Below are 144,179 nucleotides of genomic sequence, written 5' to 3'. Positions count from 1 at the left end.
AGGGGGTTGAACTAGATGACCCTCGTGGTCCCTTCCAAGTCTATGATTCTAACTCTGATCTATAATGTGTTGGCAACAAAAAATAGTATATTTGCAGGTTTGCATTTTTATATGATGTTTTATTTTAAAATCATTTTAAGACAGGCTGTTTAAGATTTTGCAAGAAAAGGAAGAGAAAGGTAGAATCAAGGTGCCATTCCCCTTTCTGAGAGATATAACACCACAGCTTCATCTTAGATGTTGGCTGGTGTATATTCATGCTTTGCTAATTTCCATCTGATGGAGAAGAGATTCTGAAGAGGGCAATGGATGGGCCTTTGGTGTTCATCATGCTCTTTCTTTAGAATGAAGACATTTGCTTCCTGGCCACTGTGAGTAACTAATTTCACAAAGGACAATTTCTTTCTTTGCCCATATTTATCCCACCTTTCCTTTCAAAGAAGGCCAAAATGGCAAGCAAAATTAAACACACACACCCCACCATGGGTCTTTGGCAGAGAGCCATAGAACTCAGTATTCCAGGGGCAGTCAACATGGTGCACCCCAGAGGTTGTCGGACTCCAACTACAATCCGCCCCATCCAGCGCAGCCAATGGCCAGGGATGCTGGGCCATTGGGTCCAACAGCATCAGGAGGGCACCACATTGGCTGTAGTGGATCTTGCAGTAGCAGATCTTGCGGTCTCAAATTTCAGTGGCATCCTGTGCAACACCAAAATTTGATGCCCCTCTGCCTCTCACACTCCATTGTAAATCATAGTTGTGGCACCCTCAAGGCTCCATGCCCACTGCAATCAAACCAGTCACACTTCCCTAAATCTGCTACATGTATTCTGTGTAGGAGGACAAACACGACAAAAAATATCATAATTCAGCTATACATAAGAACTTAAGAGCCTGCTGGATCAGGCCAAAGGCCCATCTAATCTTGCAACCTTTATACACAGTGGCACCATGGGAAACCCATAACCAGGACATGAGTGAAACAGCAGCCCCATTTTGGTCTTTACTTCTACAGCAGAGCTGGCAAACATTTTATGTTTGGGGCTGCATCTCCTTAGGGCTAATCTGCCAAGGGCTGCAGAGCAGCAGTGAGTAGGGTTAGAGTCAAAAAACAAGCAGTGGGTGGGCCCACCCCCTTTTCTCTCAACCCCCCTTCACCCCTTCTTGCCCCCCAGATGAAATGAGGCTATGGGCTGCATGTCACCCATCTCTTGCGCCATAGGAAAGATAATAAATAAAGTTCATGAAAGGATGCTGCAGCTTCCTCTGGCTTAAGATATAAAAAAGCTTTCTTAAAAGTAGGCCAACAACAGTTTTGAGACTAAATTGTGATGCAAACTATCCTGAAAGAGATGGAAGCAATTCAAAGCTTCATTGTTTAACCCCCTCCCTTCAAGAATCCACTTATCCATGAAAGCTCATTACTGTAGTAAAAGGCAACAGGCAAAGAAACAATAAAACAGAAGGCAGGCATCCAAAGCTCCTAGGAAACTGACAGAAGCAAAGGATCAATTTGAAACCAGAAGTTATATTCTATACAACAACAAAAAGTTGCAATTGTATTCAAGTGCTTTATTCAAGATTGCGCTGAGCAACACTACTCAGTAAAAATAATTGAACCATTTACTGAAGACGGTCTTGCTGATGAAATAAAATGACTCTGTGGTTTATGTCTAATAGTTGATATGTTTTATGTTTTCTAAGGCTGCAATCCTATACCCACTTATCTTGGAGTAAACCACACTGAACTCTGTTGGACTTACTTCTAAGGAGACATGTATAGGATTGTGCAGAAGGTTTCCAGAACAAAGAAGAAAACACATTAGTTGGGGATGAATCTCAAAAGGCAATCTAGCAGCAAGTAGGAGTTCTCAGCAGAATCATCCTATCACCTCGGGGAAGCTCACAAGCCACTACCCAAAATCCCTGCATCAATGCAAGTTTGGCTAAGGGCAAATGTAGATTTGCATTTGTAATGCTTATTTGCAAAAATGCAAGAACAACCACTGGAGGGAGAATGATAATTACTGGACTTGCAGTGAGAGCCATAGCTAGGTGATCTTGTGCCCCTGGCAGAACTCTCCAGATTGCGCCCCCCTAGCCACTGACAAATTAGCTGTGCTTTCCACCTCTCCTTCCAACCCACCCCCTTCAATTCACCCTCTATTTAAAACCTTTTCTTATGAGGCAATAATCTATACTTTTATTTATAGACATATTTATGGACATATTTTTAGCAGGTTTTGCAACCCCCTACCTGCACCCCTGGTGGGGGCCCAACTCACCACCCCCTAGCTATGGTCCTGCTTGCAGCTGGTGGAGAGGAGGAGTTTCACTCTTTCATTCCCTATTGCGCCCCTTACTGCCACCCAAAATAGATTCATCAAAATGGCTACTTGCATTGGGAGGGGAATTCTCATCAGCTCCAACAGAGAACTACTCTGCAATGCAAATGGCAGCTTCAGAAGAGTGATTTTGGTCAAGAGTGCCACAGGGGAAGAAAGGGTTAAACTTCTCCTCACCTGTTGCAGTCTCAATAATCAACCCTCACTCCACCCCATGGAGAAACATTTACATTTTTCCCCCCAATACGTGCATATTAAATTCAAATATGCCTTTGTCTAGTTTGAGCAATTTAGAGTAAAGGTTGAACAGGCATTGACAGCAAAAATGGAAAAGTAAGATGATGGTAATAATATGCAGCACTAATACAACATTTTACAGCAGGGTTGGGGAACCTCATGCTTGGTGAGCAAATGTGGTTTTCCAAGCTTCTCTAACTGGTCCTTGGGACTACCCCCACATTACACTCCTCTTTCCAGCCGCATCCCCTGTCCCCAAACCATACCCCTCTTACTGGTCATGCTTTGCACCATCCTCAGGCATTTTGATGTGTCCCTGAACTCTGATCATGCCTCTTTCTTGCCTGAATGATGGACAGAATAGGATGTGTGAGGGTGTGTAGAAACCATTTCACTGTACAAAGGTAAAATTTCCATGTGTTGCTCTGTCCATGTTTACCTCCGGTCCTGTTCACCACTTAGATGTGATCCCTGGAAATGCAGCCCCTCAGGCTTAAAAAGTTCCCCAAACATGTCCAAAGGGCTCATACACATTATCTTATAAAGATGTAGCTGTGTCTGTTTGTTGCCGCCAACCAGAGTTCTGTTGTTTTTGCTGTTGCAGTATGGCTCTTGTAATTGTCACAACACCTAGTAAAACTGATTGGTATTACCACCCCCAAATTGTGATCTGAGGCTGAGAGGCTGCCTGGCCTAAAGCCATCTAGCAAGTCATAGCAGAGGCAAAATCTGAACCAGACTGGTTATAATGCACAGCTCACAGTGCAATCCTATATATGTCCACTCAAAAGTAAACCATACTGAATTCATGGGGGCTTATTCCCAGCTAAGTATACATAGGACTGCAGCTAGTAAACCCCAATAGATTCAAAAGGTCTTAGCCACTGCAGTGAGCTTCTGATAGATTGCTTGGAAAGGAAATGGGAAGCCTTAGTTACTGCAGTCGCATTCCCTCCTCCCTTTAGGTTTGTCCAGATCAATGACCTTAGGGTGCATCACTCCGCCCATAGTGCATTCAGTGTGATTTTTTTTTCTCTCTAACTGAGGTAGGAGTACTGTAGAGAAGTTGAGAGATAACGTTTTGCTGTCAGCTTGCAGAACGTTACCATCTTAAAGTGTCAGCAATGTACTGTCCGTGTAATCAGTCAAGATGGATGACATATACTTCAAGATAAGCAGCAGCACAATGCTGTTAGCGTAATCTCCATCTAAAGGGATATAAATTTATCATAGCATTCAAGATATTGAGTGAACCTCAGTTCCAGCACTCTCTGCATCCCAAATGAAATGCCTCACTTTCCCTAATGACAGAGAACACTTAGAATAAGTATATGTAGGTGTACTGTCTGGGGTCTCTGATGGAAATTGACAAGCAACTTGTCTTTGCTACTAAGGCTGAAATTAATGCTCTTTGACAGAAGGCATGACTGTTGCATCTGTCCCTGCTTGTTCTTGTTATTAGCTAAACCTATTCAGCAGCTGTCAGTCAGTTCCTACTAATACATTTCAAACTTTTATGAAGGGAGCAACAACTGTGTCAGGCTAGGGCACCCAATTTCACCTTAAGTATATATTAGGAGCGGTGACGTGGAAACCACTTGCATTTCCTTGGAGATGTGCAACACTCTGCTTCAGAATCTTTGCCACTATATAAGGGATGCGGGTGGCACTGTGGGTTAAACCACAGAGCCTAGGACTTGCCAATCAGAAGGTTCGCAGTACGAATCCCCGCAACAGGATGAGCTCCTGTTGCTCGGTCCCTGCTCCTGCCAACCTAGCAGTTCGAAAGCATGTCAAAGTGCAAGTAGATAAATAGGTACCGCTCTGGTGGAAAGGTAAACGGCGTTTCCGTGCACTGCTCTGGTTCGCCAGAAGTGGCTTAGTCATGCTGGCCACATGACTCAGAAGCTGTACTCCGGCTCCCTCAGCCAATAAAGCGAGACAAGCGTCGCAACCCCAGAGTCGGTCACGACTGGACCTAATGGTCAGGGGTCCCTTTACCTTTACCTTTAAGGGAAGTCTAACTCTAATACAGTGTTTCCCAAACTGTTTTTGGACTACAGTTCCCATGATCCCTAACCACTAGTCCTAACCACTAGCTAGGGTTGATGGGAGTTGTAGTCCAAAAACAGCTGGAGACCCAAGTTTGGGAACACTGCTCTAATGCTTCCACCCTTCCTTCTGGGCCATGGCTAGAATCCTCTTATAAAAGGGAGGTTATACCAACAACATAAATCGCTGAACCCTGTGTCCATAAGCTTACCATCTGAAGTAGGCAAACTTCTTCAGCCTCAGGGCTGCATTCTATTCTGGGGGCTGTGTGCCAGGAGTGGGTGGGGCCAGAGACAAAACTGGGTGGAACACTCGCCTTCTTACAATAGGATAGTTTCTGCACACTCATATACCTCTCTGCCCTCCATCCAGGCAAGTATTATCAGAGTTCAAGGCCATAGCCCAGCCCAGCAAAACTCTTGAGGAGGTTGGAGAACAAAACCAGTGAGGGTTGTGACCTGGGGAGAGGGTGTGTAGCTATCAAGTGGGTATGTTCTGAAGAGAGCCTTGGGGGCCAGATAGCGAGGGATAGCTGCATTTGGCCTCTTGGCCTGAGGTTCTGAATACACGACTTACATGATTAGAGGTAACCTAACCCATTAGCTGATACAATTGTCAAAAGTGAGTGGCAGAGTAGGGTGGCAGCCACCACCAAACCTCCAATACAAGAATGGAAAATGGGAGGGGTGAAGCACTAGCATAGCCAGCATGGTGCAAATGCACCAGCAGGAGCACCAAATCGGCCCTGCCAATGCATTTCCGCCATGCTGACCTCACCACTGCCTTGCCCCTCTCCCTCTCTGCTGGGGTATGCAGCAGCAAAGCAGGTGACTGGAGGTCAGGTGAATGCCCCCTCCACCACCCGCTGCTTCCAGTAACTATCCAACAACACCTTGATGTCCAACAACACAGAAAAGGATGAGAGGGCTAGAATTAACGTAAATGCAGCATTTACATTCACTGCTATTACATATCACCACATTTTAATGCCAAGTCATCTGCTGTAATGTCATCAAAACCTGCATCGTCTTGGGGAAAATACGCATGTAAGAGAACAAGAAAGGGTTTTTGCAGCTTAGGGACTATAAACCCCAGGAGACAGTGTGATCTGAAGTTAAATATATGTGAGCAGGACTCATACAAAACTTCATGCATTACACTTACAAGTGATATTTTGCACACTAAACTATCCCAGGGCTTGTGAATGACAAAGCTTTGACAGAATGGAAGTGCAACCAGAACAGGCTAAAAATGTAATTTGTCAAAGGACTTTCTACATAAATCCACCACTCAGGGACAGGAAAACAGAACTGAAAACCAAACTCCTGCTGCAAGTTACGCACTAGACTAAATGTGATATTTAGCAATCAAAGTCTAAATGACACTATTTAATTGGAAACATAATAGTACTGACTCATGCCTACAGGAGGCTGCCAATTTTCTTATCTCTGGCAGACATACAAACTTGTTGAGTGAAGAGTGTCATTTTTAAATGCTTCACTGGCAAGGGGTGTGGCGTGTGGATAATCCTTTCTGATACATTACAACATGCATTCAATACATAGGACTGTTTACTATTCTGCAGCAATTTACCCTTGGATAACAAAGTAGAAGCTTTTAGGATTTATTCATTTTATCCTTAGGTAAATTAATTACTCCCCCCCCCCAATAGGGTATGAGAAGGATTATTTTATTTAATCTTCTATCCCCTAAATTAGAACTCTTTGCCAAGTAACACCTAGCTGCAAAGGGCTTGAGAGACATAGAAACTTAGAATGGGACCTCTTTACCTTAGTTCTTACTTATTATTAGAATTCCCCACCTTATTGTTATTTCTTTATTGTTTCAATATTTTATTAGGTAGAAAAAATAGGTTTTCTTATACTGGTTGTCTGAGATCCTTTTTTTCTTTAATATACTGTATTTTCCCGTGTATAAGATGAATTTTTTTTTAATTAAAAAATGTTAACAATTGGGGATCATCTTATACACGGATAGTGCAGAGGAGGGATGGGCAACTGGGGTTAGCTGTGAGCATGAGTTTGTATGCGGCGATTGGGCAGGTGATTGGTGGCTGTGGCAGGGCCTGCTGGTGATTGGCTGCTGCTGCGGCAGTTGGGCTGTGTCAAGGTTGGCTGCATCCCCCTCCCAAAAAAAGCTTAACAACTCTGGGCAATCTCCTCCCATTTCCTAAATTTGGGGTCCCCAAAAATAGGGGTCATCTTATACACGGGGGTGTGTGTTACACACGGAAAAATACGGTACTTATATTTCTTTGCACACAAAAGATACTGTGAACACTATCCAACCATCTCATCCTCTGTCGTCCCCTTCTCCTTGTGCCCTCCATCTTTCCCAACATCAGGGTCTTTTCCAGGGAGTCTTCTCTTCTCATGAGGTGGCCAAAGTATTGGAGCCTCAGCTTCATGATCTGTCCTTCCATTGAACACTCAAGGCTGATTTCCTTCAGAATGGAGAGGTTTGATCTTCTTGCAGTCCATGGGACTCTCAAGAGTCTCCTCCAGCACCATAATTCAAAAGCATCAATTCTTCAGTGATCAGCCTTCTTCATAGTCCAGCTTTCACTTCCATACATCACTACTGGGAAAACCACAGTTTTTACTATACGGACCTTTGTTGGCAAGGTGTTGTCTCTACTTTTTAAGATGCTGTCTAGGTTTGTCATTGCTTTGCTCCCAAGAAGCAGGCGTCTTTTAATTTCTTGGCTGCTGTCACCATCTGCAGTGATCATGGAACCCAAGAATGTAAAATCTCTCACTGCCTCCATTTCTTCCCCTTTTATTTGCCAGGAGGTAATGGGACCAGTGGCCATGATCTTCGTTTTTTTGATGTTGAGCTTCAGACCATATTTTGCGCTCTCCTCTTTCATCCTCATTAAAAGGTTCTTTAATTCCTCCTCACTTTCTGCCATCAAGGTTGTGTCATCTGCATATCTGAGGTTGTTGATATTTCTTCCGGCAATCTTAATTCCGGCTTCGGATTCATCCAGCTCAGCCTTTGGCATGATGAATTCTGCATATAAGTTAAATAAGCAGGGAGACAATATACAGCCTATTATGTGGATATTTGCATGTGCAAATCTCAGTCTCAGCTGCCTTTGCCTTGTCAAACCAGCTGTACCATCCCACCCTGCTGCCATGTTCCTTTCAGCAATTGATCACAACAGCACAGGGTGCTTTGTGGCTCCTATCCACAGGCATTGGAAACTTCTCCTAATACAGTACCAAGAAGCAGAAGAAGCACAGCAGTGGAATCAGGTGGTGATGGCTCTAGGCATGGAAAGGGTGGCAAAATCTGTTGAGCATTAGTGGAGATCAGAGCTAAGGTTGTAATCCCCCCTGCCAGTTAGACTGCTAAGATTTCTCCAGAGCATAAAGTACCCACCTGCTCTTCAGTTGTCCCACTTCCCTCATGTTCTCCGGAAGATCATGCATGGTTAAAAATCAATAGCTAACTAGAGGGGACTAAGCACCGTGGCTGGAAGACCAAGCCCTTTCCGGGCTATATATCTATATTATCTACAATCTATAGTCTATATATCTATACCAGTAGGACTAAAATTATGCTGCAGTATCTCAAACTTCTTCCACCCCTAGATAATGGTTGTTGAGGAGAGGAAGGCACACTGATGCAGGTGGCAACTGTATTTCTGTTGATGTGTATTCCACTGATGAAAAGAGGCCACAACATGATGCCCTTCAAATATGTATGTGTAAAAGTATCTATGATCTGTGAAAGGTCGTGGGGGGTAGTGTAGCGAGTGAGACCGGTCTCATTTTACAGACTGTTCAATACAACTCCCTTCCCTACATGTGGTTCCCTCCAAAGAACTTGTTAGAACCTGAATCTTGCCTGTGTAACAAGTCCTCGCTGCTGTGCTGAGTTGCTTATGTTGCTCATGGATAAACACAACTACTGAAGCTCAGACTCCTGATGCTTCCTGGTATTAGGCAAGGTTACCTCACACAATGAGGATCTTTTCAAAACTCACGGGATATGGGTGGCCATATGTCCAGTCCCTGTCCAACTTAATGATGAAGAACCCTAAAAAGGGAGAGTGGGAGAGCCTCTGAAGTTGCACATGGACAGCAAACTGAGTAGGCAGGCCCACAAGTCACCAAAGTTACAGTCTTCCCCATGATGGTGAGATGTATTTCTATTTGTATTGCTTTTATTGTACACTGACATAATTTTTTTTAAGAGTTGGCAGTTTAGAAATAATCTTATAAGTAACAAATAGGTAAATATTTAAATTATAGTAAATGTGCATCTATACACATCTATTAGCATATGCACATTTTATACAAATCTGTTTCCTCTTTTGTCCTGTTTTTAAGTGACGCATCAAGTGTCAAACAATAACTCGAGATGATTCAGAAACTTTGCCATTATAAAACCAATAACATAATTGAATGCCATTTCAAAAATAAAAACAAGCAAGACCTAATGTTATAATTGAATCTATGTATAGTTCTGAAGACTCATATGTTGGCTGAAACACCTGTGTGTATGTGTGTCCCTAAATTGGACTTCCCATAATTCTCCACTTTTCAGATATAATTTGCCAATATTTTTTAATGTTAGCACTTTACTGAAGATACTATAATCTGCAGTGTGGCATAAGACCCACCAGGTGGCAGTACAGACATGTATCTAGAGATAATTTTCTGCATTAGCAAATTGTAAGAGCTTTGCAAAATTCTGACCGGGAAGATTGCTCAACTCTGAGAAGACCTAATAGGTAGAAAGTTCAACAGTCCATAAACTGTTCACAGTCTGTTTTTTGTACACTGTCATTGGCATAGATCTGGTTGAAAAGCTTTTGAGCAAACTTATGTTTCTGAACTGGTGTCTCTGATTTTGGTACAGCTGCCTAAAAATGGTCCCCCCATTTCAAAAATTTTATGGGGTACAAAAATGTTGTGGAACACTCCCCAAAACATTATTTCCTTTTTGTTGCTCAGGATGGGGGTGCTTCAATCAATCAAGAACATTCAGATACCACTCCTCGCCCAACCTAGTTCTCCTCCACTATGACTTCCCAAATCTAGGGCATTCAGGCAGTGATGGATCTCCAGAATAAGCTCTTCACAACCTGATTGGCCTTCACTGATGTTGCACAACCACATCTACAGGCAATTGGAGAAGCCAACAGCAGAGAACCAGCAGGCAAACAGTAGGCTTTTGGAGAGGGGAGGAGAGGGAGAGGGGTTCTCATCTTACCTAAATATTTGTGGGGGTTTTTTTTTGGGGGGGTAGCAAAAATGTTCTCACTGAACATTCAGCTCCACTCCGTATTCTGCAGTTTGTGTAGCTCATCTCTATTCCTGCATATTTGTATGTTGTTTTCATTTATTTTTATGGATGCTTCCCCCCTTTTGTACACATATTTCCCTGGTGGATTACGTCAAAAAATTCAGAGAAATGTGAAACATGAATTTTTGGAGGCTCATAGAATTGTAAGGGCTGGAAGGGATTCCCAAGGGTCATCTAGTCCACTTCCTGCAATGCAGGATAACTGTGTTCAAGTTTTCCCCCTTTTTAGGAGGTGCAAATTAGGGTATGTCCCCATTGAAAGAGGAATTGATCCAAATCTCTCCCCAACTCTTGTGTAAGTGCCCATGCAGTACGGAAGTCTCATCTGTAGGGCAATGGGTCCAGAAGTTTTGGCAACTGACATCTTAAGGGCAATAGAATAAAACCAATGCATATTGAGTTTTTATAGTAAGTTTCTCTCCTCTTTTAGATAAGAGCATAAGGTGATCCTGCTGGATGGGCCAATGGCCCATTGAGTCCAGCATCCTGTGCTCAGAGTGGCTACTCGCAGAGTCATAGTGGTGGTGGGGGGCTAGTCAAGTTTTTTGCCCCAGGTGATGCCTCTAGAGGGGTGTCATTGAGGCTCCCAGTCCCCCCCCCCCGTGTGTGTGTACACAAACACATGTGGGGGAGGGCTGCCAAACTGGGTCTTTGACCTGGGTGAAATAAAGCCCAATTTCAACCCTGGTGACCCAGGTGCTCACAGGAAGTCTGCAAGGTGGATGTAAGTGCAACAGTGCCCTACCCACCCACCCACCCACCCACCCCCACGATTCCCAGCATCTGCTATTCAGATGATTTGGTGCACTGTGGTCAAGGAGATCCTGCTGCTTAGCTATAGTTTTCCCGTGCCCATGATGTTGCTCTGTGTGTACACAACACGTTATCAACTACTTTGAAGATACAAATCACAACTTGATTACAGGCAGGCAGCTGGTTGTCAAATATGCCTCTCCCTCGCCATAGGCAAGTACTCCCTCTGTTTTTGTATAGTTGCCTTCTGTGCCTTGTAGTGCTGCTTCCTGAGTTACAGTGCAGTCCACGTACATGTCTACTTGGAGAACCAAGCCCCATGGAGTTCAAGGAGCTTTCTCTTACTGAGATGCTTATAGAGTCGTAATATTTGCTCTACAGTGGGGTGAGTGGTATGCAGGGTCTTGAAACCTTAATTTGCAGCCGGGGCAAATGGGGGAAATGGAAACATCATTTTTTAAGACAATTCTCCCCTTCACAAATATTTAAAGAAGGGGTAAGACGGAGGAGAGGGAGAGAGATTAGGGTAAAAGTGGGAGGAGGTGGGTGGGATAGATCTTGTTGATTAGACTGAGGGCCCTCCCCCCCCCCCAACTGTTTGAAAACTAGCTTTGTGACTTCCAGCTGTTTTGGACTACAATTTCCATCAACCCCAGCTAACATGGCCACTGACTAATAAGAGACAATAGGAACTGTAGCAGATTGAGAAAGGCTGGACAAAACATCTGGACAGTAGGAGGTTGGGGGAGGCTGTTTTGGAGCAGAGGTTGGGAAGTGTGGTTTTCCAGATGTTGTTGGACTACAACTCCACTCAGCTCTAGCTATCATGGCCAATGGTCAGGCATGATGATAGCTGGAGTCCAACAGCAGTTGTAGGGCTATAGGTTCCTCATCCCTGTTCTGCAGAGTAAGTCAGCTCGTCTGAAACTAGGTCCTCATCCTGCAGGGAAATGATTGCTGGAGAAATCTGTGGAAAACATTGTGCTGTGATGAACAAATTCAATTTATATTTTGAGGAGTGAGTGCATTATAATTAATAAGGAAAACAACCTGCACACCTGTGTGCTTTGAATGTCATAATTATGATTAACAGTGTAGTTATTTATGTGGGTGGAGTCTTGTGGAAGCTGGTCTGGACCTGTTGAGTGTATCCTTTAAAATATATTAATACAGATCAGTGAGATTTGATGGAAGTGTGGAACCTTGTGCTCACATGAGAGAGAGAGAGATCAGAGACAAACCTAATAACTAAAGGCAAGACTAAAAATGGCGGACTGCTTGGGAATGGTGGGTACTGGCACAACCTTTGTTTCATGGGATTGCTCTCTGCAGGCCTTATGCATAGATAACAGTGACAAGTATATGGCACTGGGTCTGTTTGTTTTTGGAGCATTGCTCATTAGGCAGGGTACAAATATGTTTGTAGCACTAGCCTCTGCATTTTTACTCAGTAGGACTTATGCTCAGTAGGACTTATTCCTGGGTATCTGTGTTTGGGTTGCAGTCTTAATTATTAATTAAACAGTTGCCCATTGTTGTGGCAAGTGTGAATATAATTGTGTTCCAGAATGTTAAGTTTTCTTTGGAATTTAGGAGTACTTGAGTTTATTTGGTGCTAATAAGCAAGCAGATTTTTCTTCTCACAGACAGGAACATAGCAACTGCCTTATATTGAGTCGGACCATTGATCCATCTCACACAATATTGTCTACACTGATTGGCAGCAGCTCTGCAGGATATCAACATACATAACTCAGCAACAAACTTTTGACAAACTGCCTGCTTGGTTCCATACACTCACCCCCAGTGTCCCCCTACACTATAAAAAGCATCATTCAGAATAGTGGTTTGCACAACCCACTAAGGAAGATAAGAAATTCAAATTCAAAACAGTAACAATTAATTGCACATTCCTTCAAAATCCTATTAAAACTATTTAGTTTAATTAACTCAACAAAGCTGATGAACTTCATCCAGTGATTCCAGCTTTTCAAAGTCTGATAGTCATGTAGACCTCTTGCCACCCCGTTGCCTCTTAGAGCTCACCTAGGTAATTCCTCCCAGTGAGGAAGTTATGGTTTATCTAAAATGGAAGAAGTAAGATAATGGTCTTCATGGCCTTGTTGTAGGAGGAGAGAGTAGGGTCTGTGAATTTAAGGCAAGACTCACTGTGGCCCATCTTTGTGCATTTGAATCTAACCATTGTTTTACCAGTACTGTGTATAGACATAAAGAGGCCTTATATAGTGGTACCTCGGGTTACATACGCTTCAGGTTACATACGCTTCAGGTTACAGACTCTGCTAACCCAGAAATAGTACCTCAGGTTAAGAACTTTGCTTCAGGATGAGAACAGAAATCGTGCAGCAGCGGCGCAGCGGGAGCGGGAGGCCCCATTAGCTAAAGTGGTGCTTCAGGTTAAGAACAGTTTCAGTTTAAGAACAGACCTCCAGAACGAATTAAGTACTTAACCCAAGGTACCACTGTACAAGGCAGCTGCTGTATACATTTCAGTGGATAGGGCAGCTCTGTGCATATAAAGCTCTTCAAATGAATGCAGTCTGCTGGGGACTCTGTGTACATTTTGGAATACCTTTGGGGTATCAGATTTGTGATATTGTATTAAGGCATTAATTGTATTATTTAGGATTATCTTAATGCACCCCAGCAAATCTTGACTCTACAGGCTTCCTAACCTCTGATGTGGGCAAGTTTTTTTTGTACTGCGCAGGAATCACAATAGATGAAATGTCTTTGCATAAATGCATAGAGTCTTTAAAAAGAATGTGCTGTGCTTATGAGATTAACATCATCTGCCTACAGGCAATTATATTTAAATACATGAAGCTAATTCCATATGGTGTAGCTTCTTTACGTTTAATAGAACATTAAACCACTAATCTGTGTGAAGATTGAAGTTGAATTGCCTTTTGTGATTGTAGCCCAAGGACTAAAAGCATGATTTTGCATTTTGGGTACAGCGTTTATCATTCTCTCTAATAGCACTACCAGTGCAACCTGAAGGTCTAAGATGAGCTGATGAAAGGGAGAAGACAAGTTTTCCATATTACTGAAGTATACTTTCAATATTTTTTTAAAGGGGGGGCCATTTATTCATCCTGAAAAATATTAACTCAATAGTTGTTGTTTTTATTTCTAGATCTTGTATTTTGTATTTTGATCAGGCTGAAATTTTGTATTTTGACCACACTGAAATTTAGCAAAAACTTGCACTTTGCTGAAACACACATGAGCACTTTGCATGAAACACACATTTTGCCAGCTGTAACTGAGAATGCAGAATAAACTATTTTTCCTTTATAGGTGTCATTGGTCAGTTCTTTTAAAAATGGGTTCCCTTAAATGTTTTGTTATCATCATCACTAGAGTTATAACTTTCAGAACAAGAGGGCCTTAGATGGCCCATTGCTCGAGAAAGGTCCAGCCTTAACAACCACAAAACCTTATGCCACCATAATATTCTTACTAATCATGCAGGGGTTTTAAAGCGTTTTTGGTTTGGGTTTTTTCAGAGGCGTAGCAGCAGCCAGTGTTTTTTTTCTTTTTTAAAAAATGTTTAAGGGTACTCTAATTTTCCTACTCATATTCAAATACTGCCACTCAATGAGGCCAAACTTGGATTCACAAAATGTTATGGGGTATGCACCCCCCTGTGTCCCCCCAGAAAAAGCACTGGGTGTAGCTGGGGGGGGGAGTGGGGCTCACTGCTTTTTTGAGCAGTGTGGGGCTTGTGTCTGCCTGCTGTCTCCCCCTCAGCCACTCTACAGCTCAGAGGGTGGGGGCGGGCGGACTCCCTGCAGTCTCCGCGCTGCTCGAAAAAGCAACACGGGCCTGCAGGGTGCCAGAGCAGAATGCAGCTGGGGCACTGAGATTCCAGCGCGCCCTGCCTTGCCCCGCACCAAGGGCGTCTCACCCCACCTCCACCCTTTTGCGCAGCAGATGCGCCACACTGGACACCCAAGTGGATAGCTACGCCGCTGGGATTTTTGTTGTTTTGCTATTGTAGGTTTTTACAAAAATAATCTTCCTTGTCAGTTAAATGCATCACTTTCACCACTAGAGGGGCCCTTCTCCAAGTATTTAATTTATAAACTAGTAAAATGCAAGTTTTTCATTTCAACAAGTATTCATTTCAGGCTGTCTCCTCATACAGATTGCATGCCCATTTCTCATACGGATTGCATGCCCATTAATATTAGAACAGCTCCAAAAGACCCCACATTTTTAGCTAATGCATTTGTGGTATCTGAGGTTTGGTTTAGACTATGTGTATGCAATAGACACCTGTTTTTTTGCTTCTCCATTGTGTATCTCTGTATTGTGTATCTCTGATGAAGGAATGCTTCGTGATGTTTGACAGGGAAAGGCATAACTATAAATACTAGAAAGGATATCATGGAGCTGTAGTGGGTCATGTTTTCCCCGCTCCCCAGTGCAATTTTTCTAGAAAAAGAGGTGCCAGAACTCACCATGAACACCTCCGTTGTTCTCTTATACAGTGATACCTCAGGTTACATATGCTTCAGGTTACTTACGCTTCAGGTGACAGACTCCGCTAACCCTGAAATAGTGCTTCAGGTTAAGAACTTTGCTTCAGGACTAGAACAGAAATTGTGCTCCGGCGGTGCTGCGGCAGTGGGAGGCCCCATTAGCTAAAGTGGTGCTTCAGGTTAAGAACAGTTTCAGAATTAAGTACAGTTTCAGAATTAACCCGAGGTACCGCTGTAATGGCAATGTCACCCAGTTGAGTTCCCAGAACTGTCTGGCAAGTTCCAGCTGAAAAAAAAATTCCTGGCGTCTCCCCCACCATACATCCACCAGGAGTTTACAGATATGTGTACTATTTGAAATTGTACAGCTGCATAAAGTCTCCATTGCCCTAAGTACCTTAAAGATAATCCTGAGAAATGACAGCTCTTCAGAGCAAACATAAGGGGAAAGTCTGTACTTGCTTACATACTGAAACAGCTCCTTGCCATCAGAAATGGTTCATTCAATCAGGGAGACCAGGGAACAAAAGCAGGGTCTGCAACATGCCCCTGTTTCAGTTCTGGGCCCTACTCTTACTTTAGCAACACTTTTGTTAAACTTTAAATATAAGCCAAATCACAGGGAGTTAATTCAACTGCCTGTCCCTCAGTGTGGCACATGTTTTATTGCAATGAATGCCACAGAAGAATAAAGCCACAGTGTTTGTTTGTTTCGTCAGTAAGCATTCTACATGTTTTGAACTCAGCTCTTTACAAGGCAAAATCTACAATACACTGAGGAAGAGAGTACTTCAGGTGAAACTGCCTGAAAGATAATTGTGGGGCTAATGAACCCTAAGGCGGTAACTCAGGCATTTATGAAAGAGCCTCCACACTCAAAATGCAAATAAAGTTTTATAAGCACTGACTGACTTATTTTGTGTCTGGGCTCATTGTACACGCCTGGCTACCTGAACTCTCTGTGACAAGTTGAGTGATCTGAGGGGTGGGGTTATGTGTTGAAATGGCATTCAGATGCACTATGAAATGGTCATTTGAGCATTCTACCAAAGGCACAATGGCTGGACAGGAATTAAAACAGCAGCCACACACTCGAGAGAAATATGCATTCGTCTTGAGTTTGTTGCCATTTTAGAAATGGTAGGCTTTTGTGACCCTTCTCTAGATGGATGGAGCCTTACCTTTTGGGGGCAGATGAGTTGTGCTTGTTTGTAGTTATTTTGTGCATTGTACCTATTTCTCATTCCCCAGGTTCATTTCTCCCTTGATGAAAATGATAAGACTTAATTATCTGTTGGTCGAAACAGGTATCCCTAGCAAGGCAGATAATGTGTTTAACAAGGAGCCCCATACCGTGACTGTTGTCATATCAGTGTTGCATGGGTGAGGTTATTAGGCTTCTATCAGCATGACAAACAGAAGGGCGTGAATGACATCCTGAGGCTTACAAAGTATTGCAAAGAAGCAAAGGCCTCATTAACCATGGGAACAGTTGCAAAACCTTAGGAGACCGTATGCATCAGATGTTTGTAAGTTTTAGGGCTGACCCAAGGTGAAAGGCAAGATGGCATCCCCTCCCAATTCCACATACAGAAGCCAGTCAGACTGGCAGCTGAATCTTCCTTCAAGACTGACGAAAGCATTCTCCACCATATCTGTGGGCAGTGTGAGGTAAACTTAGGACAGCCCACATGTAGTACACATAGCCCTGTACCACAGCATTTTAGTATCACTCACTGCTGCCTGAGGAAGACACTCCACTTTGTCTAATGGTGAGGCCAGCCCTGGGTATTTTAAATGGCACTTAGGACATTCATACAGTTGTTTACTATCTATCAACTGTGAGACAGGAGATGTAACCTCCGTCACCCACACTCTCCTAGACTGGATGGATGTCATATAATGCCCAAAGCAAACTAGTAATTCAAAACTGCAATACTACACATAAATGAAACACAATAAAACTCCATACAAAGAAAAATATGAACATCATCTCCCCCTTCCACTTCCCAGATGTCAAATAAGTATTCTTATTCATATTATATTGTATGATCCTCACTCAACTTTCTTCACTATTATCCGCTAACTGGGGATTCCAGCGTGGATGGCTGTTGCTGCATGGTGCCTCCGTAGTGGGTCCAGGGAGGCTGCCATCTTCCAGCACGGCCAGGGGAGGAGATAGCTGACACTGCCAACCTCCAGCTGCATTGGGCCCCCTTGTAAGGGTGGGCAGTGACCACTTAGCCAATTTCTCATTCCTTCACCAGGGATCTTCTGTATCATATTGTTACACACCACCTGAATCTCCACTGAGTGACTATATGAGATTCCAGGGGTTCCAGATGCTTATTATACATTATACCCCAAGAGTGTCTCTCAGAGCTTCAGCAAACTTAAGTGCAAAGCAGTCATGGCTCCCAGTCTCTCAGTGCAGCCATCTCCAGCCAGCACTGCATGTTCTGCCTACTTCCTCCTACTTATTCTAAGATGTCTTTGCAGAAAACAGCTCATCCTGTTCTACTTCCAGCATCCCACCATCTCTCTGTGACCTCCATTTCAAAAGACTCCTACAAAAGGCACTTTTTCCTGTGGAGACATCATGTCCCCTGGTAGTCTCCCCTTTCTTGTCTCCCCTTTTGTCAGGGTAATGGCTCTGCTATCACTTGCCTTTGTTGTGAGTCAAGGACCCACCACCCGCATAGGGATAAATAAGACACAAGGACACATGTATTTTAGGTTAATGGGCTAAAGAAGGCCACAACTTTATTGGTTACAGCATGTGAGTAGTATTGGCTTAGGCAATGGATCAAACAATCTATATATGACTCCACCCCGCTCAGCAGGGAGTCACCTGAAGGTTAACAACCAGTGGTAGGAGCTTGTTGATGCAAATACAACTGGAAGCTACCCCTGATGTCACCGGGGATCGTGCCATGGCCTTAGCCACCAGCACAACACATATTCCAATGCCTAACCGCCAATACCCGAAAAGTTGTGACTATTTGCTACAAGGTAGGTGAAAAACCAAGAGGCTGTTGCCAGTTTGCCAATGGATAAAAATTCCTACCAGGCCCCCTGGGCAACCAGGACAACCAACCAAAGTCCATAGCAAGGTCAAAAGCATAAAGGGAGGGTGGGCGGGTGATCTGACGACTCCAGGCAGCAGCATGAGGGCACGGTGCTGCTGCGGCTGCTTGAATGTGGCTAAACCCCGCCCCCAAGCCAGCCTATTGGCTGGCTGATGGGCACGGTGCGGCAGCCGGGAAACTAATGCAGGGGGCCAAATACGCCCCCCTGCCAATGCGGGAACCGGCTCCCACTCACAACTCTATATCAGGTTCTGCACTGACAATGTAACACAGAGGCGCCGGATAAAGATCTACCCAAACAGGAAGCCCTGGATGACAAGGGAGGTCCAGGGGTTGCTAAAGGCAAGAAATACTGCTTTCAGAAGTGGAGATAAGTCGTTGTACAGCTTAGCTAGAGTGGATCTAAAGAGAGGTATCCGTGTAGCAAAGGAGGCGTATAGACAGCGGCTGGAGAATCATCTACAAAGCAACAACACCAGGCAGGTGTGGCAAGGCGTACAAGAATTAACAGGGTATAAATTCAAGGATTCCCTGGCAGACGAGGGAGGGGCATCCCTCGCAGAGGATCTGAATGCCTTTTTTGCCCGTTTTGAAGTAACATCTGCAGCAACACCTGCTGAGGCTTTACCACCACCACCACCACCACTCCCTGTGAAGGCTTTGCCACCATCACCACCATCGTCATCATCAGTACAAAGGAATGTGGCAGTCTCTGTGGAAAAAGAAGAGATGAGGAAGGTGCTGAAGGGAATCAACCCAAGGAAGGCCACAGGGCCAGATGGGGTAGCTGGAAGGGTACTGAGAGACTGTGCAGATCAACTAGCAGGAGTTTTCACTGGGATTTTAAATCGATCCCTAGCCCAGGCTATTGTTCCATCCTGCCTAAAGTCCTCTACTATCGTTCCAATAGCAAAAAAATCTAACCCGGAAGATCTGAATGACTTTCGTCCAGTAGCACTCACACCTATAATCATGAAGTGCTTTGAAAAGCTGGTACAAAATTATGTCATTGCCTGTTTACCAGAGGGACTAGACACATTCCAATTTGCTTATAAAACGAAAAGATCGACAGAGGACGCTGTGGCGATTGCCCTCCATGCCGTTCTTGCACATTTGGAGCAGCGGGGGGGTTATGCCAGACTGCTTTTTTTAGATTTCAGCTCGGCATTTAATACCATTCTACCACAACGTCTGGTGTCTAAACTGGAAGATCTGGGGCTCCCGTTATCACTTTGTGGGTGGATATTGGACTTTCTGTCGGACCGCACCCAGAGGGTTTGGTTGGGCCCTTATACCTCTAATACACTTAAGACTAACACAGGAACACCACAGGGATGCGTACTTAGTCCGCTCCTTTATATTCTCTACACGTACGATTGTGTCGCTGCTCACCCTAGTAATAGGGTTGTCAAATTTGCAGATGACACAACCGTGATTGGGCTCATCTCTGAAAGGGAGGGTGAAACGGACTATAGAGATGAGGTGGAGCAGCTGACAGAGTGGTGCAGAGCTAACAACTTGCTCATAAATACAAGGAAGACAAAGGAGCTTGTGGTGGACTTCAGGAGACAGAAGAGCAATGTCCAGCCACTTCTGATTGATGGGGTCTGTGTGGAGAGGGTAACAACGTTCAGATTTTTGGGTATTGAATTACAAGAGGATCTGTCCTGGAGTGTCAACACAAGGGGGCTTGTGAAGAAGGCGCAGCAGAGACTGTACTTTTTAAGAATCCTAAGGAAAAACCATCTTCTGCAGAAACTGCTGCTTGCCTTCTATCACTGTGCCATTGAGAGCGTGCTCACTTATGGCTTATGTGTGTGGTACGGAAGCTGTACTACCCAGGACAGGATGGCGTTGTGCAGAGTTGTTAAGGCAGCAGAGAGCATTGTTGGCTGCCCACTCTCCACCTTAGAGCAGATTTATGCCACAAGGTGCCATAGGAAGGCACTGGACATAGTAAAAGATCCATCGCATCCTGGTCACTGTCTCTTCGAGCTCCTGCCGTCGGGACGGAGATACAGGACGATGATGACAAGAACGAGCCGTCTCAAGAACAGCTTCTTCTCCAGAGCGATCTCGGCCCTGAATGGGAAACCTGGACTTTGAAAGTCATCTAATCGTCCTTGCTGTATTATATTATATTGTTTTAATTAGTGTTTTTATAGTTGTTCTGATTTTGAGTGGAGTGCCCTATCTGGGTGGATGGAGCAGCCAAGTAATTTCGTTGTCCCTGAGAGGGGGCAATGACAATAAAGATATTATTATTATTATTATTATTATTATTATTATTATTATTATTAACTCCCTTCTGGTAGGAGGAGAGGCTTTCTTAGATAGCACCTCTCTAAACCAGCTCCTGAGGAAGCTGTCTTGACTTCAAGCCCCACATTTACAGTGGAACCTCGGTTTGCAAACGTGATCCCTGTGGGAGGCACGTTCGCAACCCGCAGTGTTCGCAACCCACAGCGCCACATCTGCACACGCGTGGGTCACGATTTGGTGCTTCTGCGCATGCGCAAAGTGTGATTTAGTGCTTCTGCGCATGCGGGACCGCCAAAACCTGGAAGTAACCCATTCCAGTACTTCCAAGTTCGGCGTGGTGTGCAACCCGAAAATGGGTAACCTGAAGCGTCTGTACTAATTTCAGAAATTATGGGGAGAATTTTAGTGGTGATCCTTACCCCCTGCAAAGCCATAGCAATATCATAAAGGTAAAGGGACCCCTGACCATTAGGTCCAGTCGTGACCGACTCTGGGGTTGCGGTGCTCATCTCGCTTTATTGGCCGAGGGAGCCGGCGTACAGCTTCCGGGTCATGTGGCGAACCAGAGCAGCGCCCGGAAATGCTGTTTACCTTCCCGCCGGAGCGGTACCTATTTATCTACTTGCACTTTGACGTGCTTTCGAACTGCTAGGTTGGCAGGAGCAGGGACCGAGCAACCTTGGAACCGCCAACCTTCTGATCGGCAAGTCCTAGGCTCTGTGGTTTAACCCACAGTGCCACCCGCGTCCCAAACCATATCATAGTAGTCTTCATAACCCAAAGGAGATAAAGGCACAAACAAACAAACATAATTTTAGAAAGAGAAAGCAATCAGGAAGTCCAGAGCTGTACTGATGCAGCAGCACAATATTCTTCATTTTGGAAATATTAACATACAGTATGTGATAAACGGCCACCAACTCACAGAGAAAGCATCTGGTTTCCTTTTCCCCTTCAGTATTGCTACACCATGAGTTATTTTCTCTGCAAGGGCTATTCACAGCTGAAATTATTTTTAAAGGACTAGGAAATTATGCAACCACATCTAGAAACATAGAAAGCTGTCTTATCTTCTTTGGTGATCGCTTGTAGCCGAGTAGGATTGTCTTCCATGAAAACAGTCTTAACAGTGAGTCCGTAAGTGACTGTGGAGGCCAGTTCTGGATCCACATGTCCTTCCACAGTGGGGACATAGGTTTCTGGGCAGAGCTGATCATTGTGAGGGTCTGCCAAATGTGCCTTCCTATTAGCTCGTTTCTCCTTTTCGCCCTGAGCTTGTTCAGCTTCAAAGTCCATGACACATTTGGTAAAGCCTGTTCTCCAATTGGAGTGCTAGCAGGACAGTGTCTTATACTGTCAAACTGTTGGCCCACCCAACCCAGGATGGTCTACACTGCGTGGCAGTCCAGGATTTGAGACAGGCCTTACCTGGAGAGGCTGGGGATTGAACCTGTTGCCTTCTGCATGCAAAGCAGATGCTCATACCACTGAGCTACAGCTCTTCCCCATTAAAGTTTCAAAAGTAGCACAGGCCCTGGGTCCTAACTGGATAACTCTTTACTCATAGATGAAGAAGCATTAGGTAACTCCATATTTCTCGTCTCCACAGTCTCTTTCATCAATTTAAATACACATGTGACTTCAGGAAGTATCATACAAAATATTAGCTCCTCCTATGTCTGTTGCTGAAGTAAATGGTGAAACTTCAGAGGGAGTCGGTCCACAAACAATGAGTCAAAGATGACAGAGGCAGGAGGATGAAGCAAGCAGGAAGGAATAGCAGAAGCCCAAATATTACAAGCTGCCTGGCTGTTTCATGCATATAAAACTGCAATGATTAGCATCCATAGAGGGAAAATACACTCCTACCAACTTGGATCTTCTCCAGGCATATCATTTCCGGAAGAATATTCTTTGTCACTTCTCTCTCTCTGCGATTCTTATGTGCACAGGAGATGGAATAGCACAGCAGCAGGAGAGAACCATCTGAAAGGGGATTTCACAGCATTTTTGAACTTCAGGCTTTAGAATGGTAAGTGAATGGTTATACATACTGATGTTCAGGGTAATTTATTTGATGTGGAAAAGACTATTTTCTGTAAAGAGAATGGAAATGCAACTGGGAAACTAGGTTTTATTATCCAGTCTTAATATGGAAAGACAACCAATGATATTTTAATAAATACAGTGGTACCTCTAGTTACGGACTCAATCTGTTCCGGGGTGCCATTTGCACCCTGAAAAGTCCGTAACTAGAGCAGCGCTTCTAAGCGTGCGGCGCAATAGAACACTTCTGCACATGCGCAAAGCGCGCAGAACATTTCTGCATGCGCACACATGGTGAAACCTGGAAGTATACACTTCTGGGTTTGCCGCATTCACAAGCGGAAAAGATGCAACATGAATCTAACGCAACACGAGGTATGACAGCAGTTTACTGCTGTAAACTGATCCAAAAGGAAATGCCAGAATTCCTAGCATTTTAAGGTTATGTGGAAGACTATGTGGAAGACTAAGGCTATGTGGTGGTGAACTAATGACATCTCCACATTCATGTGCCTTCTGATTCATATCAAATATTTTGCAGTATGATTCTCACACCCACCCCATACTATGCTTCTTAATTGCTATCTTGGTTCAATTCCAAGAAGCACTGCCATAGTGTAGGAGGCCAGGAATGAGGATTAGGTATTTCATGTACTGCATTTGATACTACTGCCTGCCTTGGTTTACAAGTGCTTTGCTGGGTTTTACAAGCCCAAAGACTTTTGCCACACAAGAGGAGGGTTCCTTTCCATCATACAATACAATAAAAAATAAATTAAATATAAAAAAGTAAAGAGCAAAGAAAATAAAAAGTCCTCCCTTCTCACAGGTGAATCTTAACTCTTATCTCTTCCCTTTCTTCTTCCAACTTCCCAGTCTGAGATATCTTCCCTACCCTGCCTCTCACACATGGTCCTTTACCTCCATGTGTGTACAATCCCCTCAATGACCCAGAGTAGAGGACACCAAAACAAGGAAAAAAGAAGAAAAAGAAGCAGGAATATAAAAATAAATAAATAAATAAATAAATAAATAAATAAATAAATAAATAAATAAAGGCGGCTAACAGATTGGGGTTGAATCCTGACAAGACAGAAGTACTGTTTTTGGGGGACAGGGAGCGGGTGGGTGTGGGGGATTCCCTGGTCTTGAATGGGGTAACTGTGCCCCTGAAGGACCAGGTGCGCAGCCTGGGAGTCATTTTGGACTCACAGCTGTCCATGGAGGCTCAGGTTAACTCTGTGTCCAGGGCAGCTGTCTACCAGCTCCACCTGGTACGCAGGCTAAGACCCTACCTGCCCGCGAACTGTCTCGCCAGAGTGGTGCATGCTCTAGTTATCACATGCTTGGACTACTGCAACGCGCTCTACGTGGGGCTACATTTGAAGGTGACCCGGAAACTGCAATTAATCCAGAATGCGGCAGCTAGACTGGTGACTGGGAGTGGCCGCCGGGATCACATAACACCGGTTCTGAGAGATCTGCATTGGTTCCCAGTACGTTTCCGAGCACGATTCAAAGTGTTGGTGATGACCTTTAAAGCCCTAAACGGCCTCGGTCCTGTATACCTGAAGGAGCGTCTCCACCCCCATCGTTCAGCCCGGACACTGAGATCCAGCGCCGAGGGCCTTCTGACGGTTCCCTCATTGCAAGAAGTGGAACAGGGAACCAGACAGAGGGCCTTCTCGGTAGTGGCACCCACCCTGTGGAACGCCCTCCCATCAGATGTCAAAGAGATAAACAATTACCTGACATTCAGAAAACATCTTAAGGCAGCCCTGTTCAGGGAAGTTTTTAATATGTAACGCTGTACTGTTTTTAACACTTGATTGGGAGCCACCCAGAGTGGCTGGGGAAACTCAGCCGGATGGGCGGGGTATAAATAATAAATTATTATTAATATTATAAAATTTATACCCCACCCATCTTGCTGGGTTTCCCCAGCCACTCTGGGTGCCTTCAGATGTCTTCTAAAAATTTGGTAATTATTTCTCTCTTTGACATCTGGTGGGGGGACGTTCCACAGGGTGGATGCCACTACCGAGAAGGCCCTCTGCCTGGTTCCCTGTAACTTGGGTTCTCACAGCGAAGGAACCGCCAGAAGGCCCTTGGCTCTGGGCCTCAGTGTCCGGGCAGAACGATTCTTCTTAAAGAAGAAAAAGGGAAATAGGGAGAAATAAAAAGGGCTTCCAATTCTCTGTCAGTTATGTACATATAAAGGTTATTCAAAGTATTCATTCCAGAATGAAATGCAGCTGTTCCTCGTTCTGCTAGGTGATATTTTCCCAATCTCCAGATGCAGACATCTCAAGTTCATTCATTTCCCCTTTCAAACAAAAAGTATTAAAGGGCTTCGCCAATTATTATTATTATTGATAAGTGTCAAAAAGTCTTCCCCAGTCCAGCATAACAACTATACCTCCAAAAACTTCAAGAACCATTCCTCCATGTTGAAAAATAATATATCCTTCATCTTTAGTCACACAGAAGTCTCTCTGCTGTGGTCTTTTATTAAAACAGTGATCCATAGCTAAAACAGTGATCCATAGCTGGACTCTTTTTGTTTTTTTAACTCCTTCCATTTTCGCTTCTTTCATTCTTTTTTCAGGAATGTTGCCAGAGGCTTGGTAGCTTTTCCCTCTAAATTCACTCCAAATTGAGCACACAATGCTTTCTCTCTCAGCTCTTTCTCTACCAGCTCAGAATATTTCTTAATCTCTCCATCCGTGGTTTCATTGCACTCTAACATCGTAACTCCACCCCTTGATTGGTTCACTCCTCTAGGCACCTGTGTGAAGGTCCTCTCCATTTCACCATCTATTGCCTCTAGCTTTAGCGTTCCACTCTCCTGTTCTGGCAGTCCTTTATCAATATTATTCTCCAAAGGATATGTGTCTTCTTTAACCTCATCTTTTCTGGTCCATTTTCATTCACCATCTTGTCTAGTAATTGCCACATGATGCAAACAGTCCAACAGTGTTTTTGTCATACTAAGTATTCTTGGTATTATTAACAACTCACTCTCCACCTTAGGGACTTACAGTTTCCGCCTTAAAAGCTTGGGTCTCCCATCGAGGCAGGTTTTGTTTTTGTGTGTCACATATCTAAGGCCCAATGGCATCCCTGTTATGTTTGCTACAGAGAAGAGAATAAACAGCACCCACAGTATTTCATGTCTAGCTGGGAAGGCTATAAGGTCATGGGGGAAGGGGACCTTGTACTGTGCTGATATTGGCTGCACTGTTAAGCAACTTGTTTCAGCAAATGAGTGGTTCTGGAATACTAAAACTGCCATTGCATAGATGTATAACATCTATTGCATAACATATATATTTAACATTGCATAACATGTATATTTAAATTTATTGCAGATTCCTGTAGTTTGGATTGGTGCTTTCCTCCTCCTTGGCACAGCAGAAGGTGAGGCAATACTTTACACATTATGTATTTCAAGAGAACAATTTCATGATTAGACAAACTAAGCTAAAGCCTCTCCCAGTTTGCCACCAAATGGCATCAACATCCTTTTGAGTGGCAGAGAACCAAAGACTGAAACTTCCTAGAAACCCACTTTGCAATTTGTGGCATGGCAATGTGACATTTAGGGGATGCGCCACAGCTCAGTGGTAGAACGTCTGCTTTTCATGTGGAAGTTTCCAGATTCAATCCACTAAATTGCTAAAGCAGGACTGGAAAAGAGTCCCTTCCTGAAAACCTAGAGAGCCTCTGCCAGTCAGTGTAGTGAACTAGATGGACTGGAGGCAATACTTCCGAGATGTTTGACTGAAATTTAGTGACAACCAGGCTCTTTTGTTACAGTTCTGTGTGGACAACCTTTATTCCAGGATAGTAAACATATGGAGGAAGAATAGGCTTTTATTGTCAACCTCTACACATTTATTAGGCTTCTGCATAGAACCTATGCATGTACACATTTACAGCATCCAACCAGAGACATCCTTAAAATGATCTGTGGACACACATTTAAACATATGCATTCTTACAAGAGCAATGGGTCAAATGCAGACTATACTTAAGTAATGTCTAGCCTATCCCATTGATTTTAATGGGAATTAAGATATGGTTAACTTCTTTATAATTTATTTTAATTCAACAGTTTCTTTATTGCTTAATTACAATTGTCTTTAAGTGGCGCACAAGAAACTTAGTGCATAAAACTGTTGATTATGATTGGTTTTGGTTAATAAAAGAAGAATTTCCTGAATCCCTGTCTGGTAAGAGAGCTACAGCAGAGATTTAAAATCACAAAACTTCCAGCACAGTAAAGCATGGGAATGCAGGCAGCTAGACTTTTAAAATATCCCTTTTAAAGTTATTTACAAGGTTCCCCCTGTATTCCCCTTTAGCACAGAAAAGACCATGCAGATTGGAAAGTTTAAAAAAGTTTTTTACTTACAAACACTTTCAAAGGTCAGATTCATGTGCTTTTCGATACAGCAACAAGAGAAGAGAGGCAGTAAAGCTTAGCTTCAAAACTGGTGCCAAAATGGTTCTAAACATGTGGTCTGGGCTTGGAGTGATTAGCCCAAATGTCTTCTCTGGTCAGATTCACATGGTGGAAGGGAGTGAATAAAGAAACCTGACTTCCTTCGTTCTGAGTTAAGCGGGTGCGACCTAGTTAAGTCTAACAGAAATAGTTTGATCTATGGTCTTAACCCCTTCATGCATTAACTAGAGCTAAGCATGTTGGATATATGAGACTAATTTATACCACTAAAACTTAGGCAGTAGTCCTAACCACATTTACCTGTAAGTGTAGATCAATCTCACTATAATAATATGAGACATTTGTAATATGTGATGCTATAGGTGATACAATGTCTGGTGAATGCCATGTACTTAACAATTTACCTTGCATGCTTTCTAGCCAATGAAGTCTGCTATAAAGATCTAGGTTGCTTTTCTGATAAGCCCCCTTGGTCAGGAATACCTGGGAGAAAGCTGTTTGGCTTACCAGCATCTCCTGAAAGCATGAATATATCTTTTTTGCTTTTCACTAGAGAGACTGGGAATCTTTCACAGGTGAGACAACCTTTTTTAATTGTTTATTTAAGAACTGTTGGCAATATCTGTGTATGCCTGTATGTGTTAGGCTTGATCCTGTCTAATCAGACAATGGCATTCGCTAAGACAGAGGTTCTCAGCTTCCTTTTCTCACCATTTGTATAACAGTAACCATCTGACAGGGTTGCCATGCCTGTGAATGACAGAAACTATGAAGCTCTTTCCACATTGAAAATGGTATCTCAGGCATAGGCAAACTCGGCCCTCCAGATGTTTTGGGACTACAATTCCCATCCTCACTGACCACTGGTCCTGTTAGCTAGGGATTATGGGAGTTGTAGTCCCAAAACATCTGGAGGGCTGAGTTTGCCTATGCCTGTGGCATATAATTGCTAATGAGGGATGGGAGAGAAGTCAATTCAGTTCTCATTTGAAAGCTAACTCACCTGTCACGCTTTCCAAAACAAATCACAAACTGAAATGCAGCCGTGCTTTGAAATTCACACTCCTCTGAATTTTGCAATGCAGTTCTCTAGCCAAGAATGTGCACAAAAGTGCATCTACTCATGTAAAGTGCACACATAATTGCATATATTACTGAAAATAACATAGAAAATGCATCATAACAGAAGAAAATGCTTTGGAAAAATGTGTACTTTGGGCAAATTGCATACAAAAATGTGCCTATTGGGAGAAATTGGCAGTAAAATGCTGAAGAAGTTTCATGATAACTTTTTTATATTAAAAAAATAGCTTGCAAATGTGGAGAGCTGAAGATTGGGAAAATGAGAAACTGAGAGAAACTGATACAGACATATTCACTCATCCTGATGGATAACTAATTCATTACAGTGGTAGCTTGGGTTAAGAACTTAATTCATTCTGGAGGTCCGTACCACTTTAGCTAATGGGGCCTCCCACTCCTGCTGCGCTACCGCCGCACGATTTCTGTTCTCATCCTGAAGCAAAGTTCTTAACCCGAGGTACTATTTCTGGGTTAGTGGAGTCTGTAACCTGAAGCGTATGTAACCTGAAGCGTCTGTAACCCAAGGTACCACTGTATAGGATTTGAGATATATACGCTTGTAAAGCAGGCTAGAGATGAGCTAGCATTGAAATCTGTATTGCCAAGGAGCATATGAGTCACTTGAGGATTTGGAAAACCTCAGATTCTAGGATCTTTTCACAAGACATTAGTGCCAACAGTTGAAAAATCAGGCACAATTCTAGCCAGTAGAACTTTATGAGGATGTTGGTACCTGAGAATAAGTGAGAAAACATTCTTTGCTTTGACGATCCTTAAAATAAATTAAATCTATATTTTTAATTCCCAACAGAAACTGTTATACACCGAAAAATCAACTGTTCAAAATTCTTATTTCTCTCCATTGAGGAAAACTCGCTTTGTTATCCATGGATTTACCAGTACTGGAAAATATGGCTGGGTTGTGGAGATGTGCTTGGTATGAGATTTATCTTGACTAGTTTCCTTGTTCAGTTACAGAATCTAGGACATGGGGAACAGGTGAACATTACGCAAACACACAGGCTCACAATAATAACAGTGGGAATCAGTAGGTCATTTTGCCTTCTTCAAACTCGGGGGATGCATTGGTTTGCAAGAGTCTTTGGTGTCTTGCTCTAAAATCTCACCTTACTGTACAGTTGCTGTCTACTTGTTGTGCACTGTGACCTGGATTGTGTAGGCTAAACTGTGGAAGGTGGGCAGAAGGCTAGCCCTGCTTCTGGGTATGAGATTGGACTACCTAGTTTTTGGATCCTTTGAAACTGGTGATCAAGTATAATTTGAAAGAACTTCCAGTGTTTCTGATTGCATTAGCAACCTCTAACATATTACTTTTTCTGAAACATACATGTGATGCAGCTGCTGGTGAAGGTGGAGAACATAAACTGCATTGCTGTAGATTGGGAAGATGGTGCCAAATGCACCTACTTCACAGCCGCAAGCAACATTCGTGTTTTAGGGGCTGTAACAGCTTATCTTATCAACACTTTAGCGGTAAGTATGATGTTACATTTCAGAGCCAGATACTATATCCTACCAAATCAGCTCTTTTAAAAAAATATATTTTATGTTTTTCTCTATAGGTATAGAAAATAAAAATGCTAATAATAATAATAATAATAATAATAATAATAATAATAATAATAAATTTTATTTATATCCCGCCCTTCCTTGCTGAAGCTGGGCTCAGGGCGGCTAACAACACTAAAACAGTGCAACATTATAAAAACATTATAAAAATTAATTAAAATCAAAACTGATGGCAACCATAATCTAAAGTTTTGTAAAGATTGCCAAGGAGGGAGTCAGGCTGCGCCCTGACCAAAGGCCTGATGGAACAGCTCTGTCTTGCAGGCCCTGCGGAAAGATGTCAAGTCCTGCAGGGCCCTTGTCTCTTGTGACAGAGCGTTCCACCAGGTTGGAGCCGCAGCTGAAAAAGCCCTGGCTCTAGTTGAGGCCAGCCTAACCTCTCTGTGGCCTGGGACCTTCAAGATGTTTTTATTTGAAGACCGTAAGTTCCTCTGTGGGGCATACCAGGAGAGGCGGTCCCATAGGTACGAGGGTCCTAGGCCGTATAGGGCTTTGAAGGTTAAAACCAGCACCTTAAACCTGATCCTGTACTCCACCGGGAGCTAGTGCAGCTGGTATAGCACCGGATGAATGTGATCTCGCAGCGAAGACCCCGTAAGGAGTCTCGCTGCGGCATTCTGCACCCGCTGGAGTTTCTGGGTCAGTCTCAAGGGCAGCCCCACATAGAGCGAGTTACAATAATCCAGTCTGGAGGTGACCGTCGCGTGGATCACAGTGGCTAGGTCAGGGCGAGAGAGGTAAGGAGCCAACTGCTTAGCTTGGCGGAGATGAAAAAATGCCGCCTTTGTTATAGCTGCAATCTGCGCCTCCATGGAGAGGGAGGTATATAATAGAAACATTATACATGCAAGAAGATTCTAAGCAGACAGCAGACCCAAGTATATTCAAATAAAATCCCAAACCTATTTTATTATAGTAACACCAACTTCCCCATATGAATTCAGCCAGGTCAAATGCAGGTGCACCTCATCTTACGTAAGAGTTCAGTTCCAGGGATTATGCATAGATGTGGAAATTGCATCTTGCCAAACCCTTAGATCCACCCCACAACTAGTCAGCCTGCCTTCTATAATGGGGGAGGGAAAGAGAGGACCCTCAGCATTCCCACAGCCAGTGCGCTAAGTGGGCATTGCCCCACAAGCAAGGCTAAGAGCTTCAGAGCTCTTTTCACACAAGGACCGCTTGGAGTTACCCACTGTGAAAAGTGCTTTGAAGCTCTTGGCCTTGTCTCTTGGGGAAGGCCTGCTCACTGTGCTGACTCTAGAAGTGTTAGGCATACTTTTGCAAGATCTTGCAGGAAGTCGAATTGTTCCATGGAGTCTCAAGAGAACAACCCTACCAGTCCACCTTCAACTGTGTATAGCCGAAATTGTGCAAGTCAAATGTACTTTGTATGTAGTGTCCTAGATTTCATTCCGTTCCCACTTTATACCCTTTTATGTAATTTTTGCATTCATTTTTTCACATTCTGCTTTTATTGCATTGCTAACAAGTTGCACATACTGTACAGTTTTATTCATCTTTTGAAGCAAGGGCGGTATATCTCGTTTCACTGCTTGAGGAAAAACAGGAAGTGCCCCCCCTTGCTTCTGCAGCCCCCGCCGAAGAATCCTTAACTTATCCAGTTCACTCAATGCAGCCAGTGTGAATATAAGCCCTGAGTCCATGTCAATTGCATTACAGAGCTTGTGCAAAACTCTCTGCTGCATAATGTAAGAATGTCTCCTTTACTAATCATTTGAGCTTATATATTCCCCACCCGCATTCTTGAATCACTAGGAAGTGTATCACTATTGTCCATCCGAGATCCACCTCATTGGTCATAGTCTTGGTGCTCACACTGCTGGAGAAGTAGGAAGACGACTTCGAGGCATTGGCAGACAATTTTCAGGCATTGGCAGAATAACTGGTATGAATTCCTATGAAACTGCATTTTAATCTGTGTTGTGTATACACCATACATTTAAAGCACATTTCCCCCAAAGAATCCTAGGAACTGTATTTTAATCCCACAGAGCTACAGTTCCAAGCACCCATAGCAAACTACAAATCCCAGGATTCTGTTTGGGGGACAAGAGATGTGCTTTAAATGGATGGTGTGAATGCCACATGAGAAAGCTTGATTGGTGAAAGATATTCAGTGGGAAAATGTGGGATCTCATCTGATTGATAAAGGCAAACCAGATGCTTACTGTTATGTAGTGAAGTTTCACCCTGGGCCAGCAGGGGGATACTGTATATAGTTTTCACTCAGGTCTGTAGATAGTTTTCCCTCAGGTCCGCGTCAGTTATTTTAGGCGGGAACTCTGGGCTGTTGTTGTTACAATGTTGACAGCCGGCTGCCTATAAAAGCAGGCCGGCTGAGCTGTTTGCAGTCAGTTCTATTCCAGCTTACGAAATAAAGAGCTACTTGGAGAAATCGCTGTGTTGTCTGCTATGTCAACCCACAACTTAACACTTACCAAGCTCGTTCAGCTGCAACATTACTAGGAAATGCTGGAAGTATAAGGACCATTGATAAAAATGCACAGTAACACAACTGCAAGGCAAAGCTTTATATCATATCAGTATAGCTGACTGAAAAAGATGTCATACATTCTGCATTTCATCTTTCTCACCACATTCCAGCCATGCAGAAGATTGACAAAAGAAGGTGGGAGTGAAAAGAAAGGAGCTAGCAACAGGGAGTAGATGTGCTTTATCCTGATTTTTAGGACAAAAGATACTGGGTGGGCAAGGAGGTTTCTATAGTTTCATGTGATAGCAAACCATCATTTTGAGCCTTATTTACTGTGTCAGCATAAAGGCCTGGTGTAGATTTTACTGTTGAAGAAATTTAAAAGAGGTTCCTAGACCGGAGGTAGCACTTCCAGAAACCCAAAGAAAAGGGTGCAGGCTGCATGTAAAAATATAGGCCTTCATTGAAATAAAAATGTTCACAGGGACAGCCCAAAAAATAAAGAGGCTATAAAGTGACATACAGGAGCATGAACTCTTATACACTTCTATGCTAGCCTGTGATTACAAACAACCAATCAAAGGATTAGAACAACTTTCCCATAGCAATTACAATCCATAGTCATCATTTGAAATCAATCAGAGATCCTTAGCTAACCTACCCCAACCTTCTCATTATAATAATATGTCATTAAACACTGCAATCCTTCAATAACTAATTTAATTAATTTTCCATTAATTAAACTATTCCTTACCTTTCTACAAACAACTGTTATTAATAATTTATTATTAATATATCCTTTCTCTATGTTAACTTAAAATTAAATGATACTGTTCCACCTAGCTAGTCTCCTTTCATGTATTCTCAATTTCTATCCTTTCATATTCGACTACAGAATTTTCTTAATCTCCACTTAAAACAATCTGGTTTTTTTTTCCTACTAGGAGGAGTTGGTGAGGGTTCATATATGGATTGCTGAAGAGCACTGCTAATATGTCCGCTCACCTTTTCCAGTGGGTGGGGTTGCAGCCAGGCATCCAGGCTGCTGCAGTGATCTGGCAGGGGGCAGAGACTGACACCCCCTTCGTGCCATCCCAACCACGTCATGGGCACTGGGTGGGGCCACACCCAGGGGTGGCCCTGCTGTCCAATCAGCACTGGTAGGGGCGTGGCCGTGGGAAACATAAACCACAGTGCAGCCAGGGGCCTCTCCTCTCTCGCCCTTTGCCGAATCTCCCTACCCACCCTCTTTTTTATGCTTTGCAATGACACAACCCTGCTATGGACAAATGTTGTCTGCAATACTGTTGGGATTGGGTAGGATTTTTTTCCACTTGGCAAATTGGCACCAGCCATTTGGTTTTCGCCTACCTTGTAGCAATCGTCACAACTTTGTGACCTTAGGCATTGGGTAAGCCTTTGTTTGGATGGAGGGGGAGGTTGTAGCCTCCACCTGCCCCTCCTCATTAAGGGTATCCGGGGTGTGTGGATTCTTTCCGATGCCTGGACGTGGGCTAGGGCCATGCCATGACCCCAATGGGGACCCCTCAGGATGTCCATATTTGATGTAAGTCATAGGGCTCCCCCTATTGATGGTTTACCCTTAGATGGACTCACTGCAGATGGGCAGGAGTAGAGATATAGTCTGGCTATACCCAATGCCTAAGCCAAACCACTCACATCTGTAACCAATAAAGTTGTGGCCTATTTGAACCCATAAACCTAAATACTTATGTCCATGTGTTTATTAACCACTAGGGAAGTGTGGGTCACGGAGCCTTGGCACACAGCAAATATGGAGCTTTAACAAACCAAATAGAGTCCTAACACAGAGATAAAGGGAGATAGAAAAATCTCCTTCATTACCATTCCTAATCAGGATGCAGAAGTGTCTCCCAAACTTGGGATCTCAAATGTTGTTGGACTACAACCTCCATTAGCTCCAAGCAGCAAGGCTAATGGTCAGGGATTTAGGTGGTTGTATTCTTGGACCCAGAAAAAAACAAAACAGGTTTGCTAATTCCTAACTGTATTATTTTATGTTTATTTAGGCTTGGATCCAGCTGGGATAGGTTTTGAAGGTTTCCCTGATATGGTCAGGCTGGATCCTTCTGATGCTCAATTTGTGGATGTCATACATACCAATGCTGGAAAGTTTCCCACGATAGGTAACTGCCAAACACACATGAATTTTGTGCTGAAAGTTGAAGCATGGACCAAACCATTTATTGCTCTATGAATCTGTTTCAGGATTTGGTATGTTCAATGCCACTGGTGATCTTGACTTTTACCCCAATGGTGGAAGGGTTATGCCGGGATGTGATGATAAGAATACAACACTAGTTGAAACTGACCTTGAAGGCTTAGATACAGGTAAGCCTGTCTGCATTGTTTATAGCAGTGGGCATAGTTCAAGTTTTGAAAGTGTGCTGGGGACACCAGTCACAAATATGGCTGCTATGGGGAGAGTGCCATATCATAAAATTAGAGAGACAACCACCCTGACAACTTTATGTTTACCTTGGGAAGTCAGCTGTGTCCTACTGGTTCTAACTGTGGAGAACACATAATAATGATTACACACAGAGGTAACAGCAACACCAGGAAGGTGGTCACATCACACACATTCTGATCTCACAGAAATTGCTTAGAAAGTACTTGCACATTTTGCACCATAACTTTTTTTCTAGGAGGGCTAGAGATTTGAAAGAAAGAAAGAAAGAAAGAAAGAAAGAAAGAAAGAAAGAAAGGTCAGAGTCCAAGGCAAAGGAACCAATGAAGGTGTTTGTGGGTACCATCTGCCCTGGTGAGCCCTGATTTTAGCAGATACATGCAGAGTCTGCTTATATAGCAAGCTTAAACCAGAAAGGGGGCAACTTGCTCCATTCCATGTGTGGCTTCTAATGTATATTTGTAATTTACTTTACTTGTGCTTTCTCTGCCATATTCTGTGGTTTATAGGAAACAACTCTGTATCCTGAGCTCTAGGGTGGTGCTGTAGCATGCAAAATATGCTATTCTTACATAGAGCCTTGAATTTAGTAGACAAAATTTGATAGATAGAGCACAAAGACCATCCACCACATTTAAATGTTACATCCATATTTGTCCTGAATTGCATAATTTGTTGTTTGTTGTACCATGAGTGATGGGGTTGTAAAGCTCTTCACTGAGGCTTGCAACTTTTCTTTTTTCTTTTTGGCAGAAATGGAGGGTGTTGGAAACTGTCACCACTCAAGAAGCCATGAGTACTATAGGTACAGCATTCTCTTTCCTGGAGGATTTGTTGCTTACCCATGTGAATCATATGAATCCTTCCAAGAGGTAAGCATGGTGGTCTAGTTTGATTAGATTATATCAGAATAGCAGGGCCAATATCAGACTTGGCAAGGGACATAGTGCCAGTGAGGGGCCCTCCACCCCCACTCTGCAACTAGGGCAGGCCCAAGCATGTCCTACAGATCTATGAAACCAATAAATATTCTGCATCTAAATTTTATTCCATAGAAGAATTGCATTTTCAAAGCTTTACTACTAGCAGAACTCAAGTTTCAAATGTTAATCTTACAAAACTTCTATCTCACACAGAGCCCAGTATGAGACTTGAGAACATATTTTACTAAAATGTAGCTTTTCCAGTTAGGAATACAAAACACTCTGTCTCTCTTTCTCCTTCCTGCTACATGCTGAGCCAACGCCTAGAGAGAGAGACTACACATAGTTTTTGCACACACGAGCAATTTTATTAGCATATATAAACATTTGAAATAGTATCCAAACCTTGTGATTCAGTCACAACCTCAAGCTGCCTCACCTTGAGTGGAAAAAACACCAGTTCCATGGAAAAATACTGGCCATGTGTTTAAACATTCTTTACAGTAACTTGAATACAATGCATTTAAAATATCCAACATTTTATGTAATATTAAACATAAACTTGCACAGACTCCATATCCATCAAGGGTTAGACACAAAGACTTTCAGAGCAGAATGTGAGTGTCAGGCAGCCTTGAATACCAACATCTCTCACAGTAGAAATGAAGGGCAATTCAACTACCACATCCTATCAGTGCAAGGATTTCTGCTTGTGCAACAGGACTTCCCTCTCCCCCTCAGATCTGCCCTGGAGAGTTGGGGGAACCATTAGAACAGATTTAGGGAGTGTGCAGATGGAGGAGAGGGGAGAATGATCCATTGTGTAAGCAGAAACCTTGTGTTGATGGAACAAGAAAGTTAGAAGTATGTTGGTTACAATCCCATGAATCAGCTGCACTCCAAACCTTGTTTACCAGGGATTAAGTTCCATTGACTTCAACCAGACTTGCTTTTGAATACTCAGGGTTAGGATTGCAGGTATTGAGTACTCCAGGTTAGTATGGGGAAAATTGCAGAACAAAAATAATAATTCATACCCCTCATAGTTTGAGACAATGAGGCGGAACAGCAACAAAGATACTTGAACTGACACCATAACAAATGTTTGAATGGAAAAAAGCAAATGCTCTCTTGACCAATGCATTATTTTCTCCTAGGGAAATTGCTTTCCATGCCCCAGAGAAGGCTGTCCAATGATGGGCCACTATGCTGATCGGTTCCATAATAAACTGAGGAATAACAACCCAAAGTACTTTTTAGATACAGCACCTAAGAAGCCATTTACCAGTAAGTGCACAAATTAAAGTCAGTTCAGTACAGATACACATGGGTGTCATTCCCGTGAAATCTGTTGATATACAATACTCTTTTCAGCAGTCCATGTAGTGATCACAGTTTTGGGAATCAAAACAGGACACATAGCTGTGACTTCCCCATTGTTTTCCATGCAGAGAAATGAACACGTTTTCAACTGGAATCATTTCCAAGTGCCAACAGTGCAGGGAGGATTGTTGTGGATTTTCTTATCCCAGGTGACCTTGTACAAGCCCCAAGAATGTGTTTGAAGTTGCAAGGAACAGATTACAAAGTTCCTGGTCAATTTTCTCTCTCTCCAAGTGTGAAACCTTCGATAGGAAACATAGAAAGCTGCTTTATGCTGAGTCAGACCATTGGTCCATCTAACTCAGTTCAGTCTTCACTAACTAGCTGTTGCTCTTCAGGGTTTCAGACAGAAATCCTACCTGGAGATGCCATGGATAGAACCTGGGACCTCCTGCATGCAAAGCACATGTTCTGTCACTGAGCTACAGCATTTCAATGTGTGAAATGATTAAATATCACATATCAACAAGCACAGGAAGCAATCACATATGCATGGATAATATTCACACACCTTCATGCTGCAATCCTAATTATGCATAACCAGGAAGCATATCTCTCTGACCTCATTGAGATTCATTTCTTAAACATAAAATTCCCATTCCTAATTAGGATTGTCTAATTGGGCAATGTTGATGATCGAGGTACAAATACATGCTGTTTTTCATGGGCAAAATACACGGGGAAAGGCAATGAAATACTTCACACATTTGGGCACTGCACATTTTTCTTTTTTCCCTTTCTTTTTGCTAGTTTTATAATTCAAGGGGGGGGATAACTGGGCCAAATATAGCACTAGCTTCTTAACAATTAAAGAAATTAAGCTCTTCCCACACTGCAGTGGATTTTAAATCATACACCTTTAAATTTATTTTAATAATCTAAGCTTCAAACCAACACAGCAACAGTGGCCTGGATCCAAATTTCAAATAATGAAAGTCTTGTTCAACTCACCTCTTCCCAAATTTCTTAAATTAAAGGCTATTAAAGTAACCACGGTTGCTTTTTCATTTGCCTCAGGCATGAATGCTAAATGCATAGAATTCTTCCTCTCTATTTGCAGTTCTTGCTCTTCCTACTTTCATATCTTGATTCATTATATATTTATTGTGTAGGCTGGCTATATAATATATCGGTCAAGCTATCTGGAATGACAGGCGTGAAGGGAGAAATGGACATAGCTTTCCAAATGAAAGATGGAAAGACAAAAGAATACCAAATTGGGAGGTATGTTTTATGATATAGTGAAATAGCAGGTTTTGCAGTTTTGCTCATACATGATTCAATTAATCATCGTTAAACATGTTTATAAGTTGTGTGCAGATATTTCACAAGTCAGCTGTTCTGTTTATATGCTGTGATGTTAATGTACACATAGTTTCGGTTGCCTGTCACCAGGGCTGTCTTAAGCATATGTGGCGCCGGGGTGCAAAGATCCGCCCAGTGCCCCTCCCCAGGTTGCCCAGTCCCAGGCGCGCAGGAGGGCAGAGCCGGCTGGCCGCCTCAGCATCTCACTGGCTCAGTTGTCCCTGAACTCGTGGTTCAGAGCCGCCCGCAGCAGAAGAGTCCGCCGCGGTGCTCTGACCAACGGGCGGGCTCTTCCCCAGATTCTACTCTTGGGCCCCAGACTCTCGGCCTGGCACCCCTGAGAGCTCAGCGCTCGGGTGCCCCACACCCCTACTGCCTATGGGTAAGACGGCCCTGCCTGTCACAGTTAAATAATTGCAGTTATGACAGTCCACAGCCTGCTGGTGCTCTGAGGAATGTATAGGGCTGCTATGGACACCAACAATTTTTAACCTTAAATATGGAACCTACTTTTACTCTTTTGACTGTGTCTCTCTCTTTCTCTGTATGTGTCTTTTGCCACCCCTGCTTCTCTTAAAAGAAATCCTAAACAAAAACAGAAAGTTATCAGATTAGAGAGGAAGCTGTTTCAATTTAAACTTATCATATGATGCCTAAATAACACAAACAACTAAAACAATTAAATGATCAACCAGTCCTTACAATAGAGAACGGACAGCACTGTAAAAGTTCAGAGCAGATTTTATAACACCTTGATGCCCTCTTTTAGAAGTTGGTATGTAATAATAATGTGCAACAATGTCATGGATTTATTGGGTGATCTTTAACAAGTCAGGCTTTCAGCCTCACCTGCTCATCCATCTTGAAATATATGTACGTGAGTGACACGAAATGTGAATGAGCAACAATAATTCCGCAGATTACCTGACTATTAAATTGACAATTGCAAAGCACAACTGTTATATTGATGCTCTCTAATGACTTTCATTGCTTGCCCATTTTTAGTGGCAGCCTTAACCAAGGGCAAACCTACTCAAAGCTCATCAGTGTCGAAATTAATCCTGTAAAAGCTTCAAGAGTTGAATTTATTTGGCATAAGAAGATCTTCACTTCATTCTGGGCTAAACTGGGAGCTGAAAGAGTGCGCCTAGTCCGTGGAAAGGATGGGTATGAGTAAGTATGGCTATTCTGAATGTTTTGATTTCATGATTTATACCATCAGGGGCAGGAGGTGTCGTAATCTGGGCAGCCCAGGACCTCCATGCAAATTGCCCTGGCTTGTGCCCTAGAGAGGTGACTTTGGTGCTGCGAATGCAGCAAAAACAATGCAGGAGGCAGAAATTACAAGTTACCAGTCCCTGCAGTCACAGCATCCACTGAGATTCTTCAGTAGTCAAGGCCAGAGCTCCCCATTCCTGCTTTAAAGACTACTTGGATGATTAACAATTCTGTTGGAACAAACCACAACTTTCCAGTTGAGAAAATCATGTACATTCCTTAACTTACCAGTCTTATGCTCACACTTGGCTATCTCTGCTTCTTTTCAACATTCAGCGAAATATATTGAGGAGGGGCAAACTTACTGGAAGTGAGAGATTTATTGACATGGTGGTTTCTGCCTTTTCTCTCCCAGATCTTTCTTTTGTGGCAGTGGGACAGCAACACATGGAGTTCCTCAAATACTTACACCTTGCTGAGCATTAAAAGGAAGCAGATTATGTATATGTAAACTACAAGAACATAGAACTGCTTTTTTCACTTGGCCACTGAAAGAGCTTCAAGGTTTGAAACATAGTTGTGCTTCTTTCTTAGTCTGCTCTGTGCAAAATCATGGTTTGTTTTTAAAACAAGAAGTCATTGTTATAATTTCTATCTGCTTTCTAAATACATGAAAATACTGTAGACATAAAAAATGGATGTTTTGATGTATGCTGGGAGTTCATTCCAGATCCAGAATTGAATTGATTGAGTTGATATGTCCAAATGGTGTGTGCGTGTGTGTATTTATATGTGTATGTTTAATAGGAATCTGTTGCTCACATTTCTACAGAGACATCCTATCTCACATTTTGAGCATCAAGTAGCACAGCATGATATGTACATAATAATAGCTGTTCCAGACTATATTGAACCCTCATGCAAAATATTGTATTTAGTGCTTCGTAGAGATGGTATATTATTGTCTGTTACAATAGCTGTGTGCCTTTTAGCTGAAGATCAGGGGTATGTATGCATTTTTTCTCAGACTAATTAATGAATGGCTGTAAAAAAAAAACCACAATAAAGAAATTGCAACAACTGAGTAAAAATGTTGCTTGCTTTCTTATTTTAGTACCCGTGATAGAATCCCAAACTCTCTCTACAAAAGTCTATAAATGGTGAGAGAATTCCATCTGTCTGTCTGTCTGTCTGTCTGTCTGTCTGTCTGTCTGTCTGTCTGTCTGTCTATCTATCTATCTATCTATCTATCTATCTATCTATCTATCTGCTTCCTTTATCCAGTAAATTTATAAACTAATTCCTCATAAAGAAAGAAATTGGTGTACATATCTGATTACACATGACTAAAACACATGAGTCAGTTATTCTTTTTATCATTTTTTGCCTGATTATTTCCATACACACTACCCACACATGTGCCCACGGGAGAACACTTTGGTGCTGCAGATGCAGTGTTTGACTTCACCCCCAGAGGTGCACTTCATTATCTCTCAAGACAGATGGATGCCAACAACAAAATCTTCAACACAACACAATAACTACAGTCCTGCCATATTTGAGTTTCAACTCCTTCCTTCCAACATGGTTCTTTGAAGACTTGTTCCATAAACTGAAGGTCCTGTGGGACCTCTAGATTAAGTAACTTGGAGGGCACTGTAGCTTAAAATATGTTCATTAATTTCACCCTCTTTATTCTAGTACTTTAGCAACTTGGAAACATGTCAGGTATATTAGGCCACATCTTCAGAGTTACCTGCTCACTCTGCAGGTTACAGTATGAACTGTTGACCTAAAACTCCTACAAGTGGGTGGGTGAGGGTTTCAGGTTTTTTTTTTAAAGAGAGAGAAGCAGATAAGCTGCTTTTGTACATAGCAGAAGTCCAATACACGTTAATGGTTTACTTGCTTCCATCATCTGACAACAGCTGACATATGAACATATATTTCGTATATATTAAATGATACCCTGTGCACATAAGTTCAGATATTTTGCAGCAGGTGAGTTTTGTCTCTTCAACACATACAAAAGCCCAGCGATCAATGACTTGCAGTTGTTCCAAACCATTTAGCCCCCATCACATTGTATCATTGTGTAAGTCATGGGGCAGAGCACTGTGGGCAGAGCATATGCTACAAATAATCAATGCTAAAAATCATGGGGGGCTTCAGAGGGTGAGCTCAGTCTGTCAAAATGCAAAGTCCCCTATTACCTTTACAGATTTTGATTTGCTCCTCATCAGGAAAAACAAAACAAAACAAGCTGTAGCAACATTTATGAACATACGGTTCTTTCTGTTCCTTGAAGACAGAGCCATTATCCTCCATGAATTTGTCCAATCCTTTTTTAAAGCCATCCAGGTGGGAGTGTTTTTGGAAGATGCTGAAGACTTCTGTTTTTCAGTTGGCTTTCCAGGTATTATGTGTATTAATTAGGTGGCAGTCTGGTTGAATTATGTTTTTATACACACACACACAAAAAAAAACAAACAAACAAAATGTTGCTGAGTTGTGGTTTTCAGATTTGTGTTCTTTTTATGTGTCATTGTTTTGAACCATAAGTTGTTTTTGATGGACGTTTGACCAGAAAAGCAGTCTTAAAATATTTGCAATAATCTTAGCAAGAACAAAAGTATATTTTGAGAAAATAAGGTGAAGGTCCTTCCATACTTGCTAAGCAACAGGTGGAATAAGTCCCTGAATCCAAATCAAAAACAGCCGGCTGGTTTTAATGGAACTTTTCTTATATAATTTGGCAGCTTCATATTTGTGTGCACAGGTGGTGTCCTTTTATTCCTTCACACATCTAGTGACTGGAGCTACCAAAGCCTGCAATAAAATGCAATTCTAGGAATACTGCTTCTGGCTATAAGACCACAGGTGAAATGGAATCCCCTGAAAAAGAGGAAGGGTATATGTACCACCTTATCCCAAGCATATCAGTGGGGTGTGAGAATACATGTTTATTGTGTAGTGCCTCTGTACAGGATATTAATTTGCTGTCATCAAATCACAATTTTGCCTGATCTTATCCATGTTTACTCAGTTGAACTTAATAGAACTGATGTCTAGATAAACATGCAATAGGAGTGTATTCTTACAGCACAATCCAACACATGGCTACTCAGGATGTAAGTTCTATTATTACTCCCAGGTAAGTGTATAGAGAATTGCAGCTTCAGTTATTTTTTTTAAAAAAACTTTCTTCTTCCTTAATTCTAAAATAAAGCAACTGGGAAAGTCCTCTTTAAATACTTCAGAAATCCTGTACATGTTAGGTTTTTTTTCAGATGAATGCAGGTCCCCTATTACTATGGTAGGATGTGAGACTGATGGTTTGCAAGCACAGGCTGAAAACTGACCCCTCCAAGTTTTAGAAGCTTCAGAAGTGAAAGCTGTGAAGAACAGTCAAGTATTTTTTCCAGTAGAATATTTCAGCACCTATTAAGGGAGTTGCAGCAAAACATGCAATCCACGTTTTTAAAAGGTTACTTTCTGCTTTCTTCCTTACACATTGTGGAAGCAGAATGTATAGAGTTGGCATGAAGGTGAGAGAGAGAACATGAAAGAATGAAGAAGTATGGAATGCTGGAAGTTTTGACTTCAGTAATGGTGCTTCTTCTGTGTTTTTCCTATAAAGCTAGTTTCTTGTGCTTTCTTATTAACTGGGTTGCGATAAATTTGTGATCACTATAAAAATGCTGTTAGCTCACTTTACAATCAGAACATCACATTGATCAGTTGAGAAGAGATTCTGACTGTGGTCTTCTCCAATGCCATTGCCTTGTCTTTATATACAGTTTTAATGAGTCAAAACAAAATAAAAAAATTCCTTCCAGTAGCACCTTAAAGACCAACTGAGTTAGTTCTAGGTATGAGCTTTCGTGTGCATGCACACTTCTTCAGATACACTGAAACAGAAGTCACCGGACCTTTCTATATAGTGAGAAGGTGGGGAGGGGTATTACTCAGAAGGGTGGTGGGAATGGGTGATTGGCAGATAGCTGCGATGAGCCTGTTGACGACTCTTAACGACTGCAATAGGTCTAACAGGAAAAAGCAAGGGGTGAGAAGGTGAAAAATGGCTTTGTCATGTATAATGAGATAAGAATCCAATGTCTTTGTTCAAACCAGGTCTCTCCATAGTTTTAAGTTTGGTGATAAGTTGCAATTCAGCAGCTTCTCTTTCCAGTCTATTTCTGAAATTCCTTTGTAATAGAACAGCTACTTTGAGATCTTGTATAGAATGTCCTGGGAGATTGAAGTGTTCTCCTACTGGTTTCTCTGTCTTGTGGTTCCTGATGTCGGATTTATGTCCGTTTATTCTTTGGCGTAAGGTTTGGCCTGTTTGTCCAATATAGAGAGCTGAAGGACACTGTTGGCATTTGATGGCATACACAATGTTAGACGATGAGCAATTAAATAGTCCCGAGATGGTATGTGTGATGTTGTTGGGGCTCTGGGAGGAAGACCTTTCATTGCCTACAGACAGCCCCCCAATCTTAAACAACTCCTAACCCACAATAATACTATAACCAGACTTAACACGGACACTGGCACCAGAGCCTGCAATAAACCCAGATGCCAACTTTGCTGCCACATACACCCGGACAACACCATTACTGGCCCCAACAACATCACACATACCATCTCGGGACTATTTAATTGCTCATCGTCTAACATTGTGTATGCCATCAAATGCCAACAGTGTCCTTCAGCTCTCTATATTGGACAAACAAGCCAAACCTTACGCCAAAGAATAAACGGACATAAATCCGACATCAGGAACCACAAGACAGAGAAACCAGTAGGAGAACACTTCAATCTCCCAGGACATTCTATACAAGATCTCAAAGTAGCTGTTCTATTACAAAGGAATTTCAGAAATAGACTGGAAAGAGAAGCTGCTGAATTGCAACTTATCACCAAACTTAAAACTATGGAGAGACCTGGTTTGAACAAAGACATTGGATTCTTATCTCATTATACATGACAAAGCCATTTTTCACCTTCTCACCCCTTGCTTTTTCCTGTTAGACCTATTGCAGTCGTTAAGAGTCGTCAACAGGCTCATCGCAGCTATCTGCCAATCACCCATTCCCACCACCCTTCTGAGTAATACCCCTCCCCACCTTCTCACTATATAGAAAGGTCCGGTGACTTCTGTTTCAGTGTATCTGAAGAAGTGTGCATGCACACGAAAGCTCATACCTAGAACTAACTCAGTTGGTCTTTAAGGTGCTACTGGAAGGAATTTTTTTATTTTGTTTTGACCATGGCAGACCAACACGGCTACCTATCTGTAACTGTAGTTTTAATGAGGCCTTTAATCAGGAGTGTGAAGGCTTGATTTCCCCCCATAATATATGACACCTTGAATACTCCTTCCCATAGGCAGTCCTGCTGATTGCCACTTACATTCTTGATATTTTGACCATGGGAGTGCAATGAAAGGAACTTAATTCCCTTTAAGAAAATCACACACAAAAATAGAAGCTGCTCTCTTAAATATGCCAGGGGTGGGCATATTGCGGCCAGCATGACCCTGCCCCAATTGGCCTAGAGGGTCAGGCCAACCCACCTGTTGGCCTCCCTGGACCACCTTCAGCCACACCGTGCAGCAAACAACCCCCCCCCCGAGCCCCAGGTGAGTGGACAATATCACTTTCCCTAGCAAACCAGGATCTTTGCTCTTATATTTATATGTAATTCAGTAATGTTGCCTGGTCACTCAGCCCATTTTATCTGTGATATGCTTGCCGTGCTTTGTGTATTTATGATAACCTTAATCAGAAATACACGTCAGTTTCTATCTTCGTACACTTTTTTGCTTTCAATAATAGCCCCCAAGGATATGACACTTTATAAAAAGACCATGTGTAGGTAGTGAAGACTTGGCTGGAGGGATTCATCCAAAGACAGTGCGGTAAGTCACATCTTATCTCATCAAGTCAGCGCTGCAACTGATGCATTTTCACTGTATGCTAAGGCTATTGTAACAGTGGGAACAAAATCAACAATTTCCATGGGGTAGCTGTGCTAGTCTGCAGCAGCAAAAACAGACAAAGGGCCTGTTGGTCTGTACTTGAAGACTAAGTGCAATACCAGGTTGTTTGCATTATTAATTGTCACTGTAACCCTTTTCCATTCTGTAATTATCACTGATATCAGTCTTCTCAATATCTATGTGCATATATTTGTCTTCAATGTGCCATTGAGACTCTGACAAAATTAATACTGTTTGATGCCTTCTTTGGCCCTATCTTTTTACTCTTTTAAAAATCCATTTCAGATGTTTGCCTTTTGGAGCTTGGCACTTTTACTGCTCGATGCAACAGCAGGTGAGATCCAATTGTTACTTTTAATGTGGCATTGCATGATCCCCAAACTAATGTTGGTTTGCAGCAATGTGCCTCTGAGATACAGTGTGTCAGGGAAAGGGAGCTGAGCAGTGTGATACACATCCCAGTAAGTCTGCTGAAGGATGCCAAATTGAAGTAATACTGTAGTAAGAGAGACTAAGTTCTTCCTTTCTGCAGATAGAGAGATGGTGAGAGGGAAATTAAGGTGCAAGTTAGTGTTGGGATTTAGATCCTAATTATGTATTATTAGGAACGGGAGAGAAATTTGATTTAGTTCACATTTAAAGGTGAACCTCCCTAATCTGGATTTTCTGAAACAATACGCAAACTGAAAGCCTATGAGATGGCTGTGAAAGCTGTTAAGAAGTCTTACTTCTCAGCTTCCATTGCATCCGCTAGCTCTCGCCCGGCACAACTTTTCAGAATAATTAGGTCTTTAACGTCCCCAGTGGCCCATAGCTGTGAGGTCCTGCTGCTCCGCCGTGACCTCCCTGCCAATTTGGATACTGTAATAGAACTGGAGGCCCCTCGACAGTCCTTGGGTCCAGTATTGGACCATTTCGACCGGATACTCCCTGCCGATGTGAACAGATTCCTCCGAGCTGGAAGGCCCACCACTTGCCTCCTCGACCTGTGCCTGTCTTGGCTGATTAGAGTGTGCCCAGACAAGGTGCAGGTCCCCCTGGGTGAGATCATCAACTTGTCCCTTGGCACAGGGAAATTCCCAGGGGAGCTGAAGGAAGCAGTGGTGTGTCTGCTCTTAAAGAAAACATCGTTAGATCCTTTAGATCTATCCAATTACCACCCAGTTTTGAATCTTTCATACCTGGGTAATGTAATTGAGAGAGCGGTTGCTGAACAGCTTGGTAGGTTTCTGGAGGAAACATCGGCTTTGGACCCATTCCACTCCAACTTTTGCCCTGGTTATGGGACCAAGACGGCTTTGGTCACCCTAACAGATGATCTCCGTAGACAACTGGACTGAGGCAGGTCGGGACTGCTGATTCTTTTAGACTTGTCAGCAGCCTTCGACATGGTTGATCACAATCTTTTGGACCACCACCTTGCTGATGTGGGGAGGGCATAGTCCGACAATGGCTGCGTTCCTTTAACACATCATAGTGCAGTATATTAAGGAAAATGGCTTTACAAAAATGTTTGCGTTGGCCAAATTACATAAAAGTGTGTATTTTTGGAGAAATTTATGCTAAAATCTGATGAATTTTAATTTTAAAGATTGAAATTTAAGATTGAAAAAATGAAAACAGAAAGAAACCAAAATGGAAAGATGAACCTATCTAAACATTTTATTCACAAACCAATTGCTCCGTTAACACGTACAAGTCCTTCTGCATTATATTGTGCCACTATTCCCCTGCCCCTATTGCAGGTGTTTGTGGTGCATCAAAAAATGTTTTTAAAGCTTTCTCGAGTTTCTGGAGTGTTTCTGAACATAAGACAATTGCTGGAAGCAGTCTTAAATAACTGTCTTATTTCACATGAGCTTGCCTGAACATCAAAAAAGGACAGACTGAATTCTTTGGTCACTCACACTTTGGTTATTTGCTCCCCATATAACAGGAAAAGAAGTATGCTATGACCGACTGGGCTGCTTTTCAGATGATATACCATGGTCTGGAACTGTACAACGACCAATCACAAAGTTACCTTGGTCCCCAACAAGAATAAACACTCGCTTCCTTCTCTACACAAAGCAGAACCCTAATAACTTCCAAGTAAGGCCCACAACCATGTAAAATTTCAAGATTTCCCCATACACAGAATAAAAGGGGATAATACTCTAAGGACACTTCCAGGCTTGCTATTTTCAGGTAGGATTCAATCACATATGGGCAAATTCAGGTGGCACAATTATAGTTGACTGGGAGGTCTTGCCCTGCAGACCCACTTCTCCCAAAGTATCAGATTTTTTTGCAATAAGGAAAGTGGCAAAAAAATGAACTGGAAAGTGTTGAACAATGTTGTCTAACATCCCTACATTCAGATCTTAATGAATGCCTGTTAAATGGCCAACACCATCTAATCTCACTGCAAACAAATCAGGATGAGTGCTCAAAAAGCAGGTCATCTGGAGGTGGCCTCAGAGAAACACCTCTGTGAAACATACAGAAATTCACAGACAGTGTGGGTGAATTAAAACACATCTCAATCATTATGGATGGTGTTTGGTACTTTCACTCAGTTTTAGGTGGGTTGGGAGAAGCAGTTAAAGTTTATATTCTTTCACACCTTTCACAGGAAATCACTGCAATTAATCCAGAAACGATTGATTATTCAAACTTTAATGCCAGCAAGATAACTCGCTTCATTACCCATGGATTTGTAGATCAAGGTGAAGAAAACTGGCTGTCAGACATGTGCAAGGTACAGTACAATGTTACGTTCATGAAATAGCTCTGAAATGCATTCATATCCAGACACATCGCCCTCACAATTATCATAGCTCTTTGCCTGTTACCAATTTGCCACAGGGAAACAACAACAACAACAACAACAACAACAACAACAACCATAAGAATTATGAGCTTGCACTTAATTGTGAGTTCAGATTTTCATTTGTCAGGATTAACTAAAGTATTTTCTTGGAGGGACTTGAAGATCATGTAATCTAGTACCCTAAAATGAAGCCAGATCTGTCACACTCAAATGCTTCTGAGGCTCTGATACTTAAAATATGAAGTGATTTTCCTCTTACTTGACTCACTTGCAAAACAGTGGGGCCTAGAAATGCTGCAGTGTGAAGTGCTCTTCTTCAGGGTTCCAGTCAGCCATTTTCTAGGATACTCTGTTCCATTTCCCCTCCCTTCTCCAGTTTCCACCTCCTCAACACTCATCATTCAGTGATCATTGGACTTGGAGGGTTTGAAAATCAGGGTTTTATGTTGCATTTCTTGCATTGCTGGAAATCTTGGGGTTTCTACAAGTATGCTAATACCTCTGAACATGTGTGTGTGTATGTGTGTGGTGCCACCGTGGCTACCTAGGAGTAGCACCTGCCTCCAAACTTTGCTAGTATAGTGAAAATAGATAACACAAGGAAATGAATGATGAAACATGACAAAGGTAAAATGGCTTAAGGCAGCTGCCAGCCAAGGTGGCTACAGTAGCACAATTCTGTGAATAATGGATAAGTGGTGCTTTAGCACAAAGAGAACATTCAGGATCTGTGGAGCCAGGATGCTGTCCCTCAAGTTTGTTTTTACTCTGTTTGCATCAGAGGATGTTTCAAGTGGAAGATGTGAACTGCATCTGCATAGACTGGAGTAGTGGCTCCAGGTGTCCATACACCCAAGCATCGAACAATATCCGTGTGGTGGGAGCTGAAGTGGCCTACTTTATAAATGTCCTTCAGGTAAGAGCAGTTCCATTCACTATGCCATAGTTATGAATCCTACAGCTACTGGAAGGCATCCATGACAAGAAAGATTAAATCATTTAATCAAACCTGGGCAAAAAACCCCCACCCAAATACTTTTTCAAGCATTATTTTATACAAGAAACAATTTATTATATCATATCTGGTGGACAGAGTGAGTTTAGTGTCAAAATTCAGTTACCATATTCTGGGAAGATGTTTTGTTGGGGAGAGGAAAAGGTTGTCACTTGTAGCTAAGCCAATATTGAAATTTTAGCAAGGAAGTATAATTCTAGTATTCAGTTTTAAATATGCACTCTTGACTACCGCCAGCACTAGGGCAAGATTTGCAAAGCCATATATTAATTATGCACTTGATTCAAATTTAATGCAGCAATATGCAAAGCAGTCAGACAAAAATAGAACGCTTAATATGAAATAAGTACATAGATAACATACAAATAGTTTAGAAATGAAATAAAATAACAATAGTAACTTTCCCAATGCCACCAAGCAGAAGTCCACAGCTAAGAACAGACTTCAGAACGCCTGTGTCAAAATCCAAAAGGTATTATATCCACTGAGCTACAGACCATCTCAATATATATTATTTGTGCTAAGAAACAAGCACCAGTTAAGAGCCGATGCTGCCTTCACCAATGTTGTGGTGTCCTGCTGTTTTGGACTACAACTCCTATCATCCCCAGTCAATGTACTGGCTAGGATTGATGAGAGTTGTGATCAAAAACAGCTGGAGGGCACCATATGGAGGAAAGTTGATCTAACCTAGCTGGCATCTTATTTAAAAGATATGAAATCCAAATATATGCTATGTCTTTCTTCAACTCTGTAGTTTTGCAATGTACTTCAGCACCTTCAGCACCCGTAAAATCAGTCTCCCTCCCTCCTCCTTTCTCTTTCACACTTGGAGTGGCTCCAACCTGAATTCAGCTTGTAAGGATAAAGGTGCGTGTAGATTGAGTTACAAATTGAATGAACCATAACACACATCTACCAGAAGAAGTGTGCATGCACACGAAAGCTCATACCAAGAACTGACTTAGTTGGTCTTTAAGGTGCTACTGGAAGGAATTTGTTTTGTTTTGACACATCTACCAGTGTCTATGCTGTTTTCTTTACAATTGCTCTTTTTTTAGTCAAAGTATGGATACTCTCCATCCATGGTTCATTTCATTGGCCACAGCCTTGGGGCACATGCAGGTGGTGAGATGGGAAGAAGAGTACCAGGAATTGGAAGAATAACTGGTAGGTTGGTGCAATGCAAATTGGTATCAAGACAATCAATATGGACTTTGAATCTTATCTGCCATGTTGTACTTATGTAATTATAGTAGCTCATTATATTGGGGGGAAAGTGTTTAATGATTGGGAAAGTGTGAATGTACTTTGGCATGTGTTGCTGTTGGGTGTAGCCTAGTCTACTGTAGAATGGCATTTGAAAGCCCAGCAATATAACACTTCCTTAGAGATACAAGAATAGGGCATATTTCAGGATGAGTGCAGCCACAGGTGTTTTACAATCCTGCACAGGTTCAGATAATTTGTCTGAGGGGATTTCCTGGCAAATAATTGAATGCAAAGTTGTTCCGATGGGAATCAGAATTTTCCCAGCTCCGCTCCCATTTCCAATAATATGTTGTTAGTTGTTACTTCAGTTAACTGTGGTTCAACATATTCCGTAAATTTTCATCTCTTGAAACAAACATTTAAATGTTTATAGGACTGGATCCTGCTCAACCCTATTTTCAAGGCACGCCAACTGAGGTCAGACTGGATAAAAGTCACGCTGATTTTGTTGACATTATTCATACTGATTCAGCCCCAACCATTCCATACATGGGTAAGTTGACTGCAGTATACAACATGTGCAATAATATGCATGCAATCTTTCAGTTTTAACATATACTTATCTGCTATGAACTTTCCAGGGTTTGGTATAAGTCAAGCTATAGGACACCTTGATTTTTATCCAAATGGAGGAGAATATATGCCGGGATGTAAGAAGAATCCTATTTCACAAATAGTTGACATTGATGGAATCTGGGAAGGTATGTATCAGATCAGGGAAAGAGGGACAGAGGGACAGAGGTGGGATGTGTGGTCATGAATAGACTGGAGTCCAAAGGCTGGATTAAAGATAGAGACAGGGGAGGGATTGCACAGTTACTTCAATAAGGTGATGACTGCTAGACCAGCCTATAAGGAAGAGCTTTATAATATCTGTTTTCTCTTGATTGCAACTGCAAGATGTCTTTAAAAGAGAATTCATGGAGGATAAAGCTATCAATGGTTACTAGCCATGGTGGCTGTGCTATACATCCATTGTCAGAGGAATACCAGTTGCTGGGAATTACAAGTGGGGAGAGCAATATTGCACCCAGGTGCTGCTTGCAGGCTTCCCACTGGCATCTGGTTGGCCTCCATGAGAACAGGATGCTGCCTTTGGCCTAATCCTACAGGGCTCTTCTTATGATCTTATGGTTGCTTTGCATGGTGAGTTGACCAGCTTTAGGCTGTAGGGCAGGCATGTCCAATGTCTGTTTTGGGGGCCTAATCCAGCCTGTCGGTAGGTTTAATCCAGCCCCTATGGCAGTTTATTTCCTGGCATAAAAACAAAAAAAACCCTCAACAACTTCAATCCTAAAAGAAGCTCAACAACTCCAACCGTTAAAGAAGCTCAACAACTTCAATCCTAAAAAAGGTCAACAACTTTGGTCAGCCCTTTGGTTGGCCCCCACGGCCCTTCACTTCATCAAATCTAGCCCTCTTCGAAAAATGTTTTGACACACTGCTGAAGGGTCAACTGACAGCACTAAGACCAGCACTGCAGCCTATAGGGGTGCCCTCTATCTGATTGGCTGACTAAGGTCCAGAGCACTGGTGCTACAGAAGGTTTGGCACCAAAGACTGCTGGAGGTTACAGTTCAATACCTTCTTTAGTTTTTTATGTTATGCCACCAAAATACTTACAACAGTAGATTCATTTAGCCTTTTAAATCCCACTGGCTTCCATGAGAGAATAAAGTATATACTCAAATCTCTTCTGCTGAAATTAATAGGACTTTAGTATGCTTAAATCTGTATAGATGAATGGGTTGTTTCCAACACTGCTGTTATGCTCATGCATCAGACTTTGACTTGTATGGTGGACCCCTCAGCCCACTGTGCCCCCTAGAAATCTGATCCTGAGGTTTAAGGGGACCCTTTGGAGCAGATTTGGTGGGCAGGCAGAAGGAGAGGAAAGGAGACTTTTCAATGAACTCTTGATGCAGGAAACATGTTCTATGGGAGTACACTGAAGCCAGAATTAATGGTAATGTATACACAACCTGATTTTTACTCAGAGCAGACCTATTATAATGAATGAACCTACGTTAGTCATTTCTATTAATCTCAGTTGATCAATTCTGACTAGCATTGGATACAACCCATACTGAACAGATAAGCAACTTTCCAAAATATATAGTAGATAGGAAGATAATTTGTGTACATATTTTGTGTTATGTACTTATTTTGATAATTAGCAAATATGTATATAAGTACATGTGTGGTTATTTCTGAATTTTTTGAATTTACTATTAATTTTCAATCTTTGATAATTTAAGAAAATGAAATATAGTCCAGGGCTAGAAATCATGACATACAGCAATAAAAACAGTGTGTTTTCTTGTCAACCCCACAAATCAAGATTGCATTATAGAAGCATAGCAAGTGTTAATGAATCTTCCTTAGTAAAATATCCCAAACCTTGTCATCCTTATATGTCCCCAAACCTCCTATCTGATTCATTTATGAAAAACTTGTTCCATTACACTGATTCAACAGGCATAAAAACTGTCAATATGATGGCAGATATAAAAAAGACACCTACTTAATTATAGTTCTGTTGCATCCAATATTTTCCCTAATTAGCATACAGAATAGAAACAAACAGGAATTAATTCAGTTGAGAAAAGCTGCCTATGAAAGAAGTAAATACCGCTTAAACTATTCCAATGATTTGAAGATTGAGGACAGAACATAATTAATCTCTCTTACTTAGTTTCTTGGCAGCAGTGCTAGACAATGGTGTTAGCATATGAGGAATGACCTTGATATTTGGGTATGTTGCTGCATTTGTGATTATTGCTTTTGGCAGTGAAAATAATCAAATTCTATCACGTCTTTTTCTATTCAAAATAGAATTGAAAAGGAACAAGGGATTCTACTAACAGATACAATGAGCTAGGGATGAAGCAGATCAGTTTTCCATGCTTCCGATTTCACACATCACTCAAGGGGAATTTTGAATGTTAAAAATGAGATTTCACCCCTCAACATTAATTTTGGTCATAGTACCCAATGCTGTTTGTGCACTATTAATGAAGCACAGGCCACTCAGAAAGATACAGGGACCAATTGCAGGGTTAGAATACTTTTCAGTGGCTTTTCCTATGAGTGTCAAAGACTGAAGAACTGTTCAATACCAATTTTGTTACAAACACTGACTATCAAAGTTAAAAAAGAATCAAGAATCAAGGATTATATTAGCAACAGGTATTGTCTATTTACATACAGGATATGAAACCTGGGATACTACTAGAAGTCAAATCTCAGATTTAAGATTTAAACATAATGCTAAGCCAAACCATGGCTAAGTATGAATGAAGAAGTGTGCTAGTGCAGTTTTTGAAAACTATGGATGCTTTGCAGTAGTTTTCATGCTACTGGAACCTGAGCCATGGTTGGGCTTAGTATTATGTCTGAACTTAGGCTCGTGGTTTATCTTCCCCAAACGAACCACAAGCAACAAGCTGAGAACAAACCTTAGAGGCAACTAACTGTTGCTGTTTTGCAGCAAAACAAACATGAGCTAAAGTAACCCAGTGTAACCAATCTTTTGCCTTCCCTTATCCCACCAATGCTGATGTATTTGTAATCTTACAAGGGGGTATTTTGGAATCTACCATTGCTTGAAATGTGGTTGTGAACAGTTAGAGAGAATGTAGTTAAATCCAGAAAGGGGGATAAAAGCAGAAGCTGTGCATATAGCCTTGGTCAAAGCACATGATACAAAGAAGAATCAAAAAGTAAACTATAGCACATAACAGCAGTTTCTTTTGCACAGGAACCCGTGACTTTGTGGCCTGCAACCACTTGCGAAGCTACAAGTATTATTCAGATAGCATTGTCTTCCCAGATGGATTTTTGGGTTACCCCTGCGCAGCATACAACTTATTTGAAACGGTATGTTATTTGTGTATCTCAGGAGCAACACCTCATGTTATTGCTTCATCATGCACATGCAGTAGAATGCAGTTTTCCAGTTTGCTAAGATCCCTTGACACTAGGTTATGTGTGAAGAAAAAGACTGGTCATTTGTAATGCCAAACCATGCCTTAGGAGAACGGGAACAAGACCTGTGCTCACGTAGTCTTCCTCATCCTCCTTCTTCCCTCTCATATGCCATTTAATTTGCTTCAAATCATTGTTTGCAATTATCAGTATATCCAAATAAGAAAACTGGTTTTCAACTACCCTCCATGCTGGGACTGCAAACCAGTTGCAAATCATGAGTTCCATTCCTGGTTTGGAGGGCAAGTGCGAACCACTGTTTGCCAGCTGGGATGCAACTGTAAGCTGTAGTTTGTCACAAATGAGAAAGTAACCAATTAAGCACAATGAATGAGAGGAGGAGGAAGCACATGAAGTGGAGACTCAACCATGTAATGCCAAGCCATGGGAACCAATTCACTCTGAGGCAGTTGTACCAGTACAACAGGTCAAGGTCCATAAAAGAATAATTGGAATCTTGGGAATAGGTTACTGGACTAGTAGCAGAATGATGCAAGGCAGTCACAGTGAGAATTGAAGACTGATTAACATTAACTTCATGTTACTATTGAAATAAATAGTAGTAGTTTTGGGTATAAGCTTTTGTGTGCATGCACACTTCTTCAGAGTGCATGCACACGAAAGCTTATACCCAGAACTACCTAGTTGGTCTCCAAGGTGCTACTGGACAATTTTTAATTTTTATTTATTTATTTATTTATTTCGACTGCATCAGACCAACATGGCTACCTACCTGAATCTAGATTCATATTACTATTGTCATTGTTTTCTGAACAGGAACTGTCAACTTCTTCAAATGTAAAAGTGCTAAAATAAACTCTAGGGTGCTATTTTCCCACGGCAAAGGGAAAGACATGTACAATGTAACTTCTGTCATCTTAAACTTAAATGGTTATCAACCATGCAAACATTCTTATAATATAGACCACTGAGAACAACTTCAAGGGACACACACAATTAGTGCTTGCAGATTAGGTGCATTGTAGGATCAAGGCTTAGTTAACAAAGGCTCTATAATGATACTGCGTTTTGACTTTTATAATAGGTTTAAGGACAGCAGGCTGCCTTAATTCTCTTCTATGTACTAATTTGCTTCTGAAATGTCTTGAGAATATGGCATGGGTCAGGTGTGGCATTAGTGAGTGGGCCAGGAGGACTTTTGCACCAGCCCTGGGTGTCCTGCCTTTGCAAAACCTTTTAAAAAGCACCACTTCACCTACAGGACAACTTGGCACACTCCATAGTGCAGAGCATAATTTGCCAAAGGGAATCTGGACATAAAAAGTAGCATATGCAAATTTGTGTCATAGGTCTGTGTCTTGGGCCCTTAAAGTACCTGGCAGTACCCCAGCACGTGACCTCCAAGTTGATCTTTGAGCCACAACAAGAAGTCAGTTGTCCAGGGCAGGACAATGAAAAAGGTGTTGAACAGTTATTAGGTATGGCTTCCCAACAGTGCAACAAGTGAGAGAAATAATTGTTGCAATATGAATAAAATGAGTTTTCCTGTTTTCACTAGGATGGCTGCTTCCCATGTCCAAATGGTGGATGCCCTAAAATGGGTCACTATGCAATTGAATCTAAAGGCAGATTCACCTCTTCATTTACAAAGCTTTATCTGAACACTGGAGATGCCAAGGATTTTGCCCGTAAGTTCACTTTTGGAGTAAACTCTGAAGGCTGACCTTCATCCTATATTGGCAGCTCAGAGAACTGTATGAAACAATAGTTTGTTACAAAGATTACAGTTTGCTCTATTGGTCTGGATTTCCATCTTGTATGTGGAGCAAAAAATATCCTAAATAACAGGCAGCATCTTTCCCAAAAGCCAGGACAACACTTCAGATACTGCTAAAATGTGCCTAGACAGGTGTGGTGTTTCAGCATGCAAGAGCCACGCACAAAGCAAGCTTTTGTGCACAGAGATCAGAAACAGATGTACACCAAATGTGCCATAATTCAGAGCACCTGTGTTCTGATTCACAGTGGTCTATCTAGCTCAGTATTGTCTACACAGTCAGCAGCTCTCCAGGGATTCAGTCAAGAGTTTTTTCCAGCTGTTCCCAGCTGAGATTCCAGGGATTGAAACTGGGACCTTCTGCATGCAAAGCAGTTGCCCTAGCCAGGACCTATAGCCTGGAGGCATACTCTTTGCCTAGAGAAGTATTCAATTAATTCCACAACTTGAAGTAAAAGAGGATATTGCATAATACATTTGGTTTTGCAAATGATGGCTAAAGTTCCTCTGGTCTGAATCCTTCACATAAAAGAAATATCTGATATCAACACACAAAATTAAGACGAAGAAGAGTTAAATGTCAAGAATCATAGGAACTTGCCTGATGAAAATCAAAATCTTGCTATTTGTGTTGTTCAGGTTGGAGGTACAAAATATCAGTCACTCTGTCTGGAAGAAGCAGTGTCCGTGGATACATAAATATTGCCCTATATGGAAGTGGAGGGAACACAAAGCAATATCAGATTTTCAAGTAAGTACGGTGGGTAGAAAATTAGATTTTAAAATATGTGACTTGGCATTTGCTTTTCTGTTTCTCTTTTTCTACTTGTAAGATGATTTGATTTTTTTTTCTTTTCATATGGGGTGAACAGAAATGCAAATAAAGCTAAACAACAGATTCATATTGCATTACAATACATTCTATTTCATCTTCTAACAATTTTCTAGCCACTGGAGTTTTCTACATTAACCTCAAGAGCTCTTTTCTGTTTGGTTAGCCTACTTGTTTATTGAATTTATGACCCACCTTTCTACAATAAAGCCTCTAAGGTAGTTAACAAAAAATACAGATACAAATGAAAAAATAAACACAAATAACAGAGCAGCAAAAACCCAGTTTGCTTCTCAAATGTGCTCTGCTCAGCTCTACTCAGCTCTGCCAGGCTCTACCAGAGTGAGGTGCACCCTTCCAGTATGAAAAGCCCTATTATACCTGCAGTGGCGTAGCGTGGGTTGTCAGCACCCGGGGCAAGGCAAGTAATTTGCGCCCCCTAACTCGTGGATTTGCGCCCCCTAACCCGTGGATTTGCCCTAACCCCAAATGTTGCGCCCGGTGCGGCCGGCCCCCCCTGCACCCCCCACGCTACGCCACTGTATACCTGCCAAAATGTGGGCAGGCAGATGCAAGCAAAAGCCCCTGAAAGAAGACATTTGTGGGGGCAGAAAGGGACAGAGCTGGGTTAGCCAAGGATCCCCTGGATCCTAACTCAGTCAAGGTATAGTAGCTGATAAGCCTAAACCAGCCCTCCAACCTTTGTGCCAGGAATTCGGATTGCACACTAAAGGTTACAAAATTTACTAATTACTGACACTTTAGGGATCATATACAGTGGTACCTCGGGTTAAGTACTTAATTCGTTCCAGAGGTCCGTACTTAACCTGAAACTGTTCTTAACCTGAAGCACCACTTTAGCTAATGGGGGCTCCTGCTGCTGCTGCGCTGCCGGAGCACGCTTTCTGTTCTCATCCTGAAGCAAAGTTCTTAACCTGAAGCACTATTTCTGGGTTAGCGGATTCTGCATCCTGAAGCGTATGTAACCTGAAGCGTATGTAACCCGAGGTACCACTGTATATCAAATCAGGGTGTTTCTTATCCTAATCCACATCAGTTTGAATTACAGTAACTCTTTTCGGCCATTTTGCTGCCCAGTCACCCTGTTGTGGTGGTTTTCACAGTACATTTGCAGTTTTTGTTTAAGATGTGTGGGTCCATAAGAGCATGGGGCTTATGCACCTTCTTTTAATAGTTGTGTAGAAGTCATGCAGGCTACACCTGCTGAAATTCCCTCTTCAGCTCAGCTGTAAAGTTGCAGGAACCCTGCCCTCTTTTACACTTTTCTGCCCCCAGTTTAACATCATGGTCAAAGTTGCACGTTTCCCTGTGAGTGCCTGACTTGGAATTATTTATAATCAGTATAAAACTTAAATACAGTTCCTCAGGTGACTGAGGAAAGGGCGGAATAAATGACCCAGCTCCCTGCCACAGTTGGTTGCTTGGCAAGGAAGCGTAAATCTCTTTTGTTGAATGGCACACTGTGAAGTTCCCTTGTGTAATTTTTTTTTCCTCTTGATGCTGTTGTTGATTTCCTTTTGTTTGATCTTGTGGTGTTCTGTATCGCTGGCTTTTGCCGCAATAAAACTTGACTTGACTTGGCAACAGCCAACAGTGACCCAACCCTGACAATGGCCCTCCATTGCCTAGCCTCAAACCAGTGCTGGTTAGTTGGCAACTCAAATTTCTTGAAAAAGATCTTCAATGATAGGGCCAGCCCAATACATTTTGCCCCTGATGCAAATGACAAGAACCCTCCCCATGTCCATAAGCCAACTGGTGTGGCAGTTGAAATTTACCTCAGCTCTGGCAATGGGACAGCCATCCCCCACAGTATCCAAGGGCAGCGGCCTAGTTTAATGGATTTGGAAGAAGCCATGTGGAAGACCCAGTTCTGTCTTCCAACGGAGGAGAATGACCCAGGGTTTCAGGAGGAACAGCCAGTCCTCCAGTGTCTGCCACCTGAGGCACTTGCCTCACTATTTCTAGCAGAAACTGATCAATAATGTCAGTTAACCATTGCCCTGTAGGTGGTAGTTTCTCTCTTTGATATTTCAGTTTATCAGAGTTTGCCTTTCTGTTTTCTTCACTGCCAGCTTCATTCCCTTCTTTGTTAGGTCTCTCCCTTCAACTTTCACACAACTCTTCTGTTTCCCCTCCTCAACCAAAAGCCCATCCTTAATTGACTCCTGTTTTATTTTCTCACAGCTCGTTTTTATAAGGCGCCCAGGAGGAGGCAATATATTACCCCCTACAGACAGGGGGAGGGGGGAGAGCAGCATCTGCCACCCTGAGGCCATTGCTTCACTCCTCCTAATGATAGGGCCGACCCTGAGAACCTACCAACAATTTTGTATGCAAAAACTGAACCATGGCTCCCTCCCAACTGATATCAGAAAGATCCCCTCCCAGTTGAAATTCCAGAATCAAATGAGGCCCTTTTAAAATTTTATTTCAGCGGGCATTTTCAGTCAGCTTTCTCATTCCATGGTTAGTTTTAAGTCGTTTTATCTTTATTGCATCATGTTAACCATACTGCACAGCTCTTAAAGATGATGATGCTAAGCGATATATAAATGGTTGAAAAGACAGAAAGAAATTCCTAGCAACAAAACTAGAAATGGGTCAGGGTTCTAATTTAAAGTGATATCTAATTTTGTGATATCACGCTTATTGACATGGATTTTTCTGGGCATTTTAATTTCATTAACAAAATGTATATACTGCTTGACTGAATCTTGTTTCTAAGCAATTTACAAGAAATATTACAATTATCTATATAAACAGTTAAAGACAAGTAATTAGAAACATTTTAAAAACAATTAAAATCAGCAGTAAACTAAAAAAGAAATTAGAGCACACCAACATTTATGTGTCTGGATAGGCTTATCCAAGTGAAAATGTTTTACACAGGTGCTGAAAGGAATACAACAACGGTGCCTAATTGATGTCAATAGGCAGGAGTTCCAAAGTTTCCAATGCTGTAGAATTTTGTTTGTCGAATACTGTCCTGGTCTCATAAATTATTTAGAACACATACCACCCACACTTTATCACGTTAGTCACTCTATTTTCAAATGTCATCTGCGTTAAGAGGGAGAAAACGCCCCTCTGGTATTTTCCGAAATGTGATTTTAAGCTTCCGCTTTTTGTTTGCTGTGACTGTCTGAGCTAAAAGCCCTGGTACATTATAGCTATTCAAAAATGTCACTTTCCAGCCTGCTATTTATTTAGTTTAGCCAGCAGCAACGTGTTTTAGTGCTGAAAAGTAGATTTAATAGCAGGGACATTTTAAATGATTTCGACAATAAATCATTTTAATCAAAGCCAAATATCACCTGTCTGTCATGCAATATAAGAATGGTGGAGGGGAAAGAAACTCTGGCACACAGTAGTAAACAAACCCACATATATATGGTGCACATTTTTTGTATCCCTTTCATGCATTTGGCCCTCATTCTTCTCCATCGTGGTCTAGACAATACATTATCTACTGGGATTATAGCATTCCTTTGGCAGGTTCCGCACCTCCCCAGGCAATACTGTATAATAATCTGCTCCAAATCACATGAAGGACTGTAGACTTTCTTAAATGAGCCTATGCTTATCCAACTATATATGCTGCCCATGTCATGTCTTCCATGGATGCATAGAGTTGAGGGACCTTTTGAAATCTACATGGATAAAGCTGTCACAGTTTTTAGGATCTTTGGTTTTTCCAAAGAGCCTTTGTGTTTACTGTTCCATTCCAATCTTCAAAAGCTGGTCAGGGGAGGGTCTGCCCCCCTGATCCCCTTCTCCTCTCTCCATCTTGTATAATTTACACACTTTATTTTTTTTTTAAATAATATTTATTACTTTTAAAACTTACAAAAAAGAAAAAGAAGAAAGAAGACAAAAGAACAAAAAAGAACAAAAAAGAGAAAAAACAATACAATACAATATATAAACTATACAAAACACAACCTTAACACATTAAACTAAACACAATAAACAAAACAAAACAATACAAAAACAATTTAAAAGCATACATCATACCTTTTCCATATTCTATCTTTCATTCCCTTGTTTCATCGACCTCTCACCTCCCTTTTTGTATTCTACTTCTATTAGTTGTCTCAGCAATTCCTTTCCCTCTTTCTCTATTTTCTGTCATATAAATGTCTTAACATATTTTTAATCTCATTTTCCATTAAAACTAGTATACTTATTTAAGCTTAACTCCTTAAAACATTTCCACTAAGGCCATAAAATTTTATTTCAACATTTTTCTATCACTCATTAATTTTACAATATTTCTATATATAAACTTTAAATTTTCCAATCTTCTTCCACCATCTCCTCTCCTCGGTCTCGGACTCTGCCAGTCACTTCCGTCAACTCCATACAGTCCATCAACCTGGAGATCTTATGTCCGAGGCTCTTAACTCTTTTCCACGTCCCTTCTGCTGGTCTTCTTCATATTCTTTGATGCTAAAGAGCAGATCTCGGGGAAACTCCGACCTAACGATGCTTTTATTCCTTCTCGACAGGTCAGCCAAATTTCCATAGTTAAAGCTAAGATCCATAAAGTATTTCAGGGCATGTTTCAAGATTCCTCCAAATCCAAAGGCCCACAGAACTCCAATCTCCTCCTGACCCAAGTCCATGTTCCAAAAGTCAGTTAATCCCTGCATGGAGGGATCTTTCCAACTTTCCTTTTCCAGTCCAGGCCGGGCTCCGATCCTCAAAATCTGACCTTTTCCAGTTTCAATCATAAAAGGCCTCAACTTGTAGTCCTCAATTTGCCTCTGTAAGGCTGAGGCTCCCACTTGTATTACTTTAGGTTCAACAACAACAACTTTCTCCTCCTTTTCCACAATTTCTCCTGCTAAAGTAAATTCCTGTACCAAATCCTGAATAATTTCTGTATTGGTGCTCACTTTTTGTCCCAAATTAATCACTTTTTGTCCCAAGTTATCAATTTTAGTAGTCAAAGCATCCGTCTTCTTGTCCAACGAGTAGCTTATCTTACATAATGCAGTCACTAAGACTTCTCCTGTCGACATTCTTAAATGGTCCAAGGTCAATCCCTGATTCTCACAGTTCTTATCATGCAGCTGGAGATTCCCCAGCTCCACTCTTGTAACAGTTTCAAAAGCTCCCTCTAGAGGGAAACAGTCTCCACTTGTATCAATCCTTTTAAGCACAGTTCAAAAAGTAAAGTTAGTTTCAATTTTCAGTTACTTTCCCTCCTTTTTAAACGCAGAAGAGGACAATGGAAACAATACATTTCTCTTATTTAACTAACTGTCAACATACGTTCTCTTCACTGTCAATGAACTCTCCCAAAACGTCAATCTACTGGCAGCCCGTTTCCAGGTTCAGAGCAGTGGTAATTTAATTTTTATCACTCTCTCCTGCAGGCTACACAATCCAAAATTTCCCCCCTCTTCTCCTGCTTCCAAGGGGGGTTTAATGATTTCAATCGATGGAAGTTTAATCCTTTACATAAGACTTTCCAAGACCTTAGCTTGCAGCTTCTTTGCTTCAATCTATTTACAAAAGGGGAAGGCAGACTTCCTGTTTGAGACCTTCCCGTTTTGGTACCAAATTAAGATGTTTGTAAATCCAATTTTCCGTTCTACTCACGGGTAGTTGTTTGAAGTCAAATTGTCCACAGGAAAAAGTCAGCGCTCTCCGGCAACAGCAATGCGGCTTCACTCCGTGAAAAAAGCAATCAATTCGAAGCACCGCGCCACTCACCCCACATCACTCCGGATCCCCAAAACTGGGTTTCCCCATGAGCAGGGGAGGCGCAAAGGGTGCCAGCCGAATCCCACATTCACAAGCTTCTCCTGCCTGTGATTTTAGTGGGTCTCCGCCTTCGCCGTGGTGGTCAGACCCTGATTTCCACGGAGCAAATTCCACGGAGCAAAAATCGGAGGAACTCCGCCATTGCCGGAGGCGCCAACCCGGAAGTCCCTAATTTACACACTTTAAAGGTGCTAGTTGGCTGTGGTGATTTTAACCATGTGTAGATGTGGTAGTGTTGCCTCCTCTTGAAATAAACCTGCCTAGAATCAATGTGGGGCATTGGAATGCACCTCAGAGCAATACATATCAACCTATAGATCTCCAGACTTACCACACAAAAATCTATGGATAAGATACTTTCCTGTCAATAACTTTTCATCAGACTAGGGTTTTTACCTTAGTCTGGTAAAGTCAGGTCTAGTCAGACTTGTATACCTTACAGGTCAGCTCACAATATCTATAAAGACCAGTCAAATGATTCACCTCAAGTAACATTCAACATTGAGAGTTGTATATATTGACCCAAATGGACTGTCTGACTTTGTATAAAGCAGTTTCCAATTTATGAGGCATTTCAGAGTCTATGGCCTTTTAATCTGGGGTGGGTGAGGTATTGTTTTTGTTAGTTATTGTGGAAATTTTTGTGGTTTTTATATGGTAAACTGCTCTGTGATCTTCTGGTGAAGGGTGGCATATAAATAAATAAAATTTTATTACAACAACAACGATAATTGCTGAGCAAGACCTCTAGTGTATTGAAATGCATCTGAGTCTTGGTATTGTTGCTGGTCAGATGATTTTTGGTTCTCCGCATTCTTGCTGGCTACTTGTTATCTTATTACATTTCTCCATATTTTTGGAAAGTTTGAAGTTGAATTCTATTCTTGTGTACATATTGCAATAGTAATCCTTGCATCTTTTGCATCTTGTATGCCTTGTTCCCTATTTTTCACCTTACTGTGCTAGTTTAAGAGGTGGTTGTCCATAATCACTAAACCCAGCTTCATCATCCTATTTGAGTAATCCCAATTTTTCCAAACAGTCGACGGAGCATGGGAACCCTAGGGTTACCATGTGGGCAAGAGCTGCAGCCCACTCTTGCAGTAAACTCTTGCATTCCTTCTTCTCAGTTAGTGGTTGTCTGAATTTACCCTTTCTGCATTGCAAGTGAAATTCTCAGGAGCTGATGGAAAAGAAGCTAGATCAATGCGTTGGTATCTTCAAATGTGACAATACCAATGAGATGTTCAAATCTGATTATGTTACAATCAAATCTTACAATGTTAGGTACTGAATAGTACATGATGCACTTGTGAACACAACATCCTAGAAACCACAGTGGCTGGACCAATGGCCAACACATCCTCTTGTGTCAATTAACCTGACACAGCATGATCAGTCAATAGTGAAGGAAATCACTTACCTGTTTTTATTTTTCAAGGGGAATGTTGAAGCCTGGCACTATACATACCAACTTCACCGACATAGACGTCAATATTGGAGCAGTAGCTAAAGTTAAATTCCTTTGGAACAATGATATCATAAACCCAACCTTTCCCAAATTGGGAGCCTCAAAGATTCAGGTGCAAGATGGAGAAGATGGACATATGTATGTATAAGTGTTTTTTAAAAAGAACCTCTTTGTGTATATGTATCATATTTTTTCTCTCCAAGGGGGAAACTCCAACCTGATGAAACTTATACCCACCTAATTGATGTACAACTTAATGTTGGATCAGTTACTAAGGTTAAATTTCTGTGGAACAACAATATCATAAACCCAACTTTGCCCAAACTGGGAGCAGCAAAGATTACAGTACAGGATGGAGAAGATGGGACAGTGTATGTATCCATTTGCTGTTTTATACAAAAAAGCACCAACCCATAAATATTGATTAAAGATATACAATTATCTTCAAAACAGACCAGAGGTCCAACACTGTTGCAGGAGAGTTTTGAGGAGAAAGATGCTAATCAGTAGCCTGTTTTTAGTATATTTTGAATACTTTAAAGACAAATTTAGGGGTGACTAAACCTGTGGTCTTTCCATTGTTCCTGGACTGCAGTTCCCAGCAATCCTGACCTGCGTAGTAAATGGTCAAGGATGATGGGATTTGGAGTCCAGCAATGTCTGGAAGGCCACAGACTAGCCATTCATTCTACACAACCAGTGGTGTAGTGCTTAGCATCGGATTAGGACCTACCTGAGAAACCATGGTTCAAATCCCCACTCAGCCATGAAGCTCACTGGGTGACCTTGGGCCAGTCATGGTCTCACATCTCTCTTAGCCTTGGCATTGGTTGGGTACATGTTTAAAAATAGTATTGGAAAGAGTGTGTATGTTGAACATAATTTGACTCTTGTGGTTTTGATTTAGCTATTGTTAGGGTGTTGCATTTAAAACTGATAGTTGTGCAGGGCAGATTTATACATTCTTACACAGAAACCCCCGTGTGTCCAATGTGTCAATTAAAATTAATTAATTTAATTTTATAACAATAAATTATATGAACAGCAACCATGTGACACATAAATATATTCTCAAGTAAGAATCTTTAGGACCACCCCCTGCATGTCTACTCAGAAATAAGCTCCATTAAGTTTAGCAAAGGTTGCTCCCAGATAAGTATCTTTAGGAATGGACATTTAAATGTAGGTTTTTCAGTTATCATTATTCATTCAGTTAGGCAATGTTAGCCACTGAAGTGAATTGCCTTATGGCCCTTCCCTCTGGACTTTGTGGTCTTATGGGCCTCCCTTGGTTAGATTGTAAGGTGTCACTTAGTTTAAAGTGCAATCAGGCAGCCCTACTGTGTTTGGGAACCTTCCAATTATTTCTGCTGTGTATGCCCCTAAAACCTTCCCTTAGTGCAGATGTGGGAAATTTTTGGTTCTCCAGATGTTGTTGAACTACAGTTCCCATCAGCCCCAGCAGCTAATGACTATTAATGATGAGAGTCGTGGTTCAGCAACCTCTGGAAGGCCAATGGTTCCTAACACCTGCCTTAGTGCACTGCTGGGAATTTTGTAAGATGTTTGCATGGACGTTGCAAATATGATCAAAGTATAAGAATGAATGAACATGGGTAGTTCTTTGCAGGAAATAAGTACTTTAGTATTGGTCCCAGTGACATAAGAAGGCCCTGGACAGGGATACAATGTGGTGATGTATAATATTCCTTTTGCAAAAAGCCTGGGCCTTAAATCCCAACCTCCCAAAGATTCTTTAAGTAACCCTTTAGAATGTTCTTTAAATAAACAGCATTTTTCTAGCATTAGAGATATTCAATAGATGAAGATAAAATCAACACAATTATAACAAATGCTGATACAAAATTAAATAAATGCACACTCTATATTTATTACATTTTCAGGGAGTGTATGATGCAAAATTAAATCATCCTACTAAAATGGACTTGCAATAAAAATGAAACATTAACACTTTTAAACTAATGAATATATATGTGTTTTTTAATCCTCAGATACAATTTCTGTGGTAGTGACACAGTGAGAGAAGATGTTCTGCAAACACTTACACCGTGCTGAATAACAAGAAAAAATAGCAAAAGCTTTTATGCAAATCTTAATAAAAAGTCATAATCCTCCGCAGTCCACTTTCTAGGACATTTGGCTGTTAACTGCTTTTGTATTATTTTATGTGATAATTTTTCTGTACTAGAATGTGAAAGAGATGACTAATTTATAAAAAAGAAAATGTTGCCTTTTCCATTTAAAAGACCCAAACATAGGCATACTAATCTGCAATAGTCCACAGCAGCAAAACTGCAGGGGAATGTTTGCCTAGAGGAGGCACATTCCAGCCTCATGCGCTCTTGAATATATGAAGTGCCAAGTTAATTGTAATGGATGGCACAGATCCCTTTGCATAAAATGCAAATATATGTGTGTTATCCCTATCAATATAAATAGAGCATCCTTTGCAGGTTGAGAAACTGTATATGCACTGGTTACCGGCCTTTAATCCAGCATGCTACAGAATATAGTTAAGCTCAGTGCTTTTCTTCAAGGAAAAGGGATTTCAGTACTCACCATGAAGTTGTTACAGTAATTGACACACTTTTAACCAGTGCTTTTCTTCTAGAAAATCAAGGTGCCAGTACTGCGTACCCTTGAGTACACCCAGAAGAAAAGCACCGGTTAAGCTTAACTTAAACACAGAGCCTAGGACTTGCTGATCAGAAGGTCGGCGGTTCGAATCCCCGCGACGGGGTGAGCTCCCATTGCTCGGTCCCTGCTCCTGCCAACCTAGCAGTTCAAAAGCACCTCAAAGTGCAAGTAAATAAACCAACGGGAAGGTAAATGGCGTTTCCGTGTGCTGCTCTGGTTTGCCAGAAGCAGCTTAGTCATGCTGGCCACATGACCCGGAAGCTGTACACCAGCTCCCTCGGCCAATAAAGTGAGATGAGCGCCGCAACCCCAGAGTCGGCCACGACTGGACCTAATGGTCAGGGGTCCCTTTACCTTTACCTTTTACTTGCATCCAAATACACATCCCATTGAAGGAAATGCAGTGGAAATGGACAAGCAGGTTAATGGACTGTACCTAAAGGGCATTCATCAACAGCAACTTGTCAACCTGGAGAGAAGTAGCAAGGAGGGTGCCTTGGGGTTTGGTCTTGGGTAGCGCATTGCTCAATATCTTTATAAATGGCTTGAATGAAAGAGTATGTCAATCAAAGCTGCAGATGGCACCAAATCAATGGCATAAAACAGTCTCTTGCTGTCCATCTCCCCTTCGCATGCAGGACTCTCCCTCCACCCAAGCTAAGGATTGGGGAAGGACTGGATTGGACTGCAAAGCTTTTAAGACAGCCAAGAGGGATATTCAGTCACAAAGCCAAAAACTGATTGAGAAGAAGAGAACCCCAGGGCTATTTTTTTTAAAAAAAAACTAATTTTCTGTCCCCCTCAAAAATGTTTTTGGGAATTTTGTGATTGTTTTCATCCATAAACATTTTTGAGGGGGACAGAAAATTAGTTTTTTTTAAAAATAGCCCTGGGGTTCTCTTCTTCTCAATCAGTTTTTGGCTTTGTGACTGAATATCCCTCTTGGCTGTCTTAAAAGCTTTGCAGTCCAATCCAGTCCTTCCCCAATCCTTGTCACTTTTAGCTTTCCAGGCCAGTCATCATTATGTACCTATAGAGCTATAGAATAGCTGTTCATGAGTATGTGAGGAAGCTATTTCGTTGTGTTTAACAATTTAGTTGCAGAATATAGTGGTTCAATTATGAATATGCAAAAAAGCAACCCATGAAAGACTCTGTTAAACTGTTCATTGTTTTCTCTCTCACACACACATCTCAGCTAAGCATAAAGTGTTAGCAAGAGGTCCTTTGATCAGGATGTAATTATCTGCGTATGCCTTGAAAATGGACTTTTAATATCCCAAGAAGCGTCGATTATTCACACAGGAGAAAGCCACTTAATTCAGAAAATCATCTTCCCCACAGAGTTTGATACAGACAATTGTTGTTTTATAGAAACAAAGATGTATAAAATGGGTCTGGTGAGAACAAAGAACTCATAATAGGTTTAGACAAGGTTTTGAGATATACAATATAACACCAGTCAAAAAACGCAAAAGTAGCTAATTCACATCTGTAAGCAGAGCAAGGCAAGCTACAAATGCATGTATTTTAGGCTGCCATTCTACACACACTTAACTGGGAATAGCTCAAACTGAGTTCAGCAGTACATCTGAATGTCTAAATAATACATGGGATTCCACTGTTACATCAGAGAGGAGTTTTGATGCTTCAGGCAAGTACACTCTGGTTCAATTAATATACCAGTGCTATGACAAATGCTCTTCATGTGGTTATCTGGCTTAATAGGTTAATCCACCTGATCTGCCAAATTATAGATTTGCCTATGGGAGTTCCCCAGGCACTTCCAGGCTGTCTCACTTTGCGTAGATTACTTCCTTTATGCCGTAAGAGTACATGCTCCCGAAGAACAACAAAGAAAGTGGGTGCAATGTGATTCATAGGCAGTAGCTAAATGGTGTTCTTCTAGAGCACATCCACTTTGAAAACAAAAACCACACTGTACAGTAGGAATAATAGTTGAGCTGTACAAATCAAGTGTACACACGTATGCACACAAACATTTATGTACATGTGTAGTAGAGGCAGTTAGTGAAATGGGTGAACAAGCCCTAGAAAATATTTAAGCCCACATTTCCACCTCTGGGAAATTTGCATCACATTCTGGTCTACAAAGAGTGCTGACTCTATTAGAGAAAGACGGATTGGGAACCAAAGTTCTCATATATCACATCACAACAGGAAGTAACCAAGGAAATATAATGCAAGAGAAAACCCTAAGAGCCATGTTTTGTGCTCCTTTCCCTGTGATTTCAAATGCATATTTGCTGCAGTGCATAAACATTAGATTGATTATGTGCACTTAGAATACATTTTTACTCCTCCTAAGGAAGTTGAAACATCTTTTGCCTTTGCTAATTCGTTTAAACTCAAGCAAGCATTACATTTGCCTATACTGTAATAGTGAAATGGATTTCATATTTAGAATACACCTAGCATTATGCAGGCTGCTAGTTTTCCTGAACTTGGCTCCTATGCCTTTATTTTACCTTTGTAGAAAGAAGAAATCTGATAGGTGATTTCTTTCCACACCATAACATTTTCATGCCTGGAAAAAGCTAAAATTGTGCTTCTCATTAAGGCTGCAATCCCACAGATTTGCCTGGAAATAAGTCCTGCAGATTTGTGAGTAGACATGTACTGTACAGTGGTGCCTTGGGTTACAGACGCTTCAGGTTACAGACGCTTCAGGTTACAGACTCTGCTAACCCAGAAATAGTACCTCAGGTTAAGAACTTTGCTTCAGGATGAGAACAGACATCACGCGGTGGGGTGCGGCAGCAGCAAGAGGCTCCATTAGCTAAAGTGGTACCTCAGGTTAAGAACAGTTTCAGGTTAAGAACGGACCTCCAGAACAAATTAAGTTCTTAACCCGAGGTACCACTGTATAGGGTTATATTGTAACTTGTTAACACAGGAGCACCTGGGAGAAAAAGAAAAACACACCTGGTGACATTATATGGATTTCAAGCATCAGTCTCACCTTTGGTGTAGCCACTTTTGCAAAGTGTATAATTTTACAAACATTTCTTGGACATGGGTAGCACTGGGAGCAGAGTGGGGTCGAAAGTGTGTTCTCTTCTCCTCTCTATTTCCAGATCCTCCATAGAAAACCTCCTCTTCCCGCCTCTGGTGCAATTGCTCCTAACATCAACGTATTCACCGTTAACTATGGGTTACCAAACGTCCTCTTTTAATAATGAAGTGCAACAGCATTCACTTTGTTGAGTAGTGTTTAAACAAACACTTTGGAAAGCTACCACATAAAATGCAAAGTTAAATGAACATCAAATTACTGTCCATTTCCGCAGCTTTCAGTGCTAATGGAGATATTTTTGTGACCATTTCCAAATGCTTATTCCCACCCACCCCCCAAATAACACAAAAAGATTTGTTGTTTGAAAATGCAAGTGGCTGTTAACCATATATTATTTGTAAATACAACATGTTCCTGCATCATTCATTTCAGTGTCTCATTGAGGACTAATTGGTATATATTTTGGTTGACATGTATTGTTCTCTTGTAAAGGTGTCAAATTCCTTAGCTATGTCAGTGACAAAAGCCCCCACTGCTTGTGATATATAAATTATGCTCTTTACCATATAATCAGCCCTATCTGTTAGAATGCTATTTGCAACAAAACATGTTCAAAATATGTACCAGGCAGATTGGTCTTTCTTCACTTTAATATTGTGTTATTCACAGCAAAGTTTTTGATTTGAACGTTAAAAGGGAACATATTCCAAGATTTGATCAGCATCGTATCAATTAAGAGGCATTTGATTTCAAAAGCTGGTGAGGCTTATTAGTAAAGTTCAGACTTCAAAATGTAGCTTTCATTATTAACATCTGAAAACATTGCCACTGTGGTTACAGAAGGAACAGTGTGATAACATCCTGGTATAGATTGATAATCTGGTATGTTGTAAGTATTCCTATGCAACTAAATTTTATTTCATTTACATTGTATTGTAAGGTATTTTTCGGGGAGGGTGGGCAATTTGTGGAGACATTTTGGTGGCTGGTGGTGTTTTCATTTTTTTCAAAAGGTGTAGGTGCACGGGTATAGAAATGCCCAGCATGAAAAAATATAGTGGAGAGCCGAGTGAAGGGGTGACTGGGGAGACAAACACAGCTCAGATACCTGCACTCAAGCTCTGTCCACCAGTGCAGATGGGAAGTGGTGAAATAGCAATGAATATCAGGACTGGGGGAATGGGAAAATGTGAAAGCTACTTTGCTGAAGGCGCACACAGAAGACTTAAATCTGAATGGGCTGTTTGCAGTATAAGGTTATTTTCTTCTCTACCACTGTGGTACTGTACAGCCCTTCTCTATCTAAAGCTACAAAAGCCAATGTCTGATATTTTCCTGCACATGGAAGATACTTTTAGGATTAGCATTCTGATAGCTAGGCAACCCTAAATCTGTAATCTTTCAATCTCTCTAGCTTAAAAAAAAAGATTCAGAAGTATTATCATTATTTTATTTATTTACACTCCACCTTTCCCCCAGAACCAGGACGCAAGGCAGTTTACAAAAATTAAAACCATCACAGAAGGCTAAAAAAAATACAGAAGAAAATAGTTTTAAAGTAACTAAGCTATAATGGAATTAAAGCAATGTAAACAACATCAACAACCAAATCTATTAAACTACTGATAGTAAAAGCACTAAAACCAGCACCATTTAAAGCCCTTTCCTCAAAAGCAGTCAGTTCCCAAAGGCCTGCCGGAATAAAACTTCCTGCCAGTGGAAGGAAAACAAAGAGGGAGCCAATCGAGCCGCACTAGGGAGTTCCAAAGTTTGGGGAGCAGCCACTGGGGAGGCCAAATGGGCAGGTTCGTATGTTCAAAACCCCAAGCTTTCAGCCTCAAGAGGTAAAGTCCAGGATGGGATATTCCATTGCTATTTCTGTGTATCTGAATAATCTCTACCTATTAGCTCAGCTGCTTTGGTGGCCTGTGCCGTTTTCCCATACATGGCTTTACTGGAGTAGCACTATTCCACCAAGAAGGAATTTTAAGAGCTAGCTTCTAATGGAAGTAATGTTAATGATTATAATTTGCAATATAGCAGATGCCATCTAATTTACCTCCCTCTTCTGATGGCAGGCTGTACAAATTATAGGCTGAGGAAGAAAATCAAAGTCTAAAGGTTAGGAGATTAAGTCAAAGATTTAGAACTTAAATGCTCAACAAGGTACTATACAACACCCTCACACACACTGGTACACCAACAATCAGTGTAATTAAATTAACACATTTCTTTAAAAAAAGAAAACCCACCTCCCACAAAATCAAGTACTGCAGATGCACACAAACCCTTCAGATATTACGGGACAGATTAAAGAGAGCTGAACTCAAAACATTTCCTTCAGATTTTAGATAAAATAAATGGGGGGCTGCTCCATTAACTAAACAGATGCAAGCAAAGGAATAGTAAAGGTAAAGGGACCCCTGACCATTAGGTCCAGTCGTGGCCAACTCTGGGGTTGCGGCGCTCATCTTGCTTTATTGGCCGAAGGAGCCGGCGTACAGCTTCCGGGTCATGTGGCCAGCATGACTAAGCCGCTTCTGGTGAACCAGGGCAGCGTATGGGAGCGGCGTTTACTTTCCCGCTGGAGCGGTACCTATTTATCTACTTGCACTTTGACGTGCTTTCGAACTGCTAGGTTGGCAGGAGCAGGGACCGAGCAACGGGAGCTCACCCTGTCGCGGGGATTCGAACCGCCGACCTTCTGATTGGCAAGTCCTAGGCTCTGTGGTTTAACCCACAGCGCCACCCACGTCCCTAAGCAAAGGAATACTCTAGTGAAAAAGGAGGTGAAAATAAATGTACCTCAGTTGTGATAGGAAATCTGAAAAACTCCCCCAAGGTAATTTTGAAAAAAGCACTGAAAGCAAATCTACGTATTCTAAATGTGCCTCAGAAACCCACTGGAACAACTCTTTCAGATGCCTGTTTCTTTGTACCATTGTTGCAGGGAACCCAAATGTCACCAGCTGCCCCTTCTGTTATTAGAACGCAGCATTTCCCAAGCACTGACTGGTAGCAGCTCTCCATAATTTCAGGCAGGAGCATTTGTCAGCCTTATCTGGAGATGCTGGAGATTTAACCAGAAACTCCCCTGCATTCAAAACAAGTGTTCTACCACACCAGCTGTATCAGGCATCATCTACACCTGAACTGTGCCAGCTGGTCATTCAAAGAACACCTGCTTAAGAACTGGTGCCTGAGTTTTATTTTTTCATCTTCCTTGCCTGTTCTTTTCTCCTTGTGTGTCACTTTTCTTTATATAGAAAAAGATTATAAATCTTGTTTTGTTCTAACTGATTGTATGTTAGCCACTCTAGGTGACTTTTTGGCTGAAGAGTGGGGTACAAATGCTCTAAATAAACTACAGCCCTCCCTTTACATATTTGTAGAGGGCCACTAAACTGGCCTGAATCACCACTTTTGTCAACCTGTGAAGGATGCAGCCTGTCACTCACTCAGTCCTCTGCCTTATGATCCTTTCTGTCGCTTTTGTAGGCAGCAGCAAGCAGTAGCCCTACTCAAGGCAAACTGTCTGCTCCTTTTCTGGCTCAGTCTGCAGTCCACCTACAGCTGTGATTGATGTCACTTCCAGATGCAAAGGTCAAACCAGGCAAACTCAATGGTGGCACCGAGCCAGGAGATGTGCAGCTCATGGCTTGAGTCATCACCCACATCTGGACAGGCTATCAAACTATGGGAAACTGACATCTGCATAGCAATACCAGGATAGGAAACTAGTTGAACATCTTACTATGTTTTAGTTCAAAGAGTTTTTAAACTATGCATCTTAGCATCTGAATGACCTTCCACACAGACTCAAGATCTCTGTGCCAGCTCAAATATATAAGATATAGGGTGTGAAGTCAACAGCTAGAGCAGTAACTGATGCTGCAGCAGCTGTGATCCAGGTGTGCTCTAGGCAGAAATATTGGTGTAGATTTTTTTAGGGTCAGTTTCAAAACCATAATCATCTGTCTAACAACTTGATATTTTAAAATGTAAATAATGTTATTTCATACCAAGTGGTTAAACAAACAACATGATAGGATTATTCTCATATAATCTCAGGTATTTCTGTATATTTTTAATTGTTTGCTGCAGTTAAGGGGATCTTTTCTTCCTTGATCGGTTCTTGAAACTTTACAGCCTTCCGTTTCTTATCAAGATAAATGCCATAGCTCACTTCTGGGTGATTGCAGACAGAACAGCTTCTGCTCACATTACCAAAGGTCTTTCCGATGCCAGAACGTTCATCTACAAGACAAAAAGGCCTATTTCAATGCTTAAAGCCTTGTGACAAGTACAGTCAAGGGGTCTAAATGTTCATTGCAGTTTATGGAGAGGCTCAGATTGGTGGGCTTCCATCCTTAGGGTGAGTACTTGCAGGGAGATAATGTGGGAGGCAGCAGGGCCCATAAGCGTGGGTGCACAATTTTGAGGGGGCACAACCCATGTGCACACACACAGGGATCATGAGGCAATAAACACTTTATACTTTGAACTGAACTATGTAGGAAAGGAGTTTTCTTAACCAGGAGCTCTGGAAAAGGCTGGAAAGCAGGAAGACACTGATGTTCTGCTAGATGGCTTTACTGGAGCTGTGCATACCCTGCTGATCATTGTGGTCAAAGTGTGGTGTAGTATCAGCAACAGGTGGTGGGCCCAGTATAACAGGATATGGGCCAACTGACTTCTACAAGACTAACAAGGTCTTCCTTGGAGGCAAAGAGGCTCTTGTGTGCCCTGCTTCAGAACACCTGTTCAATCAACTCAATGAAGATATAGTAGAAAGCATGATAACCTTTGACTGAGTTATTTTAACTCACACGCCCAAGCAAGGCACATAAAGACCCTTTTCCTCTGAGGACCAAAACAAATCAAGCAATACCCCTCTCAGCACCAAGCACCAGCTTTTTTTTTTGGTACTGACTCTCTTCTTCTCCAGTCCAAGAGTTGAGACAAGTGAACGTGGTCTTGTGAACAGGCCCATAGTAAGTGGCAAGTTTCAAATAATACAATCCTAAAGCCTTACGTGGAATATGCCCAGTATACTTAGGCATCATCCCTTCCGGCCTGTAGAATCTCTGGTATGGGCGTGATTCTTTGAGTTTGGTTGCAGGGATCTCTTTCCTACAAAATAAATAAAATAAATGGTGTTTTGGTGCTTGTTAGTCTCCAACTTTCTTGACTGTAACAACATATTATGTGCAGCTTTGCATATGACTGAAACAGTGCATGTGATAGTCTTATCAAATGCTTCTGGGAAGGCAGAATGTCTCTGGTTTTCATATGGCTAAGACAAGTCCAGACCCTCCAAGTGTCCCTATTTTCCAGGGGCGTCCCTGATTTAGAGAAGCCATCCTGGTTTCTGATTTGTTCCTGGAATGTCCCACTTTTGGCTATATAAGAACTGCTGGGGCTGCTGCTACCCAGGAGGACTCCCCTGCTGAGTGCCTGGGGGCCCTAGTCCTGCCACTCACCACATGGCCTAGGGCGGGACCTGACGGGCTCCATAAAGTACTGCTGCTGCTGCTGCTGGACAGAGAGGGCTCCATTTGGGGGTTTTGTTTGTTTGTTTTAAATTGCTGTTATTTTTTACCTATGTCATTTTAAACTGTGATATTAATGCTGTATTCATAGTTTTAGATTTTGATTTATGTGGAAATTGTTTTCCATTTGGTTGTGTATTTTTTATGTGTTTTATTTATTGTTTATGACTTTTGTAATTATGTAAATCTTGTCATGTTGTAAGCCACCTTGAGTATTGTTTTAACTGTGGAAAGGCGGCATACAAATAAAATGACGATGATGACGATGACTTTTCTTTAGGATATCCCTATTTTCATTGGAGAAATGTTGGAAGGTATGGAGTTACCCGACCCCCAAGCCATCTGAAGGAATCCTGTATAGGTAAGCTTTTTTTAATGTTTAATGTTTTATTATGTTTTTATATATGTTGGAAGCTGTCCCAGCCAGTAAGATGTATGGGGTATAAATAGTAAAATTATCATTATGGAATGCGACGTCGCTATTTTCATCAGAGAAATATTGGAGCGCATGCGAGTCCGCAATTCATTGGCTGGATTTGGTAGCCAATGGAGTTTGGATTTCTTGCTTCCTGCTCCATAGAGGCAGAGTAAATGCATTCCATTTGGATTTTCTGCCTGACATTGCTGTTTTATAGGGGAACAACAGCAGCAAGCAGTGTGTGTTTGGATCTGAAATAACCTTCTTCCCTCCAGTCCTTGGTACCAATAAAGCATCATGACATAAGGGTCAGCCTGGCACCATTTTGACATGGGAAGCTTTTGCCACCTTACATTCACAGTACTGTTTGTTTGTTTTAATACACCTATGGTGGATTATACTGGAACAAGGATGAGGAACCTGTGGTCTTCCTGATACCGTTGGACTACAGTTCCCATCATCCTTGACCATTGGCCATGCTGGCTAAGGGTGATGGGAGTTGGAGTCCAACCATACTTGAAGTGTCCCCAATCCTGACATTTGAAATTTGTATCCAAGATTTTCTATGTTTTCATCCATCATCATTTATTTGCATACTATCTAAGCCATGTTTAAGGTGACTCACAACATCAAAAGTTATACATAATTACACAAATATAACCACAAATTAAGCATCTCCAACAAAAACCCCTAAACAATTTCCACCCTGATAGTTTCTCATTATCCTGAGAGACAGGTCTTGTAGGATTCACAGCGACAAATATCTTGTCTTATCATGCTAACAGCTGCTCATGCAAAATGATCAAGGTGTTTAATAATAATATAAAATCACAGGAGGAAAAGATATAAAAATAACACAATAGTTAAGAATAGATGAATGAGTAACATTATGTAATATTATATCCACATGATTTCTCGGCTGCAGCATAGCCCAGTGAAAGATCTTTATGCCAACATACATGGATTCCTTGGTAGCAGGATCCTGTTTGGCTCTGTCCAAGGAGTTCTGAAAATCTCGATAGCAATTTTCTGCCATCACATGGTAGCGAGCTCCGTGACCAAACTCTGTAACCTTCGACCTGGGCACAAAGCCAGTCCAGCCTGGAATAGGTGGCTCAAGTAGACTCCTTTTTGTTTCCACAGGCCCTGCAAAGTGATGAAATGGGCAAAACACAACACAAAGGAATACAGATAAAGAAACACAAGCTCTGTATGCAATTATGTAGAACTTACCAAAGACCAAATATAAAGTGATGAAATGGGGCATTAATTGAAAGCTTACTGAGGCTAAAAATAATCCTACATAGAGTGAGGAGAACGACACAAATGAGGTCCATTGCATTAGCACCATGTTCTTTAACTTGCACCATGTCTTTTCCGCCTGAATCTGGTTGGGGTTCTACGAAAACATGAAGTAGATCTGACAAGCCTGAAATCTGTTAAACCTTGTATTACTTCACCATTGCATACTCAGCCAACCATTGCAAAGAATTTACTACAGGAAGAAAGACAGGTGCTCTTTAAAACATTCCAGTTTCAAGAGAAAGGGTCTAAGTGGAAAAGAGTTGTATACAATTCCCATCAGTGAGAAAGAGAAATAACAGTTCTATATAGCTCATGGGTTGGCTCAAGAATCCGAATATCCTGAGAGAAGACCACTGAAGAAGTCCTAAGGAAGGTTCAAAGCTAGAAGTTGCAAGCACTGTTAGTTCTCCATTTACAGTATGTAGAGGCACCCAATGCTGGCTGCACTCCAGCAAGAGTAGAGCCTAAAGCAAATTCCACTGTGCTAAGTAGTGAGTAAAACCATGGGTATCAGTCTGTGCTATGGCAAATTTGCTAGATAATCATATATACTAATAGCAATCTAAATTATTCAAGCACAGCCAAAATACCATGACCCATGTACAACAGGAAGGTATCAGGAGGCTTTGAACGACCAGATTTTGCAAAAGTACAAACATAATTTTGGGGGGACCCCAAACAGCACAATGAAGACTGAGCATCCTCAGTGGCCATAGACAGCTGACCAACTGCTGTGGTTGATGTGGGGGGACAGAAAAGCAGGTGAGAAGGTGAATGGAATGGAACATCCTGAATGGGAGTAAATCACACTGCAATATTTTGTTGCAAGTCTTATGGTACTTGCATATTAGGTTTCTACAAGTCTGAAGCCTCCCTTTTGGAAGAAATAACTCAGAATGCACGTTGCTTCCTTTCTATTTCTCCAGCTGAGCTTTAGAGGTCATGGGGCAGGTCCATGTAGCTGTAGATAAAAAACTCAAGACAGAAAGCAATTTCTGTTGCTCTTCATCTGTAATAACAAAGCTGTTAGAGCCCTTTGTCATGGTTTAGTGCTGCTAGTTGCAAAGATAGAGTTTCTGTCTCTCAAAAGACCTGGAGAAAGTGACTGGTACTTTTCTCAAAGAGGGAACCGTCATTACCCCCTTAACCACCACAATTCATCAAAACAGACTTAAGATCTCCTCTGCCTTCCCATGGAACGTTCAGGCCACATGTGGATCACTGCCGGGAGCTCCCCCTATGGCAAAGCAAAAATGCTTTTGCTACTAGAATTTGTCATCTGTGCACGACAGCAGAGGAACAAAGGTCAGTGTTTTGCTTTAAAAGAAAATGAAAAACTGCCTAAAAGTTTCCACATTCTGTTAAAAAGAAAAGAAGAGAAAACATTCACAGACAGCTTTTTGTGTGTGCAATGACTCACATCCAACAGAACTTTTACTCCACTGCTCAATCAACTGAAACTGCTTACAAAGTTACAGGAATGAAGATGGAAATCTGTCCTATGGCAGAAAGCTGAAAGCTCAGACTTATCTCTGTTACACCACGTTGGAGGGAGTTAGGAAACAGAGTCAAGAAGGAAAGTTTGTTTCAAGACCTGGATGTGGGCTAGTCAGGCACAGGAACAAAACAGTATAGTGGTATAGCCACAAGTGGAACATGCCCTGATCTAAGGTCAGGTTACAGCAGTGGCACAACCACCAGTTTGCGGGTTTCTTTTAAGAGACAGAGATGGAATCGCTAAAGTATTAAAGGTGGTGCTCATGTTTCAGGTTAGGGTTAAAGATGCTGCCATGGGTCTGTTGTTATTAATTAATTAATTTCAAGCATGAAGCATTTCTTATGAAGCATTGTGAAGCAATTTCACAAGACTGTGTATGTGTGTATTTGTGGGGGGTTTTTAAAGTTACATATATAAATACAATTTCAAACCCAATAGAGATACAGACTAGGATAAAAAAAGATCTTGACTTAGGGGACTTCCGGGTTAGTGCCATCGACTAATGGCGGATTCCCTCCGAGCTCCGGAGGGAATCGGCTCCGCAGGATCGGGTCTTGTCCGCGGCGGTGACGCGGGGACCCTCAAAAATCACAGGCGCGGATGCCTGTGAACGTGGTGACTCGGCGGGCACCATTTGCGCCCCCCGAAGCTGCGAAGGAGCCTTTTTAAAGGCTCCGGAACGGGGACGGGGTGCGGCGCGGTGCTGTGCTGTGAGTAGACTGCTCCTTCTGCGGAGTGAAGCCACAAGCCATTGTCGGAGAGCGCTGACTTTTTCCTTGGAACAATTGGACTTTAAAGTAACAACCCGTGAGTAATACGGAATTTGGAATTTAAAGAAAAATCTTTGTTGAATTAGGAACGAGCGGGGAAGGGTTAAAAGGAAGTCCGCCCCCCTCTTTGTAAATAATCTAAAGCAAAGAACCGGCTATCTAAGGTCGAGAGAATCCTTTCTTTCTTTTTAAAAGACTCCAACCCTCATGGTTTGACACTATAAGAAACTTTACTGGAGGATAAAAGATTAACTTTGAGAGCTGAAGTTTCACCCCCCCCGGACCTGGGAGCGTCCCGCGAGAGAGCCTGACGATGAAGTATTGAAGAGTTTGACAGCTGTCAAATTGGCTGTCAGCAGGAAAAAGATAACTTTGTTTCTATCGCTTCTGCTGGCTATATTTGTTACAATTTGTTGAAAATAAGGAAGGGCTGATACAAACTAACTTGATTATTGGATTTTAGCTGAAAGACATTAAGGAATCAAAATCCCCCTAGAGGGGGTTTAGGACATTACAAGAATGGCTGGAGGAGGGAAAATCCAGACTGAATTGGATAGAACATTTGTTCTCTTGGGAAAGTTACAAGGTGAAATTAATGTTTTGGCTACAAGCGTCACAACTCTGGCCTTAGCAGCAAACAATATTGTTGAAGCTGATAAGGACTTGAAGCAGGAAGCCTATACAATTGGACAAATAGAGAAACTTGAGAGTTATGAGAATATGGAGAAGGAGACATATGCTGCCCCTGAAGAAAAGGAAGGAGGAGCTGTAATTCTGCAGATGTTAAAGGAGAGTTGTAATTTGTGGCCTGACATGAAGGCAACAAAGGAGAATAAAAACTTGATGTGGAAAGCCTGGCCTGAATTGGAGAGCCCAAAACTGAGAGATCTCCTAATGTGGATATCTGAAGACCAAAGGATTATATATTTGACCAAGGTGGAAGTTCGAGCTTTGGGGACATTTGGACTTGAAAGGAGCATGAAACAAGATTTGGAGTACCCCATAGGCTCTATCTTTAAGTATGGAGGGCTTTCCAGAAAAAATATGGATCCTGTTCGGCCGAAGCCTCTCCGAGATTTGGGGTTTAACATTAAGGACTATCAAAAAGGCTGGCAGAGAGGAACTGAAAGAGATTTAAGAGCCTCGGATGTGAGATCTCCAGGCTAAACAATATATTGAACTGATGAACACTTGTTGGGGACTGAAACCGGGAAAGGGGTGGGTGGAGTCTGGGAATCCAAAGGGTATATAACTATAACTTGCTTTATTTTTATTTTGTTTTGCTATCTGTACGGAATTGGGGAAAGCCGTGGAAGGGAAATTTCGGTAGACTTTAGGAAAAATGTTTAAGAATGAGTAACAATGTAAAAGTATTGATGTTTAAAAATTTGGATAAGTTAAAATTGGTTTTTAAAATGGTTTAAATTAAATGAAAATAAGGTTAATAAGGATTTGCTGAATTAATAATTCAAATTGGAATACAAGAAGGGGAGGTGTGAGGAGGTCTGAGAAACAAGTTAAATGAAAATAAGTAACTGAAATTTTATGTGTTTTTAACTGTTTTTTAAGTTTTGGATTTTTGTATTTCTGTTAATTTTTGTTTAATTTTGTTTTTGTGTGTTTTTTGAAAATGCTAATAAATATTCATTAAAAAAAGAAAGATCTTGACTTAGAAGGCTTGATAAAGGTGAAAGTCTTCAACAGACAACAAGAAGATAGAAGAGATTGTGCCTGTCTCATATGTAGCCAGTGAGACTTCCAAAAGGCAGGTGTGGAACAGACCAACTTTGTATGGCATAGGCCTCCTGGCAAGACAATGCCTGCAGGATGCCCTCTCCTGCAGAGAACACAGATCAGCTGGGAATATGAAGGGGGAGAAGGTATTTTAGGAATCCTGGTCCCAAGCTGCACAGTGCCTTGTATAGCACCTTGAACAGAGCCTGTTCATGAAAATGTTGAAGCAGGCAAACATGGTGGAAAAGTATGCTTATCAGGGTGGGTGGAAGGTTTCATTTGGAGCTAAATTTCATCTGTAGATCAGCAATGTGTACATAACAAGCCAAGCCAAGCTTCTTTTTCTTCCTTTTTTTCTTCCTTTCAGTTGCATGCCCTAAGCTAGCTAACATGACATCTGCTCCCTTTGTAACCCTGTATCTCCTCAGAGGCCAAGCATCATGAAAATATGAGGCTTCCTCTTGAATGGAAACCATACACTTTAACTCAGTCTAGCAAATGAGCCACAAAGCTTGCAGCAACCACCCCCTGCCCCCCTGAGCCTGACCTTAAATATTCAAGCCTGCCACATATGACGGTGACTCTAAGGGTGCTACGTGCAATGAGTTTTCTAGAGTGGTAGCTTCTCTGTGACCCACCTCCTCTCCACACCATATGCTTACAGCACATTCAAAGTGCACGGCTCCCCTTCAAAGAATCCTAGGAACTGTAGTTTGTAAAGGGCACTGGGAATTGTAGCTGTATTGGGTCAACTACAGTTTTGAGGATTCTTTGGGGGAAAGCCATGATGTTCTTTAAAGGTATGGGGTGGATGTGAAAACAACATGGACTCTGCTACTCTGCAGAAACTTGGGATCATGAGCTGCATCTCCAATAACTGTATCATAGTGGAACAGGCCTCCTGGCAAGACAATACCTGCAGGATGCCCTCTCCTGCAGAGAACACAGATCAGCTGGGGATATGAAGGGGGAGAAGGTATTTTAGGAATCCTAAGCCCAAATTAATTAAAAATTAGGCATACTATACCCAGCACATTTGGATGGTGTTTGCTATTATAGTCATCAAGTACGTTTATTATTTCTTCATTCGAGCAAAGAGGTGGCAGCTGGGGTGCTGTAGCCGCTGTGAGCCTCAGTTCTTCCATTTGGTCACATTTTCTCTGAGTAGCCTCGCGAAACGCATTCACACACCACACAGAATCATTTCCGAAGCTAGTTCCAATTCGGTAGAATCTATAAGGGATGTAGCCTGGAAAGGGCAACAGAAGTTCACAACCATCATGAAGAAGCCATCAGCGGACTAGTCTAGGCTTTCTTTCAACAAAACTTCTTGTGTGTGTCTGTAGCCCCAGGACTATCATAAGGATAATCCCATTATTTGTGTATACAGGCTTCGTACAGTCCATGGTGGGAGCCAACTTAACATTCTGTTGCATTCATAGTAAATGTGTCAAAAGGATGATCTGGCGGGTCATATACATGGGCTTTCAACTCCAGCCCTTTTCAGAGTAATCATCCTTACCTGCCCATCACCAGTCTGTCACTGTGACATTTGTTGCCATTTGATTAATTTGCACAACATGAAATTTGGGTGTTTCTGGACAAAGTTTTGCAGCTGCCGTGCATACTGATTTAGTGTCTGATGCCTGCAAAACTGGGTGCTGTTGATTCCCAGGCTTCTAGTCAGAGGGTAGGTATGAGTGTTGGAATTGTTCACAAGAAAGTGAACATCAGCTTTCCGTCGCCCTCCTAGCATTTCAAAGCCTACTGTCATACTACCAACCACTGAGATTTATACCCAAGCAACTAGAAATTTAGCAGATGTCTGAGTCTCAACATTTAGTTTGCCAAAACAGCCAGTGTCATTTGTAGATAATTAATAAAAAATGTTAGAATAGAGCATATATTAGCAAGATTTTGCAGGTGTGCCCACTGTAGCTGCCTATTTTATTTAGTTATGCTTTCTTTTTTTTATTTTTATTTAAGGTATTGTATAATGTCAGTCAGCAGAATGTCAGGTAACTCAGCAGAATTCATAATAATAATTTTCAATAAAATAGTTATGGAATCAAAGTACTACCACCACCCTCAAAGTTGTACCCTGAGAATTCAGAGAATTCATAACATTCTAGTTCTCATTATCGCTCAGAGGCATTTCTGCAGCAACATACCCCCCCCCTCTCTCTCTCACACACACACCCTGCAGGTAACACACTCTAAAAAATACTGAGTGCAGAAGAGAGCCTAATTTGCCAGTATAAAATTGCTATCCAGATCTTCAGAAAGAGAGCTAGGTATGTGCTTGTGTTTTGGTGTCTCAGTACAGTGTAAGGAGTGGAGCATGAAATCTGTGGTGCAGTTAGGTAGTTGTAGACTCTAGACTTGGCAGCCTTATGAAGGGACCTATTTAGATAGTATTGTGTACTGTACAGTATTACTCTTCACCAATAATACTGTTGTTTTGCATTTGGGGCTCATCCTATCACTCTGCTAGTGATGTCAGTCAGTGGTCAGGGATTGTAGTCCAAAACATCTGGAGGGCTGAAGGTTGCCTGGCCTGCCTCACAGGATACAATTGCAAATAGATAGCTTTAACAGGCTACTAAAATCATAACCCTGTTTATTACTGCTATATTGAGTACAAAGTGCATCAAAACAAAGTGGGATCCGATGTGAAAAGCTGTGATTATTCGGCTGCCCCTTTTAGCATGTTATTTTGCTCTCTGCCAAGTTATCAGCTGAGAAATGGGAACAAAGCTCAGGCCAAGAGACTCAGGTTATTTTACCTGTATATCCTGGTATCAAAGGGTTGCACTCATCTACTTGTCGCTGAAATGGTTCCATGCTTTTTCAAACTCTGATGAAAAAAAGTTAAGACTTTCAACTGAATCTAGACTCTAATATTAATAAGCCTGTTGTTCAAGAATTATCCCAATCAAAATATATTGGTGTTTCAGGTTGTCAGAACCTTTAAGTCAGAGGTTGCAGAAGTATAGTTCCCAGACCTACCCATCAGCCATGCTTCCCGGGGCTGATGGAAACTGTAACTTGGCAGCAGCTAGAGGACCACAAGGGAGCCACCCCTGCTATAAGCAGTCATCCATTTTCTGTGTTAAAACATTAGGAAAGAACCATCGCCTCTCTACATACGAACAAACTATGGCCAGCAAGTCATCCAAGCAGACTCAAAACTCTTTAGACTTCATTTCCAGAGCAACTCTAGTTATCCTGCACTTGCCCAGTCAGTAAGAATACGGAGTTCAATGGGGCTTGTTGGGATTGCTGCATTGCTTGGTCAGGAAAGCCTGAAAATTTCATGGAGGAACAAAACCCCTCCAAATGAGAACAAGGGCCTATTATTCTGTTCCAAACAGCAGCCAGCCTCTGGGAAGCTCACAAGCTGCGAGTTATACCCAAGCTTGCCTTCTGGTTTCTCCCCAGTATTTGGTGCTCAGGGATACAGTGCCTCTGAACATGAAGGTTTCATTTGGGGATTTGGTAGGCTGTTCCTATGCTGTAGATAGCGATAGCAATGAAATTATGTAATCCTTTAAAAAGCTATTTATGTTCCTGGCTGCCACAGGCACACATCCTGCAGGAAGGATCCAGCAGCCTTGCGTTACCTTACTAGCGCCATTGGCTTCTGCTGCTGCAATGTTTCATGTTCTCAGAGCACAAAGGAGATAGAAGGGGGACGATGACGAAAATAACAGTATTGAGATTGGCAATAACAAATGCAGACGCATGAGGGCTAAAGACAAAGAGTGTAGCGAGAGAGGCAGCAAACAATGGTCAGCTACTGACAAGAAAGAGAAGAAAATGCAGCAGCCTTGGAAAGACTGACCTGTACAGGAGAGATCCCCCAAACAAACAATTCGCTCAGGAAGTCGGGACTGGGCCTTTTACCATGACAAGCTCTGCGAGCAATACCATCCCCCAAGCTGGCTGCTTCCTTGCGACCCTTTACAAGAGAGCTCAAGCTACAGTGCCCCGTCCCTCCCACGGCATTGTGACCTCATCCACACGACCTTTACAACACGTGCAGGGAACAGAGAGGCTTCCGGAGCATAGCTGCGATGCACAGGACTAGGATCATCTGTACAAGAGGCCTTCCTTTCTGCTGGATGGTGCATCATGTTGGAAATAACTTTTAACACAAGAGCCATAAATAATCAGCAGAAGACATCTTCCCTCACAGTTTACTGTGTTTTATTTGACACTTTTTGAAGAGCACAGTACTCGGAAGATGCAACAGTGAAAAGCTGTGATCTGCTCCAGGACTTTAAGGGAGGGTTGTAGTCTTGCACAGGGAAGAAATTGAATGAGATTACAACGATCGGATGTTTATTTATTTTTTTACAATATATTTGATGAATTATCAAAGCAGAGATGAATATTGTAGCATTATGCCCAAAAACCATTACACAATGTGCTGTGGATTTTAAAGTGTGTAAATAATGCAGTTTTGCTACTGCAGTTACATCACTGCAAGAAAATTACATCTTTTAATAATATATTTCAACGCTTGTTTATTTGGATTACTGCAAGATGCTTACAGCATTGGTTGAGGTTTCTTTAATAGCACTGGGATGGATCCAGTTTAAGACTACAATCCTATACCAACTTACCTGGCAACTCAACAGGGCCTACTTCTGAGTAAACATGTATAGTATTGCACTTAGTTGAATTTAGTTCCTTTTGAAATCAATATGAAACATTTGACATGACTTAAATCATGTCGCTTATTTCAATGGGAACTAATTTCAACTTAATCCGCATCCAGCTCACAGTATTTTATAAACTCTGCCATCATTTTTAATTTCCAGGTTTATGGTAAGTTGCTTTGGTTTTCCATGATTGGGTTCAGATGGAAACTTCCACAGAAAGCAAAACAAGTTTTGCTGTCAGGGTAAAAGTTTGGGTCTCTGTAATATGGCACAGAGCAGAACCTTTCCCTTAAATTTCTATTGATCAAGATCTGTAAACAACAACCAACCAACCCTGCAGCAGTAAACACATGGAAAATTGTGTTTCTTACTCTCATCTGGCAAACATCTATCACTTTACCAGTTTCTACGGTACTTACAAGTGAAAATTCATGTGCCACTTCCTTTAAATTTAGCATAGGGCTCATACAGAAGCCTGTACGTATAGCATCACATTCTATTTCTAAAAGGTTCCCTTAGACACCAAACCTAATTTGCTATTATTTGGGAGAATAGGGATGGATTCTAAGTGGCAGAGAGCATGCCCAGCAAAATTATATCGTTTTTGGGGGGCTGATGAAGATGGGGGGGGGGAATAAGCTTTTTAAAAAATTATAAATCTCACAATAATAGCAACAGTGCTATAGCAGAGTTTTAAAAATTAGTTACTGAAGTCTGATTATATTTAAATATTCAGTACACATAACAGCCAGTTCAGTAGCCCAAAAAGTACTTCAGCCAACATATTTGCAGTTGCCTTAGTTTCATGTACTTCAGAGGGATTCAGATGGGCAAGAATTCAGCCTTAAGAGGTTGGTTTGCTGCATGATGTATTTCTAAGGAGCTGCTGCCATCCACGAGTTATCTCCCTTCATTGGCTGCAAGCACACTGAGCAAATTACATCAGGGGAATTCATCAGATCACTCACATACCTCCATCCAAAAGAAGTTCTTTCTTGTAAACTGCTGTATTGCTATGCAAAATTTAGCTCACCTAGATTAATATAATTATCTTACTATCCAAGTGAAATAATATCCCTGTAGAAGTTTAGGGAACAGGATGGAAAACTTAAAAAGTTTGGTATGATAATTTTGTGGATAAATTATAGACCGAAATCTCAGGATTGCAGGTTTATAGCACTTTTAACCTGGAATGACAGCTATTTTGATAAGACATTCAAATGTGCTACTAATGCAGATATGCTAATACACATAATTTTTTTACATACTTTTGTTCACAGAAGAAAAAGCGTAAGAGGTTTTATAGTACACTTTGTAGTGTTCTTCCATACAGAAAGTGGAATCATGCTTCTAATAACAATGTATTAGGGAAACATCCCATACATAAAAATATATAGATGCAATGGCTAAAGACAATTTAGTGAGAACATTTTCTTGAACGTATGCTAGAAAACTGAAGAATTCCACATTTAAAATTTGTCTGTGTGATGAAAAGGGAGATTAACATTTTAAGAGCTGATTTGTCAACTTAAATATATAATGTAATCTGAGGACTGGCCATCTAATCATGTTTTGTGACTGGGAGAAAAGAAGCAAATGAGACTATCTCAGTTATGGAAAGGAGAAAATGAGCAAGAATATAAAGATAGCATTCTGCTGCTGTAAAGGATCAGAAATGACTGACAGTTGCAGAAATAATGCCTGGATAGTGTCTTAGGAGATTCTCACTACCAGAGATCAATTTATCTATGTCCTTTTTGGATCCTCCTTGCCACCTTGGCAGTTTCCAGCAGTGGGGACTTAATAGTGTTTGGTAAGGATTTTGCAGGAGTCCCTGTGGAATGAAATCTCTTCCTAATACAGACATGGAATAATCTGGAGGAGGGCAGATTTAGTTGAATGCAACCCAGTGCAGCACCTCCCAGCCGGAGACTACAAGGGTTACTGCTCTTTTGCTTATTGCTCACTGAAAGAAGGCAGGTGAACAGGGACAAGCTGCTAAAGGAAGCAGTGCAGCAGGGCTAGGAAGACTGGTGGTGGGATCCTTGGCCCTGGCAGGTGCTCCGTTATACCAGGCCCCTGCTCCTTTTACTGCATGTATGATGAAGATGCAACAACTTGAAACAATGCTTTTCCAAGACAACTGGGATTCTGGGAAGAGCCATGTCACAAAGCAAGGAAGCAGTCATGCAAGATGATCTTGTGTTGTATCTTCCAGGCAGCCTATCAGAAGATGTAGCGGACCGAAAGGAGTCCAACACAATTAATATCAAGCGATCTTTTGCCATTCTAGCTTGCCACCCCTGGTGTTCTAGCTTATGACGACATATGCATTCTGTTCTAGTCTAGTAGGGGCCTGCACGGCTGGCAAATCACCAAGTCAAATGCAATGAACCAGCCATGTTTTGCGGCCATTCTGGTACTTGAGAATCCATCAATTTTTTTAGAGTACCTGGCAGGCAGCAAGCTGCACTCTCCATATGTGGCTGGTGGTCTGTGTTTAGCCTGAATCTAGGAATAAAGAGATATCATTGAAATAAAACATACGGTTTGAAACTGGAGATCATTTAGGGTAATAAATGCCCCAAATGATCATCTAGTTTTCAGGTGGGAGAAGAAGACCTGATGTACAAAAGGCCTTTAACCATTGTCATTCCTATGGATTACGGTACTTCAAATGGAACTGGGGCTGTTAAAAAGAATTCAAAACCCAAAGGTGTTTCCGTATGCTATTCTTTGCATAGCAAGAAGAGTGTGGGATTGTCTGACACTCTTCATGCTCCCCTCCTGTTATTACAAGATCATCATTGTGCATTTCATATCTCACCATCTTTAAAAGCCTATAATTACTGAAGCAGACTGTGAAACTATGTTATTTAAAATTAACCACTGAATGCAAATCAACAGAGGTAAAGAGCACTCTGTACAAGAAAATAGCACTTTAGAAAGAAAGCATCTGTACAATATTTAAATATTGTATATACATCATGTAATATTGTTGATAGCTCACCCAAAGGAGTTGCTTATTTGTAAACCATGGAAGGCCACACACACTTACACATACAGAAAAACAAATCGTTTGCCTTTAAAACACAGCAGACAGGATGAAAACAAAGGAAAGCCAGCATGCACACTTTCTAATTATTCAGTAGAATAATTATTTAAGGAACAGCAAGCTAGATACTGTGACTAGAATTATCCAGTCCATCCCTGTGATAGCTAATTCAGCAAAGCTTATTCACATTCTATCAGGGAATTATATAATGGATTTAATGCAAATGGGGCCCCTTTAAAATTCTTCACTGAATTTTTAAGCATTTGCACAATGGCCCCTAAAATATAAGTGCCTGATCAATAATCTTACATTTTTAAAAGTAAAAAGGGTCTATGGCTTTTCACTCATGCATAGCTAACTGGAAAAGGGTGAAACTACACGATTACGGTAACGTTCTGGTGCGCTGGATGCATGACTGGGGTTCAGTGGATCACAATGTGTTTTCAAAATGTTGTGGGCGGGGAAAACATGGGTGACCTTCTCCATCGGTGGTGAGGGTGTCTGGCTGCAAATCCAGTCTATCTGGAAATGACCACATATCAAAAGCCCTGCATTGTGGCTTTAGACTGCATGGCATGGAAGCTGCCTCCACGCTGCAAATTGCCAGTCTTGAAGGACCTGCAGCACAGAGAAACATATTTTCCCCAAGCCACCTCTAATCACATTTGGTATGTAGTACTGCAGAACTGCAGGCCATGTGCGAATCCAGGAAATTGTTAGGTGGACGCAGCCACATCACACCACAGTTTAAAGCAACTTCTGTGTTGGGGGAATTTCTTATGTTCATCTGCTCTAATTCACACCGGGAAGGGAATCTAGTTTGTTGCCTAAAGCTTTTGAGAGTTTTGAAGCTGGCAGTGCTCAAGATATGTGTGCCAGGTTCCTTTCTTCTGTTGTGTGGGAGCAGGGGAAGGCGAGTCTCTCATTTCTTGGAGAAACAGTGTTCATGCTCTCCCTGCAGGCCAAATGCAATACAGCTGAACCTCCTGTCCTGCCTATATGCATAGTATCTCCTGGCAATTCCCCCCCCCCCCCATAGATTTTAAGCTTCTTCCGGATGTACTTTACCACAGAAGCTGGTGAGGAGGAAAGCTGGAAATTGCCCACTTCATGGCTTATGTATGCAGGGCTGGGTATACAGTCACATCAATGGAAGAGAATGGGAAAGCAAGTATTTTGGATGCAAATGAATGACAGGTACAGTAACTAACTACTCTCTATAGAGTTGTGAATGTAACAACCTGTTTTCTTTTTTCCTGATGAATCATTCTAAATAACAATAAGCATTTTATATAGTTCTTTCATGAACAGGTGAAATAAGTTGGCCCTGTATAAAGGTATCCCTTTTCTTTTACTGGATCTCACTTTCTAGGACCAACACAGTATATATTTCCTGTTTCTTAACAAGTATGAGAGAGGTAATGAAAATGGCTCCTTGCTTTCTCCAACCTGAGAATAGAGGTGCTTTCTGGGCAGCTACTGCCACCATACCCCTTCATTTCTTTTGCATGAGGTCTGCCCAACAGCTAGCTGGAAGTATGTTTTTTAAAAAATAAAAAAAATAAAAATCCCTACCTACCACATAAAGTCCCAAAGTAAAATGTGAGGTGGGAGCTCTTAAATTTGTAAAAACTGTTGAGAAGGGAGACTTTTAAAAAACTTCTCTTTCCAATGAACAAAAAAGAAGAAATACTCAAATACTTGGGCTGCAATGGCTAATCCAGGGAGAGCTGTTCAGATGTTGTTGGACTGTAACTCTCATCATCTCTGACCATTGGTGATCTGACTGGGACTGGTGGAGACTGGAGGGCTACAGGTTCCCCTATTCCTGGATTAATCAGGTTAGATTAACACTTCGGGTAGATCCACTGGAATCACTGCACTTGATCAACTAGCCTGTGCCATTGATTTCAGTGGGTCTGCTCTAGAGATCACAAAGTCTGGATCCAACACATTGTTTTAAATACAATGTGTATTTATACAAACTACTTATACAAACTGCAGGTGGCAAACATCATCCTTTTTCCCTTCACCTAAAAAGGATGTGCCTGTCCTAAGATGAGACTGTGTATCATATCTGCTAATTTGAAATGTATGCTCCTTGCAATACTTAGTGAATGTTTTGCAAATTTAATTGATTCCTTTAAATGGGCTGCAGCCTTAACAAATCTGCTTTGTGGCTTGGAAGTTTGCTAAAACAGAAGCAAAAGCCACCAGAAGCAGTCATCATATATCCCCAACAAGTAAATGTACTTTGCCTGGGTGGTAAGTGCTGTTTTTTCATATTTTACAAAAGGCTAGATACTTCACCTCTAGCACTCGTATTAAAGCATATAAATAAGAGAGGCCTGGTTTTAAAACTGCTAAAGACCTATAAATCTCCACTGACAATTAACAGCAGCACTTGAGAGGACCACTTTAATTTAGAGCTGCAGTGATGACCTCCTGCTGTCTGAAGCAGACTTGTTGGTGTCAGGGAGACAGCTTGCCATTTGCTGTGTTAGGGTCTTCAATGTAGGACCATGAATATGAGCTTTGACATTTTGGACCCAAGTACAGCACATGTGGAATACTTCCAGTAAAACTATTTGTTTTCCCAATCAAGAGGGCAGTGATATTTCAACGACTAATTCTCACAATGCATTTAGCCATTTTGGATTATTCCATTTCATGTTTAGCACCTAATAACCATGTAAATTTCGGATTCCTGGACAGATAATTTTGAGAACGACAACAACAAAAATGCCTGACGTTTCCCTTCTAATGGTTCTCTCCTTTTTCCGTCTGGCTGAAATGCAAGTCCATTTTGGTGACACATGAAAAATGAGAGAACAGAGTGTTGGACTAACGGGTGGGGGGCAGGGGAGGAGCATTAGTAGTTTAGGAAATCAATACCAGCTTTGACACTTTTAGAAGTGGCAACGTCAATTGCCATGGCTTTGATCTCAGTGTCCCCAAATTGCATTAGTGTTTTGATCTCCCTCCTGCTTGGCGCGGACGTATCAGTTCCTGTGAGATCCAGGCGCAGAGTGCCACACTTCTTCACCCCTGGCTCAGTAATGAAACTGACGTGGTCATGTTCCGAGCTGTAGATGTTGATCACGATGACCAGCTGCGAAGGCTTGGCAGGTGTATAGCTGCGCGACACAGTCTCCCCAAGAGCCACCGACTGGTCAGCAGAAATGAATTTGTCAAAGACATCCGTGCACCAGCGGGTGCCATCTTTAACTAGCAGCTTTTCTGCAGGATGCTTGCCCTCCACATAACGATTCAGGACTCCTACCCCGTAGGTCAGGGGAGAGCGGCGCACTTTAATGACAGCAGGATCCAGACCAAATAAGACTGCTCCTTTGAGGATAGTGAGCCCCACATCCTGAGGAATAATGATTCGGCATTTGGAGCCGAAAGCATTCTGGATAGCTTGCTGTAGTAGCGGAGCTTCAGCAAATCCGCCCACCAGGAAGAGGAACTTCACATTAGTTACTTCTGGCTTTTCAAACAAATCACCTTGGTGGAGAGGAAAATCCACATGGTCAGAATAACAGTAATACCTTTGCAGGTATTAAGAGAACAGAATGACAAATGACAGGAAAACTCACTAAATGGAGTGAGAGGAATCCAGTATGATTCACAGAATGACATTGTGAAGGAATCAAAGTAGGCTAGGTGCTCTTCAGATCTAGAATGTTGTATCCAACTAAGTTCTACTCACTTGGCATTCTTTCCCAACAATGTTAGTTCTCCTCAGAGTAACCCCATTGACTAAGTTAGGTCTGTTCATGTCAGTGGGTCTTTTAAAAATCCTTAAGACATTCAAACACACCCTTGATACTTACTGAGATGTTGTATGATTTCATCAATGGTAGGCTTGAAGAGAGCATTCATTGCATCGGGACTCATCCTCAGCATTCCTTGTGATGACCACTTCACAAAATCTACACTGTAAACAGGATATGATAAGAAAGTTTGCTTTTAAAGGAAATGCTTTTTAATGAAATGCTGCTCACTTAGCAAAAATAATGTTACTAACTCAAGATGTTTCAAAAAGCTGGAAATGAAAGGATTCCAATGTCACATCCTCACTATGTAACCAATGAGATTTTTTATTTACATTAGCTAAGGCCATGATAAATAGAACACCTTCACGCAATGGGAGAGTAAGTGGGAGACCACCGATGCTGAAGAAAAGGCTGCTTTGGTTTGCCTTCTGTCAGTTTTTTATTTTTACCATGATGTTCAGGTGCCAACCAAAGATGCTTTTGTTTTAAGAAAGTTGACCCCTGAGATATTGTAGAATTTGTTTTAGAATTTGTTTGGGGGTTTATTTGTTTTTTTGTATTGTTATCTTTGATGCCTCAGGCCATGAAGCAGTTTGTATATTTCACACAATAGAATGCCATCTCCTTCACATATTGCCAGGAATTAATTTTCTTCAGTCTTACTTGGACTGATTATTCCTTTTGTGTGGCAATGAACACAAAAATTTCTTTGGATTCTGTTAACTTAAAAGTACTTACTTGCTTTTCCTTAAGGCATGTTCCACACTGTGCCCTCGAAATTTCTTGTAGTAGTCAATGAACGAGAAAGGCAGGGTGATGTTGAGTGGATTAGTTCGATCTGGTGCTGCCGCCCTTTTGCGTGATTCAAACGCTATCATCAGATCAACCCAGGCAGCAGGCCGCTTGATCTTAAATTGTTCAATAAAATCTTCTCCAAATATTTTACACAGGAGTCTTTCAAATTCATAGTCTACCCCTAAGGAACCATGAGGCCCACCTGCATCAGAGACAATTAGAACCATTAATCAAACATATCACTTAAGGAATGGTGCAACCAACATATTTTAAATATTGCATGGGCATTGCGATATCCACTCGAAAATCAAGCCATAGAAAAACATACTGTGTGCAGTTGAGGCAAACTTGGAGCTGCAATCTTAAATACACTTAGTAGGGATCAACTTCTGAATTCAGGGAGGTGATTATTGAGTAAGCAACCTCAGGAGGAGCAGAATTCAGATACATGGGTGGAATTCAACTAACTGTTGCTCAGAGGAGACCTACTGAATTAATAGACCTAACTCAGCCATGTTCAATCATTTCAAACACCCTATGCATTTGCTTGGAATCCATGTACTTCTGAATTGGAGAAGCTTCCTATGGAGTACACACTTAAAGACATGAATATGTAACTAATGTACTATGTAGTATGGTCCAGGCACACAATTTTAATGTACTATTTATAATCTTTTCCCCCTTTCCTGAAGTTCCCATTTCTTGTCTTCTGGCTTCAACTCCTCCTAAAACTTCAAAACCTCCCTCCTCTCTTTGATTGCCAATGCTCTTTGCCTTTCCTGAAAAACTGATGGGAGAAGCATGCTAAATAAAAAGAAACCAATGTAAATTTACTTAACACCTGAAAGACTGGTATTAAGATCAGCAGCGGAAGCCCTCTTGGTTGTTCTTCCAACCTCAGTAGTTTGGTGCGTAAGGTCTGGGAAAGGGCATTCTTTGTGGCAGCCCCTAAGTTATGAACATCCCTCCCCTCAGACACCTTCCCTATGCAGTTTTCAGCTAGCTTTGGACACCTGAGATGTGTGTTTTCAGGACCCACCCTATTCCTGTGACTGTGATTTGTTTTAACTATTTTTAATATTGATTTTTAGATTACTGTAACCTGCTTCAGAATCTGCTGGTAAAGGGTGGGTGGCGGTGATGGCAACAACAACAACAACAACAACGTAATCTGCTTGTTCTTGGTAGAGAATCAGAGTTCCCTTGGTACAGAGCATACATATGTCTGTGAACATTGCCATCACGTCATTTAATAACAATGAAATTCAGTGGTGGGCTGCATGATACAGAACCACCACTCACCTAACCACCGGTTGGTTGCTTATCAGGAGGTAGAGAGGCGAGGTAGTGGCGAGTTCAACACGGTGCAAACACACCAGCAGAGCCAATCTGGCACTCCTGTTGGTGTGTTTGGTAAGCAGCAGCTATGTGACCCACCAGAGCACAAGTGAGCAGCACTACCCCGCTGTGCTGCCCTCTACTGTTTAAATGCAGGTGTTCTACAATGAGTAGGAGTGAAAAATGCAGCTTCACCTGTTGCCTTGTAGAGTTCCTTTAAGTGTCCTTCAGGTAACCTTATCTGGTGGACTGTAACATCAACTGTCCCTCCTCCACTATCAACAACTATGTAACGGTCGCCTGTTAATAAAAGAGGAATCACAAGCCATGTATTAGAGTTAAATGATATCACTACATTTTTGCACAGATGCTGCTGCTGACAGGTCTAACCAAAAGGCCGCAAGGGCCAAGGTGACTCAGGAAAGGACACTACCTTCTTCCAACTCGGACCAGATCTCTCCTATGACATTTTCAACCATAAAGGTGCGGCTTTGACGGTTACGCCGAATGTGTTCTTTAGCTAGAGTATGACAGAGACAAAACACTAATTGTAAGAAAGCATGAACAAGTTGGATGTGTACCCTGCAGACTGCAAAATGGAAGAACACTGAAAGCTGGCTAGTGATCATATTGCCAAGCACTTGTCTTAATGTTTTGGGGATAAAAGCCATGACCCCAATTCACAGACATTCCTTTAATTCTTACAACAAATTGGTTCTAAACATTAGAGTGGCAGCAGCTAAAGGCTTTTAACTGAACAAATCACAATCTGTTAGGATCCTCGTTGATTCTGAATAAATCACAATTCTGCCAGCAGAGGGCGCATCAACACAGAATTTGAAGTCTGACTAAATTAAATCTGTATTAAGGGATAGTACTTGTGATATGAAAATATATATATTTAGAGAGGATCAGGTGTGTTACCAATTTTTCAAATATGCACAGCGCCATAGACACTGTCTTCTCTGCAAAATTGCTTGCTGATTTTAAGACACTCAAGAGTCATGGTAGCATAAAGGCAAACTCCCGTCTTTTATTTTGCTGGCCCATAAGAGAGTTGCATACGTTAAACAAACCATCTGTGAATTGGGGACTCAAGATATGCACATTGTTTGTTACTATCACTAAAAAAGAAAGAATAACTGTTTTAATTGCAAGCACTCTTTGTACTATGAATGAACACGGCATCATAGTTTTCTTTAGATCAAGGAAAACAACAGGTTGGAAGTTACTTTTTAAATATCATGCTAGGAGTAGCATATAACCACAGAATCGGAAGGTCATCTACTCTAGTCCCTTGCTTAATGTACAGCTGTCCCCAGAATTGCAGTCTTGCACAATTCCTAGTTGTTTTGACGGAATTTTCCCATGAGAATGTCTCAACAGATGTTCAAAACATTTGTTTCCCCAGTGCCTGGAACAGGTAATCTGGAAGAAATCGTATTCTAATTTTATGCTCACACTCGTCAACAGAGATGTTATGCCGCACTTTGAATCCCTTTTAGGCAAGTGGCCTGTGTGCTGGAGCAGAGCCACCCACTCAAGAATGGTGTCACTACAGCTTACCCTAAACAGGGCTGGGGTGAGATGATGGCAAGGCACAAAGGTAGAGTCATGGTGCTCCTGCTGGTATGTCCAAGCAGCCTTGACCTGGCAGCCAACCTGCCCCACCCGTCCAGATAAGCTACAGCAATACAGGTGTTGGGTTGACTCCTCCTCCCCACCCAACCTTACACAGATCAATTAACCTAAGCATGTTTCCATTCTCTTCCATTCATAAAATCAGCACGGGTATAGAATTCCCCTATCTGTCTGGAAAACGCTCTCAGAATTTTTATTCCACCTTTGGCACAGGCTCACATATGATAACACTGTTCCGAAACACTTAAAACTGTGGAACAGCTGAAAAGTTCACACTTTAATGAGCCTGACCGGGAAGTTTCTATTATTAGGGCTGGCAATTACCTATCCAGGTTCTCCCAGTGTGAAAATCAAGAGTTGGCCGGGAAATTTGGAAGACATCTTGCTATGAAAGATTTTGGCAAGAAAGGGTGAGTAGAAAATTAGGTTGAGCACTAATCATAGCTCAATTAAATCAGCCCTACCTGGTGTAAAGCCAGTGGCAATGGTCTCACTTGGGTTATAACCATTGACAGGCCCTTTGCTGCTTAAGTCTATCATCTGATGAAGGCGGAGCTTCCTGCAGTAGATGGATGCAGCCTCTGGCTCCAGGGCAATTATGAGCTGCTCAGGGTTTTCTGGGGATGCCATTCCTGCCTGTGAATAAAGGAATCAAACAAGGAGGGGAGAGGAAATGATCAGCTGAACTTTGGTTTTCAGCTGCCTTCACAGTGAAGTAGCTTTGTGAATCCTGAGGCTTTCATTCATTCACCTATGCTTCTTTCTTTTCACTTCTCTTATTTTCATATGCTAAATATCATGGTTGGGGGGGGGAATAACATCTAGTTCATTTCAAGGATTCATAGCTAGGAGAGATGCATGCATTTCCCCTACTGAATAGAATGACATAACTGCATATGATATAGCAAGATAAACAAAAGGTATGTTAAAAAGAGTAAATTCATCTCCTTTTCAAGCATCTAGTTCGATTTCCTGAAAAAGTTTCCCAAAGAGAAAGAGACAACTAGCTTTGCCTTCTCTGCCTAATCAGCGTTAAAACACAGTTACATTGCTCTCACACTCTTCCTAATGTGTAAGGAATATAAAGTGCCAAATCATGTAAAGTAAACCTTATCTGTTCTGCAGGTTGCTTAGTGCGATGGAAATACCTGGGCTGCTAACATAACAATCCTTATGATTCTTATTGTATAGTTTATTAGGGCTTATTCCCAGATAAACAGGTATAGGATTGCAGCCTAAAATACCTGCTATATTCCTGAATATCTTAATTTTCTAGATTTTGTGCTAGCCAATAATACTTTCAAAAACATAACCATGCACCTGTAAATGCTAGACACTTTCCTGCCAGAGTTATGCACACTGAATTCACAGACCTAATCCTTGAATGCTGAAGATTCTATGTATCTAGGGTTGCAATCATACACCCACTTACTTAGGAGTAAGCCTTACTGAAGTCAATGAGGCTCACTTCTGTGCAGATATACAGGACGGAACTGAAGGAAGACTTGGCATCTGAAATACTGCAACTTCTATTGCTATTCTTTTTTCAAGAGAGTATAAAATATTCATGGTATGGCATCAGGTAATGCTGTATGACACCAATGCACACAGCTTTCCTGATTTGGTTTTCCTTCTTTGCAGTGCTCATTGCTTGCCATGCTCCATTCAGGTAGAAGCAGTTAACCCTAGAGAGGGGAGTAGCAGGCTATTTTTTCATGGAAAAATGAGAATAATCATGCCTCTACATTTTGCTTCATAACTCAGGTTCTACAGATAATTGACACTTAATTTTAAAAGAAAGCTGGGGATATGGAGATCATGGTTCACTGGGAGCTGAAGATCCAACTGCTCCTTGCTCCTCCCATGGATCCCCATGGTCTGACCTCGTAAGGCCCTTTCCACCACTGAAACCCTCAGCAGCCCTTGACATACCACCAGCGGTAGAGGCCAAGGTGGGCTGGGAGAAGGCTTGGACCCCACCCCCAGATCTGAAACAGTAAGAAACATACACAAGCCCTGGAGATGATGTATGCATTTCCATTGGAAGCCATTGAGTGTGATCATAAAACCTAAAAAGGAATCCCCTAGATAGGAAAATGCCACGACACTCTCTGGCCATGTCCCCAGGAGTGCTTGGGTATTAGTTCTCCTCTGATCCACCAGTAAGGCTGTTCTGTAAGCACTGTACAGTGCACATAACCGTACACATTATTTCCCGGCCCATAAGATAGTATTTGTCCTGGGAATAATCTTATAAAACGCTATGTGCAAACATTTTGAAACAGAGCAGCATTAAAGATTCCTTATTTCTCTTTCAGCAGAAGAGGCATAATATGGCTTAAATCAAAAGATGTGTATGGTTGTATAAATTTGCTTGTGCTGCTACAGTTACACTTGCTTCCTAGTCCCACACAAGGCTGGGGGGCATTGCACTGTCATGTCATGGCTGTCAGTTGCAATACTTACCAGAGGCTCTACCTAATAGCCTTCATCACAATGTGTCACAAGCACAGAGAAACAAAAAGAAGCATCACGACGGAGTGCATGTAAACACGCACGCACAGTCTTTGTGGGGAACAGCTTGAAGGTTGTATTATGTTCTGTATGTATGCTACGTAACATACCACAGTATTAAGGGTCTGTGTGGAGAGAATCTATGGCAACAGCAAAGAGACAAGTCAGCATATTCAACATGGGAACTCTCAGCATTTTAGTGCTAACCCCTAAAGCAGGGATGGGGAACCTGCAGCCCTGCAGATGTTGCTGGACTACAACTCCCATCATCCTTGACCACTAGAAATACTGACTGAGGCTGATGGGAGGAGTCCTACAAGTGAAGGGCCACAGGTTTCCCATTCCTGTCCTGAAGTACAGGAAGCTATAACTGTTAAGTTGTGGGTTGACATAGCCGACGACCAGCGATTTCTCCAACTAGCTCTTTATTTCGTAAGCTGGAATAGAACTGACTGCAAACAGCTCAGCCGGCCTGCTTTTATAGGCAGCCGGCTGTCAACATTGTAACAACAACAGCCCAGAGTTCCCGCCTAAAATAACTGACGCGGACCTGAGGGAAAACTTCCTACAGACCTGAGTGAAAACTATATACAGTATCCCCCTGCTGGCCCAGGGTGAAACTTCACTACATAACACCCCTCCCCACCGAGATAAGGCGTTAGTTACAATCGTAATGGTTTCCTTATATACAGCACTACGCGTAATGGTTCAATTAGGCACAAAAGCATATTGGTTACATTTCCCATACTTAGACCAACAGTGATACCTGTCCAACAACATAGTCCTTTAAATAAGTTGGGCGCTTGGAAACTCTGCCAGACCGCCGGGGACTGGTAGCCAAGTCCGGAGGGCCACACAGTTCTTGCTGAGGCTGTGGTGCGACCCTAGGTGGCGTTGGAACCAAATCCCCTGGATCCGCTGCTGTGGGTGGAGCCTCCGCAAGTGGAGTGGTCTGAGTCTGTGGTAAGTCTGGCAGACCCTCTGAAGCGGCTTGGTTCGGCTCCACGCTGGCAGTTTGCGAGGGAGGTGTAGGTGGGGCCTCGCCATCTGTACGTGTCTCTTCTGGAGCCGCAAGCGCAGTTGGGGGCACCTTGGTAGTGTCCAAGTCCCCAACCCTGCGCCTAAGCTGGTCTATGTGCCGTCGCCACAAGCGTCCGTCTTCGAGTGCCACCTGGTACGAGCGAGGTCCAGTGACTCCCACTACTGTGGCTGGCACCCAAGGAATGTCCCCCACATAGTTCCGGGCAAAGACCTGGTTTCCTGGGACAAATGACCGTGGCGCGTTGGCACAGCCTGGGGGTTCAGCCACGGCAAAGTCCGGGTGTAGCCGGTCGAGCAGTGACCTGAGGCGGCGGCCCATAAGCAGTTCAGCAGGACTCCTCCCTGTGGCCGCATGAGGGGTGATGTGTTGCACGAACAAGTATTCGGCGACCCGCTCATGCCAGTCTCCCCGGTCCAGGCGCGCCAGTGCCTCTTTTGCCGAGCGCACCATTCTTTCCGCTTGCCCGTTGCTGGATGGATGAAAGGGTGCCGTTAGGGCATGGCGGATGCCCAGTCCCAAAAGATACCGCTCAAACGTGCCTGACGTGAACTGTGGTCCGTTGTCAGAGACAAGGACATCAGGACACCCATGCGTTGCAAACAGGCCTCGCAGCACCCGGATGACAGCTTTGGTAGTGGTGGAGGGCATCAGGGCGATCTCCAGCCATTTGGAATAGGCGTCCACCACTACCATAAAGGTCCGGCCGTGAAAGGGGCCAGCCAGATCAATGTGCACCCTCGACCAGGGTGTCTTTGGCGTCTCCCAGGTGTGTCCCTTAGCTGCCGGTGGTGCAGGCCTCGACTCTTGGCACGCTTGACAGGCGGACACCCAGGCAGTGATGGCATCGTCCATATTAGGCCACCAGACGTAACACCGAGCCAACGCCTTCATTTTGACAATTCCCGGGTGGCCAACGTGCAGAGCCTCCAGGACGCGCTGACGGAGTCCCTGGGGAATCACGACGCGGTCTCCCCACAGCAGACAGCCGCGATGAGCTGAGAGTTCATGTTGTCTGGTTGCGAAGGGCTGGAACTCCGATGCAAAAGGCCCTTGTGGCCACCCCCTCCACACCCAGTTGAGCACCCGGCTGATGGTGTGATCCTGGGCAGACGCGGAGGCCACAGTGGCAGCTGATACAGGCGCTGCCGGAAGATCCTCAATCAGAAGGAGCGATGAAGCTGGAGCCGGGTCTTCCACAAATGCTGGAAGAGGGCAACGGCTGAGGGCGTCGGCATGGCCCATTGATTTCCCCGGGCGATGGATGAGCCGGTAGTGGTAGGCAGCCAGGAAAATAGTCCATCGCAGCATGCGTGGCGAGAGGACCGGTGGAGTTGGACGATCACCGGCGAGGAGGCCCAGGAGTGGCTTGTGGTCAGTGATGAGGTCAAAAGTCCTGCCATAGAGGTATTCATGGAACCTCTTCACTCCAGCCACAAGTGCCAATGCCTCCTTGTCGAGCTGGCTGTACCTCTTCACTCCAGCCACAAGTGCCAATGCCTCCTTGTCGAGCTGGCTGTAATTCCGTTCCGTCGGAGATAGTGTCCTGGAAAAGTAGGCGAGTGGTGCTTCTCTTCCATCTGGAAAACGGTGACTAAGGACAGCACCGATGCCAAAAGGTGAGGCGTCGCAGGCAAGGACCAGCGGCCTGGATTCACTGTACTGTACCAGCACACTGTCTGATGAAAGGAGAGCCTTAACCGCGTTGAAGGCCGCCGTCTCCCGATGACCCCAGGCCCAAGGCGTCTTTGTACTAAGGAGTCGGTGAAGAGGCTCAGCCACTGTGGCTTTGTGGGGCAGGAACATGTTATAAAAGTTCAGCAGCCCCAGGAATGCCTGCAACTCCGTCTTGTTCTTTGGGGTGGGGGCCTGCTGGATAGCGCGGATCTTGGATGTGGTCGGGTGAAGGCCGGAGGCATCGATAAGATAGCCCAGGAACTCTACCTGTGGAACGGCGATCTGGCACTTCTCCCTCTTTACCTTGAGCCCGGCCTCTTGGAACCTGGTCAGCACGGCACGGAGGCGCTCGAACAGCTGCTGGTGTGAGTCTGCAGACACCAAGACGTCATCAAAATATGGTACCACGCCCGGAAGCCCTTGCAGGAGCCGCTCCATAAGGCTTTGGAAGATGCCAGGAGCCACACTCACCCCGAACTGCAACCGGCGGCAACGGAATGCCCCCCGGTGGGTGACGATCGTCTGGGCTTCAGCAGTGGCATCATCGACTGGCAGTTGTTGATAAGCTTGGGCAAGGTCCAGCTTAGTGAAGACCTTACCCTCACCCAGGGAATGCAGCAGGTGTTGGACAACAGGAACCGGATAAGCGTGCTGCTGAAGTGCCTTGTTGATCGTGCACTTGTAGTCAGCGCAGATTCTCACCGACCCATCTGGCTTGACAGGCGTGACGATGGGGGTTTCCCACTTGGCATGGTCAACCGGCTCCAAAACTCCTTGGGCGATCAGTTTGTCCAGTTGTTCGTCCACCTTAGCCTTGAGAGCAAAGGGAACCCGGCGTGGCTTTAGCTTGATGGGGGCGACTTGTGGATCAAGGCTAAAGGAGATGGGCGTACCTGTATATTGCCCCAAGGTGCCGTCAAAAACCTCGGCAAAGTCTTTGACCAGACCCTCAGTCTCTGCGTTAGAGATGCAGTTGATGCCGGTGACTTCCAGGCCGAGGGCATCAAACCAGTCTAGCCCTAGGAGGCTTGGCCGCTGACCTTCGACCACCACCAACCGGAGCAGGCCCGAAAAATCCTTGAAGGCAATCCGGAACCGGCCAACGCCTACCACGGGAATGTCGTTTCCCTGGTAGTCTCTCAGGTGTACGCGGTGAGAGTCGAGTTGCCTTTTGGACACTCTGGGTACCAGTCTTTTGATGGTGCTCCACGACACGATGGACAGGGCAGACCCGGTGTCGATCTCCATGTCACATGGAGCTCCTTCAATGAGCACCGTGACGTTCAGCTTGCGTCGCGTAGGCGAGTTGGTTTGGCCAATCGTGGTTCCAGACGGGCAGCGGCAGTTGGTGAGAGCGAAACAACTTTCCTTGGCAGACTGGAGTGAAGGCTTGGACTTGCGAGTCGATGAAGGGGGGGTGTCAGACGGAGCCGATCGGCAGACCTTAGCGATGTGGCCCCTTCTGGAACACTTCCTACAGATGGCGTCTCTGAATCGACACTTGGCACGGGAATGGTTGCCTCCGCAGCCGGCACATTCCGGTTGGCCCTTGGACTTCTGTTGGAACTTCCTGTGCTCCCGCTTTGTCTGGTGCACGTCATCGCCTTCACTGGAGGATGCCTCATCACTGCTGGCCTCTTCATGATGCACCGGAACTGGCTCCCTAGCAAGACGCGGGCTGCTGCACTTGCGGATCTCCTGGGCGGAGCGTTCAGCAGCTTCTGAGGCCACAGCCTCCTCAATGGCTTTCTGCAGCGTGAGGTCTGGCTTGGCGAGGAGACGCCGTTGCAGATGGATGTCCCGGACCCCGCAGACGATTCGATCCATCAGGGCATCGTCTAAGTCTCGGAACTCACAGTGCATTGCAGCCTGTCGCAGGGCGGTGGTGTAGTTGTTGATTGACTCCCCCTCTGCCTGGTTCCGGTGGTAGAACGCATGGCGGGCAGCAATCTTGGACGGCTTTGGTGCGTAGTGGTTGCGGAGCTTCTCTTGGATCGTGTCCCATGGTGTTGCCTGGACTGCTTCGGGCGCAACCAATGCTCGGGCCGTCTCAAACACCTCAGGCCCACAGAGGCTGAGGAATAGGCCCCGCTTACGATCCTTTGATACTGCTGTCAGCTCGTTGGTTTGGAGGTAGCAGTCGAACCGAGCGAGGTAGGAATCCCATGATTCAGAGGCTGGCGCAAACGGTGGTAGAGGCACAAGTGAAGCCATGATTCCGATGCCGGCGTGAAGGGCGATGGATGGAACACAGTGCTCTAGCCAGAACAGTCAGCTCTGAATTGGTTCTGTCCAGTGATTTCGCTCAGTGATTTCGCTCTGTGATTCAGCTCAGTTCAGAGGCTGGCCGCATCTGGCTGTGCTCTGGTGTCCATCCATCCCACCTTCGTCGCCAGTGTTAAGTTGTGGGTTGACATAGCCGACGACCAGCGATTTCTCCAACTAGCTCTTTATTTCGTAAGCTGGAATAGAACTGACTGCAAACAGCTCAGCCGGCCTGCTTTTATAGGCAGCCGGCTGTCAACATTGTAACAACAACAGCCCAGAGTTCCCGCCTAAAATAACTGACGCGGACCTGAGGGAAAACTACCTACAGACCTGAGTGAAAACTATATACAGTATCCCCCTGCTGGCCCAGGGTGAAACTTCACTACATAACAATAACCAGCAAAGGAAAGATGGTCAAATTAGCTCAGCTCAAGTTATAGTGTTAAGTGTTGGGGAGATCTGAGCAATGGAGACTGATTGGAAACGTGGAAGAAAATTGAATACTTTGTGAAGAACTTTGGAAGCAGCTGAACTCCAGACTTGCTGGGGACTTTGAAACAGCAAGAACGTTGAAGCAAAGTACCCTCTCTGGGATCAGAGATTCCTACTTGTAACAACTTTACAGAGTGTGTTTATGTCGTAGTATGTGTTTTTGCATGCAAAGTAAAAGTTAACTCTGCTAAGCAACTGCTGCATGTGCTGAGCTTAACCACTTGACTGAAGCTTCTGTGGCACATGCACTCAGAACATACCAAACATGCATGTGACATCCCTCCTAAATTTGTTTCATCTCTAGCTCCTGCTTTTCCTGATGCCTCAGAGGGAGAATTTTTATTTTTGGAAAGCCAAAAAGCAAATGCAGTCCTCACTCTTGTCTTCTGTATCAGGTGAGATTCACCGAAATTGCATTCAAGAGAGTAAGAGAGGTGGTGCCTTGTTATTGAAAATTCTGTAGTTATTTGAGTGCTTTTGTAATGATCACTGAGTTGAATAATATTTTTAGGTTAAATTTTGTAGGACCAGAGATATAAAGAAGCAAAGTCTTCATGATTTGTGGTATTTTGCAGCAATCATACTTTTGATTTGGAATGAACTATTTCAACAGAAAATCAAATAATGCTCACTGAATTATGCCTAATATATGGCAGCAGTGGCATTTAGCCCTTCTGCTACCAATTATTTTCATGTCAACATGAATATTGATTTGACAGCTCATCAGGGCTAAGCTGAAAATAAATTCAACCAGTGAAGGCAGTTGAACCAGTTTTTCTCTGACATTTATTTCTGCTCATATGTGTAAGAGAGGGAAGTATGCCTGAATCCATTCCTGGATCCATTTAAATTGGTGGTCTTCAGCTTGTCCTGAGCTCAGACCTGGAACCCTAAACTGCAGCAAGTGGATGCACTTCCAGGTGGGGCCCAGTACGAAAGGACTGGAGCCCATATATCTGAACCAGAGTGAAGGGACAAAGCCTATAGGAAAAAAACTACATTAAGGTGTACAACTCTTCCTCTCCATGCCATGTTGCTAGTGACAATCAAAACATATACCTGCCCCAACCCCAACCCTGGTGTATCTTAGGGCATAAGACTCTTCTCAAAAAAAGAAAACTGCTTTAAAGCTTTGGTTTTGGGAGTTGTTGAAGAATGTAGTGAAATCTGAGCAGGCTAGGAGCTTCCACAGGAAATGGCTTTGAGGAAATCAGTACATGGAAAAAACGGGCATGAAAATTGACCTGGAGTATCAACAAATCATGTTCACTGTGTTATTAGCCCAATGTGGGACGCCAACCACTTATTACACTAATACAGAAGCCTCTGCCACTGTACCTATGGGATTTATGATGCTTCTGGGGGTGGTTGTTGTGCATGTGACAAGCTGATATACCAAGCACCCCAGACCAAAAATGAGGCAGCCTGTGCTTTTCCTGTGTACCAGGATGATGTAGAAATCACTGTTTACAACACTTTGTCCTATTTTGTTTTGACCTTAGGTATACAAATCCTTTAAGGAAAACCTCTTAATGACCAGATCAGTAGATTCTGATCCTGTCAGGTCCACCCCCTCCTAAGCTGGAAAGAGCCATTGCTCTACCCAGCAAGAACTCTGTTCCACTGCAGAAGTGGGGCTTTTACTTCTCGCAAACCACAGCTGCTGCAGAAACGCAGACAAGATGCATTGGTGCAATGGATGAAGTCATAGTACTAAGGGTGTAATCAGTGATGCATTTTATTTTATTCCATGAAGCGCCGAGGCTCAGTCAAACAGCTTTTATAGATAGCGCTAACACTTGATAGCTCATTTAGTCTGTATAAGCCTTTCAGTTTCAGAGGTCATATTTTTGCACGAATGCTCTAAAATGTTTCTGCTCATTTACAGGTCCTTCGCTGCTTGAGTACCTAAGCTATTAGCAGTTTGCTGTGCTACATGTAAAAATGAAGGACCGGGGGCGTATTCCATTAGCCTGGAACGTATATTTGTGCAAACCTAACCACAGCAATTAGCAAATGTAAATTGAAATTTGTTAGCACGTGCTTCTTGCTCTATGCATTTTAACATCATGATCAATTAAGCTTCCCTAATTAATTATGGCTTCAAAAATGCTGCAATCTTATAGCATATTATAGCTTCATAACAAACATTAGTGCTTATGCAGAAAAGATAATTTGTAAGTATCAACCAGAAGAATCACATCCACAGGAACTTGCAGTAATAACACCAATCCATTCTCTGACAACAATCTGTCTCTACCAACAAGTGACAATTAAGTGGATTTCTCCATTTCCCCTAATACTGCTAATGTGTCTAATTTGCACTGCTTTTGATATTCTGCAGGCAGAAAATGAAGGCAGCAGTGAGGGATTGCAGCTTTAAATCATCACTTGCCTTTGTTCCCCAATATCTTTTCGCCTTTCTACACCAGATGCAGGAATTAGCAATGAACTGATAACAACTATAATATGCCTGTTGCAAATATCAAATACATTAGCTACCCTCCAAAATACTTCTTTAGTTTCTACTAATAGAAAACACTAAATCAGATATTCTGGGGGGGGGGGGACCCTAGGAATCCCGCATTGAAACATTCCAGTTCCTTCAAAAAGGAAAGCTGCATCTGCAAAGACCAATCACAAAAATGTTTATGTATACAAGCTAAAGGAAGTGCAAACATAGTTCCAGCTTCAGAATTCCATCGTATCTTGCATTGGGGGATGGATTCCTGGAGCAGTGGTACCAGGGCAGGGGTGCAGAACCCAGTGGCGTAGCGTGGGTTGTCAGCACCCGGGGCAAGGCAAGTAATTTGCGGCCCCTAACCCGTGGATTTGCGCCCCCTAACCCTAACCCCCAGATGTTGCGCCCAGTGCGGCCGGCCCCCCTGCACCCCCCACACTACGCCACTGGCAGAACCTGTGGCCCTCCAGATGTTGTTCAACCACAGCTCCCATCATCCCTAACCACTGGCCCTGCTGGCTGGGTCCAATGGGAGTTGGAGTCTGTAGTTTGTTCAGGGTGTTGGGTCCAATGGGAGTTGGGGTCTGTAGTTTGTTCAGGGTGCTGAGAGTTGTTAGGAGACTCCTATTCCCCTCAAAGAGTTACAAATCCCAGAGCAGTTCAACAGTCTATCCAGGGAACTCTGAAAACTGCAGCTCTTTTGAAGGGAATAGGGATCTCCTAACAACTCTCTACGTCCTTAAGGAACTACAGTCCCTGGGATTATGTGGGGGAAGCCACAACTGTTTAAAGTGGCATTGTCCTGCTTTAAAGATCTATTGCAGATAGCACTGGTGTTTGATGCTGTATGTGGCTAGTATGTCGCTAAATATATCCAATTTTAAATAACATTCAAATTACACACACACACACACAAAAATTTAAAAAGAAATAAGATACTTTCTAATTGGTCAGAGTGTTGAGCTATCTGTCTGCTTTTAGCAATAACAAAAACCAAAAGTTTATCTTTAACGCCATGCTTTCCTTCGTCTCAAGTTGAGGATGCCATTCTGCTCATGCATATAAAACTTCTTAATTGTGATGTAAGAGAGGAGACTGTCATGAGGCAAAGGAAAAATGTTGCCGCTTTGTCCAAACTATATGGTCAGGTACACCGAACATGTTGAAAACAAGGGACAGTGCACTACTTTTCAGAATCGGGTTTGTAATCTGAGGGGGATGGGATTACAGGATTGGGCTGAAGGGATTGTAGCCTTGCCCAAACAAGATTGCTGGGTAAAGTAAAAAACTGAAATCCAATTTGGTATTTAACTTGCTAATGACCTATACATAGACCTTTTTGGTTGGATCGTCTGTGTTCTGAGGGGTTCTTACTAATTATAACTTCAGTGTGTAGTAAACAGCATTCTTCAAGCTTTCTTCATTGTCCCCCCCCACCCCACCCCACATACTGTATAGACTGAATGGTAAAAGCTAGATAATACAGTTAAGGCAGGAAAACAGATAAATATGTAAGCCCTCAATACCTGTCAAGAGCATTTCCTCAAAAGGAGACTTGCAGAAATTACTGGACAGGATAAATTTCATCCTCTAGCTGTTTCTGGATTAAGAGGGTTGAACTTCGTCCCTTCAAAAAAAAATTACAGCCCCTTCTGCAATATTGTGATTTCCACTGGCATGTGATAGAAATTCCAGGCAGTGCACATGCTGTGGTTGAAGTATTTGTAGTGAAATGGGAGCTGAAAGAATGTCTCCCTTCCAAAAATAAAAAAACAAAATTGTCAAGCTGAAGGAAAACCCTTCTGACCAAGAGCATTCAATCCCTTTTTCTACAATCAAGGTTAAGCACCTGAAGCTCAGTTCAAGGAAGAGGCAACACCAGAGAAGTCAAAGACCACCCATCATTTTATAGTGGATATTTGACAAGAAGTCTGGAGCCTTTTAAAAAACTTTCAGAGCAAGAGATCAAAATAAACAAAAAGCCAACCAATTCTTAGGGGTGCTGAATTTTTTTTATTACCATGTTTCCTGAAGGGTTTTGAATGTAGGGCAGGAAAGGGGAACCTGTGTTCCTCCAGCTGTTGCTAGACTCCAGCTCCCATCAGCCCCAGGAAGCATGGACAACAGTCAGCGTTGATGGGAGTTATAGGCCAACAATATCCCATCAAACTCCCATCATCCCTGACCATTTGCCATGCTTCTTGGGAGTTATAGGCCAACAATATCTGGTGAACTACAGGTTTCTGCATCCCTTCTTCAGGGAGAAAAGATGAAGCAAGCAATCACAACAGGATATAAGAATATTCTGGCTAGCTCCTAATGAAAAAATGTAAACTTGCCAAAATTTCTCAAGCAAATATATGCAGATGTAATTTGCATGTGTGTCCATTATGATCCCTTTCATTACCCTTTTCACATGAATAATCTTCTTATTGCCCATCCTTTCTTAAAGATGCACTAAGATATATCTTTGTATGCCAGCAGTCACAAGTATGAAAGACAACATGATGCTACACAGCATTACTGCTCTGGAAAGTATCTGTGGAAGATGCCATTATCTTTAAGGACATGGGGGATGTAATTGCTTGTGTAGCCCACTTCTATGGGACTTTGTCATATTGCAGACTATTTGCCTAGAGGCAAACACATCCTGGGTAGCAAAACACCATTTTATTAGCAGTAAACAGGGTGGCTTTTTTGTTTAGTGTGGGGTATGTGCATGGACAACTTCCACAAACCGACAAGTGCCATTATGGCTCACTATAACTAATACATTGCTATGGACATCATGCAAAATATACTCCCTTCTCTTCCAGCTGCACCTTCTGCCAAATATATATATGACTTGTTTTTCTTAAATCTGCTTATTTGAATGTAGAATACTATTAGTCTGGAGTAGTTTCAGAGTGCTCAGTGTGACCTATATCTGTCCTTTGGGATCATAAATCACTGCACTGTCGACTGCTAGTCCACAGCATCTCCTTGCTTCTTTTAGTCCTATCTGCCCAGTATCAGAATTTCTTATTTTAGTTCCTCCTTCCCATCCATTTCTATTCCACTTTTCATCCTCAAAAGTTACAAAAAGTAGCTTACAACAATACACAACACAATTGTAGACATGAACTGCTACGGCTTTTGTGGAGTCACCTCCCTGTGATTTCTTCCTAAGCTCTCTTTCGTCACTATTTATTGATCTGTTTGGTAAACACACAATCACAGACAAAAAAAAATTACCACAGATGCGGACATTAGTCAACAACATTCCATTGCGCCACAGATGGGAAATGCTGCAAGAACATTAGTCTATTTTTCTCCCTGCGGCTATGAGATACCATTCCACAGGTACACATGCACACAAACAACAGGCAAGCGACAACAGACAAAGATAATACACGAGTCTCTAATGTTTCAGCTTTACCTACAACCGTGTCCTTCCATGAGAACCTTTAAGTGATTTGCTTCTGGCACTAGCATTAGCAATCCCACACTACAGACTGTTGAGAAAAATGTTGCTCAACATTAGAGACAAGTACAAGATATTCAAAGTGATTGTGGGGGTCTAAACAGCATTTTAGGAGGTTACTCAAAATACCCAAACAAACATTTAGAAAACATGCATTGCATAGTTGTACTGCCCCTTAGGGTGGCCAAGTGCAAAAAGAGGACACGGATTCTGCCCCATATAATAGGGAATTTCCTCTTCAATACATGTGCTGAGGAGGGAATTTTGCCTTCACAAAGGATGCATGGATCCTGCCCTCTTTTACACCTGACCACCCTACTGCCAGTAGATTGTGTAATTCTTCCTAGCTGCACACAATCAAATATGCGAAATCCAAGTGGGAAAATGGTAGGCAGATATGGCAAAGACAAACATGTCTAAAATAAAGGACAGGGGCACATTTATGTCTGAATAAAATCACTTAACTGAAACAGGATTGGACTCAACAAAGGATCATCAATTTCCTCTCTCTGGATTTACTAAACATTGAAGAAGGAAGTGATCAAAAGGTGAGAGGGTTGGCATGTGCTTCTTTAAGCTACAAAGTGAGCACCACCTTTCTTTCCCCTCAATTCTACATCACACCTTTTGCCATTTACTGCCATCTTATCAGCATAGGAAGCTGCCTTATGCTGAGTCAAATAGTATTCCAGCCACCTCAGCTTATTTTCAGTGCTGGCTGGCAGCAGATGTCCAAGGTTTCAGACAGGCATCTCTTCTATTCCTATCTGGGGATGCCAGGGATTGGACATGCAAAGTAGCAGAACACTACTGAGCTAAGGCCCTGAAATAGATTCAGGTGGGTAATGAGACCATATGAAATATGACTATGAAACAGGTGCTTGTGCGTGCAGATACAGCTTCCTATTCTCTTCTGTATTTTGGTTTCAGAAACCAAAATATAATCCCTGTGGTGTTGCATTCCCAACTGTCAGTGAGCAGGAATTTTGCAAATTAAACAGCTCCCTCAGACACCACAATTTCTTTCAGCCACTGTGTTACCTTCAATGTCCCCCACCCAATAATGTCTATTATCTGAATCCCCATCAATAACACCAAATTTTGCACAACCCTCCCTCCCCGCTGGAATAAAGAGGAAAGTCAATGTAGGCAATCATGACTAATTTGGTTTGACTACAAAATTATTCTTTCTGGTTTGAGAATTTGGCATTTCTGAGTAATAATAGTTTATTATTTATACCCTGCCCATCTGGCTGGGTTTCCCCAACCACTCTGGGCAGCTAGAAATTCTGGGTGGAGTAGAAATTTAGACCTTTCCTGCTCACTAGACACTGATTAGGAACACAGGCTTTGCACCCAAGTATTGCCCCTTCTAACTATTCCCTACATTGACAATAAGCTGGGGTTTCAATCAGGGAATATTCCCAGACCTACCTGGATTAAACCTGAGACCTCATGCTTGCAAACACTTTGCCACTGAGCTATGTCACTTCTGCTTTGATTACTTGATCAAAAGCATCATGAAGAATCTGAGACTTTCTATGGGGTTTAAATGAATGCTCCTACCATTCGAACACTCCCCTCTACTAACATGAATGGAATCTACACAAGACCAAGTATTCTTCCTTCTCCATCACACTCATAATGACCTAGGCTTTTATCAGCCTGCTTTAACTAACTTTCATTTTAAAATGGACAACACTCCAATTTGGGGAGTCAGAAAAGAATGCAAACTAACCAGTCCTAACTAGAATGCATGGTTGTTTAATTCCCTTTGTGTTCTCCTGCCTGTCACACACCTTTCACCCTAATCAGGTCCTTCCCGGAAGTGTTTTGTGTATCATTTGTCTGCATGAACCATTAAATCTCAATTTAAATGCTAATCTGCCTTGCTTGAAGGCAGAGGTTGTCCTGCCAATGATGCATGATGTCATTTTTCTAAGCCAGCTCCCAATTGGCTTTTCATAAGCCCTACCTCTTGTAATCATATATTTCAGTGACTGGTTCATGTTCCAATGGGGTAGGTAGAATACAGGCAGCACTTTGATGGTCATGAAATTCAGATGGCCTTTTTTTTCTGGGTCCAGACTGCTGTAAATGTTCCTGTGTGGTTTTATTCTAGAGAACAACTGCTTTTAAAGTTTTCTGCTTCCAAGTCTGTGGGTGTGGCTTGGAAACATGATTTTAATTCCCCAAAGTCTGCAACTTAAGCAAGTTTGTGCCCATCAGAGTAGGGAGCTGTTTAGAAATTTTGGATTCCAAATGAAACAACTCCCTAATAATAAACCTGCTTTTCATGACTTTTGAAAGAAACATTTAACAAGGGAACTGACTGAGGATGCACAGTTCAGAGGCTATAGAAGCTTCCCTCTGCCTGCCCTTTTGGCTGATGGTCACCTTCAGTACTTACCTTGTACGCAGCTTGCCTCATAAACTGCTTTGCCGGCTGCTTCCAGATAGCTGGCACTGTGATGACCCAGCGCACTTCTGAGTTTTCAAACCCGGAGTCCTGATCGCTCAGCTCCTGGAATAAAAGAAAGCAAACTTGTGGTGAGAGGCAAAATTGACACCAGCTGTTTCTAGAAGTGATGTTGTTTCCCAGTGGCTCCTGTGAAAATAATTTGACACTTTTCATGGTTTCTGTTGCTATGTCTATGTCAGGCTGTTTAAATAACTGGCTGACATGCCAAAAATGCATAGAATGTCGAAACCTGGGTTTCAGTTACACCTTCAAGGAGGTCCATAGGAAAACATACCATCATGAAGGGCAAGTTCTTCATCTTACACAAACAAAATCAGGCAAATACAAGAGTGTACCTTATGCCTTTCTAGTGAAAGCGGTAGGTTCCTCTAAATTGATGCTCCTAAGCATTAATCAGGCTGAGAAATATTTGCTGTGTTGAAGAGGCATGAGAGTGTTCCCTTAGTTTAGACATGCACGCGAAAAAGGCTCTGCCACTATAAGCCTCTATAGTTTATTTAAAATGGCATCTGCTTAGCTTTTGTAACTTAGTACTTGGTACCCATGATCTACTTGATGAGGTCTATTAATGTGCCACATTTCAAACCAATCTAATAAAAATGGCCTTAGGTCCAGCATGTTTAAAAATGTTTCTAGAGCGAAAGGCGGCACCAAATGGTGTTTTTAAGTGAGGAAAGGATAAAGGGAGAAAAGTCCTCCCCTCTCCCCATGGTCCCAATAATAACAGAAACAGTTAACGGATTCTTCAATCTGCTGCCAAGACCTGTCAAGAGATTTCATCAATTTTACTGTTTCTTGGTTTGTTTCTGCCCTTCATTTAAGCAAGTGCCATACATTTTAATTCTATGTATGTTAGAAATTGTATGGTTTTGGTTATTTGTTTTTGGTTTTGGTTATTTGTCTGCAGCTATATAATAAAATGTGTTGTCATACATATTGAAGTTTGGTATGTCTATGGTGTTTATAGAGACCCTGCATGTATCAGTGATGCTTAGGAAGACCCTGTATTTGTGAAAATGTTGCAGTGATGAACCTCCTCAGTTGCATATTATTTTGTTCTTGGTTTTATACAAGCTCCCTCGTGTTTCTCACTCATCCTGATAGTACTTGCCAATAGAGCTTTCTTGTTGTAAAACACAGTTTCTGCTGAAACACAAGCCAATAACTAGCATGGGTGGGCTCACTTTATGCTGGCAATCATTCCAATGAATCATAATGCTGTCAAAATGAATGTGATACGTTGCTATGGCAATCCTTTGTAGAAATCCTTGCATCATGACTTTCATTTGGGTTATGTGCTATTCGGGATACTTGTCGCTATTTGTATATGTATTTGTAATTGTATGGTGCGCTGGCTGTTTTGGTGTAAACAAGAAAATTATTTTATTTGAAAAGAAAGTACCAGGGATGTTGTACAAGCAAATCATATCCCGAGTTTGGTATTCCTGCCATTGGGTAGCATATTTTTTCCTATCTTTCTTGCTGTAGTTGTGGGCGGGGGAAAGATGTAACAGAATAAATTAAGCCTACACAAAGCACACACAAAAGCAGAGTAGGTTAATTTTCTAGCAATCTGCTTATTTAATCTTGGCAAATATGAGACTCTTAATATCAGGGTTGTGGGTTTGAGCCCCAAAATGGGCGAAGGATTGCTGCATTGCAGGGGGCTGGACTAGATGACCCTCAGGATCCCTTCCAACTCCACAATTCTATAATGTAGATCTGGCTCTGCAGCAGACTAGCCTTGAACACCACATGAGCGCCTGCTCTGTGACAAAGAATTGGAACCATGGCCGGCCCATTTAAAACTGCACACCTTAGCTCTCCCATTGGGAGTAAGAGTAGAGAGAACAGAGCTAGCAGGTATTTCACTACCTATGCAGGAAAAGGCTAAAGGGGAGCACTTCTGGCACCTGATTCTCTAACTAATGGGGAAAATGGTGTTTGGGCTTTGTGGGCTAAGTAATCATGTGCTGGGCAGACATGGGCCAGCCAAAGACACTGTGCTGCCTAGTGTGAAAGACAAGATGATGCCCTCCTAACACAAATAGAAGACAGCCAAGCTGGCGGCAGAACCTAACTTCAGGACTGTGGAGGGGACAGCATCCTCCAGCTGAGGACAGCAGGCTAACTTGGGAGGCAGATGCCACAGGGCACAGACAGCTCTGTCTGACAACACCTCGCTGCACCCTCTCCCTGAACCACCTGCCACCTGAGGGAGTCAGCCTGTGCTGCCCAATGGTGAGGCCAGACCTGCCAGGTGGACAAGGAAAATGGGTGGTGGCTGGGGCAGCAGAGGAAACAATGAATTGAAGAGAATTTAGGAAGGTACAAGGGGAATTTGGGCCATTCATACACCTTCAGCAAGCTCACAAACAGGACATGAAGATGATGGCCTTACCCTGTTTTATCCCCAGAATAATCTAAAACACAGAGGTATTTAAATACAGAACTGTTAAGGCTATCTTTATCAGTCCTATTGCCACTTCTTGTGACAGATAGTTCCATAGCTTAATTATATGTACGTTTGGAAGAACAAATGTATTGCATTGTGAGGCTGCCTGAATTTGTTTGTCTGCTCATTGCTGCAAAGACCCCCCCCCCATCTCTGTCCTGGACTCAAGTTTTTCCAGCAGTAGTCAGTCAAAATACATCTAGAAAGCTTGCAAGCAAGACCAACAGTTTACCTCTGCTCTGGCAGCTGATACGCAGTGGTATACTGGCTCCAAACATTGAGTAACCATGACTATTAGAAGGAGCTCCTAGGATAAAGCCAGAGTGGAGCAGGTAGGAGGACCTTTGAGGGGTGGCCAAAATATTCTGGTTACTTTAAAATTATATCGGAAACGGCTTTCATTAATTCCTACAGAGCTAGAATACAACCAACAGCATATGAATTATGGAGTTCTGCAGAAATGTCTTGCTGGTGAGGAAGAAGGTTGTATCTAAGTATCTAGGACACCTCATCACCATCACCGTTTCTGCATCTCCTGCAGCTGCTCCACTTTGTTTACATCAAGAACTGCTGCAGGCTGAAGTATGGCAAGGTTAAATTTGTTGGGCAAGCATTTGTCGCAGTTTTAAATACAAAGAGCTGGGGACAGAAAGTGTTCCTTTACCTTTAATGCTTGTTCCTTGAAGTACTGCAGAGCGTAAGAAAATAGTTCAAGTGCCTTGACTTTCTTGCCATTTGCAGCTGTCAGGTCTGTTTCCAGATTGAGATTCTAGGGGGGAAGGAAATGTTTAGAACATGTTTAAAATGAAGTGGTAAGTGTCAAAATCCATTCCTCTGAAGTGGAGAGAATGGAATTTGCTATTGCTGAGCTCCATCACTTAGGTAAAAATGTTACTCCAAGCATTGCACCTTTTCCTTTTGACAGTGAAGTTCACCATTCAGCCTTTCCCAACCTGGTGCCCTCCAGATGTTTTCAACTACAACCCTATTCAGCCCCAATGGTCAATGGCCAGGGATCATGGGAGTTCTCATCAAAAAAACATCCGAAGGCCACCAGGTTGGCGGTGTCTAGCTGTGACATTTTTCATTTTCATAAAGGATCAAGCTTTTTGCTTCTTGGTTGTGGTTTCAAAGTAGGGCAGATTTAACCCCCTATGCTGCTTTCTGTGTGCCCAGCAGCTATTAAATATTATTTTAATTCCTAAAATGTATTCACTGGTTGATTGTAACACCCCCCCCCAAAAAAAACCCTCAAAGCACTTTACAAAAGATAAACCCTACTTTAAAACATACAAATGTACAAAAACAGCGTAGAATTACTTCAACTTTCTAAGCATTTTGGGTAGGCATGTTTTTAGCAGGCACCAAAATGAGCTCAGGGAAGGCACCTGCTTGATCTCAATAGGCAGAGAGTTCCAAAGTTAAGGCGCTGCCACACCAAATGATCAAGTTCTTACAAAGGCAGAACAGGTGTTATATGGCACCTGTGGTGGTGCCAATTCCGCCGATCAAAGAGGTCAAGTGGGCACATGTAGGGTGAGGTGCTCTTGTAAGTGTCTGAGATGACATGCAACGGGCGAAAATGTGAGCACAAGAACCAACAACTATGCCAAAGGCTTAGGATCAGAATGCATAATATTATGAAACCAGAACCTACAGATCTTTTGGCTTTCCTTAGTTATAAAACACAGGAAAGTGTATTGGAAAGAGAAGTGTCAGAAAAGCCATAGGGCTCAACTCTGGCTACTTTCCTTATCAAAATGCTTTCCTCTGCCTGGATCTGTTTAAAGCACAGTGTGAGTTCTTTTGGATGAGGGTAGAATTAACATGTCAAAGAGGCTCTGTTATACATTAGAACTTCAGAGCTAATAATATGACTGTCAGGAAAGGAAGTTGCCGAAATCTCCCAATGTTTCTTCCTTTGGTTTGAAAGCCAAGACTCATTTGTTCAAAGCTTACTGTGAAGTCTGCCTGTAACACCCCCACTTGTCTACTTTTACCATTTTTTCAGCCATCTCTGCATTACTCAGCTCTAAACAGTTGTCACTTTCTCCCCAAAGATTAGGGAATTGGTGTCTGGAACTCAGTGAACCAAGCTAAAAGATGTTATGTGTCTGAATGGTCAGTTTCTACTTGTGAACTTAACTCTCACTCTGCTTATGGGTGAAATCTGTATTTTTTAATAACTCTAGGATGATCCCTATACATGCAGCCACACAGTGATTACTGGGATCTGTGGGATATAATCCATTAGTGCAGTCAAATGCAACATTCCTTCTTTTCCTAGAGTTGGCACAGGCAGGGGGACATCCAGTCAGTGTAACTTCCTGTTCCACTGGTCTGGGGCTTCCTCCCCCTGGATGTGACCAGGGAGATGGGCAAAAGAGCCAAGTCACGCAACCATTTTTCTCAGTCTTCTTATGTCTTGTCTTGCTTGCTTATCTTTTGCTGCCATGCTGTTCTCCTGCAGCCATTTTGTTATATTAATTTAAGTTTGCTGTCTGCAGGCTCTCAGCCAGCAGCACATGAGTTCAGTCTCCATAGGAAATGAACTCACACTTTGTTGTGTAACCACTAAGTAAAGCCTTCCTTTCAGGGATCATATCGTGAGCTGAAATGTGAGTAAACTTTTTGTTACTTTACCAAAAAAGACTCTTGTGTCTTTATTCTTTTAAGAGGGATTAAAGGGGACACCAGGAAATAACTAAGAGATTCAAACAAATCTGCAAAATAGCTTCCAGCTATATTGAGGGGAATTTGCTCTGCTACATCACTCACTAGTGTGAGTGAGGTAAGGATAATACTTATTCAATATATCCTTCCCTATTATCCTTAACATTCTCACAGGATAAACATGATTAAAGTGTCCAATATAAATGCCCACTAAATGCAAAATTATTATTCATACAGCAGATACACTAGCTCTGCATATGCCAGTGTTTGACATAGTGAATGCTGTAAGATGTAAGATGTGCCTAAATGTGGTAGTAGACGAGGATATGGAGTGGAATTCAACTAAACTTTAGTAACAGTAGACCCACTGAAATTAATGAACATGATGAAGTTAGGTCCATTAATTTCAATGGTCTACTCTGAGTAAAACCTAGCTAACTGCCATCCATGGCCCCTACCTGCCCCTGTTTTTCTGCCAAGACATTATGTCTCCTTCATACTTGATGATGTTCACTGGGAGACACATCTGCCACAGAAAGTCTGAACCAGCCCTACATATATCAGTGAGAATTCCTGCAACCTGCCTGTATTAAAGGAAATTCCACCTCCAGGCATGACATGATGTGTTGATGGCTTGTGAAGCGAAACAGAATTTAACTGGTGGTGACATGAATGGTATTAATTTTAAAAGGCTAAATAACCTTTCAGATAGAGGGAAAAGAAAAATACTGCAGAAAAGTATTAAGTTACCAGTTTCACATATTAAACAAAGCTTAGCTAGAATGTTGCGTGCATTATGATAACATCTGCCTAGCACCAGGAAAAAGAAATATTTATGCAGAAGCAGAAATGAGCAAATCTGTCAGCTTCAGTTTCTCTCAATTTCCTACTCTTAAGTTCACTTCTCCACACTTCCATTCCAGTTTGGATTCCGCCCCCACAAAGCAGTCCTCCTGAAAATTCCTTGGCATTTTATTGTGACATTCTCCCAATAAGCCATGTTTATGAAAGCTTTGAAGAACAGCCATATTGTTTTGGAAGGTGCAAATTACGTAGGTTTGCCTTTAAATGTGAGCTGAATCAAACATCTCCCCTATCCCTAGGGGAAAGTATAGAATTCATTTGCTACTTACACCAGTTGTGTGAAGCTTCATCTTAAATTTCTCAAAATACAACCAGTGCTTTGATTCATTAGGATCTAGGTCATGATAGAAATCCCTGGCTGCGTAACCAAAACTGTGGAATTTTCTTTCTGGAGTTAAAAGGATAGTGGTTGGTGTTTTCTGATTCGACACACCAGGATCTCCTCCTTCCCATCGCCTAAAATACAAAAGACTTAAAATCAATGAAATTTTATGATATTTTAACATGCAGCCCAGAGAGTACAACAGCTGTTTGGAGTGTATGCATTTATTTAAAAGCATTTCTAAATCACTTAATAGTTTTTATAAAAATCCCTAAGTGATACATCCCTAAGTTGTATACAAAAATCACAAAAAACAATAAAACAGGCTCATCAAATTAGTAAAACAGCTTTATAAAATCAGGTATGTACAGGTAAAAAGGGGGAATTCAGAAAAATTATGAAAACCATGTTGCAGATGATCACTCAAAGCATAGCTTTAGGGTGGTGACAGCTCCGTAACCATAGCTAAGGATATGATTCAGGTTTGCATGCAATATTTAATGATAGCCAAGATTTATAAACTAACAAACCTTCATGGACATGTGTGGTTTAACCATGGTTAAACTGCTCAGATGATCAATTAAACCATGGTTTAGTATGGTTAACTAAACCGTGGTTCATAAACCATGGTTAGCATTCCATGCAAACAAGCCTGGAGAAGAGGAAATGGGGGAGGAAATCAAAGGGTGCACAAAAATCTATATGTTACTGGCCCAACATATTTCAAAATATTAATCTTCAAGGGCACGACAAATAAGAACAATGAATGTTGTACTCAGTACAAATCAACGTTATAACACTGTTAAATTGTTGCTTATTTCTAATTTGGAGAATCATCATCAATTGAGTATTTGATGCAATATATTACTATTAAAACAATTATACAACAGATAATATAACTAGTGATTCTTTGTTTTAATAGTATTGTATTATATAATTTGTATTTGTGTACAATTATTATTATTTGAGGTGCCATGGAAGAAGAAATGCATTTTAAAATGTACTGGGACACTGAAGTCTTTATTTTTGTGCACTCTTTGAGCTTTCCATCTCCCTTTTTAATGGAGCGTCATCTGGTTTTTCTAGTGGGAGAAAAGGGATGCTGGACCAGAAGACCTTTGGCATGATTGACAGGGCTTTTCTATTCAGGTTTGCTGGAGAAGCATGTAAGGGATGAAGCAGGCTGCAGAAGCCTGACTTTTCCTCAGCACTCATGAATCTGGCTGGAAGCATATGAATACACCAAGCAGTGACACTGTTAATGAGCTTCAGAGAGAAAGTGAATGAGATTTAGATGGGTAGATGTTAAGGGGCCTGAAGAAAATCCTGGCAGTGTGCACAGAGCCACTTCTGCAACATCCAGCACAGATTGTCTTCCAGCTGCTTTCACTGTCACTTTTCACTCATCATTAATGCACTAGCACCAGAGAGCTAGATATCACAGCCTTTAAATTTGGTTTAGTTAGTGAAATCATTAATAGGAAAAGCACTCTAACACACCAGAGCTTCATCACTCTCAGCACCACAAGAAGTACAAGAAGTTCCCCAGGTATATACAGTATCATCCGTCCCCAGCCTCTGAATTCCCCTTTTACAAATGTGCATTCAGTCTTGCAAAGGAATGAAGTCTCCATGCTTGCAAAGATCAGCTTTGCTGAATGATTACATCCAATTCTTGAGAACTATCTCTATGAAGGCAAGCTCCTGATTTCTCTTCCTGTTATTTGGGGCTACAGATCTCAGACCAGGTCCACTGGCTATATTTTGGAGCATCTCAAAATGGCTCTAACTGGGAGTCATAAGCTACAGCGTCTGGGCAATCTGCTTATACAAATCAAATGCTATGAGTACAGAACGTGGCCCAAGTCATCTCTATTTTTATTTATTTCATTATTATTTATTTATTTCTGTGGTTTTTTTTACTAAAACTTATTCACTTCTCCCTTGTTTGCTATATGTATGTAAAAACCAGCCTTGCAGTGATTTAGACATTTATTCAATCTGTATTTCATCTTTCTGAAAAATAGTGAAGGCAGCTAAATTTAACTGTTGTAGATCCCACTCACATGAGGAATTCATTTTGTACCATCTGATTTTCAAAAATTCCTGATTTTCAAAACTCTTGCATTCTTCTTCTTCTTGATGCTATAAAGTTATTGTTATAGACATTTCTATAAACTGCTGATTCCATGTTAGAGACAATTCCATGTTTAATTCCTTTTTTAGGGATACAAGTATACTGAGTGAGTTTGTTTGTAGTCACCAGAATGTACAAAAATCCTATTGCTCAAAAGGTAAATGACATTACCTTAAGATGGCCGATTTCAAACTTTAATTAGATTTTAATGAGCTTCTGATATTCGGGGGGGGGGGGAGAAGGGAAGAACCCAGGTAAGAGGGCATCTATTCTAAACTGGATTGTTCAGAGACAGAACCAAAACTGCTGCTTGTTAAATCCTACGCACCAGCTGCACATTCAACGCAAGAAGAAATATACTGTTTTGATTGAGAGTCCTTAATGACTGTAATTTTGACTCATTCATGGAGTGTTATGTTAATAGAAAGTGCACTTACGAGTTGAATAACTGTGACAGCCATCTATTCCTTCCTAAATAGAAACTGCATTAGACCCCTTTCTGGGATGAACATCTTTGAACTTTAGTTCCATCAGCATCAGTAATCTCACTGGTATCATGGCTAATATTTGCAAAGATTTAGTCTTTGGAAAGCACAATTCCTTTAATTGGTAGTATACACTGGATGCCCAAAATCTGATGCTACAGCAAGGCTGTGTGAATTCAGTGATTGCACTGGACACTATACAAACCAGTACACAGACATACAATTCAGCTGCCAGATAATCTCTCCCCCCCCCCCCTTTATACAATATAGCAGGATACATAGATGAGGGTGGAAATATGCAATGCCTCATGACATCTTAAGGGTGGCGCTGTAGGTTAAAGCCTCAGCGCCTAGGACTTGCTGATCGAAAGGTCGGCGGTTCGAATCCCCGCGGCGGGGTGCGCTCCCATCGTTCGGTCCCAGCGCCTGCCAACCTAGCAGTTCGAAAGCACCTTCGGGTGCAAGTAGATAAATAGGGACCGCTGTATAGCGGGAAGGTAAACGGCGTTCCGTGTGCTGCGCTGGCTCGCCAGATGCAGCTTGTCACGCTGGCCACGTGACCCGGAAGTGTCTGCGGACAGCGCTGGCTCCCGGCCTCTAGAGTGAGATGAGCGCACAACCCTAGAGTCTGTCAAGCCTGGCCCGTACGGGCAGGGGTACCTTTACCTTTACCATGACATCTTAAAGAGGAGAGGGAAGGGGCTGAGGAGGATTTGGGGGGTAGACCAGGGTTTAGACTTCAGTCCTTTACACCACAGTATGATAAGGAAAAGAAGAACAAATGGTGCGTAAATATTCTTAATATGCCCATTTCTTACAGAATATTATTGTTGGCATGGAACAGAAGCCCTGGGCTAGGATTATCAACTGAAGGTGTCTTGTGCCTTTAGGGCCATGTTTCATTTTTTAAAAAATGTATCTAATGCTACTGTTTTGTTATTACAGGAATATTTCCTTCCAAGCCATGTTCTGGTAGACCTAGCCTCTAACTCATAGTGATGTTTATGTAGACGAAGATAACCCTACTGGGAAATAGGGCTTTAAATGCCTGTGATCCCCAGTGAATACATATCTGTGAGCTCACCAAAAGCTGCAGTGAGCCATCCATATAGATCTCATTATATGATGACGTGCAAAGGTTAAAAGCGAAGAAAATTATTCCAGAAAGGATTCCACTGGTGAAAATTAATAGCATAGCAATGCCTGTTTACGTTAGTTAGCAGAACTTTTGGACTTAATTATAGCAAGGAAGGAGAACCCAAAGGGCATGTTTTAGGCCACGGTGCTTCCGACGGTAGAATTGTTCCTCTCTTTATCAAGCTAGCTTGTCACATATAGTGGTACCTCTGGTTACGAACTTAATTCGTTCCGGAGGTCCATTCATAACCTGAAACCATTCTTAACCTGAGGTACCACTTTAGCGAATGGGGCCTCCTGCTGCCACCGTGTCGTCAGTTCACGATTTCTGTTCTCATCCTGGGGCAAAATTCTTAAGCTGAGGTAATACTTCCAGATTAGCGGAGTCTGTAACCCAAAGTGTTTGTAACCTGAGGTGTTTGTAACACGAGGTACCACTGTACCCACCTTTTCAGTAAAACCTTTCTGGGACCTTATGCCAAGATAGACCACTTGGTCCATCTAGCTCAGGGCTGTCTACACCAGGCATAGGCAAACTCAGCCCTCCAGATGTTTTGGGACTACAACTCCCATCATCCCTGACCACCGGTCCTGTCAGCTAGGGATAATGGGAGTTGTAGTCCCAAAACATCTGGAGGACCAAGTTTGCCTATGCCTGATCTACACCAAGAGTAGTCAACCTTTTTTACACCTACTGCCCACTAATGCATCTTTCTTGATGGTAAAATTTCCTTACCACCCACCAGTGCTCGATGGAAGGAGGATTCAGCTTGTGCTGTAGAACCCCCTACCGCTCACCTAGAATCCTGAAAAGCCCACTAGTGGGCAGTAGGGACCAGGTTGACAACCCCCTGGTCTACACTGATGGGCAGTGACTCTCTGGAGTTTCAGTCAGGAGTCATTTCCAGCCCTACCTAGAGAGACCAGGGATTGAACCTGCAATCTTTTCCATGCAAACCATGTGCTCTGCTACTGAGCTACAGCTATCCCTCACCATCTCTGCACCTCTGTACTTTCCTGATTCTCTTCCCCACTGCACATTTACCAACCCTGAGCATCACCGCCTCATCCTTAATGTAGACTAGGAGAACTCTGGATAGGGACTTCTTCTGTTCTCTGCAGACTATTCTGCTAGTAATAAAGAAATGTTAAGCAACAGAAGAAGGATTCCACTTTCTCTTCTGGTTCTTTGCAAGGTCAGGCTCAACTGGACGAGAGGACTGTGTGCATAGCTTTCTTAAAGGGAGGCTTTCCCTCACACAAAATATCAGGTGTGGACCCGCCAATCCAGAACATGGTCGCAGTCGGGGGTGGAGGGCAAAGGGTTAAAATTCCCCATGCCAGGGCCTTAATTTGGACTCAAGGTCCCATGCCTGCAATTTACTTTTAAAAAGTCATTCCCACAATTGCTGGTTGCATGAACGGCAGCACATCTGGTACGACAATGCAGCACACTCCTACCCCACCCCCACCCCTCCCTGCAGGACCAGCAGCAGCTGGTGAATCCAGAGGACAGGAGAAAACTTTTTGACCCTGGTGGAAACAGAGTGTGACACTGCTGTCCAATCTTCGCCCTTGCATTGCCAATGGATGCTATGGCAGAATGAAACAAGTTGTCTGGGAAAGTCATAAGATCTTCCCTGAAGGTGTATCCCCCCGCCCTTTTTTTTTGGAACGGGAGAGTGAATGTGCATCTGTCAGGAATTATTTAGGTCTAACAAATTGAGCTAGTGCAGTGGAATGGATTACTGACCCTTGAATTTCCCTCCAGCTTTATGATTCCATGATTTTGGTTGGCTTCGCGATTTCTCATTTGCCTACTGTCAGTGCACAGTAAGCTTCACACTCGATTATCTGTCTGCGTGACTCACTTCATTGATTTATGCTGCTGCTGTATTAACAACTAAAGACAAGGAAGCATTTTTAAATTTTTTTTAAAAAGATCTGGAAAGGAAATATCAGAAAAAGCAGTGGCGTATCGTGGGGGGTGCAGGGGGGCCCGGCCGCAACATCTGGGGGTTAGGGTTAGGGGGCACAAATCCACGGGTTAGGGGGCGCAAATCCACGGGTTAGGGGGTGCAAATTACTTGCCTTGCCCTGGGTGCTGACAACCCACGCTACGCCACTGAGAAAAAGGATCGATATACACCAGGAGGAAAAGCAGCCCATTTTTAAACTGAAAAGAGCAGGGCTATCACTTTGAGATTTCTCAAGAGCACTGCAGATAGAAATGTCATTTCCTGTACATAAATATTATATTGCAAATGATTCTAATAATGTAAATATTGTCTTTAAAATACCCTCTACACTACCAGTCATCACGCAGCTTGTATGTTACAGTTTAAATGTGAAGCTTCACTTTGATAAAGATATGAAGGTGTAACACGCTCATGAGATTGTCTCCCACAAATGTTCTTGTTACAAAGCTGAAAGAGAAGAAGTCGCTGGATCTGCTGACTGGATCAGACAGATTGCATTTTACTAACTTCCTGAGCATGCAACTATCAGTTTGCAGTGCAGCATTTGGAAGGCAAGGCACTATGGTAGTGCAAGACAATAAAATGCCCATTGCCCCAAACTACCCAGCTATTCTGAACTCATTCTTCAGTGAAATACACTTCATATTTACAAGGCCCAGTAATGGAATTCTTTCTTTGCCTGACACCCACATCACAATCCTTGAGTTAGCCTGGATATTACATTCACCACCCCAACCTCCCAGCAGTTCCACTGCCAACCATTTGAAGACCTTCCCACAGGGTTTTCTTAAGCTAATATTTTGAAGTGGCGAAAACACTGCTCAAGCGGGGCACCTTAGACCCTAGGGTCAAATGCTGCCCTGCAGGATTCTCTATCTGGTCCACAGGCTATGGACCCTTTTAAACCACACACCTATGCCCTGGGCAAATGTGATTTTCTGGCTAGAATGTGTCCTTAAACTATGGTAACTCCTCTTGCTTATCTGAATGGAGGATGGAGAGGTGTGTGTCAGTGCAGAATCCTCTGCTTTTGGCTAGAATGTTGCCTGCTGCATAAAGGGTAAGAGTAGCCTCTCTTGCCCTGCACACCGTTCCTTCTGGCCCTGCCAAAACTAATAAGAGGTCCCTGGAAGGAACACAGTCCTTGCACAGAAAAGAGCTCCCCACCCTTGTTGTATAATCACAGGCCCTGCACTCACTACGCATATAAGGCTGCACTGGTGACATTTACCTCATTACATGAATGCATTCTGGTTCCTTGGTGAAGCTGTAGGCGTAGCCACTGGATGTCGTGCCAAAATCTATAGCCACAACAACAGGATAGGACTGCTCCTCTGCGTCATTTGCATCAGAGTCCTTCTGTCAAAAGAACAGAAATATATTTGCTGTTATGTGATTTCAAGAAAGGGCTGCAAGCGTTACTAGCTCTATTTAAATGCCAAACACGACACTAATAATCTCCTCTGGAGTGACCGAAATTGGCAATCCCCAAATACCAGCAGGCCCCAGATGCTAGCTGGAACTGGAATTTAGCACATCACTAAGCCAATACTTAATTTTTGTGACTGTGATGCTGCCTCAGAAGAATGATGGCTGCACTCAAAATTCTTTGTACATTCTGCAAGCTAAATGGGTCAGTCACTGATTTCAGAAAAGGATGAGAAAAACACAACAGCAAGCTCCAGCTTCCCAATGGCAAGTAGTTATTAAATCAATGTACTTTTAACGTATACGTCACCTAAGCCTAAATGGTAGCATGTCAAATAAGGTAACTCACTTCAAATCAGAACCTGCCATAAGTGGGGAAAATGTTTATCTTCTGTACCTCCTCCTAGGAGCCTATAGACATTATTCAGGGAGAAGGACCTTGGGATCAGTCTTTAGGAGATGTGATCTGGATTCTGAATGGGAGAAGGAATTGCCTTCAGGATCAGTCCCAGATGTGCCCTTACTTCTCTGGCCTACAGAGACTGTGCTGCCTTTCTCTAAGCCACACAAAATGTCAAAATAGGGCTCTCTGTGGAAGATTAAGCCTGACTTTGTGAAATTTTGCAAGCTCAGAACATTCTTGGCCTTGTCATGCAATGCAATCACTCAGTCTAGTACATTACCACATTGGTCTCCTATTCCAGGCCTTGATAGACTGAAGGTCAGTGCTGCTGACACAAACTATTTTCATCCTCAGCTTCAGGACAGTAGCAAAAAGGATCTATCCCAAAAGTTCTCCTCTGCCTGCAGCAAACTCAACCTTTGTTTATTTATATATTTTGTACATTTACACTATTCTTTCCCTCCCAATTTTTCACCTTACAACAACCCTGCAAGGGAGGCTAGACTGAGAGACTGACTGGCCCAAGGTAACCCAGTTACTATAATGCTATCATTTTAGTCTGTAACCCACCTTGTGATTTTTTTATATGAAAGTGTGGTTTATAGATATATTTTTTTAAAAAATAAAATAAAATAAACTCTTAGCCATGGATGGGGAGAAAATAATACCAGTAATATACAGGCTACATTTCTCACCGCAATGTGGGATGGGGACAGAGGTGTTATCCCTGGGTCTCCCAGACTTCTTGCTGGAGATGCATAGGCAGCTGTTGAAGTGACATCTGAAAAAAAATATGAGGAGCCTTTTAGTCAGCTGAATGTTCTTCAGAGCAGATAAACAAGTGAAAAAGACGCATGTTAGTTCATGACACCAACTTTGTCAAATGTGACAAAAACAGTCACAGAAATAAAGACATCAGTGCTATGTTACTTGTCTCTGTTATTAATGACATAATTATTTAAATTTGACAATTAAATTACATTCTTCTAATAACAAATGAACTGAAACTAATTCATTTTGACTGGTCTTCAAAGGCAGCTAAGCCCAATGATTCACAGAGTGTAATGCAAATGGCAGCAGAGATGGAAGCTCTTTCTGGAACCTTCTTAGTGCAAATGTTGCATGTTGCACCAGTGCGGTGTAGTGGTTAGAGTCCTGGACTCGGACTTTACCTTGACCTGACACTTGTCTATTTTGGAAAGGACTTGCATGCCTCATCCCTCTTTTCCAGCTCAGAGGGAGTTAAGTGGAGAAATTGGAGTTGGGTCACAGGTTATCTGACTGATCTTTTATAACTGTGAAGAACCATCTTCAGGATACAGTGGTACCTCGGGTTACATACGCTTCAGGTTACAGACGCTTCAGGTTACAGACTCCGCTAACCCAGAAATAGTACCTCAGGTGAAGAACTTTGCTTCAGGATGAGAACAGAAATCGTGCTCTGGCGGCGTGGCAGCAGCAGGAGGCCCCATTAACTAAAGTGGTGCTTCAAGTTAAGAACAGTTTCAGGTTAAGAACAGATCTCCAGAACGAATTAAGTTCTTAACCCTAGGTACCACTGTATAATAATATTTTTGTAGGTAATTTAAGAACTGCGCTGGTTGGAGAGTGGTGATGTCATGTAACCAAGATGGCAGTTCAATTTTTTCTCTCCCCAAACCCTGACAAACAAATGGCAAAAATCAACATTGTTTCACCTTGAAAAAAAGTCCTGACTTTAAATGAAGTATATTGGATATGACTCGGGGATCCCAACTTGCAAGGAAGAGATCTAAGGAACCATTTTGAAGCTTGGAATCCCATCTTGACAGGTAACAGGGAAACTCACACATCCATGCTTAACATGGTACCAAAGAACCCTAAAGGCAGAAAACTTGATCTGGACACGATGACGGGAATTAACTCTGCTTTGACATGTAGAAAGATGGGTCTAATGCATTATTACCTCTTTGAAAAGAATTGCATTGGTTTCTTACAAGACTTCTCTCCTAATATTTGGATCTAAACATGGAACGTATGATTGGATTAGATGGATATGTTTGCTACATGGTTATAGATCCCAGGTTTCTTTTACTTTCAGAAATACAAGCTGGGGCAGCTGAGATCAGAATCAGGCTGAAATAGCAGTGCATAGGGAGCGTCCATTTACCTGCTGGCCATGCTGCTAATTGCCCTGAAAAGATGTTATTTCTTGCAATGGCATCTCCAGGGAAACAGTAATTCTGGGAGGGAATGGGGCAGGGGGGAATGGCTTGAGAGGAAAGCATCAGTCCCCTCTCCCTGCATGACATGGATTGTGAGAAGTGACACAGCTGCTATTTCTAAAAGAAAAAAACTGCCCAGATAGGCAACAATGTGGCAATCCTGTATTTCTTTTGGCACATATCACACATTGCAAAGCCACACGCGATTGCACATGACTCATTTCATGGACTATGATGCATTGATGCTCCGACTATGACAATTTCACAGATATTGAAACCTGTGTGAAAAACATGATGTTTGCCATGTGCCTGTTACTACTTTATTTTTAACACCTCTCAAGAAGGAAGAGGTTGATTTGTATTCCAGTGTAGCTTAATTTAGCTAATATTGCACCTTTTTTCTCTGGGGTTTCCATGGACACCACAGTGGAGCACACATCCTGTAATCAAAACAGTGGGGGGTACTGCTTAAAGCTTGCACTGCCATAAGAGGCTTTTGCATCCAAGAAACAAGCTGCCAGGACAGCATTTCCTCTTTCCCTGCTTTTGCCTCATCAAGTCCTCAGTAGCCTGGACAGTGAAATCTAAAGGTCATTATTTATTTGGGAGTTTTCATATATGGTCAAAAAACATTTAGTTTCTTCCAGTGCATCAATGCAATCAGGCTGATCTTAACAAAACCGTATTTCTTCATCTTATTTTTATGGCATTCTTCATTTGCAGAGATTTGAAACTTGCTTCCTAGAAGCAGTCTCAGGATTGTTGTCATCCAGGGTGGAGATCCAATGCACAGCTGGAAAAAAGCAAGTCCCACTGAATAAATGTGGGGGTTAGAATCAACCTGTATAGGTTTACATGGTTAAATCTCCTGCTCCTTCTGTGCAAAGATGATGGCGCACAGCAATGTGAACACAAAGCAGAAAGGACCACTTCAGCCCATGGCTGAATGTCATGTAGAAAGCCTCCTCAGATATCCCACCACCTTCTAAGACAAGAACAGGGAATGTTGGTGTTGTTGAACTCCAACTCACATTAGCTCCAGTCACCATGGGCCACTGCTCTGGGATGATGGGAGCTATAATCCAGAAAAATCTGAAAGACCAATGGCACCCCATCCCTGCTATAAGAACTACCCACTCTTTGTGGCTATTCCATCATCCTGTAAGAAGTGAAGACCAATGTTGCCCTCCAGAACATGAATGATCCATCCTACTTTCTTACAGATCCAAGCTCAGAAGCTGGAGATCCTCTGCAGCTGCTGGCACCGGCAGTGCTCTTTCATTTTAGGGATTTAAAAGTCACAAATTGCTGCTAAAGCAACTTGCATTGGGTTTGTTCTCGGTCTTTAATCCCTCTTTCCTCCTAATTTTTATAGCACTACCTGTATCATCAGAACTGCTGCATCATGAACAATGGCAGAACCATTTGCTTGTGTCATTCCAAAATGAGAGGAGGAAATGCTTCTACATACTATTGGGAATAGTAAATGTTATGAGCAGACCATCTTTGTCAGGAAAACTGCATGAACAGATCTTACCCAGAGAAATAGCTCAAAACCACAAACTCCAATTTGATGAAAGCTTTGGAAAAATAGTCACACTTGAAAACAGGGGTCAATAAAGACACTTTACAGCACAATCCTATACAGTGGTACCTCTGGTTATGAACTTAATTCGTTCTGGAGGTCTGTTCTTAACCTGAAACCGTTCTTAACCTGAGGTACCTCTTTAGCTAATGGGGCCTCCTGCTGCCGCCGCCACAATTTCTGTTCTCATCCTGAGGTAAAGTTCTTAACCCGAGGTAGTATATCCGGGTTAGTGGAGTCTATAATCTGAACTGTTTGTAACCTGAGGTGTTTGTAACCTGAGGTACCACTGTATACATATGTCTACTGAGAAATATGACCCACTGAGTTCAATCAGGCTTTCTCCCAGTAAGTGTATACAATACAGGATTACAACTTCAGAGAAGAGATGGCTGCTTTAAAGATGCAATTCTATGCATACTTCCCTGGGAATAAGCCCCACGGAACACATTGAGAGTTCCTTCTGAGTAAGCATGCAAAGGCTCAGCCTGCAAAAGTGTTACAATGCTTCCTAATGGTAATTGCTGTAACTGCCGCCCTAGATTTAGATGCCCCTGGGGTGAAATGTGCTTTCCATACCAATGCAACTTGAATCAGCCTTTTTTGGACTGTCTTCATAGTGATTCGGGAGATTCCTTGCATAAAGAATGGGCATCTCTACTCTCTTAATTGGATTACCCCAGTTCAGAACCTGACCGCTTCAATCTGCAGGACCTGCACTTTTACAAGTGCCATATAATGTCCTGAAAAGATGGAGGTACTGTGGGTGGATCAGGTTCCTAGTCCAGGGAGTCTTTCCCATTCAGTAATTGAGAAGGGGGCGACCTCAACCACCTGTCAAAGTGGTCTGCTGGGCTTGGGAGGGGTCTGGATCCAACCCACCAGTCAGATCCAGTTCCTCACCCCTGCACTAGAAGCACCCATCGCAGGCACGGGGTGCATTGATGCCATCAACCTATGCTGCCACAGCTGCCTCTGCCTCCCTTGCAACACTCTCACAGCAAGAACATGGGCATTTCTCCCTTTAGATGTTCCTAAGCAGTGGTGGCCCCATATTTCCTTTCTGCCCATTGCACCAGTTATTATCAATTGTTATTACCAGTTATGGATAATTATCTATTCTCTTGAAAGTAAGGTAAAGGTAAAGGTACCCCTGCCCGTATGGGCCAGTCGTGTCCGACTCTAGGGTTGTGCGCCCATCTCACTCTAGAGGCCGGGGGCCAGCGCTGTCCGCAGACACTTCCGGGTCACGTGGCCAGCGTGACGAAGCTGCTCTGGCGAGCCAGCACCAGCGCAACACACGGAAACGCCGTTTACCTTCCCACTATAACACGGTACCTATTTATCTACTTGCACTTAAGGGTGCTTTCGAACTGCTAGGTGGGCAGGAGCTGGGACCGAAAGACGGGAGCTCACCCCGCCGCGGGGATTTGAACCGCCAACCATGCGATCGGCAAGCCCTAGGCACTGAGGTTTTACCCACAGCGCCACCCGCGTCCCTGCTCTTGAAAGTAAGCCCCACCAAATTATGTAGTACTTAACTCCTGGAGATTTGGATAGGATTGATTAGATGTACACAGACCAAATAAGAAATAAAGCTTTGTTAATAAAGCACTGTAGTTCTACTGGGTCTTAAATGAAAAGGTTTTGGTTCCTTTAAAACCTTTCTTTGTAAAAGCATTTAATTAAATGTAATAAACAATGATTCACTTCCTACAGTGTCAATTTCATATTTGGAACATACAGATATGCATTATGAGACTTGATGCACAAATACAAGGTCTGTGCTTGAATACTGGAATACTTCTGTTGCAGCCTTAGGATAGAGGAACTCTATGCTACTTTCTAGCTCAGGGATGTTTTGTTGACATATCCAGGGCAAATGCTAGAGCATCATCTCTTCCAGTGGTGCCTCACTTGCTTCCAGTGGTGGACACTGTACTGGGCCATCACTGTCATCTGGTCCGTCACAGCTGCTGTTTACCATGGGGGGGGGGGCAAGGTGAACACAGTGCAAATTCACTGGCAGGAGCTCCAGATTGGATCCACAGGTGCGTTTGGACACCAACCTTTCCCCTCTCCCAGGCAGTAAGCAACAGCAATGCCACCAGATGTCAGGTGACAGCAGCATCCTACCAACCCACCCACCCACCCACCCACTACTGTTTCATAATACCAATTCATCATGCCACTTCCACCCCTTAATCTGTTGCTGAACTCCAGTTCCCATTACCCCTGCCCATTGGCCATACTTGCTGGGGCTGATGGGAGTTGTAGTTCAGCAACATCGGGAGGGCCAAAGGTTGCTCTTAGTCCTGCTGGCCTGCTGTGAGTTCTGATAGGATCTCACCAGGGCCTTCTATCCTAGTTCCCAGTGGAAAGGGGTTCCCCCAGAGCGACCCACAAGCAGTAATTCAAGCTTCTATTTAGACTCTGGGGAAATAATGGGAAGGGAGCTTTATCTGTGGATGAGATCCTGCCCCTCAGTCTTTGACACCGCAGTTAATATCAATGGAACTGACAGCGTATTGGAACAGAGGTGCTACTTCTCACAGGAAGTTCTGCCACTTTGTTCCAGCAGGAGAGCATCTTCTCCCATCACCCAGCAGGGCTCCTGTGCTTGGAAGCAGGAAAGGGGAAACTGTGGCCCTCCAAATGTTGTTAGGCTCCAACTCCCATCAGCCCCTGCCAGTAGACACAACGATCAGGGAAGATGGGCACCTTAATCTAACAACAGCTGCTGGGCAACAAGTTCCCCCACTCTGCCTTTACAAAAAACAATTCAAAGTTTCTGCAAGCTACTAATTGCTTTTTTCACTTGTACAAGGCAAACTCCTTTTCTGTGCTGCGACTTCAGAGATCCACTGCAGCTGATGTCCTTGAATCTCACTCCCACAGAAGACCACCCAATAAGCATCGCACAACACTTTCCAGTGTTTTCCCTAGGTTTCTTTTGCTTGTTTGTCTTTTTTTTCCAGTCTGGACCTCTGTATTTGTAAGTGCTATGTTTCAGCTAAAAGATCTGCTAAACAGACACCATTCAAACCAAATGCAGTGTACTTCTTTGGGTTGGTGGTATCTAAAGCTTCAGGGGATCAACTCTGCTGTCTGTCTGAGGCTTATGCTCAAAAGACCGCAGTGCTGTAGGACCTGGAACCATAAAAATAATTAATAGCAGGTGCCTGCTGCAATCTTTTACTGCTTGAGTTTGATTTAGGCAGTTTTGTCTTCGTAGCAAAGTTTTTACTACAATCAAATTTCATCACCATTAGTTCTGCCATGTAACGGTTTCAGAATGCAACATCATTATTTACATTTTTTTAAACAACAACACTGTTGTTCACTACGTATATCAGTGAATAAACCAGATGTCAGCATTGTATATATGACAAATGGGTACTCTACTGAATCAAGTTCTTGAATACCATAGAAGCCTTCCTACTTGGCTTTCTTTTAGCATCAGTTTATACCAGATTCAACAATCATGTGGGGGGAAATATGTGACATCCATCATATGACAGCTGAGTAAACCAGCTTTTCCACTTTTCTCATTTCTCCAGTGCCATTTCTCTCTAATGCTTTGAACATGTTCAGCCAAAAATGAGCAATTTCCAAATTGATATTTGGGAAACAGATTTAAAAGAGCAACACTCTTTTAAATTTGCGGGAAGTAAATAGATATTATTAGCTTCCAGCACTCTTCACTGTCAGCAAATAAAAACCAACTATCTTAAAGATTGTCTCTCCCCCCCCCCCACTTTTCACAATTCCACTTTCCGTAAATGATGTCCTTTCCTCCCTGCTTCAGGTGCCCTGCATTTAAATAACTTGATTATGCACCATTTCCTTGCAGGCTGCATACAGATGAAGCGGCTTTGAGATTTAAGTCTCTCTTTACACTGTCACCGCAATGTAAACGGGTACAAATTTAAGGATTCAAAGACAAAGGATTTCCCATTTTCTATGAAACTCACAACCACGAAGCAAATTACACAGGTTAAAGCGTCACTATTACCTGCTTGTGTTTTATCAGTCCAGCCAGCCCATCAGATACATCAGAAATCAAGAAGCACTGGTTTCTTCTGAGAAACCCTCAAGCAGCCCACAATTCTTCACCAGCCACACCTACACCACAGAATCTTGAGAAAACAGGGCCAGGCCTAGGGTTGTCCAATTGCCCATTATGCCCACCCCCATTTTAGTCTCTTCTCCTTGATCTATTAAATAATATACATGCATATACTACTTAATTATTTGCACTTCTCAGTGGCGTACAGCCCATGGGAAATGGGACAATTAAAACAATAAACCTTTATTGTAAAATGCCTGCTGGAACAAGAAAGTCTTAGTCATGCACCTGAAATTTGACAACGAAGAGGTCTGTCTAATCTCAGTTTGAAGGGAGCTCCACAAACTGGGAACCACTACACTGAATGCCCTGCTTCCAAGCAATTACAAGCTGCGCATCTGAGCCATGGGGGACCATTAACAGAGCCTCCTTCAGTGATGGGGCAGGGACATGAGGGGCCAGGTTGGCAGATAGAGCAAGGGAAAGGGGGCGCAATACGGATAACCCCTTAGAAAGGAATGCACACCACCAACCATATGCAAGTTGCAAAGTGGGGGCAGTGACATTTTCACCCAGAAATTATACTAGCCGAATTGCTGTTTGGACCAGTGTTGAAAAAAAATGGAGCTGAAATAATACTAAGTGGGGGTGTATGCTCTACTTTCTACTTGGTTTAGGTTGACATCGGGAAAACCTGTGGCCCTCGGGATGCAGGCCGCTGGCCATGCAGGCTGGGGCTGAAGGGAGCTGCAATCTTGGAATTGTGCAGTTGGAAGGGACCCCAGTGGTCATCTAGTTCAACCCCCTGCAATGCAGGAAACTATTGCCCAACATGACCCTGAGATTAAGAGTCTCATGCTCTACCCACTGAGCTATCTACAACATCAGGTGGGTCACAGCTTCCGGCCACCCATACTGTGGAAATGCAAGGCAGAGCACCCAATGAAGCCATCCTAAGCGACTCTAGTGTCCGATTCCCAAAGAGGGAAAAAAGCCTGCAAAAGGAACCGCTGGAAGAATGAGGTTTCCCACCCATCCGCTTCCAATCCCTGTTCGCCATGATCTCAGTCGCTTCTGTCTGCTCCCTCACATATCCTTCCTGAATCCTGAGAATTAGAAGCCCCTCCCGCTTTTTTTTTTTTTCCTGGAAAAGATCCGCAAGAGGCAGAGGAGCAAGGAAGGGAGCTGGCCATCGCAGCTTCTGGGAAATTTTCGCTGCACTGCCAGCCTGGGCGATCTCTGGCTCAGTGCCCCGCCCAGCCGCAGAGCACATGCGGAGAGATGGGGCGCACCCCCTCCCTGCAGCCTGGCCGGAGAGAGAGAGAGAGAGAGAGAGAGAGAGAGAGAGAGAGAGAGAGAGAAACGCCGCGGAGGCGGGGGACGTGCCCGCCTCGGATTCCTCCGCATTGTTTTTTCACCTGGATCCTATAGCCGGCCGCTTCGCCTCCCCATCTGGCGCAGTCGGTTCCCCCCGAAGCCCCACGTGACGGCAGGCCGGCTTTTGCAGAAACGGGGCGGAGGCACTTTGCAAGTATAGTAACTCCTGCTCTCTTCTGGGAGCGCAACTTGCAAGGAAGAGAAGTGGGGCTGGGTGGGGGAACTAAGCGTGGGAGTAGGGAGAAAAAGCACCTCTCCAAAAAATCATTATTAGCCTCAGGGCACCCCCCCCCCCGCCCAATATCACCTCCTCAAGGATCTTGCCCCCGCCCACTTCCTACTGGCTAGACGGTCCCGGAGGCTCAGGATAGTGGAGTCAAGTCATGGGCTGTTAACTGGACTTGCACACCGAGGCGTCTCCAGACGTCCGCGCAAATATAAAAGGCTGCTTGCGACCATCCTCTGCCCTACGTGCGCCGCGTTGCAAATTCATAGGTAGGTGTTGATTACTGTGCAAGGTCTGTTCACGAATGAAGGGAAGTCCTGCCTTAAGGATGCCTTTTGCGCAAAAGCAAATCCTAAAGCAACATTTACACGTCGACCCCTTCCTGCCACATTCCTGCCAACACAAAACGTTGCCACATCCCACGTGTGCATAAACTCATGCATGCATGCATGTGGGTGCATTGCGTTTTCTGCACATACCCTTCAGATATGCAGCTCAGGCTGCTGACACAGCGGCGTCCAAGCAATACCTGCCTCTGGGAGGGACTGCGCATCCATTACCCAGAGACTCGGCTTCATTTCTGAATCTAGACGGTCTCCTGCAAGAACCACCCAAGATCCAGCGCTATTGATAGTTTCCTTGATGGGGCGGAGAGAAACCGCGACGCCGGCATCCGGCTCCCACGAAGTAGCCGGGGGTCGATCGCGGCCCTCTGCCCCCCTCCTGCCTCCGGCCCCGCTCCCTCGTACCCCACGAGCCCAGACCCGCAGCGCCTTCCCAGCTGGGGCTCCCCCCTCCCGCCTCGCCTACGACGCGCATTTTGGAGAGGTGCGCTTTTCCCGAAGGCAAGCCCCCTCCACGCGAGGCGCGCTGCCCCCGCCTGCCCACCCTCCCCGCAAGCCCCATTACCTGCCGTGACGCCTTCCGTCCCCGCCATGGCTGGAGGCGTTCACTGCGCCCTCGGCTCCGTCCTTCAGCCTCGCCAGGCGTGTTCAGCCGCCAGGGACCGAGCTCGTCGCTCGCTTCACTCGGCAGCCGGAGCCATTGGGAGCGCGGGCGAGGTGGCTGTGCTGCAGTCGCTCCCTTCCCAGTTCTGCAGGCGAGCGGCGACGCCAAGGCTTCTTTCTGCTCGCGTCTTCGCCTTCCTCCTCCTCCTCCTTCCCCACCCACGGCTGGCTGTGTAGACAGCCAAAGGGACGGGCTTAGCGTTTGACCCCTGTGCCTATGTCTCTTTCTCTGCGTGTGTGTTCACCAGCCTTTTCTTCCCTGCTGCAAGGCTCTGGCTGCTCGGATTTCTGCAGAGCCCCTCCCCTTGAAAGTGAGCGGCCTGTCCCCCCTCCCTTTTGCCACCCCACCTCACGCACCGGCGCGGGAGGGAATCGTGGCAGCAAGTGACAAAGGAGATCTTCAAGGAATAGGCTTGGACGAGCCCAAACCAGAATGCTGTCGTTGCCTTAAAAGAATAAAAAAATAAGTAACACTTCTTAATTCCAAAGGTTGTCCCTTGGGCTTTTATTTATTTAAATCGCAGCTACAATTAGGATCCCCGTACCTAATGCAACTGACCACTTAGGGCATCTTTCAGACACATTGGTATCTCCATGCGTCTGCCAGACGAGAACCGGTTCCAGTCTGCAGGCTTCCTCACATGATCATGGAAGGTGCATCAGAAAGTGTCTTGGAGCCACTGCGGAAAACTAACATAAGAGGGGATGCAGTGTCCATGGCGAGATGTCCCATCGGCCCACTAGGGATGAGATATAGGCTTGTCATGTGGATGGAGAAGCAGCAAAAAATCTGCTTGCTGCCGTTCATTAAATACAAGCTGGCCGGATGTGCACTCCTATGCAGTTATACGCACTGAAGGGGTGCGGAGGGTTGAGAGAATTAAGAACAAATAAAACATAAATGGATACAGAGTGGTGACCGTCTTGGTTTCGGGTGTAGCGTTGCTGGTTATGAGTTATGTCCTGAAGACTTTGCATTCCGCATAGTGGAACAGCGATGGATGTGCTCTCATGCATCATTTCCTAGGCTAAAAAAATAAATACTTCGTGTTAAAAGCCAATACAGCACATCCTTGCAATGGAAAAATGCATCTTTATTGTGGAAAGGTGTCTTGCTAACGGCTTAACACAAGAAGGAGAACTCCCCACAGTGAAGGGGCAAATGACAGGGTTCTTGCATCTTACAACGTCTTGTGATCATGTTGTTGTTTTTATAAAAAGAATACTGCTTTTCACAGAGGTATACTGTATGATCAAATACAGTAGACAAGGAATCACTGAGGGGGAAAGATATTAGGATCCAGTACATGCTTGGTGAGCAAAGCTGTTTATTTGTCATAAATGTTTGCATTCAGAAAAGATGGTTTCATGGATAGGAGGTTACATCTCGGGGGGGGGGGGGGGGAATCTGTATATTTGCTGAAAACAGCATTCGGGAAAATGAGTCCCAACTGTGCCAAACTGGCATTTTTATTTTTATTTTAGACAATGAAAAATCTTTCAGAGGGTCGTAAAATGCTTTAGTAGAAACTTAGCATATGATCTTTACATAACAAAAGAAAGATACATTTGTTTTATCTGCTTGTCCTTTTCATAATCGGCATCAGGGGACAACCAGTGGGACAGAAGCTCACAGTGCTTGCTTGGAGCACACCAAATTGTTGGAAAACTGAAAGCTCTGTCCTTAAAACACACACAAACTCCACAAAAAACAGCATTTTAAAAGGGGGCCGGCTGTTGACAAGGGGTATCTGCAAATGCTCAGAAAGAGATTCTCTCTGAGTTAACCTCAGATATAACTGCTAGGTTTTATATTTCCAAAAACTGAAGATTATCACAGCATCCCTAGGTTTAAACTGAAAGTTGCATAGCACCTTGGGGAGTCTAATCCATTGAGGCCAGTGTTGTGTCCTCCAGACTACAGCTCCCATTGCCCCTCACAATTGGTTATGCTGGCAGAGGCTGATGGGAGTTTGAGTCCAGAAAACATCTAGCTCCCCCTCTCCTTCAGTGAACCCTGCCACTGAAAACATGGCCTTGGATCAAGTTAAGCCCTGGGAACAACCATAGCACAAAAGGCTGAAGAGACAAATTTATAGGACAGGAGGCAGAATTGTGAAATGTCTGCATATATATATGCTTTGGAAATATTTCTGTGTTGAACATCAGTGGTCATAAAGGATTTCAGCCTCAGCATTTAAATTAGGCATCAGCTGCTCTGGCAATGGAGACCCTGCAATTCATCATTATGAGAGAAATTCCCAGGGAGATAAGGACAGCAGGCTGTGGAGCTCTGGGTTCCCTTCTCCTCCCTTTCGATACCACACAGCAGGGAATAACATCTGGCCTTTAGCCTGCCACAGTTATATATTTAGAATCTGATGGCAAACTCATAGGAAACAGGAAACCAGACAACTTTCATTTCATGTTAGAGTTTCCTAACAGCAAAAATAAAAAATTAACAGACCCCTGGATACATATTACGTTGTTGGCTTTAAAATTAGATATTTGAGAACACCAACAATAAATGTAATAGGAAGTACAACACAGAGACAGGCATCCTTCCCCCCCCCTCTCCTCCTCCCACTTGAAACAACCCAAATAGCCACATTAAAATGGAATTTGTTGGATAGAGCCATCTTTCTGAATGTCAAGCACACAACAGCATTAATCTGTTTCAAGTAAGGTTTCCTAAGTTACAAGCCTGATTGTAGGTGTTGTGAATAAGGCAAGAGGAGTATGGTTGCATGTGTGTTGCAAGTGGGTACAGAAATAAAACATTTTTCTTGGAAGCTTAGCAACTTACTTTTTTAAAGAAGGTATTTATGAAACCAACAGTGATTGGATTTGTTTGAGTTAGCAAATATGGGGAAAGGGCAATCAAATAAAACTCAGGAAGTTAAGTTGATTTTTTTGGAGAAAATACAGACAAGTCGTTGGCTCCAGAAATTTTCTCCTCTGGTACCAGTGCTTAATGACATACCCTTTCAGGGACTGAGAGAAGCTCTCAGACAACACATTATGCTGACTTTGTAGATATATAGTAGTATAGCAATATTGTACCTACCTCTGTGTTTTGAGCACAGTCCCTGTAAGCAATCTTTCTTGGAGTACTACCAGTTTTGTCCTGGTGTGTTCAGAAACAACAAGATAGATATCTGAGCCCCAGAAATCTATCAGCTTCGCCTGTCCCATCATGTTTTAACCTGTCATGTAGTTATGATATTTGTAGTGGCGTGACCCTCACTTTAAGAGACAGCCAGGACTCAGGGGACAGAGAGGAAGAGGAGCTTTGCTGCTCTGGAAGGTACAGAGACACCAATCATAGGCCAGGACACTGTGACCAGGTCTGCCAGTGATGAGCCTCCCAAGTCATAGACCCCTGACCTGGGATCGCTGGTCGCAGTATCTGAGAGCCAGAGCTCTATTTGGGAATGAATGGAGTAGTGTGTGAATTATAGACTCCAAGCCAGAGGCCTACCGCTTTAAGGTCCTCCACTCCTTGGGGATGGAGCTGAGCCTAGGAGAGATAGTCAGTTCCATGAGAAGCCCAGGAGAGCTTAGGTAAAGGTAAAGGGACCTCAGACCATTAAGTCCAGTCACAAACAACTCTGGGTTTGCGGCACTCATTTCGCTTTACTGGCCAAGGGAGCTGGCGTACAGCTTCCGGGCCATGTGGCCAGCATGACTAAGCTGCCTCTGGTGAACCATAGCAGCGCATGGAAACACCGTTTACCTTCCCGCCGGAGCGGTACCTATTTATCTACTTGCACTTTGACGTGCTTTCGAACTGCTAGGTTGGCAGGAGCTGGGACCAAACAGGAGCTCACCCCATCGCGGGGATTCGAACCACCAACCTTCTGATCAGCAAGCCCTAGGCTCTGTGGTTTAGACCACAGCCCCACCTGCATTTAGAGCTTAAGGTAAAGGTAAAGGTACCCCTGCCTGTACGGGCCAGTCTTGACAGACTCTAGGGTTGTGCGCTCATCTCTAGAGGCCGGGAGCCAGCGCTGTCTGCAGACACTTCTGGGTCACGTGGCCAGCGTGACGAAGCTGCTCTGGCGAACCGGCACCAGAGCAGCACACGGAAATGCCGTTTACCTTCCTGCTATAAAGCGGTACCTATTTATCTACTTGCACTTAAGGGTGCTTTCGAACTGCTAGGTGGGCAGGCGCTGGGACCGAACGACGGGAGCTCACCCCGCTGCGGGGATTCGAACCGCCGACCATGCGATCGGCAAGTCCTAGGCGCTGAGGTTTTACCCACAGCGCCACCCACGTCCCTATTTAGAGCTTAGTTGAGCTCTAAACATTATCTGAACAGGTGCTCTGCCTGGAGCTATCCAAGGTCCTGCAATTCTAGCCTGATGCTATCTGTTTGATAAGCCTCCCTCAGGTATCCATCAGGCCCCATAGCTTGTGGTCAGAACAGGGCACATAGTAACTAAACCACCTCAGTTCAGCATTCTTAAACTACACGGATTTCTAGCATTTAATGCCACCCTCCCACAGCAGTACTCAGGGCAGTGTGCAAATTAAAAGAATGCAAGGGATGATGATGTGACCACCGCATGCAGGCTGCATTAAATTGCTCCCCGTGGCATTTCCCCCCATGTGCTGACTGCTGGTGTGCATTGGCTCATCATGCAGCTCAGTGGGGAAAATCAACCAAACTGCTTGTCAAGACAGGCACAGAAACAATACATTAGGGGGAGACAGCTGCCACACACAGCCGTTTAAAGCAGCCTCCACATGGTGGAGTGTGGGCTAATGTACACTGGCCATCAGGGTCCAATTTAAAATGAAGTAGAGAGATATTCCTTCTCTAAATATATAGGCGCTTCTAAATAGAAGTGAAGCATCAAAAGCCCTTGTTAAAATTATTTTGTGTGCAAGGGCAGAAAGGAACAAGCAAGGTGTATCACACCAGGGAGGCCTGACAAACAAGTTTTATTTTTAAAAAATAAAATAAAATATGAATGGCTTTTTTTTTTTTAAAAAAAAAGGCTTTATGTGGACATGTGTGCCTGCATGTAGCAGAAATTATCAATAGTAGACATCTACTCAATTTGTTTCTGTTTCAACAAGGGGTACTTCATATCAAAGAGTTTCTTATTATCACTTTCTGATTTGTTTAAATGTTAGAGCTCATATTTCAAGTCTTCTGATTTGTGTGGATGTCATCATCATCTTGTATGACAAAAGTGAACTCATTTTCAGAGTGTGCATCCTTATGTAGTCAAAATGGCACCAACAACACATGAAAGGGAGATCTCTACAGTCTTGAGGAAATCCCAAGGCTGGTAAAAGTACATAAAAACTTTAGGGGGGGAGAACCCAGGGGGAACTCCCCCCCCCCCGATGTCTTAAGAAGAATCAAGCAGACTTAATGTCTACAAAGTGCTGGTTGATTATTGGGAAGGTGGTACAGAAAACTGAAAAGGGGGGGATGAAACTGAATGGAACAGTCTGGAAAAGAGCATGGCTGGCTGGAACAATGGAACAATGTAGACTGCAACATTTTGTTGCAGGTCACGCCAGACCATATGAGCAGCATACTAATTTTCCAAGTTTGGCTTCTTCTGTAGACTACATGGCACCAGACATGCACAAGGAGGGGCTATCAGTGGGACTCAGCAGGGCTTAAGGAGAGGTGAATTAAAAAGATTATGAGCCTTAGTAATGATTCTTTTAAGCTGCTCTGAAAGCCTTTTTGGCTGCATTACCTCAGTGGGAAGTTTTCTGCTGCATATTTCAGCAGTGGGTGGGGCTAGACCCAAAAGTGGACAGAGCTGGACATGCACAAAATCATACACCCTTAACACACAAACACACACCCTCCTCCTATCTAGATGAGCTTTTGACATCATATATTATGTGCTGACAAAAATAAAAGAAAAAAGTTTTCTTCCTTTAATGGAGCTTTATTTGGCAATGCAAATGGCAGTTTCTGGAGGCCTGATCTGCACTGGGGCCATAGTGTGGGTGGCAGCGGGGCTTTAAGCTTTGTTCTCACTCTGGTCCTGATCCAGATTGGGGTATAAAATGTTTGTTTACAGAGCTATTGTGCTACCAACCTTACTGTATGCTTGTGAAACATGGACGACTTATAAATGCCATCTCCAGCTCCTCGAAAGATTCCAGCAATGGTGTCTCCGAAAAATTTTACACATCACTTGGAAAGACAGGTGAACTAATATCAGCGTACTGGAAGAAGCAAAGATCTCCAATGTTGAAGCAATGATTCTTCAACATCAGCTTTGTTGGACTGGTCATATTGTGCAGGTGCCTGGTGATCATCTTCCAAAGCAATTACTCTATTCCAAACTTAAAAATGGAAAGTGTAATGCTGGTGGTCAACAAAAGAGGTTTAAATACTGTCTCAAGGCAAATCTAAAAAAAAGTAGTATAAACACTGACATCTGGGAAACACTGGCCTGTGAGTGCTTCAGTTGGAGAACAGCCTTAACCAAAGGTGTCATGGGCTTTGAAGACACTCAAACTCAGGATGCAAGGGAGAAACGTGCTAAGAGGAAGGCACGCTTGGCAAATCCACACCGTGATTAACTCCCGCCTGGAAACTAATGTCCCCATTGTGGAAGGACATGTGGATCCAGAATTGGCCTCCACAGTCACTTACGGACTCATAGTGTTTATGGAAGACAATCTTACTCAGCTACGAGTGATCGCCAAAGTAGAAGATGATATGGACCTGTAATTTGCATTGCTGAAAAATATTCC

At 42.8% G+C, this 144,179-nt stretch overlaps 4 protein-coding genes and 2 long non-coding RNA genes across 8 annotated transcripts; 3 read left to right on the top strand and 3 right to left on the bottom strand.

The window, feature by feature from the left end:
- Nucleotides 1–22,238: 22,238 nt before the first annotated feature.
- LOC309342828 (pancreatic lipase-related protein 2-like) lies at nt 22,239–40,605 on the top strand. Its single transcript, XM_081863742.1, has 13 exons — nt 22,239–22,620; nt 26,006–26,054; nt 27,523–27,677; nt 28,997–29,122; nt 29,545–29,679; nt 31,555–31,684; nt 34,285–34,401; nt 34,484–34,606; nt 35,439–35,557; nt 36,766–36,895; nt 38,104–38,215; nt 39,302–39,469; nt 39,930–40,605. The coding sequence occupies exons 1-13, from the start codon at nt 22,618–22,620 to the stop codon at nt 39,991–39,993; spliced, it is 1,431 nt and encodes a 476-aa protein (XP_081719868.1). The 5' UTR covers nt 22,239–22,617; the 3' UTR covers nt 39,994–40,605.
- Nucleotides 36,903–39,286, bottom strand: LOC309342868. The gene is made up of 3 exons (XR_014157026.1): nt 38,950–39,286; nt 38,807–38,881; nt 36,903–37,233 (listed from the first exon to the last, which is right to left on the bottom strand). It is a non-coding gene; the product is annotated as an uncharacterized lncRNA (long non-coding RNA).
- A 2,451-nt stretch (nt 40,606–43,056) lies between the features above and the next one.
- LOC309342769 (inactive pancreatic lipase-related protein 1-like) lies at nt 43,057–66,612 on the top strand (the record flags this gene model as incomplete). The annotated part of the gene is made up of 13 exons (XM_081863596.1): nt 43,057–43,062; nt 45,807–45,855; nt 47,458–47,612; nt 48,136–48,261; nt 49,115–49,249; nt 50,410–50,518; nt 50,994–51,113; nt 51,202–51,321; nt 54,381–54,499; nt 56,127–56,256; nt 56,985–57,096; nt 64,648–64,815; nt 66,457–66,612. The coding sequence occupies 13 exons, from the start codon at nt 43,057–43,059 to the stop codon at nt 66,518–66,520; spliced, it is 1,413 nt and encodes a 470-aa protein (XP_081719722.1). The 3' UTR covers nt 66,521–66,612.
- A 7,594-nt stretch (nt 66,613–74,206) lies between these two features.
- On the bottom strand, nt 74,207–85,419 carry SPMIP5 (sperm microtubule inner protein 5). Its single transcript, XM_081863790.1, has 6 exons — nt 85,261–85,419; nt 84,203–84,273; nt 82,444–82,665; nt 77,069–77,255; nt 75,175–75,272; nt 74,207–74,396 (listed from the first exon to the last, which is right to left on the bottom strand). The coding sequence occupies exons 2-6, from the start codon at nt 84,258–84,260 to the stop codon at nt 74,227–74,229; spliced, it is 735 nt and encodes a 244-aa protein (XP_081719916.1). The 5' UTR covers nt 84,261–84,273; nt 85,261–85,419; the 3' UTR covers nt 74,207–74,226.
- A 189-nt stretch (nt 85,420–85,608) lies between these two features.
- On the bottom strand, nt 85,609–137,780 carry HSPA12A (heat shock protein family A (Hsp70) member 12A). 3 transcript variants are annotated; one of them, XR_014157005.1, is made up of 13 exons: nt 137,341–137,779; nt 127,666–127,751; nt 126,371–126,498; nt 119,349–119,535; nt 116,207–116,311; nt 113,016–113,129; nt 97,156–97,327; nt 95,484–95,570; nt 95,246–95,350; nt 93,656–93,914; nt 92,975–93,078; nt 87,990–92,645; nt 85,609–87,937 (listed from the first exon to the last, which is right to left on the bottom strand). XR_014157005.1 is itself a non-coding variant. In XM_081863718.1 (12 exons), the coding sequence occupies exons 1-12, from the start codon at nt 137,366–137,368 to the stop codon at nt 92,011–92,013; spliced, it is 2,007 nt and encodes a 668-aa protein (XP_081719844.1). In that variant the 5' UTR covers nt 137,369–137,780; the 3' UTR covers nt 85,609–92,010. The 3 variants fall into 3 exon arrangements, 2 of the variants coding, with proteins under 2 accessions (XP_081719844.1, XP_081719843.1); XM_081863718.1 differs by having other exon boundaries at nt 85,609–92,645; nt 126,371–126,495; nt 137,341–137,780; XM_081863717.1 differs by having other exon boundaries at nt 85,609–92,645.
- Nucleotides 95,397–109,132, top strand: LOC309342858. The gene is made up of 3 exons (XR_014157014.1): nt 95,397–95,533; nt 104,986–105,076; nt 108,983–109,132. It is a non-coding gene; the product is annotated as an uncharacterized lncRNA (long non-coding RNA).
- Nucleotides 137,781–144,179: the final 6,399 nt, after the last annotated feature.

This window comes from Podarcis erhardii (genome assembly GCF_964252035.2).
Source record: "Podarcis erhardii genome assembly, chromosome: 5".
NCBI lineage: Eukaryota > Metazoa > Chordata > Lepidosauria > Squamata > Lacertidae > Podarcis > Podarcis erhardii.
Note: the sequence above shows the minus strand (reverse complement) of the source record. Positions and strands in the feature narration are given on the sequence as shown.

Excerpts from the sequence above, each read along its gene's own strand:
- LOC309342828 (XM_081863742.1), top strand. Across the intron at positions 29,123-29,544 it reads GGGTTGTGGAGATGTGCTTG|CTGCTGGTGAAGGTGGAGAA; the intron begins GTATGAGATTTA and ends CATGTGATGCAG. Across the intron at positions 34,402-34,483 it reads TGGAAAGTTTCCCACGATAG|GATTTGGTATGTTCAATGCC; the intron begins GTAACTGCCAAA and ends AATCTGTTTCAG.
- SPMIP5 (XM_081863790.1), bottom strand. The coding sequence starts at position 84,260 with ATGGAACCATTTCAGCGACAAGTAGATGAGTGCAACCCTTTGATACCA. Across the intron at positions 82,666-84,202 it reads TTTGATACCAGGATATACAG|GCTACATCCCTTATAGATTC; the intron begins GTAAAATAACCT and ends TGCCCTTTCCAG. Across the intron at positions 77,256-82,443 it reads ACACCATCCAAATGTGCTGG|GGCCTGTGGAAACAAAAAGG; the intron begins GTATAGTATGCC and ends ATCACTTTGCAG.
- HSPA12A (XM_081863717.1), bottom strand. The coding sequence starts at position 137,368 with ATGGCGGGGACGGAAGGCGTCACGGCAG. Across the intron at positions 126,499-127,665 it reads TGTCCCCATCCCACATTGCG|AAGGACTCTGATGCAAATGA; the intron begins GTGAGAAATGTA and ends TTCTTTTGACAG. Across the intron at positions 116,312-119,348 it reads TGAAGCTTCACACAACTGGT|AATCTCAATCTGGAAACAGA; the intron begins GTAAGTAGCAAA and ends CTTCCCCCCTAG.